This window comes from Leucopleurus acutus (genome assembly GCF_964270905.1).
Source record: "Leucopleurus acutus genome assembly, chromosome: 9".
Lineage (NCBI taxonomy): Eukaryota > Metazoa > Chordata > Mammalia > Artiodactyla > Delphinidae > Leucopleurus > Leucopleurus acutus.
In genome coordinates this window covers 102,359,744-102,476,367 of record NC_139144.1, presented here as the reverse complement: position 1 = coordinate 102,476,367, position 116,624 = coordinate 102,359,744, and the positions used below count along the sequence as shown (strand labels likewise).

The window sequence follows — 116,624 nt, the reverse complement described above, 5'->3', positions numbered from 1 at the left end:
ACCCTATTGTGAGCCGTAAGCGTTCAAAGCTTCCTTCTAGAGAAGGAAGTGAAACACAGAAAAAGACCTTATTTTATTTTATTGTGCTAAAAAATAAAACAACCACACATGTAACATTGACCATCTTAGCCATCTTTAAAGGTACAGCTCAGCAGCTTCAGGTGCCTTCTCGACATCGTGCCGAGAGAGTTCCAGAACTATTCCATCCCACAGCCTGGAGCTCTGGCCCCATTAGATGCCAATACCGCTCCCCCCTCCCCAGCCCCTGGTAACCACCGTCTACTTTCTGTGTCTATGTTTAGATACTTCCTGTGACTGGAATCAGACAGTATTTGTCCTACGTGACTGGCTTTTTTCACTTAGCTTAATGTCCTCCGTGTGAGAGGACTTTCAATCACGGTGCAGAGGCCCTTGAGCTCACACTGTCACTCCACGCTGGGTCTATGAATTGTCTGACGTGGGGCTGAGCCTTCCAGAGACCCCATGGAAGGAGGAGCAGTGGGGGCTGGACTGGGTTTTGAGGGGCTGCCGTGTCTCCTGGGGTCCCCCTCCCCTCTGGTCTTCAAGTTCAGTCTGCTGCCACCGCTACCAAGGGCTGGGGTGACACGGCTACACCTTGGAGGGGAAACCAAAAGAGGTCTCCCATGCCCCCACCCTCTTAGTAAGGAGGACCAGGTCCAGGAAGAATCCCCACCCTCCCTGGGGCACTAGATCAATTCACATAAGATCAACACATCAAAACCATCAGACAGGGGCTTCCCGGGTGGCACAGTGGTTGAGAATCTGCCTGCCGATTCAGGGAACACGGGTTCAAGCCCTGGTCCAGGAAGATCCCACGTGCCGCGGAGCAATTAGGCCCGTGAGCCACAACTACTGAGCCTGCACGTCTGGAGCCTGTGCTCCGCAACAAGAGAGGCCGCGAAAGTGAGAGGCCCGCGCACCGCCATGAAGAGTGGCCCCCGCTCGCCACAACTAGAGAAAGCCCTTGCACAGAAACGAAGACCCAACACAGCCAAAAAAATTAATTAATATTAATTAATTAAAAAAAACAGCCATCAGACAGAAGCCACATGGCCAGTCAGTTATCCCAGCTGTGTCACTCCTAGAAGTGGAGGTCAGGTGAAGCCAGGGTCACAGGCCTGGTGGGATACCATATCCCCAAAACAGAGAACACAGTAAACTGAGATCAAGAAAAGCTCCCTCTTTCTTAGATGAAATATGAAGCTTTGGGGAGCACTCTGAATAAAACCAAAGCCTCAGGTAACTCCTCGATGAGTCAGCAGGTGATTATTCGCTGAGTCAACGATTTTGCAAAATGACCCTCAGCACATCAGCTTTTGGAGAACGGACTTCCGTGGGGCCCGGATCTGGGGAAGGATGGGGCTTTCCTGCCCCCTAGTGGCTGTGTGGGTAAAGACAAGGGCAGCAAAAGCACTCCCCAGGTGGCTCTTGCAAGGACTCTGCAGGTAAGACACCCCTCTTTCCCCTTCCCCTCCCCTCTTTCCCCTTCCCCTCCGAGACTCTCAAAGGGCGCAGGAGGGAGAGGGACTGGATTTCCAGAAAGTACATATGTAACATGTGTACTTCCTCCTGGAAGGCACAAGTTATGCGAACAAGGAGGAAGCTACCAGGACCCAGCACTGTATCAGACACAGAGGTTCAAAGACTCTCCAGACACATCCCTGGCTCAAGGAGCTCAATCAAATGACGGGAAGAGAGACTAAAGCTGTGGATATGAAAAGTGTACATGCGCTGCCATAGAAGCGTGTTCAGGAGGCCATGGGAGCAAAGAGGAAGGCTGTCAACTCCGCAAGATGGAGAAACAACCAAGTGGGAAGCAAACTTCTCAACAAACCCATAAACCAGCCCTTTACTGTGCCAGGGACTTTAATGGAGGAGATTAGCAGGCACAGTAGAGGCAGAAGCTACACAGGGGAGCTTAAGCCTTCCCCGCAGTCTTGAAGGGCAGGTAGAAATTTCCCTGGGAAGGACACTCAGGCAGAGGGAGAGTGGCAAATGCCACAGGCAGTCAGAGTGATGAGAGCAGCTTGGGCACGTGGAGGAAATGGGGTCAGGCTGCAGGACCACCGACAGGCTACTGCAATCGTCCAAGCTAGAAACAAGGACATGAACGAAAATAGTGACAGTGAAAATGGACGTGGAAAAAGGAACAGATTTATGATAGATTTAGGAGCTAGAAACAGCACAAGAATAAAAAAGAGTCATTCAGGGTGGCTTTTACAAGTGTTCCAAGTTGTCACATCAAAGGGAGTGCTACTCACAACATAGACATTCCTTATTTCAAAAAAAAAATTTTTATAGGTTGTTTTATTTCCAAGATAGGACATGTGTGCTTACTACAATTTTGACAGATGGCAGTAAAAGTGTCTTGTAACTAAATTTGTACATGTTGACAGTTTTCAGATGTAATTAAAACGTCTTATTCAAACAGACTCCTTGTTTGTTACAATATTTATTATTAAGAAATAATGTGCAGCCCTGAACCAAGATGGCGGAGTAGAAGGACGTGCTCTCACTCCCTCTTGCGAGAACACCAGAATCACAAATAGCTGCTGGACAATCATCCACAGGAGGACACTGGAACTCACCAAAAAAGATACCCCACATCCAAAGACAAAGGAGAAGCCACAGTGAGACGGTAGGAGGGGTGCAATCACAGTAAAGTCAAATCCCATAACTGCCGGGTGGTGACTCACAGACTGGAGAACACTTACACCACAGAAGTCCACCCACTGGACTGAAGGTTCTGAGCTCCATGTCAGGCTTCCCAACCTGGGGGTCCAGCAACGGGAGGAGGAATTCCTAGAGAATCAGACTTTGAAGGCTAGCGGGATTTGATTGCAGGACTTCAACAGGACTGGGGGAAACAGACTCCACTCTTGGAGGGCACACACAAAGTAGTGTGCACATCGGGACCCAGGGGAAGGAGCAGTGACCCCAGGGGAGACTGAACCAGACCTACCTGCTAGTGTTGGAGGGTCTCCTGCAGAGGCGAGGGGTGGCTGTGGCTCACCATGAGGACAAGGCCACTGGCAGCAGAAGTCCCGGGAAGTAGTCCTTGGCGTGAGCCCTCCCAGAGTCCGCCATTAGCCCCACCAAAGAGCCCAGATAGGCTCCAGTGTTGGGTTGCCTTGGGCCAAACAACCAACAAGGAGGAAACCCAGCCCCACCCATCAGCAGTCAAGCAGATTAAAGTTTTACTGAGCTCTGCCCACCAGAGCAACAGCCAGCCCAACCCACCACCAGTCCCTCCCATCAGGAAACTTGCACAAGCCTTTTAGATAGCCTCATCCACCAGAGGGCAGACAGCATAAGCAAGAAGAACTACAATCCTGCAGCCTGTGGAACGAAAAACACATTCACAGAAAGACAGACAAGATGAAAAGGCAGAGGGCTATGTACCAGATGAAGGAACAAGATAGAACCCCAGAAAAACAACTAAATGAAGTGGAGATAGGCAACCTTCCAGAAAAAGAATTCAGAATAATGATAGTGAAGATGATCCAGGACCTCGGGAAAAGAATGGAGGCAAAGATCGAGAAGATGCAAGGAATGTTTAACAAAGACCTAGAAGAATTAAAGAACAAACAAACAGAGATGAACAATACAATAACTGAAATGAAAACTACACTAGAAGGAATCAATAGCAGAATAACTGAGGCAGAAGAACGGATAAGTGACCTGGAAGACAGAATGGTGGAATTCACGGCTGCAGAACAGAATAAAGAAAAAAGAATGAAAAGAAATGAAGACAGCCTAAGGGACCTCTGGGACAACATTAAATGCAACAACATTCGCATTATAGGGGTCCCAGAAGGAGAAGAGAGAGAGAAAGGACCTGAGAAAATATTTCAAGAGATTATAGTTGAAAACTTCCCTAACATGGGAAAGGAAATAGCCACCCAAGTCCAGGAAGCGCAGAGAGTCCCAAACAGGATACACCCAAGGAGTAACACGCCGAGACACATAGTCACCAAACTGACAAGAATTAAAGACAAAGGAAAATTATTGAAAGCCTCAAGGGAAAGACGACAAACAACATACAAGGGAACTCCATAAGGTTAACAGCTGATTTCTCAGCAGAAACTCTACAAGCCAGAACAGAGTGGCATGATATACTTAAAGTGATGAAAGGGAAGAACCTACAACCAAGATTACTCTACCAGGCAACGATCTCATTCAGATTCGATGGAGGAATCAAAAGCTTTACAGACAAGCAAAAGCTAAGAGAATTCAGCACCACCAAACCAGCTCTACAACAAATGCTAAAGGAACTTCTCTAAGTGGGAAACACAAGAGGAGAAAAGGACCTAAAAAAACAAACCCAAAACGATTAAGAAAATGGTCATAGGAACATACATATAGATAATTACCTTAAATGTGAATGGATTAAATGCTCCAACCAAAAGACACAGGCTTGCTGAATGGATACAAAAACAAGACCCATATATATGTTGTCTACAAGAGACCCACTTCAGACCTAGGGACACATACAGACTGAAAGTGAGGGGATGGAAAACAATATTCCATGCAAATGGAAATCAAAAGAAAGCTGGGGGATTCCCTGGTGGCACAGTGGTTGAGAGTCCGCCTGCTGATGCAGGGGACACGGGTTCGTGCCCCGGTCCGGGAAGGTCCCACATGCCACGGAGCAGCTGGGCCCGTGAGCCATGGCCGCTGAGCCTGCGCGTCCGGAGCCTGTGCTCCGCAACGGGAGAGGCCACAACAGTGAGAGGCCCGCATACTGCAAAAAAAAAAAGAAAAAGAAAAAAAAAGAAAGCTGGAGTAGCAATACTCAGATAAAATAGACTTTAAAATAAAGAATGTTACAAGAGACAAGGAAGGACACTACATAATGATCAAGGGATCAATCCAAGAAGAAGATATAACAATTATAAATATATATGCACCCGGGCTTCCCTGGTGGCACAGTGGTTGAGAGTCCGCCTGCCGATGCAGGGGACATGGGTTCACGCCCCGGTCTGGGAAGATCCCACATGCCGCGGAGCGGCTGGGCCCATGAGCCATGGCCGCTGAGCTTGCGTGTCCGGAGCCTGTGCTCCGCAATGGGAGAGGCCACAACAGTGAGAGGCACGCGTACCACAAAAAAAAAAAAAAAAAAAAGACACATGCATCCCAATGTTCATTGCAGGACTATTTACAATAGCCAGGTCATGGAAGCAACCTAAATGCCCATTGACAGACGAATGGATAAAGAAGATGTGGTACATATATACAATGGAATATTACTCAGCCATTAAAAGGAATGAAATTGGGTCATTTGTAGAGAGGTGGATGGATCTAGAGACTGTCATACAGAGGGAAGTAAGTCAGAAAGAGAAAAAGAAATATCGCATATTAATGCATACATGTGGAACCTAGAAAAATGGTACAGATGAACCAGTTTGCAGGGCAGAAATTGAGACACAGATGTAGAGAACAAGCGTATGGACACCAAGGGGGGAAAGCGGCGGGGGGGGGGTGGGTGGGTGTGGTGTGATGAATTGGGCGATTGGAATTGACATGTATACACTGATGTGTATAAAATTGATGACTAATAAGAACCTACTGTATAAAAGAAGAAATAAAGAAAAGAAATAATATGCCTATTTATACATTTATTTATTTATTTTTGGCTGCCTTGGGTCTTCGTTGTTGCTGCGCGTGGGCTTTCTCTAGTTGCAGAGAGCAGGGGCCACTGTTCATTGTGGTGCGCGGGCTTGTTGCAGAGCATGGCCTCTAGGTGGGCGGGCTTCAGTAGTTGTGGCTCGTGAGCTCTAGAGCACAGGCTCAGTAGTTGTGGCGCAGGGGCTTAGTTGCTCTGCGGCATGTGGGATCTTCCCGGACCAGGGCTTAGCTGTGGGATGTCAGGGGTCACAGCACTTTCTAGTGGCCTTTGTGCAGCTGCGGCTGTGAGAGACTGGGGTTTTCCAGGAAGACAAGCGCCTCAGCTTGGGGACACTGAGTCTGAGGCACTAGAGGCAGGGCAGGCAGAGAAAACCAAAAGGTCATGACTGATTCCTGTTTCCCATGTTATTCACGCCAACCCTCCCACTGAAAACAACTAAAACAAAACAGGATAAAGATGAGTATGTGTGTATAACTCAATCACTTTGCTATACAGCAGAAATTAACACAACATTGTAAATCAACTCTACCTGAATAAAATAAACTAAAACAACAACAATAGCAACAGCTGCAGCAGACAAAGGCGACCAGGCCAGGAAGACTGTTCAAGGCTCTGATAACAGGGGAGAGAGGCCAGAACTAAGACGGAACCCACCGCTGAAACACCAGGAAGGATGTTCAAGGCTGGGGTGAGCTGCTGGAAAAGTACTGGAGGACGTCAGAGGAGCTGTCAGTGTAACAAGGCCATGTGTGCTCACTGGAGCCCATCAAAGTCAGGCTTGACCCTCCCGGGGAGAAGGGAGATGGGGCGCTATCTCCCTTGGTGGTTACATTTCAAAGGGATGGACCGCTCCCACATCCTTGAGAAAGATAGATCTGGGTTGTAAAACTGGCAGGAGGCTTTTAAAAAGAGTTACATCTCAAAGGGGCAGAGAAAGAGTTTGCAATTACAAGTTTTCTGAAGTAAATGCTTCAAGGAAAGGGAGGTCAAGAGTCAGGAAGAGGGCCGTCTAAGGCTGTCAGGCGGAGGAGAACATGAACGTGCTGGGTGAAACGTGGCGCCGATCCATCAACACCACGCTTGCGCCTGCACCGCTGAGGGCGCCGAGGGGAGACACACAAACCTACTGGCGGAAGTGACTTTACACTAGGATCACCACCCTCAACGGGCTCTAACGGGGCATCATCCCTCTGTGTTGTAGTCCATTCACCTCCCCCGCCCCCCAGCCCCATAAGTCTCCTACCTTCTCCTCTCCCATCTTTAAAAAAGAATATTCTCTCACCCCGCTTCCCCCTCCAGCTGCCATCTAACTTCTCTCCCCGTTCCGGCACATGATGCTGATGTAGGTGTCTAGACTCAGCGTCGCCTTGGGAAGAGGCGTCTCTCAGGGCTGTAGTCCCCTCGCTGGGTGGGAGGCCGGATGGTGAATGCCAAGGGCTGCTGCTCCATCCTCAGGTGCTATCATCACATCTGGTAGGACTTTTCTACCACCTTGGTATTATTAGAAGGACATCTGTCCCTGCCACCCAGGCTGCTGGCTGGTGGGGAGGCAAGAGCAGGATTTTTAATGAGCAGAAGAAGGCGACATGGGTGCACCAGGAACAAGTGGGGCCAAAACACAAGTGAGAAGCCAGGGACTTACCTGGTGGGGCAGTGGTTAAGAATCCGCCTGCCCATGCAGGGGACACGGGTTCGAGCCCTGGTCCGGGAAGATCCCACATGCCGCGGAGCAACTGAGCCCGTGCACCACAACTACTGCGCCTGCGCTCTAGAGCCCGCAAGCCACAACTACTGAGCCCGCGTGCCACAACTACTGAGCCTGCACTCTAGAGCCCGTGCTCCACAAGAGAAGCCACTGCAATGAGAAGCCCGCGCACCTCAATGACTGCTCACCGCCCGTGCGCAGCAACAAAGACCCAACACAGCCAAAAATAAATTAATTAATTAAAAACAAAAAAAGAAACAGGTAAAAAGCCAGGAGCCAGAAGGGACCTCAGAGGCCGATTACTTCTTGCATCTTAAACCCAGGTGCTCCTGCTTCATTGGCTGAGGGCCAGCGCCTGGGCTCAGACAGACCACAGCCCAGCCATGGCCCACCTTCCAGAGCATTTTATTTATTTTTTTAATATTTATTTATTTGGCTGCGTCGGGTCTTAGTTGTGGCACACGGGATCTTCTTTGAGGCACGTGGGATCTTTCATTGCAGCGCATGAGCTTCTCTCTAGTTGCAGCATGCAGGCTGGAGAGCGAGTGGGGTTCAGTAGTTGCAGCACACGGGATCTTCTTTGTGCCACACGAGATGTTTCATCGCAACACATGGTCTTCTCTCTAGTTGCGGCATGCAGGCTCTAGAGCATGTGCACTCAATAGTTGCGGAGGGCGGGCTCTCTAGTTGTGACACGGGCTCTAGAGCATGCAGCCTTAGTTGCTCCGTGGCATGTGGGATCTTAGTTCCCTGAACAGGGATCAAACCCCGCGTCCCCTGCATTGGAAGGTGGATTCTTAACAACTGGACTGCCAGGGAAGTCCTCCAGCGCATTTTAGATAAGTATGTATAGATAATGAAGAACAATTCAACACTCCTAAGAACTTTTTTTTAAAATTTATTTTATTTATTTATTTTTGGCTGCATTGGGTCTTCGTTGTTGCGAGCAGGCTTCCTCTAGTTGTGGAGATCAGGGGTAACTCTTCGTTGTGGTGCACGGGCTTCTCATTGCAGTGGCTTGTCCTATTGCGGAGCACGGGCTCTAGGCGCGCGGGCTTCAGTAGTTGTGGCGCATGGGTTTAGTTGCTCCACGGTATGTGGGATCTTCCCGGACCAGGGCTTGAACCCGTGTCCCCTGCATTGGCAGGCGGATTCTTAACCACTGCGCCACCAGGGAAGCCCTCCAAAAGCCTAGCTTGCAGTCGGTGGCCTTGGGGTCCCCACAAGCCTCTCTCTTTGGTGCCCAGGACTGAGTCAGCACCTTCTGAGAAGCAGAGAATGAGGTTAGCCTCATAATATACTTGAGAGTCGTTAAGAGATTAGATGATAAACGTTATCACTACACACACAAAAAGGTGAGGGGCAGAGGTGTTAACTAACCTCTTGTAGTAAACATTTTGCAGTATATACGGTTATGAAATCATCTCATCATACACCTTAAACTTACATATATAATGTGTCAAGAATATCTCAATAAAGCTAGAAAAAATTTAAAAGTCACCCTTCTATTTAATAAAAAATAAAGTTCACCACAAGGTGTGACACCCAGGTCCCCTGACTTCTCGTCACAATGTTTTCTGTCTTTCACTACATGCGTTCCAGAAGCCTAATGAATTATAAGAGAAGCCGGGCATCAGGCATCCAATCTTCCTGCAGCTTCTCCAGGGCCCCACAGAGCACCTGGAATCAGTTGTTCATCGGAAGATGTTGGCAACTCTCCTAAAAATAACCCACCAAGTAATCACAATCTACATCAGTGAAAACAGGAAGCAGGTTTTATTATCTTGCTTTTAGAAAGGGAGTGCTTGCCTGGCGAGGTACAGAAAATCCTGCGGGGTCCCAGTTGGCAACAGTGGAGCAGGTGTCTGGCCACTTCCTGCAGCTCTGGGCTTTCTCCAGAAGTGACCCCTTGGTCGCCAACTTGAGGGCATCACCCCTCCTTGCAGTTGGAGGACCTGTGGATCCAAAGCACTCCTCAGGCTCAGCGCCTCTCTGCCGTCTCCCACCAAGGGGATCCTGGCTTTGGGCCCTAGCATCTTCCCCGCAACCTCCAATCCCACCCTGTCTGGAGCAGCCTTCCAGGCACACTTGGTCTGACTTTGCCCTTCTCTCCTCCAACTGCCCAGGGCCCAGAAACCCACTGGGCTGGGCCTGTTGCAAGAGTCTAGCTTGGGTGGACCCTCCTTTGGGTTGGTTCAGGCGTTTCCCCTGGGAGCCCAGCACTAGGCTCTCTCCACACCCACCTCCTGCCTCCTCTCTCCACCTCCAGGACTACATTCTTTGCATCCTCTCTCGGTCTCCTCCACACCAGCCCTGTACGTGTTTTTACTTTTGTGCAATGAACTTACAGCACTTCCCTCAAACATCTTGTACATTGCCTTCAACCAAGATATACCTGTTACAGGTGAGGCCTCAGACCCAAACAGACTGGGGTCTTTCCAGCCCAATTGGACCCCCTCAGCTCCCCTGTTTCTGGATGGCACGGTGCCCACCACAGCTCACGGCCTTCCTCGGATTTCATCTGGCCCCAGGACGATTCCAGCCAGAAAGGAGGGATCCGGGCCTCACCAGGTGGGACTGCAGTATCTGGAAGGGGAAGATAAGGTGCGGGGGGCATTTCAGACTCAGCATCCCACCCAGTGGGGGGGGGGCTAACAGCTGGAAGGTGGCACCAGTAGAAGGGTTTCGGGCACTAAGTCCAACCCAAGGAAAAGCTGCCTCCATTCTATTCACTGTGGAAGCGAAGAAACGTCTGGAGCCCCAACTTCCATTTCTAAAATCCCTCAAATTCGAGAAACAGAAATTCCTCATTTTATTCTTCCAGCCTCGAGTGAAAGTTCTGGAGGGTTTATTGGGGCCCTTTTAGAAGTCCTGGAAATCTCAACCCACTGACAATTCCATTTCCATATCCCTACCCAGGTTCAGAACCCTGGGGCCAGCCATGCCCCTCCAGGCCCGAGGGTCCCCCTGACTTTCCCCATCATGCAACTCCTCCACCTGCTGGGTGGGAAGCAGGTGGCCAGGAGGGGGTGGTGCCTGTGCTCAGCTGGGACGGAGGATTGAGGGGTGCAGCCTGGAAACGGACATCGAAGGAAGTGCTTTGGAAAGAGGGGGACGCATCATACTGAGTGAAGTGAGCCAGGCAGAGAAAGACAACTATCATATGATAGCAGTTACATGTGGAATCTAAAAGGATGCAAATGAACTTTTTTACAAAATAGAAATAGACCCACAGACATAGTAAACCAACTTATGGTTACCAAAGGGGAAAGGTGGGGAGGGATATTTTAGGAGGATGGGATTAACATATACACACTACTATATATTAAATAGATACCCAATGAGGACCTACTGTCTAGCACAGGGAACTATACTTAATATTTTGTAATAACCTATAAGGGAAAAGAATCTGAAAAAGAATAGATATATGTGTATATATATGTGTGTGTGTGTGTATGTGTGTGTGTGTGTATGTGTGTGTGTGTGTGTGTGTGAGAATCACTGTGCTGTACACCTGAAACTAACATGCCATTGTAAATCAACTGTATTTCAATTTTTTTTAAGTTAGCAATAAACAACAAAAAAAGAAAGAAAGAGGGGGACGCTCGCCAACAGGCACTTGTGCCTTACTTCAGGCAACCTTTGGAGTGCAGAGAACCAGACAATTCCTGTTAGGAGCCAGTTTCCCCAAGATCACAGCTAGAAGTGGCAGAGCTGGGATTCTAACCCAGTTTTAACACCAAGACCCATGCTCTTCCTACCACAGCCATTTCTGTCTAGTGGCCACTGAAAAGTCAGCTGAAGCCTCTTCAATCCAAATACCTGCTTCTACCAGTCCCATGGCATCACCCCCCGCCCCACCTTGTCCAGAAAGAAGACCCAGAGCGTGGAGCCCAGAACCTGTCTCTACTGGAAGTTGACATTAATGCTGCATTTCTTGATGTGATCCCTAGTCATTTCTAGTGTTCCTCAGAATTTTTCTAAATTAGGGCAAATACGGAAATTACTTCCAAAAATTCACTCACAGTATTGTTACAGCTGGGCATCAATCTCTGAGGTACTGGCAGGGGCTCAGTGTCCCCCACCTGCTCTCTTACTGTTCCAGAGGCACCGCGCTGCCCTCCCCTGCGGGATCAGAGCAGGAACATAGTCACTCTAAAGAACTGGGATTCTCTCAAGAATTATTTATGTCATTTTTTCCTTTTAAAAACATTTAGTTCAAAAACAACAAAAAAGGGCCTCCCTGGTGGCGCAGTGGTTGAGAGTCCGCCTGCCGATGCGGGGGACACGGGTTCGTGCCCTGGTCCGGGAAGATCCCACATGCCGTGGAGTGCCTGGGCCCGTGAGCTATGGCCGCTGAGCCTGCGCGTCCGGAGCCTGTGCTCCGCAATGGAAGAGGCCACAACAGTGAGAGGCCCGCGTACCACACACACACAAAAAGAAAAACAACAACAAAGACCCTCAAAGCATTCCAACGTAGAATTAACATTCTAGAGGTCAAAAGTCGGTTCATACTCAACTATCTGATGCACACACAGCAAAGAGGTCTTTGCTGCAATTTTATTTCCTCAGTAGCATTTGGAAAACTTTTCAGATTTTCCAGTTAATCTATCCGTAAGTCAATCCGACCACAAAATGATTTGGCTCAGTTATCTAATGAGATCATCTTTCCCCATCTTGAAAGGACTAGTAGAATGACATTACCCCTTATGTAAATTAAGCAGGGCATCTTCTGAGCCCCTCCCCCTTCTCAGCCATCCTGATCTCTTGGACAAAAGGAAAGGGCTCAAAACCAACATTGCCAGTCAGCCTCAAACACCTCCTCTGCCCCAAAACATCCACAACACTCCCGTTTTTTCGGGAGTATTAAGAAGGGATCTTTCAAAAAGCCAGAAGGATTAGGCAAAAACATACCTCAACTGGTTATTAAGGAAGTTTTCCAACACACGACAATGGTAGACAGAGGCTCTAATGAGCCCGGTCCCCTCTCGCCCAGCTTCAAATCATCAACACACAGTCAACACTGTTTCATCTCTAACTGCACCTTCTCACGCCCATGCCCCAGACGATTCTGAAACAAATCCCAGAGAGCATTTCATTCCCTATGTATCTCTGAAAGCTAAAGATCCTTTTATTATGTAAGCATAATAACCTAATTGTAACTGAGAAAAAGTTAACAATTCTGTGTTATCAAGTATCCAATAAGTGTTCAAATTTCCTCAATAACATCCACATTTTATCAATATTTTTTATTGAAGTATAGTTGATTTACAATGTTGTGTTAATTTCTACTGTACAGCAACGTGATTCGGTTATACATATACACATTCTTTTTTTATATACTCTTTTCCATTATGATTTATCACAGGATATTAAATTTAGTTCCCTGTGCTCTACAGTAGGACCTTGTTGTTTATCCATTCTATATATAAAAGCTGACATCTGCTAACCCCGACCTCCCACTCCATCCCTCCCCCAAGCCCCTGCCCCTTGGCAGCCACCAGTCTGTTCTCTATGTCTGTGATTCTGTTTCTGTTTCATAGATAGATTCATTTGTATCATATTTTAGATTCCGCATGTAAGGGTAATACCTACATTTTAAAGATTTGCTTACAGATGAAAACAGCCCACAACTTTTCAGCTAGTGGTTGTTTTTCCCGCTCTTATTACGTGCTTCCTTCTCTCACATCCTGTGGTCCACTCAGCCAGCCGATGGAGTTGGCGTATCAACCCCTTTGGGGTCTACTCCCTTTCTAAAAGTCCCTCTAACACTTTCATGAGCAAACTTTCATTGCCGGCTTTTTGGCTCAGTTTGTTTGGAAAGTTACTCTATGTTTTCTCCTTCTCCCTTCTGGAAACTCAGAAAAGAAACACGTGTTGAATTTCACTACCTCCAATTTTCTCCCCTGTATTAGCCATCAACCTTCACTTCATCTCTAAGGGGACAGTTAACTTTACAACTCTGCTTTTATTTTTTTTTTTTTACTCACTTCCATAGGGCACTCTGCAAAGCCTCATGGTTCCATTTATTCATTCAGAAAGTATTTACTGACCGCCTACATGGTCCCTGACTTGTGCATTATAATAAAAACGTGGCCAGGCTGGCCTTAGAGAACAAAAGTCCAATTCACTCAGCATCAGTTCTCCAAATGTGCGCTAGAGGGCGCCACTCTCCCATTGACATCTGTTAGAAAAGTCTGGCGTGACTAACTCACTACGCAGCTTATGTAAGCTCTCTATACCTCACCACGTAGTCAACCAAATAAAGAATCTCACACAACTTTCCCCTTAAAAACGAAATAAATTCCATTTATTGGATGCACAGACAAAAAGAGAGAGAAATTACATAATTCCCCCAAATAGGTCCATTTTTCCATTAGACATCATAGACAGAAAGCCTAGGGCTTATAGGTTTTGCAAAACTATAAAAATGTTGCACACTATTTTTTCATTGCCAAATACCAAAAGAAAACTGAAAAGTTAAAATCAATAAATATCTATAGAGAGCAACATATCAACTTAGCTGTTACATGTAGTCTCAAAAGTATTTCATTACATTTGAAACTATTAATAAGTTTAATTTGCTATATTATAAAATTTCCTGAATATGTCCCAGTAATAGCCAAAAATCCCGTGTCAGTTAACACAACAAATATTTATATAGCACCTGACGTGTGCCAGGCATTGTACTGTCCTTGGTGCTTATATATGAAGGGGGAGATAATGAACAAGCAAACAAATAAATAAACAAGGTCATGTTTGTGATAAATGCAAGAGAGAAAATAGAGCTGGTTGATGTGAAAAAGAATAGATGGGGAGTTATTGACCTAGAGTGTTTAGAAAAGGCCTCCATGAGATGACAGCTCCACTCATCCCTCAGTGGCAAGAGAGCCCTGGGAATATCTGGGAGCAGAATATTCCAGAATATTCCAGGAAGAGGGAACAAAGGCAAAGGCCTAGTGGGAGGGAGACGCAAAAGGGAGGAGATATGTGGATATATGTATATGTATAGCTGATTCACTTTGTTATAAAGCAGAAACTAACACACCATCGTAAAGCAATTATACTCCAATAAAGATGTTAAAAAGGCCTACCCATGAAAGTGTGATAAAGAAGAGTAGGAAGAGACCACAACAAACAAGTGCTGCAGAGGGTGTGGAGAGAAGGGAACCCTCCTGCACTGCTGGTGGGGAGGTAAACTGGTGCAGCCACTATGGAAAACAGTATGGAGGACCCTCAAAAAATAAAAATAGGGTTACCATATGACCCAGTCATCCCAGTCCTGAGTATATATCTGAAGAAAATGAAAACATTAATTCAAAAAGATACATGCACCCCAATGTTCATAGCAGCATGATTTACAATGGCCAAGATATGGAAGCAACCTAAGTGTCCATCAACAGATGAATGGATAAAGAAGAAGTGATGTATATATACAATGGAATACTACTCAGCCATATAAAAGACTCAAGTTTTGCCATTTGCAGCAACATGGATGGACCTGGAGAGTATTAGGCTCAGTGAAATAAGTCAGACAGAGAAAGACATATACTGTATGTTATCACTTATACATGGAATCTAAAAAATAAAACACGTGAATGATATAACAAAACAGACTCACAGATATAGAGAAATAGTAGCTACAAGTGGGAAGAGGGAAGTGGGGAGAGGCAAGATGGGGTAGGGGGACAAGAGGTACAAACTACAAGAGGTATAAAAAAAAATAAGCTACAAGGATACATTGTACATCACGGGGAATATAGCCGATATTTTATTATAATAACTTAAAGTATAATTTATAAAAATTTGAATCCTTACGTTGTACATCTGAAACCAATATGATGTTGTAAATCAACTATACTTAAAAAAATGTTTTTTAATTAAAAAAAAAAAGCAGCAGAGGAGGAAGGTATAGTGTAATGGGAAGGGGGAAGGATTGCACAGAACAGACAACAGAGGTAACCCTAAAAAGAAGCTCTGTTTGGGCTTCCTTGGTGGCGCAGTGCTTAAGAATCCACCTGCCAATGCAGGGGACACAGATTCGAGCCCTGGTCCGGGAAGATCCCACACGCCGCAGAGCAACGAAGCCCGTGCACCACAACTACTGAGCCTGTGCTCTACAGTCTGCGAGCCACAACTACTGAAGCCCACGCGCCTAAAGCCTGCGCTCCCCAACAAGAGAAGCCACCGCAATGAGAAGCCCACATGCCGCAATGAGAAGCCCGCGCACTGCACTGAAGAGTAGCCCCCGCTGGCTGCAACTAGAGAAAGCCCACGCGCAGCAACGAAGATACGATGCGTCCAAAAATAAAAAAATAATTTTTTTTAAAAAAAGAAGCTTTGTTTGGTTTTTCTTTTGTTTCGTTTGCTTGTTTGGGGTTTGGATTTTTTTATTGCAAATAAATTGAATTTTAGTAAATGCTTTTCCTGCATCTGTTGAGATGTTCATGTTTTTTCTCCATTACCTGCTGCAGTGGTATATTTCTTTAATAGAATTTTCTGATGTTGAACCATCTTTATATATGTCTGATAAAGCCTTCTTGGTCATGATGCATTTTAAAATATATTTCTGGATTTTATTTGCCAATATCTCATTTTGGATTTTTGCGATTCTACTTATGGGTGAGATTGGCTGAAAATTTTCCTTCGTTGTCCTGTCCTTGTCTGGTTTCATTGTCAAGGTTTTACCAGCCTCATTAAAAGAGTTTGGGAGTATTTTTCACCCTATTCTCTGGAACAGTTTGTATATGAAGAATTACCTCATCATTAGAGGTGGACAAGCCTTTCCAGTTAAACCTATCTGGACTCCTATCTTAATTTACTTTAATCTTTCTTATTATTTTTCTCCTTCTTTGGGCATATTCTGTTGTTCGTTTCTTAACTTCTTAAGTTAAACTCTTGACTTTTTGATTTTCAAAATGTCCTCTGTTCTGATGAATACATTTAAGAGTAAAATTTTCCTCTTGCATGACACAAGGCTTGAAACATAGTGTTTTCATAGTCATTCATTCATAAATATTTTATCATTTCCATTACAATTTCTTCTGTAATCTGTAACTTATTAATAAGCGTGTTTTTACATAAACACATAAATTCCTGAATGTACAGAAGCTTTTGTGGGTTTTTTTGTTAATTATAGGTACATATCGTTTTATGGTGCTTCACAGATAATGCATTTTTTACAAATTGAAGATTTATGGCAACCCTGCGTCAAGCAAGTCTATCTGTGTCATTTTTCCAACAGCCTTTGCTCACATCACGTCTCTGTGCCACATTTTAGTAATTCTCGCAATATTTCAAACATCTTCATTATTATAATATGAAATAAGATGTTAATACTTATGTTACAGTGATCTGTGATCAGTGATCTTTGATGTTACTACTGCGACTTACTGAAGGCTCAAGTGGGAGTTAGAAGTTTTTAGCAATAAAGTATTTTTAGATTAAGGTGTGTACACTGTTTTTTTAAAGACATAATGCTACTGCACACTTAACAGACTACCGTATAGTGTAAACAGAACTTTTATATACACTGGGAAACAAAAAAAATTCATGTGACTCGCTTCGTTGCGATATTTGCTTTATTGCGGGGGTCTGAAACCGAACCAGAAATATCTCAGAGGTGTACCTGTATTTCTAATTTTATTGCATTCACAGAATATTCACAGATTGTATTCACAGAATACGATCTATCAGTGATATCTGGGTTTTTTTTTAACGTTGTCCAATAAGTGGGACTGCTGTATTCACTGGCTCTGTTTCTTGATTTTCTCATATTGCAAGATTTCCTTAATACGTCCCAGTGATGGCCAAGAGAGCAGTCCCATTTTATATAACCCTCTCCAGGCATTAGGGAGAAGTGACTGTAAACATATACCAACCAGGGAGAGGCAATAGGAACAGAAAGAAAATCCAAAGGGGATATTTTTGTTCCAACTCCAGCATCCTACGCAGAGCATGAATCCAATCAAAACCAACATTCACGCAACAAGGCCATCTCCCTGGTCACTGGGGGCTGCAGAGAGATCTGCACAGTAAAAGTGAGAGAGAAACCAGAGCACCGGCTGGACCAGCCAGACAGCCCCGGACCCTGTCAGCCCCCTCCTGGGAACAGGTGCTCAGGCATCCCTCAGAGTTCCCGGGGTTCATATTTTGCCATCACCCTGGCCGGAGCTACTGGGTCTGGAGTGTACCTGCCCCCGGCATGCCAGCTCAAGGCTCACAGCCACATCGAAGTGTGGGGAGAATGAACTCTGTCCAGGGGATGGTGACTAGTCACACCAAACCTGTCTCTGGGATTCTGTGGGGGAGACAGAGAGGGACACACAGAGCAGAGGGCGGAGATGTCAAGGGCAGTAGCAGAGAGAACAAGCATTATCCTCGAAGCAGCAGGCACCGTGAGCTAGCGCGGAGACGAGGTGGGAAAGCGACGGCCATGGTGTCCCGCTCCACCAGCCTGAAACATGCTGCTTCTTATGTGCAAATAAAGATTGAGCGCTCCCCAGCCCCCGGAACTCTATGGCATCCATTCCTCCTGCAGGAGACCACAACGCACACACCCCCTGTAATTTCTGGGAGTGCTTACATGCAGTGGAGGCTGCCTGTCCCCTCAGTCCCTCAGCCACTGTCTCTGCCACCTCTCAGGACCCACATGCACCATCATGCCACCTGGCTCCGGAACGCCTCTTGTCCCACACACGGACACAGTTCACGCTGCTCCTATCAACTAAGGCTCTCTTGAACCCACGTGCTTGAAACCTGATCTCAGGAGTTGCTGCTTGTCTCCTAGCAGATTTCCACAAGCTGGGGAAGGACCAGCTCAGCCCCTCGGGTCTTTCCCACATCTCAGAGGCCCCTGTCCCCAGGCGTTCTGACCAACAACAGCCTTTTTAAAATGATGATTATTAAACACAACAGCTAACATGCTTGGTCTGAAGCATCTGCGTTTGAAATGCTACCCAAGTCTAAAGCTAGGTCGAGAAAAGCAGTGGGTATTTGTTCTACGTGGGTTTCACCATCTCACAAAGCACATGGCCACCTCCAATCTGTCCATCTACCAGCAGCTCTTCGATGAAAGCCTACAGCACCACGCAGAACTAAACAAAGATGCTACTCACGATCTCTTGTCTGTGCAAGAGCCTTGGAGCGTGTATCCCGCTGAGACACTGCCTTAGGTTGGGGTCCTTGGAAGCAAAGCCTGAGTCAAGGATTCTGTTCAAGGGGAACGAGAACTGTTGGGAGGTGCTCTCTGCAGAAGGGAAGTGGCAAGTGGGCTCTGGTGGAGGAAGGAGCCAGGGATATGGTCTCAGCAGGACCCCAGGGTCGCCTGTTCCCTCAGGAGCCCCGAGCAGAGGCTGCACTTGGAGCTGGCCCCTCTGGGGTCAGCAGTCACTCGCAGTGGTAGGGGTGGGCTGGGGGCAGCCCCCTGAGCTGGGCAGCTGGGAACCATTAACAGCCGATGCCCACGATAGCTTGGAAAGGGGATCCAGCGGGGCACAGCCACGGCACACACCCTCTCACTTGGGCGTTATTAGGGTGAGGAAAGTGAGGCTTCGTGATGTTTTGAAGGGGGGTCATAAGGTGGGTGCAGAGACCAGGTGGAGGAACTGCTCTGCTTTCTCGGGGCTGGCCTTTTCCTGGGCTTTTCTCTCCTGTGCTGTGTTCTGTGTTAATGGAAAATTCTCATAAAGCCAGGCTGGGCCGGCCAGGTCAGGATGGGCACGGCTGATGAATGCTCTGCTCCCCAGGGCGGGGGTGGGGGGCGACCGTGGATGGGATCCTGGACCCTGGTGGAGGCAGCGTCTCGTCTCTACACCCCACAAGCTGCCTAAGAAAAAACACACTTCAGTTTGCTCCCTTTGGACAGTAGGGTCAATGGCATGTCGGAGTCAAAAGGTCCCCCCCAAAGAAGGGGGAAGTGAGGTAGGGCAGACCACCTGCACACACGATGACGGCCTGGGCATCTTGTTAAAAGGCAGTTTCTGGGACTTCCCTGGTGGTCCAGTGCGTAAGACTCTGCACTCCCAGCACAGGGGGCCCGGGTTTGATGCCTGGCCGGGGAACTAGATCACGCATGCATGCCACAAACTAAAGAGTCTGTGTCCCCAACTAAGACCCGGCACAGCCAAAATAAATAAATATTTTTAAATAATAATAATAATAAAAAACCCGGTGGTGTTTCTGTATATATATTTTTAAATGCCGTTTCTGATTAGAGTTGGGAGGGGGGTTGTGATCTTGCGGTTATAACAAGCCACCGGGTTTCTGGGCAGCCACCAGGAGTCCACTCGCCCGCCTTCTCGCCTCTGGGCTCCCCTGGTGGACCATCCCTTCCCCACGCGCAGACCACGGGCTCCAGGCGGAGCTGACCCTCTCCAGGCAGTGTGTGCCCAGGCCTGGCCATCCAGCGCGTGGCGTTCCCCAGGCCTGGTGCAGCCTCTGTCCTGGCAGCAGGCATCGACCGATTCCAGCCGACGACAGTCAGCCCTGCAAGGGGTTCAGACCATCAGGGAAGGAGCTGAGCCTGAGCTGGCGGAGGGCCCAGCTATCGCCCGCGCCTTCCTGCCCCGCGAGGCGAGGCGGGAGGCAGCTGAGACGAAGGAGGGCGGAGCCGGCGTCACGGTCAAGTCCCCGCCCTTCTCAGTTACGGAGCCTGCGGTTCCCCTTTATGGTTTTCGTGGATTTGAGTTGAACAAGGATCCTGCTTGATTCACCTACAACAGCCCCGGGTCTCAAAAGACCCTGTCGTTGCGTTACTACCGCTCAGGACCCTCTTTGGCTGATAGAGACAATTGATGCAACACCAAATCTGAATCAAAGAGTAAGGCACAGAAGGAAGGTTCTGGAGTGAGCCTGGGCCACGAGCAGGCCCAGCCCCTCACCAGGAACAGGAGGAAGATCGCTCATCCGCGTCTCGGCAGCGCGGTGGCAGGCCGGGCGTAACTCCAGTCTCCAGAGCCTTCTGCTGCGGAAGACTCCCGGGCTGTGAAGCCAGTGGCCGGGCCCACCCGCGCCAGGAGACAGCGGCAGGACAATGACGGCACGCCTGCCCCTACGTGGGCCTTCGCAGTGCGCACAGGGTATATACACATTCATCCGATTCTCACAACCCACGAGGCAGGAGGAACAGATAAGGAGACCAGGGCCAGGAGAGAGACGCGACCAGCCAGGGCCTCTGGGTGGGGATGGGCCAGCCCTGGAGCGGCCCAGCACTCAGGTGCTGAGGGAAGCACCTCGAAGGTTCTCAGCAGGTCTGCCTCGCTGTGCACCGAGCAAGCTGCCGGGGGACTGCCCCAAGGGCCCCCGGTATCCATTACCCACATCCAAGTAGTGGCCATTATCCATGTGGGGGAACCCGAGCTGACTCACTGCTGTGGCTCTGGAGCTATGCGACCTTGAACGTAACTCCTCAAAAAATGATGGAGGCGGAGCTGGAGGCCACCTCCCTGCTCCCAGCTGAGCCCCAAATGACCACTCCTCACATGAGCTGATGTTGAGACAACATTGATTCCCCTTGGTCAGCTCCAGCAAGCGTCAGCAACCTAGGGAGACGTCCAGCCTGGACATCCATTGACACACGCTCCTGCGGAGTCGGTGGGGGTGGGGTCTCTCCTGTCCCACTGCCCCGAGGAGGGGAGAACCCAAGGCCTCCTGCAGCTGTTATTGCCCAGGAAAGCCAGCCCACAGCCAATAAGATACACTCACCAGAGGACTCATGTCCCCCTCCCCGTCACACCTCCCATCACCTCCCACCCGACAGCCTCCAGCACTGGACCCACCAGCCAGTCGGCAACTACTTTCTGAGTGTTATGAGCCCAGCCCTGTGCTACACCCTGCTGGGGTTCAAGAAGGAATGACACAGCCCTTGCCTTCAGGGAGCTCCCAGTCTCAGTGGAGGTTTCACATGCACACGCGCGTGCGCACACACACACGCACACACGGGAAACGGGAGTACCGTAAGTCCCCTACATACGAACGGGTTCTGTTCCAAGAGCATGTTCGTCAGTCCAATTTGTTCATAAGTCCAGCAAAGTTAGCTTAGGTACCCAGCTAACACAATTGGAGGGCAAGCTGCAATTTCACTCACGCCTGCCGCTGATGGAATGCACGCTCACATCTTTGAAAGTTCGCAATTTGAAGGATCATGTGTAGGGGACTTACTGCATAAGACTCCACACGAATTTCAGGCGTGTGATAGTGTGTTAACACGGGGACTGTTCAGAGGAGGGCGGAACGTGGGCTTGGTGGTCGGGAAGGCAGCCTGGTGGAGAAGAGGGCTTAGCCGGGGGTGGGGGTGGGGGGCACAGGCCAGAGTAACAGCAGGGGAAACAGAGGCAGGACCGAGGAGGGAGATGAGAGGAGAAGGGGCATCTGTGAGGGTCCCCTGGGTTGGGCCAAGGATCAGAGAGAAGGAAGTTCTAGAAGCACAGGGCCTCATTTTTCTGACCTTCCCCAGAGCAGCCTGTTATCCCAGAGCCTGGCATATGGCAGACGGTAAGAACCTACAAGCAAACTGCACTGGAGACAGGAACCCATGGGGGCCTCCTGGCAACCCTGACCAAACCTCAGCTCAGCCCTGGGACCTCTCACCTCAACACAACTCCCCCACGCCCCGCAGCACTCACGTCCCTGGGATTTGACCTACATTTCAGGACTAAAGGCCTCTCTCCACCTCCAAGGGTTTCACCAACTATAAGCTACCTCATGAAGTCTGGTTGTCATCAAAACCCAGGCCCGCCCTAGTTGGTCCCTCCTTTTCTGATGGGTGGTCCAGTCTGGGGAGGCTGGGGAGCTCCAGGCCAACCTGCACGGGTGTGAAGCCCGGAGGAGCCCTCGCCCAGCTGCTGGCCCAGCACCCCTCCTCCTGTTCCGCTGTGAAGTCCGGACACACAGAAGCTTATCTGCCAGCCTCTCTCCCTGCCCGGAGCCAGGGGGCCCCAGCAGGGAGGCTCTACTTCCTCCCCAGCCCTCCCCCTATCCTGCCCAGCGCCAGCCAGGTACAGCCCCAGCAAGCAACCGCAACCCAGAGAAGACCAGCCCAGCCCAGCGAGCTTCCAGCATCTGGGGGAGGGAAGAGAGGCTCCAGAAACCTGATGTGCTGTTTGTTAGGTTTGGGAGAAAAGAGTGACTAAAAGAGGCCCCTCCTCAGAATTCTTTATTCCTGAACAAGGGAAGGAAGGGCAGGGGTTGGGGAGGGCAGGGGATGAAATGCTACTCGAATGGAGGCCCTGACCCGGGGCTCTGTGTCAGGTAAGGAAGGAGTGGCGGGTTAGTCCCGGGGCCGAGGATCTCGGTCTGGAGTCCAGGAGCTCCTGGGATTGCTCGTAGATTCTTGCATCTACGTGACTATCTGTGTCTTCCTGGGGAGAAGGTTCATAACATTTGCCATCTTGTCAGAGGGCTTCACGACCCCAAAAGTGTTAAGAACGTTGCTCTGAAAGGAGAGTGAAGCCTGCAGGTATGTGCACACCCGGGGGAAGGTCTTGTCTCTGGAGCCGAGTCTGCTACCAACTTGCTGTGTTCTCCTAGGCAGTTCACCTCCCATCTCTGGTGGGCCAGGCGGGAGCAGAGAAGCAGGCGTCCCACACAGGCACCGTCCCTGCTGCCACGGGAGAGCGGAGGCTCACAGCCAGGCAGTCAGCACGAGCTCTTCTGCGGCTGTGACTCCCAGCAGGTCCGGGGAGTTTCTCCACCAGGGCGCAGAACCTGCCTCCAGTTCCAGGTTCCATGTGTCCCTCTGCTGTCAGCTCCCGAGGTAGGTCTTCTTAGGGGACGTGTCCTCATGCCGGGGCACAGGCCCAGGGCCCCATTCCTAGTCACTGTGTCAGATGTGCCTTGCACACAGCCCAGAGGTCCTGTAAAGTCCTCATCTGTTCACAAAGACAAAGAGACCAGGGTCAGGTCTGGGGTGGGACGTGGCCCTGCCCAGCCCCCGTCAGCCATCTCTCCAGGGCTACGAGGGAGCAGTCATGGGCCCCCTGCACCCTTCCAGGACTTTGAGTCCTCTTAGCCCCTACCAAGCACCCAAGCATTACTAATCCCATTTACCAATGAGACAACGTGGGTTCAGGGCACTTGGTGACTGGCTCCAGATGTCCTGGGTCCCGATTTAATCTCTTAATCTCCACCACTAAGTACTAGTCCACAGTACAACAGCCACCTAGGGGCGGCAGGCAGAGGACAACTGATCGCTGAGAAGCCCCGTGGCTCTAAGGAAGGGCAGAGCGCAGGGATGGGTCTCCAGCGCTGAGCACGGGACTGGGTGTGGAACAAGGGCTCTATGAGAGCAGGTCCTCTGCCAGCCCCCAGCTTCCTTCCTCCCAACCCACTACCCAGGATGCCATGTCCCCTTCAGACACCCACAGCCCCTAGCAATGCCCCTGCCCAGGCTCACATTCCCACATCCCCAAAGTCCCATTTTCCCACCTGTAAGAGCCTCTCTTAACAATGATACAGTAGAAATGAAGGGTCTTGGGGTCCAGAACCCAAAATGAGGTCCAGGCTTCTACCGCTGCACCGCTAGCTCCTACGTGTGATTTAGGGCCAGCTTGGGTGAGTCTCAGTGTCCTTGTCTGCCAAATGGCTGAGAAGCCCAGGCCTCCAAGCATCAACTTGGAATCTGAGGCCCGGGGGACGGGTCCTGGCTCTCCCCTTTCTCACTGCATGACCTCGGCCAAGCCTCCTGGGGAGCCTCCTTTCTTTGGCCCGGATGACCCCAGGACCTCGAGGCTCCTGCCCGTCCCACTTCCATCTCTCCTCAGTGCTTCCAGCTGTCCCTGAACTGCACTTGAGATCACTGGGCTCTTCCCATTAAACATCTCAGTGTCCCCTCTCTCTGCCACAAAGTCCTTTGTAGAGCAAATGTGAACCTCCAAGGTAGGACCCCTGCCTTGGAAACCTTCCACACCCTTGTTCTCCCTATTCGTCCCCAGGACACAGTTCAAGCCATCAAATTGCCTTGGGCGACACCATTCACCTCGCCTCCCAGAGCACTTTGCAGTCTGTCCCCACAAGAGCCGACAGTCGGCATCACCCTGTATGAGCGAGCACCCCAGGGGACAGGGCCTGTGGCTGTGCTCTTCCCAAGAGCCCTGCGCAGCACACTGCTTGGCACACTGGGGCGCTCAATTAATGACGTCACCCTCTCTTGTCTGCTAACAGCAATTACAATCCTCACAACATACCAGGGAGGAGGACCCCTCATCGTTAGCCCCAACTCACAGATAAGCAAACTGGGCCATGAAGTGCAATGACTTCTCAAGGGTACCAAACAGTAAGTGCTGGCGCCAGGAGACCCTAGGGGCTGCGGGTGGGCTTGCGGATTGTGGAGAGCACGCCCTCCGGGTCGCTTTCAACTCTGACATTCAGGAAATGAAGATCTAGTAAGAAGCTAGTCGTAGACCTAGGAGCTCACTACGCCCCACCTCCCTCACCTGTCCCCACCTGACCCCGAACAAGTCTGAGACGGGCTCTGGCCAGCGCCAGGTCTCACCTGCTCTAAGCCGGGTGGGCCTGCGGAGGAAAACCAACGCAGGGGCCCAAAGCAGCCGTGTGCAGCCAGCCACAGGGTCCTGGGGAAGGAGCGGAAGGAGGCGGCCCACTCCTTTGAGACCCCAAGCCAGCCCTCCCAGTCTCCCGGGATCCCAGCCAGAGAGGGGGCCGAAGCCCAGCGCCATCTCCAGAGGTCACGGATGCGGCTCTGGGGCAGAAAACAGCCGGAGGCAGCAGGTCCAGCGCGCATCAGAGCACGCGGCCTAAATGGGCCGCCTGGCCCTCGGGCCCGTGGCCGTGGCTGCGCTGGTGCGTCTTGAGCGAGCCTTCGCGTGCGAAGCTCTTGCCGCAGCGGGCGCAGAAGTAGGGCCTCCGCTCCCCGAAGACGCCGGGGCGGCGCGGGTGCGGCGCGGGCATGCGCGCGTGGGTGCGCTGGTGGTTGAGCAGGAAGCGCGGCTCGCGGAAGCAGCGGCCGCACTGCGTGCACTGGTGCGGCTTCTCGCCGCTGTGGATACGCTGGTGCGTGAGCAGGTTCTGCTTGAGGCTGAAGCAGCGCCCGCACTCGGGGCAGGGGAAGGGCCGCTCGCCCGTGTGGGTGCGCTGATGCACCTCGAGGTTGTGCTTGACGCTGAAGGCCTTGCCGCACTCGGGGCACACGAAGGCGGCCGCGCGGCCCACTCCGGCATGCGCCTTCTGGTGCCGCACCAGGCTCGGCTGCTGCGAGAAGGTCTGGCCGCACAGTGGGCAGCGGTGCGGCTGCTCCTCCGCAGGGTGGTGGATGACCAGGCCTCGATCGTCCCCCAGGCCCTCCTCCCCGTCCCCCACAGGGGACCTGTCCCCGGAGGACGCCAGTTCGGTCATGGGCGCTTCCGGCTGCAATCACCAGCCCCTGGGGAGGCAGAAGCAGAGAGTAGTCAGGGGGCACCCGAGGATCACCCAGGCCCCAGCCTCAGGGAGGACACTCCCCTGGGCTCCCACGGCTTCCAGAACCTGCCACTCTCCAGTCCTGTTCGAGCCTGTGTCCCCCTGCTGGAATGCCCTTCTTTCTCCTCTACCCCTAATCACATCCTACCCCTCCTTCAGGCCTTTCTAAAATGACACTTCCTGCTAGAATCCTTCCTTGACCTCTCCAGCCCCTCCGGAGTCACGTGACCCAACCCTGTGACCGTCACTCATCACACAGCATGCTGGTCTGTCAGGCCACCTCTGTCTCCCTGCCCTGTGAGCACCTTAAGGACAGAGCTGCTTGCTTTTTTTTTTTTTTTTTTTTTTTGGCGGTACGCGGATCTCTCACTGTCATGGCACAGGCTCTGGACGCGCAGGCTCCGGACGCGCAGGCTCAGCGGCCATGGCTCAGGGGCCCAGCCGCTCCACGGCATGTGGGATCTTCCCAGACCGGGGCACGGACCCGTGTGCCCTGCATCGGCAGGCGGTCTCTCAACCACTGCGCCACCAGGGAAGCCCAAGAGCTGCTTCCTTTTGTGCCCCGCATCAAACACTGTGCCTGCCACACAAGGCATTGAATAAATGCTGATGAGTAATATTCAGGGACTCCTAGTATTGTAAGTTATACTGAACCTGGATGCGTCTTATCTCTCCAACCAGATTCTCAAGAAGGGGGGTAGGGAGGTGCATCCCCAATCTGGAGGGAAGGGTGGGTCAACGGTGGTTTAAAGATATTTTTGCAAAGCTTCAAAAAGAAACAAAAGCCCTGTAAACTTGAAAGTAACCTCAGTTAAACATTAAGGCAGCAGCTCTTTGTTTATCAAAATGAGGCATGCCTGTAAAAGGTTTGCAAGTCACTGAACCACACTGTGAGCTCCCAAAGGGCGGGTCTCAGCTTGATTCCTCTTGGCATCTGGCATCGCCCCAGCAAAGCCTGGCCCAAGGCTGAGGAACACTCAAAGCTCAACAAACACCCCCAAGTTCAGTTCCATCCCGTTCACACTGGTTCTCCTAAGGATCCTCTTTCCCAGGGCACTGTGTTCCTCTTAAATTGTTTCCCACTGTCCTCACAACAGCCCTGAGGAAGGGGCAGGCTTATTGAACCCCATTCTATAGATGGGGAAACTGAGGCTCAGTGAGGCCCACTTACTTGCCCAGGGTCACACAGCAAGGTGAACCAAGACTAGGCCTTAAGTTTCCTCACTGTCAAAATCTCTTTTCAACATAGTAGTTGCTCACCAGCTAAGTTCCCCTCAAAACACACAAACACACACACACACACACACACACACACACAAGACCACCACCCTCCTGGCCACCATCACAGAGCCATCAATACCCAAAGGACCACTGCTTCTGGGGCACTGTCTGCGGCCACCACCCTCACGCCTCCCCAAAACCCTAGGCTCCTGCTCTGTAGAGCGCTGGGGCCTGCTGGGAGGGAAGGAGCTGGCCACTCCCCTGCATTCCCCCACCCCCAACTGGGAAGCTTGCTGGCCCTTCCCCTGGTCCTCCATGCAGACCTTCTCCACACTTCCAGATCTCTCTGCTAACCACAAGCTCAGTGGACCTATCGGCAGAGTGGGGTCCCAGAGGCACCCCCTCTGTCTCCCCCTACCCTCAGGCTGGGGTGGAACGCCACTCACCCAGGAGAAGGGGACAAGTACTACTTGCAATAGACCCCACCCACAAGTCTTTCCCCAGGCAGCTGCATGGACGTTTGCAAAGACAGATCATCGCTGTCCCCTTGGCCAGTCTCAGCCCGGCCTTGTCTCTGGGCAGCCTCCCTACTCCCCAGCTATACCCCTGACCAAGGGCCCCGCCCGCCGAGAGGGTCCAAGGCCTTGCCCCCCCTGTCTCCCCAAGGTTCCTCCATCCCATCCCACACTCACAGACCAGGCTGCGCCCCAGTTCCTCCGGCCTCCAACAGTGGCTCTTTCCTCGAGTCTGCGCTGCCCAAGGCAAATACGGTAACTCTCCGCAGCACCTCCCGCGCCCCTTCCACCCTCAGAAAGACGGCCAGCCTTCCGCACCGCTGTCCTTTTCAAATACCGGCATTAATCAAAAGAGCTGACCCCACCCACCCGACCCCCCCGCGCACAGCCTTGCCAATTCCTGAGGCCGGAGCGATCCTGGAGAAATATGGTAAACTCTGCGTCGCAACCCCACCCCCACTAAAATATGTAGGCCTCCCACTCTGCTGCAGCAACCCACCCCATTCCGCTACAAGCACCGGCTCCCTTAGGGAATTCATGCAACCCACGCCCTCCCGCTCCCGCAGCGCCCGGGGGGAACCACGCAACCATGGATAAATACATAATTAAGTCGCTGCGCTCGCCACTCCCGGAAAGGGTCTGCGCGGCTCCCGGCAAATACGGTAGCGCGCCTGCAGTGACCCGCCCCCAGGGGCCGGCACTGGCCTCGGTAAATACGGTAATCTCCCGCCGAGGCCCCAGCCCTGGCCTGGCCCGAGACTCACGTGGCGCCGCCTCCCCAGCCCTCCGTCTCCTCCGCAACGCCGCAGTCGCCGACGTCGCCGCAGCCGCACAGCAGCCCCGTGAGGCTGGGAGGTCTAACTCGCCAGCAACCTGGCTGGCGGAACAAGGAGGGCTGCGAGCCCAGCGCCCGCCGGGACAGGAGAGGGAACCAGGCGGGGGCCGGTCCGGGGGCAGAACGCCCCAAGGGCCGGGTCGCCCCAACTCCCTCCGGGCCCCCTGCCCCAGCCATTCCCGGTTCAGGATTCCCCGAGGCCCCAGTTCAGCAGTTAGAGCCTCATCCTCACCTCCCTCATCCTACGGCAGGGCTAACAGCCTGGTCAGGCCCGCAAACTGACCCCAGCGCCTAGGAAACTGGGTCTGGGGGCGCTGGAGGGACAGAGCCTTTCCCTGCAAGAGAGAGAAGGGAGTGAACGCAGGAACGCCCCCGGCAGAGCCTTTCTGAGCAGGGGTTTCATGGGTGGGAGACAGAGCCCACCCTACCATATGGCTCGGGTTATGCTATTAGGATGAATGGGGGAATAGAGGAGACACACCCCTACGGTCCAGTCCTCTTCAGAACTGAGCCCATTATAGTCAAGACAAAGATATTCTGTGAAAGAGCCATTTATAACACCCAGGGGAACCAGCTGGCGTGGACAGGGCGGGGCTGAATTCGTTTCCAAATGTCATTTAATAATACCCCTTACTTATATATTACTTCTCTTATTACAATGTCCTTTGTCACATATTATCTCGCGGGAGCCTTCCAATAATCATGTGCCGTCTAAGTTATACAGGTATTATTATCCCATTTCATAGATGGGAAAGTAAAATAAAACTGAAACACAGAGCGGCTCCCCCACCCTCCCTACTCCCCTGCAACCCACAGCTCTGAGTGGCAGAGCTCAGTGGAAAGGTAGGCCCAGCTCACTCTCCCTGGCATCACCCTGGTATCTTGACCTGCAAACAGAAACAGTGTGCCGACCAGGATGAGAAGTAATCATCTCATCCAGAGTGAGAAAATGCCTCCAAATTTACATTTTGTAGACAAAGAAACTGAAGCTGGAGAAGGAAAATGATTTTTTAAATTAAAAGTGCTAGAGGAACATCAGCTAGCCTTTTCTTCCCCGGCCCTCTGTAGCTGCCAGGTGGATGAAGCAGCTGAGATTCCGGAAGGTCCAGGCAGGGCTCCTTACAGCAGACAGTGGATATGGCTGTTAGGGTGGCATTATCCCTGATGAGGGGCTCTAGAAGACACAGGCCTCCCAGCCTCAGGAGGTCCCTCCTGCAACTCTGCAGGCGCCCAGTGTGCCTTTCAGAGCCTGGGAAATGAATTCCAGGTGGGGTCCAACCCTCGGAGTAAAACCAATCCCTTTCTCCCGACACCAGACCTGAAAGTCAGGCCTGCCAGCTTTCACAGCTCGCCCCGTGGACCAGTCCATCCCAGCAGATCTGCCCTGGGTCACTCTCAGCCTCTCAAGGACCCACCCCCACCCCTACCCCCATCCATGCTGCTCCTGTGGCCCCTCACCGAGGTCTGTGGAGCTTCATGAGTGAGACATCCCAAGGAGACTGGTATTTCAAATAGAGGCAACAGGGAGGGAATTCTGGGAAGCCCAAAGAAATGAATCCACCAGGATAGATGTTTACCCCAGGGTGCTCCCCTGGCGTTAACAAAAGGACCCCCTAACCACTGATGATAACCCGTACCCACACTCTGCCCCGGGGCCTGTGGAGCTTGGCCCATGGAACAGCCATGCCTCCCAGCTCTCCAGCTCTTGTTGCAAAAGTCGTCACCTGCCAGAGGGACCAGCTTTCATCCCTCCCGCAGGCCGCAGGAGAAATGGGGACACTTAATAAATGACCAGAATTTTTCAAAGGCAAAATCAATAATATACCTGAGGATGTCACCTATATTTTTAGCAGCATTTTCTAGGTAACCTGTGCCAACGTAGAAAGGAACACAGCTGGGGATGGGGGAGGGGGAAGCCGACAACACCACCTATAACTCATCTCTCAGTGGGAATGCCGAGGGCTCTGGGAGGCCTCCATCCCCTGCCCTGCGTCTGTGAGTGTGACTTCTGCTGAGTCACTTTGTTTCTCTGCTTTCATACACATACACTCCCACACGCATCTCCCCTTCCGTTTTCACGTGCTGTGGTGAGCACAATAGAATGGAAGCGCAGAGATATTCTGCAAATGCAGCCATGCTTCTTCGCACAGGCAGGGCCAGAGGCTGGCATGGCGATCCCCACCACTCCACAAGGCTCATGTGACAGCTGCACTCTGGCCCTAACAAAGGCCTGGGCTTCTCACAGCCGAGAACAGCTGGCCCGTGACCTCATTCTGGGAAGAGGCATGTGCAGCTCAGCCGAGTCCTGCCCAGGGCACGGTATTCCCTCCCCCACCTCCAGGGTACACCGGCTGGACAAACGATCCCCAGGTACTCTTCCGGACCCGCGTGGTCCCTCGCAGAGATCAGCCTGGTCATCCTCTGGCTCCCCCGGCTCTGGGCTGCATCCCCAGGGCTTCTGCACTCAGCTAGGTGACCATGCTGCCCCCTACCAGCTCCTCCCGTCTCCCCAGATTGGACGGTGATCCCTAACATCCCTCCCTGAGGCACCTGTGCTGACTTCAGATAGGGATTTAGCTCACTTTTGTTTTCCCACCAGGTCCTGAGCTCCAAAGGGCAGGGACTGTGTTTTCAGCATCTCTGTATCCCAAGTACCCAGCATATCATAGGCCCTTGGTCAATGTCTGCTGAATGAATGAATGCACGTCTGCAGATTCCACCTAAGAGTGGTGGAGGGAAAAGGTGGCCCCTCGGCCAGCAGGTGTGCCGATGTAATGTAAGGGATGAGGGGCCCCAGACATGGCTCTGAGGGCTGGGAGGCACTGCGAGACCGGAATGGTGATGTGGGGCTCTGGGCACGAGTTCACATCTGCTTCAAAGTTCTTTTTCCTTGAAGTTAAAACCCAAGATGTGACCTAGGACATCAGTTCAACCTCTAAGCTTGCAGTGTGCTTGATACCAGTTAATTTCTATGGCGACTGAGCTCTGTTTGGGGAAAGTCCTTTCCTTCTTCTTCCGTGGTACAACTTCCATTGCCACAAATGCCGTGCAAGTAGCCACACGGGGAGGTTATTTTAAAATGACCATAGCTCTCATTTATTGCCTGCTGTGTGCCAGGTACTACACTGCATGCCCTACATAGGTCCCTTGCCCAAGGTCCCGCAGCTTACACGGTAAAGCCAGAAGTTAGCCCCAGAACTGACTCTACCCACTATTCCCAACGTCGAAAGAAAGCTCTTTCTAGATTGGGGTGAGGGGCAGGGCTGAGAGAAAACATTTCTACTTCTTCTCAATAGGAGCATTATTCCCAGGGCTGTACTGTCCAATAGCCATGCATGGCTTTTTAAATTTAAATGAATTAAAATCAAATAAAATTGAAATTTCAGGTCCTCAGCCTCACCCGCCACAGGGAAGGGCTCGACAGCCACACGTGGCTGGTGGCCATGGTTTTGGGCAGCACAGATCCAGAACATTTCACCATCACAGAAAGTTCTCCTGGAGGGTGCTGCTCTAGGGTATTGCCCCCTCCAGATCTGAGTGACCCGGGAGACACCATTCCCTTTTTTTTTTTTTTTTTTTTGCGGTACGCGGGCCTCTCACTGCTGTGGCCTCTCCCGTTGCGGAGCACAGGCTCCGGACACGCAGGCTCAGCGGCCATGGCTCACGGGCCCAGCCGCTCCGCGGCATGTGGGATCTTCCCGGACCGGGGCACGAACCCGTGTCCCCTGCATCGGCAGGTGGACGCTCAACCACTGCGCCACCAGGGAAGCCCACCATTCTCTTTTTAATCCAGAGTTCAGCCCACGGGGACCCATTCGTTTCCCGCCCTCCGCTAGGATCTAGTAAGAGCAGTGATATGAGAAAACATACCATCTTCAGCCACAACACTCCTCCTCTTGCCAAAGGTCAAGGAGAGTTCTTTACCAAACCCAAATTACTTTAAAAAGAAAAACCAAAGGCCTCAGCAGCAGCCCCTACTCCTGCCGGGCGCTCTCTACGAAGTCCCTGCCGGTCCCGCTCTCTCCCCTGGTCAGGGCACCTCTCCCTGCAGCTCCCTCGGGCTGGGCAGCCTGGAACCACACCCTCCCAAGTAGGCTGCCGCCTGGCCAGCTGACTCAAAGCTCACGTTCCTTGCCAAGGAGGAGCATTTTCCCCGTACCTAAGTCATCCATCTTAGCTGCCAGGCTGCTCCTAACAAAGGACACAAGGGTGACAAGGGCAGTTCCTGGAACTCCAACCCCACCAAGCTCATCTGGTGCGCTGCAAGCTTGGCCCTGGGTCCCCATCGCAGACAGGCACTTACCTGGCTGTGGACAGGCTATAAATAAGTCTTTTAAGATCTTGGTTTATTTACTCATGGTTGTTTTCTGTTCCTCCATGCAAGCCTTTAATCTCAGCATGCTCCGGAACATTTTGAACTGCAAACCACGAGGGTAGGTCTGACCTTCTTGTCTTTGATTTTTATGGCGTGTCTTTTCCTAAATTTTCTCTGACCTAGTTTATTTTTAAATGAAATGGAATTAAAATTGAAGTTGACAATGCCAGGCCTCCCTCGGAGAAGACTGCCATCGTGACAGCGGAAGAGGTTTGGGCTAACAGGAGACCTGGGACCTGCCATCCGCTTGCAATATGACCCACTGGACTAGTCCCACCGTCCCCCTCCCCCTCCCCTGTATCACTGCCCTGCCCAGGTCATAACTCGCCGTGAGATGGTGAATAAGAACGCCTTGCTGACAGAGCTGGGGCTGGGAACGATTTGTTGAAGAGTTGACCGTAGAGATTGTTCCAAGCTGTGTATCAAAATGAGTTTCCACAAAGGCCCAGGAGCTCCTCAAGGGCGGGGTCTGTGACTGCTATGGCCTGCATTGTGTCTCCGCAAATTTATATGTTGACGCCCTACCCTCAATGTGGTGGCATCTGGAGATGGAGCCTTTGGGAGGCAACTAAGAATTAGCTTTAAATGAAGTCGTGAGAGTGAGGTCCGCCTGGTGAGATTAGTGTCTAAGAAGAGGGAGAGAGAGACCAGGTCCTTTCTCTCTCTTCTACTTCTCCCCCACTCCTTCCCGCCCTCCCACCATGTGAAAACACCGAGAACAGGTGGTCATCTGCAAGCCAGGAACCGAGCCCTCACCAGGAGAAGACTCTGCCAGCACCCTGATCTTGGACTGCCAGCCTCCCGGACCGTGAGAAATGCACGTCTGTCATTAAAGCTCCCAGCCTGTGGTGGTGCTATGCTGGCCCGAGCCGACTAAGACAATGGCTTATTCATCACGGCATCCCTGAGGTCTGACACAGTGCCTGGCACACTGGAGGCTTGTTTAGTAAATCATTGCTGTGCCCCCGTGCCATCCCAGCCTGGTCGATGGGACGCGCACCTCGGTAATTCTTCACCCTGATGGACTTGGCCTTGTCCCCATTGTGACCCAAAGCACCCACTTTTGAAGAGGTAGGCCCCCTGGGGTCAGTGAACAGGCATCATTCTCATGACTTTGGTGGGAGAGGGGAGCTGCGATCAGACCTCATCGACCCCGAGTCTTACCAGTGCAGCTGTTTGATTGGTGGGAGAGGGGAGCTGCGATCAGACCTCATCGACCCCGAGTCTTACCAGTGCAGCTGTCTGATTGATCTGATCACTAAACACAGGTCATTTGTGAACGATAACACATCCTATTGTATGGAAACTCCTGCTCAACTGATCTCTTCAGTATCTGCCTGCCCTGCCGCTCAGGAACGTGGTTTAACAGGCCTCTAATGCAGACATGGTACCTCTGGGATGCTTCCTGGAGGAGCAGGGCTTGCTTGAGTTGGCCTCAGAATTTCAGGAAGCAAATACCCCATCATTACAGTGGGTTTTGATGAGATCCCAAGCGTTCTGCTTCCCTGAGCAGGGCCGGCAGGAGAGGGGCAGGGCTTTGCAGGGAGACAGGGCAGCACCTAGGGCTGGGTCAGAGCGTGCTTAGGAAGACCCTTCTGATTTGGCCCCCGGCTGGTCCTCAGACCTGAACTCCCAGGTGGGCACACCTCACCCATTCGTGAGGTTTCACACAGCAGGGTTTGTGATCAAAGGCCTGGACCACGAGTCAGCGGCCCTGGCTGAACATTAACCATCACCAGAATTGTGTTACCCAGGTAAGCTGGATCACCTCCATGTCTTTTTTTTTTTTTGCGGTACTCGGGCCCCTCACTGTTGTGGCCTCTCCCGCTGCGGAGCACAGGCTCCGGACGCGCAGGCTCAGCCGCCATGGCTCACGGGCCCAGCAGCTCCACGGCACGTGGGATCTTCCCGGACCGGAGCACGAACCTGTGTCCCCTGCATCGGCAGGCGGACTCCCAACCACTGCGCCACCAGGGCAGCCCCTCCATATGTCTTTTTGTGATGCTACAACACTTCAAGCTCCTGCCAGATGAAAGGGATTAAACAAAACCTGAGAAGAGGGGTGAACGGAAGCCAGGGTGACCGCACAGCTCCTGGAGAAGATAACACTTCTCTGAGTTCAAGGGAGAACCAGGCGGGCCCCTGCTGGTCCTCCCTGGAGGCAGGAAGGCACAGTTTCTCCTCCTACAGAATCACCCTAGGGTTCCCCTTTTTCCTCCCACTTCCCAGCTATCCAACCCTGGTACCCCGATACCCACGCCCTCTGCAATCCCCTCCCCTCCTGTGGGAAGACATAGTCCAAGGCTACAGCCAGGCCGGAGCCCCAGGCTCTTCTGCTAGCACTAGGGCCCCAGCTGACCCTGCTTTTGGAAGGGTACGAGGGGTGACTTTTGAGGGGCTAGAGGTCAAGGGGGGTATGTGGGAAGTGATCAAAATGTCTTGGAGAGGGAACAGGGGAGAGAATACTGCCCTCCACCCCCAGCAAGAACTGGCCATGGGGACTGGCTGTGCTCATGGCCAAAGCTCCCTGCCCTCGTCCTGGGGCAAATGGATCCCTCCAAGCACACAAGGACCCAGAGAACAGGAAGGGCGGCTTAGAAAGGAGACCACATGAGACAATCAGTCCTTCATTTCTCTCTTCTGCAACACCAGCGTTGATAGGGATCCCGGGCAGTGCCCGCCGAGTCAGGGCAGCACATTCGCTGCTCTCCTGCTGCAGGTCCCTCCCCAAGGTACCAAACCCCAGCTGAGACCACCCCCGCCCCCCAGTCCCAGCCCCTGACCATCACACACACACACACACACACACCAGTCCTAGGGTCAAGCCGGCCACCACAGCACCCTGGGCAGCGGGGCACTTGGTGTTGAGGACCATCAAACCATTCCCTCCTTCCAAAAACATGTCTTGAGTAGCCATTAAGTGCTCAGCACTGGCCTCGCACGGGCATAGGCGCGCCCCTCCCCAGCCCCCATCTGGGTATCGCTCAGTCTGTTGAGACTCCCCCACAGGGACGCCCCTGGGCTATCTGGCAGCTGAGGGCAGCTGGCTGGTGCCACAGCTGACCAGTCCAGACCAGCGCCATCTCACCCAGGGAGCCTCGCCCAGGGCCGTCGACAGCCCCCGCACTCAATGCCCGAGGGCTGCCGTCCCACCTCCAAGGAAGGACACAGACGGGCCTCAACCATCACAGACACATCCAGGCTCCAGGGTGAGGATGTCTGATCTTACCTCCTCCCTCAGCCCTTCCCGGGACTTTTCCCGGCCCCATTTTGGGATGCTTGTGGAATTCTGTTCTCAGGTCTGAGAGCCTTGAAGAAAGCACCTTTTGATAGGGTCTTACCCCCTGGGGTTCTAAAAGCCACCATTCCTGGTCATTCCCCACACGCACCACGCAAGCATCCCATCCCGCCCATGGGTCTGCTTGGGTCCAGGCCCCCTAGAGCGCCGCGCCCTTGGCGCTGGGGGTGGGCGCCAGGGCGCCCCGGTGAACGCGCTGGTGCTTGAGCAGGTGCTGCTTCTGGCTGAAGCCGCGGCCGCAGGAGGCACACAGGTAGGGCCGCTCGCCCGTGTGGTTGCGCCGGTGGCGCGTCAGGTTGGGCTTCTGGCTGAAGCGGCGCCCGCACTCGGGGCACGGGTAGGGCCGCTCGCCCGTGTGGATGCGCTGGTGGATGGTGAGCGCCGACCACCACGAGAAGCTCTTGCCGCACTCGTTGCAGATGAACTGGCGCGGCTCGCCCGGCCCATCCGCCCGCGCCCGGCCCCACGGCACGTCCCCGGGCCCCCGGGCCGGCAAGGGGCCGTGCGACGGCGGCGGCGGCAACAGGCCGGGGGCGCCCTGGGCGGGCGGCTCGGCGGCGGCGGCGTGGGCCTGCTGGTGAGCCCGCAGCGCGGCGCGGCTGGGGCGGGGCGCGGCCGGGGCGCCGGGCAGGTGCGTGCGCTGGTGCTTGAGCAGGTGCTGCTTCTGGCGGAAGCTGCGGCCGCAGTGCGCGCAGGGGTGCGGCCGCTCGCCCGTGTGGTTGCGCAGGTGGCGCGTCAGGTTGGGCTTCTGGCTGAAGCGGCGCCCGCACTCGGGGCACGGGTAGGGCCGCTCGCCCGTGTGGATGCGCTGGTGGATGTTCAGCGACGACCACCACGAGAAGCTCTTGCCGCACTCGTTGCAGATGAACTGGCGCGGCTCGGCGGGGGCGGCGGTCCGGGCCCCGGGCTGGCGGCACCAGCTCTGGCAGAGCCCCAGCCAGGCCCACTCGGGGCGCCCCCGCCGGGGCCCCGGCCGCGGGCGACAGCCCCGGTGGGCCGTGGCGTCCCGGAGCAGCGTCTGCAGCCCAGCGCGGGTGCCCTGGCGGTCCCGGGCGTGCGCGCGCTGGTGGATGCGGAGGCCCACCTGGTGGCGGAAGCAGCGCTCGCACTCGGGGCACGGGTGGGTGGCGGGCCGGGAGTGGGTCTTCTGGTGCTTGAGCAGGTGCTGCTTCTGGCTAAAGCGCCGAGCGCACTCGGGGCAGCAGAAGGGCCGCTCGCCCGTGTGGTGCCGCTGGTGGCGCGCCAGGTTGGGCTTCTGGCTGAAGCTCTTGCCGCACTTGCCGCACGGGTACGGCTTCTCGCCGGTGTGGGTGCGCTGGTGGATCTTCAAGGTCGACCACCAGCTGAACCTCTTCCCGCAGTCCGGGCACACGAAGTGACCCTCGCCGGCAGAAAGAGCGGGGCGCAGGGGGCTGGGGGTCACCCCCGGAGCCCGGCCTGCCGGCCCGCCGTCCTGCTCGAGGGGAGGGGCCCACCTTGGACCCCCAGTCTCCTCCTGTCCCCCCCAGGCTCGAGGCTTCCCCACGGTCTGGCATGGCGGGAGGCTCCGACGCTGCTGGAAAATGTTCTCCTTATCCTTCTGGGAAAGCGCGGCCTGTGGCCCCAGCGCCTGCAGCAGCCACTCTGGCTTCTCTTGCTTGATCTTCATGACCAGCACATCTCCTGCCGGAGGCAGAGGGAGAGAGACGGCGAGAGTCATTCGGTGCTCGGTGGGGTGGAGGGAAAGGGCGGGAGGGAGGGAAGACGCGTTGGGAGGGCAGAGCTTGGCAGAAAATGGGGCGGGAGAAAAGGATGCAGAGGAAGAAGAGAGGAGGGAGGGTGGAAAGGACAATAAAGGGGAGACTGGGGTGTGCGGGAGGGCAAAGAAAAAAGACAAGGAAGAAACGATAGGTGAACGTTGCTGTGCCAACGACCCCGCTGCCCGCCTCCTCCACCCTGAGGCCCAGGGGAGTCTTCCGACCCAGGAAGCAAGCAGAAAGTGGCCAAGTTTCAAAACATCTCCTTCTCTTCCTAAGGGGACGGATGTGCTGGACACTCGCTGGACGAGTGCACGTCCAGTCCCCCCAGGGGTGGGGAAGCCAAGCCCCACATCACTGCCAGGCCTCTCCGGGGCAGCAGCCGTAGTGCGTGCGCACCTTACCTTCTTGGCAACCTCACCTTTCTTCAACAAAACCATGAACAAGAAAGTAGGCCAGAAAGGTCTCAGCACCCAGAATACGTGTTGCGTCGTCCTTGCACTAAACGAATCCTACGCAGCAGCAGCGCACTCTGCTGCGAACCCACCCCTTACACCGTGCTCAGGTCAGAGGGTGCTTTGCTTCTGGGGTCATGGACATAAGCCATGATGGAAAAGGTTTGCCGCAGACACTGCATCCAGACTGCCTGATTCCATTTATACGTAGGTCGAAAGCTGGCAACTAATGGACGAGTTAGAAGGGTAACGGCCCCCTGACAGAGGGCACTGTGGTTGGAAGGGGGCCTGGGGCACTTCTGGGGCTCTGGCAATGTTCTCCTTCTGGATCTGGGTGCTGGTTACATGGGCGTGTTCACTTGGGGAATTTATACAGCCCGCGACCTGTGCACTTTTCTGTGTTACACTTCAAGAAAAAGTTTATGTTCGATAAAAAATAAATGAAACAGTTGGGAACAAAGAAGAGAAACTCTAAACAACAGTTGCCAATCCACCTGCCAGCGCAGGGGACACGGGTTCGATCCCTGGTCCGGGACGAGTCCACGCCCCCGCGGAGCAGCTAAGCCCACGCACCACAACTGCTGAGCCTGCGCTCTAGAGCCTGCGAGCCACAACTACTGAAGCCCGCGCGCCTAGAGCCCGTGCTCCTCAACAAGAGAAGCCACTGCAAAGAGAAGCCAGCGCACTGCAACAAAGAGTAGCCCCCGCTCGCCGCAACTAGAGAAAGCCCATGCGCAGCAACAAGACCCAGCGCAGCCGGAAAAAAAAAAAAAAACGAAAAACGCTGCCAATATTAAAAATACAACAAGGCAAACCCTAAGGAAGTAAGAGGAAGGAATTAATAAAGACAAAAGCAGAGATGATAGGATAAAGGGAACATAAAGATAGAAAAAGAATTCTGATAAATCCCCAAATACCATGTATAGACATTACATCAATTTGAAAAATCGATATAAAACGGATGACTTTGCGAGGAAAAATAAATTAACAAAACTGACTCAAGAAAAGGTAGAAACCATGTCTATAGAAACAATTAGAAGAGACTGAAAAGAAAGCTAAAGTTCAACCTCGAAAATGGGTAACTGGCCACTGAACCGTACAAAGAGGTTCTACTAAAACTTCACGGCAAGGACTATTCCCAGCTTACATAAACTGTGACCATGACTGGGGCAGGGGGAGGGGGGAAGCTCACATGTTAACAGGACCCAGAATAAGACAAGGGTGGGGTAGCAGGAAATCATAGGTTTATCGTTCTTTGAAAGTAGATGCAAAAAACAAACAAGCAAAAACACTGGCAGAGCAAGTGTGGCGGTGTTAAGAGAACGATCTATCGTGGCTTTGCTGGAGCTTCTCCAGGAAAGTGAAGATGACTCAACACAGTTCATGCCATTAACCTTTTAAACATTAAAAACCTTATACTATCTCAATAGATGTGAAAAAGTCCCAGGATAAAATTCAACATCACTTCTGGAGGGAGAGAAGGAAAAGGGAAAGGCGGGAGGAGAAGAGAGGGAGGGGTAAAGAAAAAAGGAAGGAAGGAAGCTCTTAGCAAACCAGGAACATAAGCACATTTTCTTACGTTGACAAAGGAGCTGTATTAGAAACGGCAGCAAATGTTATAACCGAAGGCAAAAGATTAGACGCCTATTCAAGTTAGGAGCAAGGTGAAAAAAGAAAGATATATATAAATCTTGGAAAGGAGGAGAGAACTGTCATTTGCTGATAATTATTAACCTAGAATGTGTATGAGAATCCACTGATGAAGTTTTAGAAATAAAAGTTTCAACAAAACTGCCAGATAAAAAACATTAAAATTCATAACTTTTTAAAATGGCAATAAAGTAACTGTAAGTATACCTAATATATCAGCAAAACATAAAGAAAACTACTAAACTTTACTGAAGGGATAAAATGTAAATAAAACAACAGGTACATCATATTCCTAGATAAAAGCTCTCCATACCAAAATGTTTAAATCCAGTGTAATCCTAATTAAGTAAATTATAACATTTACTATGTGTGTAAATCACCCAGAAATTCTACAAATGAGCAAGGAAGAATTTGGCTTATGCAACATTAAAAGCTAAAATACTATCACCACACATCCATTAGAATGGCTAAAATCCAAAACACCGACAACACCAAACGCTGACAGGGATGTGCAGCAACAGGGACTCTCATTCATTGCTGGTGGGAATGCAAAATGTTACGGCCACTTCGGAAGACAGTTTGTCTGTTTCTTACAAAACTAAAGATACTCTTACCATACGATCCAACAAATCACTCTCCTATGTATTCACCCAAAGGAGCTGAAAACTTATGTCCACACAAAAACCTGCACACGGATGTTCATAGCAGCTTTATCGATAACAGTCAAAACGTGGAAGCATCCAAGAGATGTCCTTCATTGGGTGGATGGATAAACAGTGGTGCACCATACAATGGAGTATTATTCAGTGATAAAGAGAAATGAGATCTCAAGTCATGAAACGACATGGAGGAAACTTAAATGCATATGACTAAGTGAAAGAAGCCAATATGAAAAGGCTACACACTGTATGATCCCAACTATATGACATTCTAGAAAAGGCAAAACTGTGGAGGCAGTAAAAAGATCAGTGGTTGCCAGGGGTTGAAGGGTCAGGGGCAAAGGGATGAACAGGCAGAGCACAGAGGATTTTTAGGGCAGTGAAACTCCTCTGTATGATACTGTAATGGTAGGTACAGGACATTAAGCATCTGTCCACAGAAGGTACAACACAAAGAGTGAACCCTAATGCAAACTATGGACTTTATTTAATACAAATGTGTTAATAAAGGTTCATCTGTTGTAAAAACTGCACCATTCTCATGCAAAATGTTAATAACAGGAGGAACTGTAGAGAAGGGTATAGGGCACTCTTTGTCCTTTCTGCACATTTTCTCTGTAAACCTAATACTGCTCTAAAAAATAAAGTCCATTTAATAAAAGTCTCGACTGATGCAGTTGTATTGACATGGCTGTTCCACAGTGAGCCAGGTGAGGTGAGGCTGTAAGTGAGAGTCCCTCCCACCACTAAAAAAAAAAAAGCTAAAAACAATCATTAAAAGTGTAGAATAGGGGCTTCCCTGGTGGCGCAGTGGTTGAGAGTCCGCCTGCCGATGCAGGGGACACGGGTTCGTGACCCGGTCCGGGAAGATCCCACATGCCGCGGAGCGGCTGGGCCCGTGAGCCATGGCCGCTGAGCCTGCGCGTCCGGAGCCTGTGCTCCGCAACGGGAGAGGCCACAACAGTGAGAAGCCTGCGTACCACAAAAAAAAAAAAAAAAAAAAAAAAAAAAAAAAAAAATCATTTCCAGATGGATTTAAGTGCTGGTTTAAAAGAAGCAAATACAGTATTAGAAGAATTAGGAGAATTTGTTTCGAATCTAGAGGTAATTGGTAATCTTCTTCAACAGGATGCAAAACATAAAAACTAAATTTAAAACCCCTGTACGACAAAGGATACTGCATATGAGCAAACTAGAAATGATCGTGTGGGGCAGCCTTTTCCAACAGAGCTTTCCACAGAGTGAAAACATTTTACATGCAAGTTGTCTGATACACGTGGCCTCCAGCCACAGGAGGTTACAGAGCACTTGGAATGTGGCTAGTACTACCGAGGAACTGAACTTACTTTTTTTAATTTAAATCTAAATTTAAATTTAAATAACCGTATGTGCCTATTGGCCACCTACAGGACAGCACACGTCTATCCCGAGTATATAAAGGACTAATAATATCCCGAGTATATAGAGGACTCCTATAGATACGATGGAAAGAGGTGCACCCTCCCTAGTAACCAGCAAAGTGCAAAATAACAGTATAGCATCTTTTCACCCATCACAGCGGCAAATGTTGAAGAGGTTGATAATATCCCGACTTCACAATACACATGGAAATTACATAGGAGGATAAGTACAACATGGATATGCTGGGGGCCTAAACGAATTCAGACTCTTTGAGGACGACTTGACAGTGCTTATTAAAGTTATAAATGTGTACAATCTTGCACCTCTTCCACCCAGCAATTTCACTCTAGGTGTTTATCCTAAGAAATACATATGAGTCCAAAGAGGAACGCCTAAGTATAGTCACTGAAGTGCTATCTGTAATTAGGAAAAAGGGGGGAACAACCTAATTACCCATCAATAATAGTCTAATAAAATTTTCACTCCCGTCATAATGTGGAATACTACGCAGCAATTGAAAAGAGCTATATATGCTCATGTGAAAAGATTTCGAAAACATTTTAAGAGAAAAAAACAAAACTGAAAATCAGTATCAGTCGTCTGATCCAACTTATGGAAAATAAAACCATACCTCTCTGTACATACACATGCCCGATCCAGGACGGTTCACACCAAACCCAAGATGGTGGCCACCCTGCAGGTGACATGGACCATAGCAGGATGAGATGGAGAAGTCAAAGGGGACTTACACTTTATATGTGTTATTTGAATATTCTCATAAAAATTCAAACATTATAATTTTTAAGTCTTTAAAATATCTTAGGAAATAAAGAGAAAACCTCCCCTCTAATCTGGTGGCCTTTAGTTTTGAGGCCAAAGAGCTCTGCTCCACTCCACAGCCTCACTGGCCACGTGGGGGCAAAGAAACCGATGTGGTGCCCGTGGGGGCAGAGGTGGCAGGGTGGGAGGGTCACAGAAAGCACCTGCAAGGGGCCAGCTTTCCACCTGGCGAGATGACACTGTGAGGCCTCCCCAGATGCTCGGTTGTGAGAGGTCATTTTATCAGGAGGAATAATTTGAAAATGAAAGTAGTGATTTAAATTGTGTACGGCAGGAATCGAAAACCCATGTATAATGAGCTTCACTGATTCAAAGAATGTTTCCTTAGATGCACTGAACTGTTGGCCAGCGGCAGTATTTAACAGGGCTAGCTGTCCAAATTGGTGGTCATGTACTGAATCCAAAACATACTCCAGTCAGAGGGGCACCACTGTCCCCAAGCGACAGGGCACCCACTAGTGCCCCAGAGCCCCACAAAAGCCACTGCCTTCCCCTGATCAAACCTGGCCTTGATATCCATCACAGTGGCTGGGTTGCATGAGGAGGCCCTGAAGCCCAGGGGTGGCGCGTGTAGACCTGTGACGTGTGTTGCTGGGACTTCAGTCGTCACGGGCACCTTCCCGTAGGGATCAGGCGCTGACACAGAGGAAAACAGGCTTGTGCCTGCCTGTCCCAAAGGTACTGGTCCTCAGTCAGCATAAAAAGCTCTAAATGGTTCAGATAAAATAAAAAGGTGCTAAAAGGAGAGCTATTGCTTAATGGGTGGTTTCTGACATTATGGGAAAAGTTGAGCAATGGATGGTGGTGATGGCGGTGCCACAACGTGAGTGTGCCTCATGCCACTGAACCGTACCCTTAAAAACGGTTACAATGGTAAATTTCATGTTATGTATAATATATTTCACCACAATTTAAAAAAACATATAAAATAAATACAGAGTAAAAGGTACCTGAAAGAGGTAAGCTCCCAATTATCTGAAAACTCTGGCTTTCCAGAAGAGTCATTCCTTCAGCCTGGCCAGCAGGCGTGGCAGCCTGTGGAGGCTGAGCTCACAGGGGCCCCCAGGCCCCAGTGGCTCCAGGGTCCAGGCCGGTGTTTTTCTACCTCTTCCCGAAGCTGCAGCTGCGGTACGGGGCAGAGAAGGCCCTGGTGGAGCCCATCTCTCACGTCTGCATTAGGATCTCCCTTATGAGTTTACGTGGGCAAAAGGGTCCTTCAGCTGAAATGTTTGGAACCGTCTGCCCTAGGTTTTCCTGTAATTACTGTAATGTCAGCCACACACACACACACACACACACACACACACACACACACACACACACACACACCCCTCGAGTGCTCTCAGCGTTCAAAGCGACAGCCTGGGGCAGGGGTTGGGGGGGACTGGGAAGTGGGGTGGCTGAACTCACTGCCCAGAACAGTGTGGTGTCCATATATCATACTGCCTCCTTTGAGCTGGTGTTTTGTTTCTTTTTTATCCAATTGCCTGATTTTTGTCTCATCTTAGGCCCACTGCAGGGATTGTCCTGGGAGGGCGGGGCCTCTGGGGTCCATAGGGCAACTCCCCTGGAAGGGGTGGGAGGTAAAGAAGCCTGGTCACTGTGCTGAGCGAGGGGCAGAGTTCCCAGGCCTGGGCCGGTCCCCTCTCCCGGGGCCAGAGCCACCGTGCAGCCCAGCTACACCCAGAACAGGGCCTGCCACAGAGGCTGAGAGCGGGTCTCAGACCAGGGGCTGCTCCATCCCAGAAGCGGGAAGCAGGTGGCTGGGGAGGGGTCTCCACAGGGTACTTCCCACTCTCAGCGGCACCTGCCCCCTGCCCGGCAGACACCAGGACTAACTGCTGTGTTTCCTCACCACCGGCTCCAAGGGCATCAGCTGACACAGACCATGAACTGTGTGACCCCGGGAAGCTTAATGGACTGAACTGGAGACACCCTCCTGACCAACCACCAGCAGGGCTTGTTGCGACCACGTGTCCTCCCCAGAGCGCTGGCTTTCGGCGTGTGATCAGCGCCAACACCACGCACTCCCTGATCTAGCGCTTGACAAACACCTGATCTTCCCCCAGCAGATTTCTGCATGGGGTGTGTGTGTGTCCGTGTGTATGTGTGTCCGTGTGTGTGTGTCCGTGTGTGTGTGTGTCCCTGCCTGGCAAGCACAGGCTGGGCTTTGTCAGTTCTTAGCCCCCTAGTCTGTGTTTGCTCCATCCTTGGACGTGACCTCAGTGTCCTGGTCCCACCGTGTGGCTCTACAGGCCACCAGCAACTCCTGCTCAGCTACAGAGAGACGGGGAAGACAGGGCTGGGGAGGGGGCCGTGGTGGGCTCCCACCTGCCCCCTTCTCTTACCTGTGCTGCTGTCGCCAGCCAGGCCACTCTCCATCCCCGGAGGCCCCTCGGCATCAGCACGGCGGCTCCCTGCCCGGCCGTCTGTGGGTGAGATGGGAGCAAAGGAAAGAGAGTTGGCCTGTGGGACAAGGACGAATGCCACTCACAGGAAGCAGTCCCTCTTTTTCAAAAGCTTTTCTATGACCTCTGTCGAAAAGAGCAGGATTTTTTTTTAAAGCACATATACCTGCTAGGCAGGTAAAATGTGTATAATTCCCATTTTATGAAGAATAAACTGAGGCCAGAGAGGGCTGCTGACATGCCCCAAGTCACAGAGGTGGCCGAACGGCAGAGCTGGGCAAGGTCCCTGGGCTTCTAACTCCCAGACCAGAGCCTCATGCCCACACTCTCATCACCTGCGGGGTGGGGTGTGAAGGATGCCACAAGAGAGAACCAGGAAACTCAAATAAGTTTAGAGACACCCCCTACCCTGCAACGTGGTCATGAGGACACCCTGGAGGGAAGAACCGTCCCTCCAAAATCGCCAGCCACCCCATCTCTCAAAGCCCCCGTCCAGGTTCCCGCGCAAACCCTTCTGGGGCCTCACAGCCACCCCCCACCCCCGGGCAAGAACACACGTGGCCAACCTGGGTCCTAGGGACCTGATTCCTCATCCACCAATCTGGGGCTCATCTTTTTTTACTCTTCAGTCTTTTTTTTTTTTTTTTGCAGTACGCGGGCCTCTCACTGTTGTGGCCTCTCCCGTTGCGGAGCACAGGCTCCGGACGCGCAGGCTCAGCGGCCATGGCTCACGGGCCCAGCCGCTCCGCGGCATGTGGGATCTTCCCGGACCGGGGCACGAACCCGCGTCCCCTGCATCGGCAGGCAGACTCTCAACCACTGCGCCACCAGGGGAGCCCCCTCTTCAGTCTTTTGAACATCTCCCGACTGGCTCATTTGGTGCCTGGAACGTGATTGGGACGGGTCCTGCTGCTCTGACCCCTTGGCGCGGCCGCTGCCCCTTCCAGGCCCCAGCCTAAACGTCACCTCCTCTGAGTGGCCTTCCCTGGCAGCCCCGTGTAAAGTCACAACCCTAGCCCCACCTCCCATTCCTCCCTGACACTTTTCGCCACCGGACAGGATATTTACTTCTCTGCTCATTCCCCGACAGGAATCGAGGACAGGACTTCCCAGGCTCACTGCCGAGTGCCAGGGTCCGGGCCAGAGCCCACACGTGGAGGGCACCAAACAGCCGTGTGTGGCACGAACATGCTGCTGGTTACGTGCGCTCAGGGATGTGGCCGCTGCACGTGGTGCTGCGGCGGCCCCCCCCCCCGAGGTCGGGGATCTCGTTTCCTACGCCTGCACCCCCGGACCCCCTGCACTCCCAAACAGGCCCCAGCCTCTGCCCCACGAGACGGGAGGCTGGGCTCACGCTGCAGGACCAGGAACCTCTCCTCGGCCACCGCTAGGGCTCGGGGAAGCCAGCCTCCCCTTGCTCCACACCTCGGGCCCCGGAGAGCCTCCCAGAAACCCCATTCTAAGGGTCTCCCCGCTTCCTTCTCCCAGGTCCCCTTCCAGCGGCTACTCCGGGGACAGGGACCCAGGCTGGAGATGTGGACCCTGCCCGGAGAGGTGGGGGGCAGGGGTGTCAGGGAGATACAAATCTGAGAAATAGAAAACTCACCCTCCCTGGTGCAGAAAGGGAAAGAGAACCCTCCCCTTTCATTCAGAGTATTTTCTTTAGAAAACTTCTAATTGGAAGTTCTTTCTCTGCCCCTTTGAGGTGCATGTAAATCTTTTTAAAGCTCACTAAGCCTCTTGCCGGCTTTACAACCCAGGACTGCCTTTCTCGAGGACCTGGGAGCCATCTCTCCGAAATGCAAACATCAAGGGAACAGCGGCCAGTGTCCCCTGCCCGTGGGAGGTGGGAGCCTAACTCTCCAGCAGCACCGGGCTCGGGGCTGCAAACCTCCTCCCGTCACCAGGATACAAGAAGTGGATGTTTCCTTTGCATAAAGGCAATTAGCTATCACGGGTGGCCTCCCAATTCCAGGCGAATTTAGGGTGAACTCTGTGTGACAAACGGTCAAGTCCTCTTACCCGAGGACTTTCCCTGGAGAACACGTGTGCAGTGGGGTCGCCCCTGCTGGACTGTGTAACAGGTGAGATTTCTGTCTACAGTCTCTTAGCAAATTGCCTGTGATGTGCACCACATTCCAGTCTAATGCTTATTCAGTTAAAAACTTGTTTTCTTTCTCTCCTACTTTTGCGGGGAGTTTTTCTGAGTTGGCAGGAGATTTGGTTTTTAATTCTATTTCCCCAAAAGGGGTCTGTTACGCGCTCCTGCTGTGGGTTACTATAGACACTGAAACCTGCCTGTGGTGCAGAGAAAAGGGGGCCACAAATGAGGGCAGGAGAAGGCCCCCCTTGGGGCCCCTGATGGCTGCCAATGCTCCTGCCTTAGCACCACATTTTCCTTCCGGGTCACTCTGCATCCCAGGCCGTGGGGTAGCCTCTCACCAACTGGAGATTTAATGTCTGCCTAAGGAGACTCAGAGGACGGGCGGACAAAGAGGCCGCTTTGATATGGGGAACCTCAGACGGGGGGTGGAGGCTCGGGCCACAACTCAGGGCAAGGGCAGCGGGTGGGACTTGGGCTCATTCACAAAACCCCTACACAACACAACTGAGGCCCCTTGAGCCAAATCAAATCGGTCCTACTCGATCCGTTCTGTCTTAAGAGGTACTACGGACTCAAAGTCGCCTCGGGTGGCAGAGGGGCTTCAATTCTTGGTGACCAGTTCACAGGGAGTCTCTGAGCTGCGCCAGAGCTCATGGTCCGAGAAAGAACAGAAGTGGAAATGGAAGGAAAGGACCCTCGTGGGCCCGAGGGGAAGAAGGAAGAAAGGAGAGGGCAGGGGACAGGAACAGGGGGCAGGGGCTATGTCTTGGGGGCCCATCTCCACCTGTGTGCTCAGGTGGGATGTGTCTGGAAAACAGGCCAACGGGTGTCCTCAGACAAACCCCTGAGACAAGCCGAACGGCAGAAGGTCCCTGTGTGTGGCAGCATCTTTCCAGGCCGACCAGGCCCCCGCACACCCCACCCTGATGCACCGCACTGCACACCTCTTCTCGCCCCACCAGACACATCACTCAGCTGACTGGAGAGAGAGAGGCCCAGGGACACGGCGAGCAGGCCGCCCAGCAGAAGACCCTGGCCAGAAAACAGGAGGCAACGGGGGCCGATCCCCATCCACCAGTGCCCACACCGAGTCCCTAAGGGCCACCTGGTCTATCACCCAGCTCCCCGACCCCAATCTCTGATGACCTTTGCCCTCCCTGCCCAGCAGGTCCCCTGGAGGGTGGGACACACGCAGGGGGTGGGTCTCAGGACAGGGCCCCAGTCACCTCCTCCTTCCCAGCCGCTGGCTCTGGGTCAGGCCGCAGTTGGGATGAGAGCCCCTTGACGGGGAGGCTTTGCGGGACAGCTGCCGTGACAACTGCCGCGCCACACAAGGCGGGACTGTGGCCTGGGGCAGGTGCTGAGGTCTGGGGGCAGGGAAGGTAACAAAGGGGCTTCGATCTTAGCAGAGATCTGGGGGGAAGGCAGACAGCAGCTGGGGGTGCACAAAGGCCACGGGCCGGGAGAGGCGGTGCAGGGACACGTCCCCAGATCTCAGGGCCCTGGACCTTTTCCACCAGCCAAGTACACCTCTCTTCACAGACTCAGGCCCCACATGGGGAGGAAGGAGATGGCGCCTCGTGTGTCCTCTGTCACCAGTGGAGTGGGGACCGGCCACGTGCCCTCCACCAGTAGCTCAGGCTTTGAGGGATGCATCTCCCCAACTCCAGCCGAAGGCCCAGCTCACAGGCCCTGCTCAGCTAGGAGCCCCACCCAGGGCGACACCATGTGCCACCGTTCCCCCATGCGCACAGTCCCTCCCCACAGGAAACCGCGCACAGGAGGCAGTCTTCCCAAGGTACGCTGCCCACCGAGCTGACCGCCCTCACACCAGTAGCTCAAGTCCCCCGGGGAGCAGCCCAGGCCAGTGTTTGGAAGAGGATGGGCGAGGGCCCGCAGGCTCCCTTTAGCCCTCACCCTGAGGTTGTGCTCTCGGAGTCCTCCGGGGGGATGGAGACTCTGTCTGTCCTTCCCTCATTCACTGAGAGGACGGGGTCTTCCCTGGTCACCTCGGTATTGACCTGGCTCTGGAAAGAAAAGGGGGTGACGAGCCAAGCCTCGGTAGGGACAGGGAGACCGACTGTGTACCAGGCACTCAGCAAGCTCCGCCCACTTCGTCCTAAGGAGCCCCGGCTCTGAGACGTTAAGCGGTTTGCTCAAGGTCACACAGCCAGTAAGTGCTGGAGCCAGGACCGGCGAACTGGGGTGGGCCTGCCCCACCCAGAGGCCCTGCTCCTGGACCACGCTGCCTCCAAGAGAAGGTGCAGAGTGTCCCAAACCTTAAGCCACCAGGGCCTCATTTTCAGGAGGCTGGCCTCTAGACCCACATGTTGGTTATTTAAGTGTGTATAAATTAAGTTTAAAATTCAGTTTCTCATCCACACTGGCCACGCTTCAAGTGTTCAACAGTCACACGTGGCTAGAGCCACCGTAACATCCAGCAGAAAAGAAGACTTCCAGGTTCACGAAGTTCTGCTGGGCAACACTGCACTAGATATAAAGCTCCAGGATGGCGGTGGCCCTGCCTGCCGGGGCCTGGGACGCAGAAGGCGCTCAGTTTATACTGGGTGAATGAATAAATGAATGAACGAATGAAAGAAATGGGAAGACGGGGCCCCTCTGGCCCCAGTGCTTCATCACCAACAACAAATACCTCAGGACAGGTTAATGATGTCCCCGGCCTGGGAAATGGATCTCAGTTAATATCAGTGGACGTTTCATTTAAAATATACAATCATAGGTGGTTGCCAAGGGGGAGGGGGTTGGGGGAGGGATGGAGTGGGAGATCAGGGTTAGCAGATGTCAGCTTTTATATATAAACGGATAAACAACAAGGTCCTACTGTAGAGCACAAGGAACTATAGTCAATATCCTGTGATAAACCATAATGGAAAAGAATATATAAAAAAAGACGGCTGCCCTGGTGGCGCAGTGGTTGAGAGTCCGCCTGCCGATGCAGGGGACACGGGTTCGTGCCCTGGTCCGGGAAGATCCCACATGCCGCGGAGCGGCTGGGCCCATGAGCCATGGCCGCTGAGCCTGTGCTCCGCAACGGAAGAGGCCACAACAGTGAGAGGCCCGCGTACCACAAAAAAAAAAAAAAAGAATGTATACATGTATAACTGAATCACTTTTTGTTGTACAGCAGAAATTAACACAACATTGTGAATCAACTATACGTCAATAAAGAATATTGATAAAATACAGTCATAGGCATACGCGAAGAAACTAATCTAAACACTAAATGCACACAAACATATCCAGAGACGATCATGTCTAACATCCAAGGCGGCTAAGTACACAAACGTTCAAAGATACAAAAATACAGAGATACTCATACACATGAGAATACCTGCAAAATTGCATATGCAAAGTACAGAGAGATTGAAATATTAAAACATCCACCCATACACCTACAGATCCAGAGACACAAGTGTGCCAACGTGAACCGCACGAGCACAAATCACTCCCCTTTCACACTGGACAAAACAGCAATGGACTCCCTGCTGACACAAGTAACCTCACAATCCATGACCATCCCTCCAGGTCCACTGCTCCGAGGAACGGAACTCAGGGGATGATGCAACCACCGGGAGAGGGAGCGACAGCGGGTGATGGGGAACAGTCACCTGCTGGGGTACCGGTGGGGTAGGCTGAGGGGAGGGGGGCGGCGTGAGGCAGCAGTGCTGCAGCTGGAGGGGAGAAGCTGGAGGGGCACAGAAAGCCCTAGAAAGAGGACAGGGCTCTGCCCGGCCGGCCAGTGCAGCCCCAGCCCCAAGGCCACGCTGCAGGGGTCTGGCCAGGAGGCGGCGGCAGGCCGTTCCCCTCTCCCCTGGGAACCTGAGCCCAGACTCCTCGGCCGAGTCTGCCCCTCGCAGTGCACTCGCATTGGCTGCCCCTCTCCTCAGACCCACGCACGCCTGGACCCAGGATCAGGAGCCCTGAGTTCTAGCCCACCTGTCCTCTAGGCCTAGGTTCCCAGGGGCGAAGGTGACTGAAAACGCCTGCTTCGGGGGCTTGCTGTGAGCATCAGGTTGGGGTACACACTAGACTTTCGAAATGGTCTTCTCTCTCTTTCTCGCGGCCTGAGAGCAACCCACACCCGAAGGTTCTGAGCCCTCTCTCCGAGCGCCCCATGGCCAGCTCACCCTTCCTAAACCGCTACCCTTCAAGCTGCTTCAGAATCTCTGGAGGCCCCCCGCGCCCACACAGGAACCCCAAACTCTGCTCAGCAATGGGAGCCCGCCTCGCAGAGGAGCCGGGCGTGGACAGCTTTCACGGTCAAGGCTACCTGCGGAGCTGTGCTGACAGAGCAGCTCCAGGTACCGCCTCTCCCGGGAGATGGAGACTGGGTGGGGAGACGGCCTCCTCCGGGCCAGGCTGTGGGCCAGGGGTAAGGAGAGCAGGGCCGGGTCTGGGCCCTGAGCGCCAGGCAGGGGCTGGACTAACGAGAGCCGCGGACGCTTCTGCCGGCTGAGCTCAGGCGATCCCCGCGGCCTCACACCCCGACTCTGTTGCGGGGAGGAGCTGGTGTAGCCTTTGTCTCCCAGGACTGCACAGCCCCCAGGCCCTCTCCCAAAGCCAGTCCTACGCAGGCCACTCCCGCGCGAGGCTGGTCCCTGGGCTTGCGCTCTGGCCCATCTCTGGATAATCAGTGCTCTCTCCAGGTGTCGGTCCCCCACCCCTGCACCCACTTCACCCTCCTCTCCTCCAGCGTTTCTGACTGAGGAGGAAATGCAAACCATCCCCAACAAGTGGCTTTAAAATGGTATTGGAAAGGCAGGGCAACTGCTGTTTCCACCTTTCATGGCCCGAGGACAGACAGGCAGGCCGAGGTCCTAGCCCAGACCAGGTGAGCGTCACCTCCACCCACCACCTAGAAGCCTGCCTCCCCCCCACATCCCAGCATAAGGCATGCCCGGCATCCTTCTACAACTCCCAGAACAATCCCCGAGCCCCTCCAGGGCCCCCACCCCATCCTTCTCTCCCATCAGCCTCCCTGCTCCTCCCTCATTCCTCTCCGACTTCCCAGATCTACTCACCACCGGATCAGGTGTCCCCATGCACCCTCACTGTTACCTCTTCTAAGCCCTCGACCGTCCTCCCCCTTCTCCATCCCCTCTTCCTACTCCAGCATCTGCAGACCTCAGCCTTCCAAGCACTGTGGGGTCCTCAGTCCCAGGAAAGGGGACAGCGGTGGGGAGGAAGAGGGCGGGGCAGGCCATCGTCCCACAGAAAGACCACACATAGCGGAAGGAGCCCAGGACAGGGAGGCCAGAGACCTTGGGACCGGGTTTGCTTCTGGTTAGTCACGTGACCCCGGGCCAGCCACTTTCCTTCCCTAGGCCTCAGTTTCCCCATCTGCAAATGGAAATAATGCTTGGTCCTCTGTACAGAACTGTTATATCAAGCAGTGGGAGGGAAACATTGCGAAAGGACTCGAGAATGTTCACAAAGGTGCAAGATGAATTCTTTTTAGGTCACTGCATTGCCATCACCCCCTCCCCACTACCCAGTTGTCAGAACTGATAGGAAGAGCCCAATTCAGTGACTTCAGTTTGCTTCCGCCAGCATTCCCTGGGAACCAGGTCCAGGGCCGGCCAGGGCAGCCAGGGCAGCTGCCTTATCCCATCATGCCCGCCCACCTCCCAGAGGTCCCGGATTCAACCCCTTGCCAGTCCCCAAGGCACCTCCTCCCAGGACCCCTGCCCCACCTGCCCTGCCCAACATGCACACCTTTGCTGAGACTGTCACTCCCCCACCTCCCCGCTCCCAGGCCTGTCCCCCACCCATGGCATCCCCATCCCCAGTCTTTGCTCACCTGTCTCCCTTTAGAGGACAGAACGTCACCCACATTCTTCTGCCCCAAATCTAAGACTCAGGAGCCCGCCAGGGCCTGGGGACCCCCATTACCTGATCGAAGGCAAGGGATGAAACCAACTGCTAACAACACTTTGGACAATTGTCACATTTTGATTTATAAACACTTTTTCACCCTTGCTGCATTCAAAGGAGCCTGGCAAGGATAAGGAGTGTTTCCCCCTTTTTGGATGAGGAAAGCAAGGCCCAGAGGGGACATTCCCTGCCTCAGAGAAAGTTAGAACTCAGGTCTCCTGCCCACCTGGCCCACCCTCCCTTGCAGGCCACCCCCATCCTAGGAAACCTTAGACTCCTCAGCTTAACCCTCACCAGGGGAGCAGGTGCCTGGACCAGCTCTGCACTTGGCCCTGGGCATCCTTTGCCCCTCCCGGCGGGACTCATGAGGCCTCTCAAAACTGCCACCACCTTTCACTACCGCAGAGCACAGCCCCCACAATCCACAGGTCACTAAATCATACCAGTGCTGTTTTAATACCTCCAGCGTCTGCCACCGCTGCTGCCTTGGTTCAGGCCTCAGCACTGCTCACCTGGAGACTGCACTGCTATCATACCTCATCTTGCCCCTCCAATCCATCCACCACCCAGACTCAAAGCAATTTTCCTAAAATTACAATTTAGACATGTTACTACTTTGCTTAAAACACTTCAGTGGGTCCCCAGCACTTTCAGGTACTGCTAAAAATTTCTTGGCAAGACCATTTAAAATCTGGCCTCTGCTCACCTCTCACTGTACCACCAACCTACACCCATTGTCCCCAGATGCAACCCCCTGACCTTGCCGTGTCTAGGGACACCTGTGATCAGTCTTGGAATACCCCTGCCCAACTCTTCTCTGCCCAGCCCAGATCCAGGATCACTTTCACCAGGAAGCCTTTGTGGATACACCAGGCTCAGTTAGGGGCCCTTCTCTGTTTAACCTGTGCACTCACCCAACCCAGTACCATCTACACAGTATCATAATAATTTGTCTCCACAAGAAGACTGTAAACATCTTAACACAGGGAGTGTTTCTCTCTCCCCAACACCCAGCACAAGGTCCAGCATACTGTAAACCATTCATAAAAATTTTAACAAAGGAACATTTAGATGAAAGAAACTTAAGTCCAAAACAGATTAGAAGCATAGAGTCATGGAACCTTAGTATTGAAAGGAGACTAATACCCTCTAATATTCTCATTTTACAGATGAACACCTGGACCCAAAATGCACACCTAATAGTGGAGCCTGGACATAGCCGGCCTCGAGTTGGGGCTCTGACCACACCCCACCCCAGGTCTGGTGGACCAAGACACACGCCAGGCTCCATCCTCCCAAAGGGCTGGAGGGGGCGGCATCTCTATACCCTCCACCTTCACGAGGGAAGAAACCCCCAGCGCCTACCCCCAGCCCCATTGAGATCTTGGCTCCTATGCCTGTCTTCCTAGGATGGAGGTTTCGGGGAGACCCCTACACACACTCCTCCAATTTCTGTGGTGCTTCCCTCTCATTGTTCTCGCCCCCATCCTCAGGCCCACTCATTTAATCATTTATTAAGCACCTACTATGTGTCACTCTGCGGCGAGCACTGGGGTTCCCGCCCTGCAGGAACTCGATCTTTGCGGGAGGCTGACACCGCTCCCGAATATCGGGACAGGCTCTGGCAGAGCGCGCCCGGAGGAGCCGGGGGGCAGTCCCCGCGCTCACCTCCGCGCCTCTCCCGCTCTCACGCCCCGCTCCAGCTCTGACCCGGCCTGAAGCCCCTTCCCACGCACGACCCGGGCCCCTCTCCCCGTGAGCTGTGCGGGGGTAAAGTTCGGGGCTGAGAACGCGGGGGGCTCGGGGGACCCCGAGGCCGCCTCCAGCCCGAGTCTGGGTGGAGACAGCGCGGGAGGAGCGGGGCCGGACGCTGGCCCCGCGGCACGGTCCGTCCCTCCGCACGCCCCTCCCCGCCCGGATTCAGAGGGACTCGGAGGGAGGGGACGGGAATAAATACCTTTGACTTTGTGGCTAAGGTTAACGGGAACTGCCACCCCGGGGCGACTTGGGCACTGAGCTCCCCGGCCCCGCCAGTCCCGGGGCAGGCGGGGCGGGCACGCGCCCCTGATTGGCTGGCGGGCCTGGCCGTCCCCGGGGCCGCCTCGCCACCTAATTGGCTGCACCTCTCAGATGACCAGCTCAGCCCTATCGGAGAAGTCTGCGGGGCGGCTCCTTTGTTCTCCGGAGCCAATGGCCTGCGTGGGCGGGCTGACCTCGCCTCCCGAGGGGCCAGTCGCGGCCCCACCAGGCATTAAAGCGGCGGCCGTGGGGCGCTGGGCCCGATCTCCCAGGGGAGGAGGGGCGGGGGCAAGTCCAGAGAGCTGGTGACCCGACGGCGCGGCAGCACCCTCTCCTTCCCTCCGTGGAGCTCTCCCTCCCCATCCAGGCCGCGCAGACGCGCGCTCTGAAACCGATCCAGTCGCTCGGCAACTCTCGGTCCGACGCCTGCGACGCGCCCGCACCGCCCTTGGTGCCGGGATCCGGGGGAACAAGACGCACGAACCCCGATCCGACGATCACAGTCGAGTGTGCATGTGACATGGTTGTGGCACTTGGCACTACGGCACACCAGGTGTTAGAGTGAGATGTGCGAGTCTCGTGCGACGGGAGAGAAATCGCCCTCCGCACTCACGCGGCCCTAGGCACGTCGTAGCCGCGTGATAAATGAACCTGGGGTCTCCAGGAGAGACTTAGACATCATTAAGTCCAAACCCTCCCTTTTTGTTGAGGAAAGAGCGACCAACGTTCCTAGGTCGAGTACTGCTGATTTAGAGGCGGGGTCCAGATGGCCAAGGAGAGTTTTCTGTTCCCAGAGACCGTCAGGAAAGAGAATTTTCACATCTACTCACCCAGATCGGAAGGAAATGCTCCTTTATGTCAATAAAATTCCTCACACAGCTACCTCAAAGGGGGCCGGCCAGCCAGGGCAACTCCCACTGGCAGATTCTCTCCGGAGCTGCCCAGAAACCGCCTTTGGGACAGGAGGTTGATATCAAGAGAAGCTGGCCTCACTCTGAGAGTTGCTACAAACCTTACTGTTAAGCCTATGGACTTTATTCTAATGGGTCAGCAGCTGCCTACTAGGCGTTTGCCATGGGCCCAGCTGCCATTAAGCCTCATAACACAACAGAAACGGGGGACCCAATTCTATCAGTTTTGCCACAATCTTCTTGTGCAGTTTTTACGAAAGATACTTTCTGTCCCTGGACTTTGACTTATTCATCTGTAAGAGTTAATAATTTTCTAGTTACAGTCGGCCTTCCGTATCCACAGGTTCCACATCTGTGATTTCAATCAACAGCAGACTGAAAATATTCAGGGGGGGGAAAAAAACTCCAGAAAGTTCCAAAAAAGCAAAATTTGAATTTTCCCAGGCACAGGGAACTATGTATATAGCATTTACACTGTATTAAGTATTGTAAGTAATCTAGAGGTGATTTAAAGTGTACAAGAGGACATGAGTGTGTAGGTTATATGCAAATACAATGCCATTTTATATATAAGGGACTCCAGAATCCAAAGATTTTGTTATCCACGGGGGGGCGGGGGGGGAGTGGGGGGGGGTTCCTGGAAACAATCCCCAGGGGATACTGAGGGACAACTGGGTTTTTGCAGGACCCTAATTGGTTCTATCCTCTACAGAAGCATTTGTAAAGTATAAAACCCTGCCCAGAGGCCGGAAATCACTAGGCCATCAACTATTCAAATAGAGTCTCATTCATCTTATTTTCTGAGTACCTAGTGAGAGTTCAACCAAGACTTGTGGAATTCCAGCATTGTAGCTCCACATCTGCCCCTGGCTATGAGTGGGAAAGTCATTTCCACTCTCTGGGCCTGTTTCTTCCTTCCACAGAGTGAAAGACTTCCTCCAGATTGACATTTCATGACCAAGGGTACTTCAAGGATGGAAAAAATGAAGCATACCTGGGATCCTATTTCCATGAAGCGAAAAAAGGGGAGGCTGCACGTGTGAGTTTGCAAATGCACAGGAAAAATGTCTGGAAGGCCACCCTCAAACTCTTTATGGGATTCAAAGAGAAAAGCCATGGGGTCAGGGGAGTGGGGGAAATAAAGAACTTTTACATTAAAAAATAAATCTACATTTTGTCTGTATTGTTTAATTTTGACAAGATAATTTAATACTTTTGTGATTATAAAAGAAGGAGAAACAAAAACCAAACCTGGACTCTTTAGAAGAAGGCAGCTCCCGTCAGCAAAGGGCTGACCCCTCCAACGGGGCAGTCCCTCCTTCAAGACTGCTGTCAGCATGTGCTCTGCTGAGCAAGGACTTGGGACCCACTTGGCCCCCTAAGAGACTTGGGGAGGAACCATGGGCAAGTTCACTCTGTTCTTACTTTACCAGCCCCTTCAAGGCCACTTCCATGGCTTTCCCTGAACTTTGGTCCTCTCCTCACCATCTCTGCCCAAAAGCAGCGGGCAGCATAGCATTAGAGGACACAATGCCGGGCATTTCCTTTACAAGTAATGGTTTTGCGAAAAGTCAGGAACCCTGATGAGATCCCCTCTACTTCACCCTTCCCCTCCGCCATCCTAACCCTGGATACCTGAGGACCTGTGCCCTGTTCCTTGCCCATAATCCCCAGACATCTAGCTACTTTCCTCGTCACCCCGCAAAAAGCACTGCTCCCGTCACTTGAAGCCCTGAGCTTCCTTAGAGAGACATATTTAAGTGAGGATTTCTGGAGACAGTGCTCCCAGGCCCTGAGAGAGAATTTGCCACCAACTACACAGGTTTGTTTTTTTTGTTGTTTTTTTTTTAACTACACAGGTTTTGAAGTGGCCTCCTACCCCCATAAAGCAACATAAGGCTCTGTCTGCTTCCATCCTACACACCTGGAACCCCACCAAACCCTCATCCATCTCTCTCCACTCACGATCTGTGTACAGGTATAAGTCCCCCCAGACTTCGGCCTCTTTGGGGTAAGACTCTTATTTTTGTAAACCCCCAGTTTCCATCACATCAAGCACACAGTAGACATTTAATACTTGTCTTCACCAAAAGCAGCAGCACTGCAGTTGCTCAATAAACATGCAACGGTGGTCAAGAGCCTGGGTTTTGGGTTGAACACACCCGGGTTTGTATTGCCTCTGCTGATTACCAGTTATATGACCTTGAGCAAATGTTTTCATCTGTAAAGAAAGAGTACCTGCCGAACTCTAAATTGTTAGATAATTGAACTTCTTTGCAAGGTGCCATGATATTAACAAACTGTGGTTGCACCAGGCTCGGTGCTGGAAATCTATGCAGAAACTACTAAGACAGACAGGAAAAGGGCCTATTGATACCTGCCGAAAACAGGCACTCAAATGCACATGAAGCAACCAGTGCAGGGAAGCGTACACGTCTGCTACAGATACGGGAACGGTAGCAGGCCAGCCAGGGAGGCACAGCAGGACAGAATCAAGTCAGACGTTTTCTCCCTGACAACTGACACCCAGCAAGGCTGACTTGACCCCTAGAGAGGAAACCCCACTTGCTGGGTGTGCCTGACCCCACCTCGGGGAAGTACGGGCGGGGTGCAGAGAAGCTTGACAAGCCGGCCACTCGGCCTGTCACCCCCCCCAACGCCCAACCCCGTCGGAGGAGAGCTGCTGCCCCTCCCTCCAACTCCACAGCTCCCCAGGACAAAGGAACACTTCTCAGCCACCGGTTCTAAAACCAGATCTTTATTCTCTAGTTTGAAAAGGAGGATAAGTGGTTGTGTTTAGTTCCAGAGAACAAGGCCCAACAGTAGAAATTACAGGGAAGCAGACTTCATTCATTATAAGGAAGAATTTCTAACAATCAGAATTATCCTACAGTAGAACCAGGGCCTGGGGGGGTGGGGGTGGGGGAACTCCCTGTCACCTAAGTATTCAAGCAGAAGCTGGGCATCCAGACGCTAGAAATGCTGAAGGGGAAACTCACCCCCATTTCCCATCAGCTGGCCCTCCGTTATCAACGGGGCAGTCCTCCCCACTACATGCCGAGTTCTGAAGGGAGTGAAGGCAGGCTGCGGTGTTCAGACAAAAGCCCTGGGAGGCTGGTGGGTAAAGCAAGTCAGACAGGTGGGGAGATGCCCAGGGCAGGGGACTGGATCCTCTGGGAGGAAGGCGAGCCAAGCACTAACAGTAGATGGGTCTCTCCAAACCTGGGTGCCTGTGCAGGGGCAGGACGGAGGGGATGTGGTGAGGCAGGCTGGAGCAGCTCGGCTTCGCCTCCCAGTACTGGAAAAGGCCCAGGTGCCGCCCGAGGCCGGCAGGTTCTCCCAGGTATATCCATCTGGTCCACTTTTCCTCCTGGGCGCTCATTCACTAAGGACTGAACCACACCTACTTCCAAAAAACGAGCTGAAGGAACTCATAACAGACAGAGACATTAAGGCGTTAACACCAGAGGAGAGGGGTCTTCCTGTCCACTGGTGGCCCCTCCGGCCGGAGGGCTCTAAGGGGTGGGTGGAGCTGCTATTGCTACTTTTCCAGGGCGCAGGGCAGTCAGGACTGAACCTTAGCAAACACCAGCTGGAGGCCAGGGTCCCTGCTCTGCAAGTGGACTCCCTGACTGCAGGGGTAGAGGACCCCCCTCTCTAACGGGGCAGGCTCACTCCTCCTCTCCCCTCCCTGCCTACAAGCAGTGGCACAGGGCACAGTATGAATGATGCCCAGGCCCGACCTCCCTCGGCCCCCCCCCGCCCCTGCCCCCTCAGACATCATGCTTCTTCTGATGGGCCAGGAGCTTCTCCTCGTCGTCAAAGGTCTGGCCACAGATGGCGCAGCAGAAGGCGCCGTCCCGGATGTGGCTCTTGCGGTGGGTGATGAGGTTGGACTTCTGACTGAAGCTGCGGTCGCAGTCGGGGCAGGCGTAGGGGCGCTCGCCCGTGTGGATGCGCCGATGCGACACCAGGTTGGACTTCTGGCTGAAGGCTTTGCCGCAGTCGGGGCAGACGTAGGGCTTCTCGCCGGTGTGGATGCGCCGGTGTGCGGCCAGGTAGGGCTTGTGGCGGAAAGCTTTCCCGCAGTCCGGGCAGACGAAGGGCCGCTCCGGCGCGTGGTCGCGCCGGTGGGCGGCCAGGTGGCTCCCCTGGGAGAAGCGGCGCCCGCACTCCTCACAGGCAAAGGGCCGCTCGCCTGAGTGGACCCGGGAGTGGGCCACCAGGTGGGTCTTCTTGCCGAAGTTCTTCCCGCACTCGGCGCAGGTGAAGGGCCGCTCGCCCGTGTGCTGCCGCTGGTGGGCCCGCAGGAAGCGCTCCAGCCGGAAGCTCCGCCCACAGTCCTCGCAGCTGTAGAGAGAGGGCGGGGCCTCCGCCTGGTGGCCGGGGGGCTCCCCTGGGGCCTCCAAAGGCTCCGGGGCCGGCTTCAGCGGGGGCTCCGGGGCGGGCTCTGACGAGGGCTCCGGGGGGCCGGCGGGAAGCTGGGGGCTCCCCGAGCGGGGGGCACCCTGGGCAGACCCTTCGGAGCGCTTGTGGATCTTGCTGTGCGACAGCAGGTTGGGTTTGTGGCGGAAGCGGCGGCCGCACTCGGTGCACGGGTAGGGCTTCTCGCCCGTGTGGATGCGCCGGTGCGAGGTCAGGTAGGGCTTATTGGTGAAGCGCTTCCCGCACTCAGGGCACTGGTGGGGCCTCTCGCCTGTGTGCACGCGGCGGTGGGCGATCAGGTTGGGCTTGTGGCGGAAGCGCTTCCCGCAGCAGGTACACTGGAAGGGGCGGTCGACGGCGTCTCCACCGGGCCGGGGCGCGGTCACCGCAGGACGGCCCCGAGGCCGAGGCCCGAGGGCCTTGGCCGCCGCTTCCTCCAGGGCTTCGGCCACGTGAACCCGCTTGTGAGCAACCAGCTGGTCCCACTGCGCGAAGCTGCGGCCGCAATTGCCGCATATGAAGGGCCGGGCCTCGGGCGCCGGGGGGTGGCAGCGCCGCAAATGGGCCCTAAGCTGCTTTCTCCGCCAGAAGCGTCTCTCGCAGTCGGGACAGGCGATGGGCCGCTTTGCCGCCGAGTGGGCCAGCAGGTGCAGAACCAGGGCCACCCAGCCTCGGAAGCTCTGCCCGCAGAGGTGGCAGGCAAAGCCCAGGTCTGGGGTGGCGGCGGCATGGACCTGGCAGTGCAGTGCCAAGAAAGGGGCGTGGCGGAAGCGACGGCCACACTCGGGACAGGGCAGGGGCAGCCGGGCCTGGCAGCGCCGGGCATGAAGCCAGAGGGCCACCCAGCCCGGGAAGTGCCTTCGACAGTGGGCACAACGATGGGCCCGACCTAGGGCCCGGCTGCCCGGCTGGGCCACGGCAGTGCCTTGTGACCTCAGCCCTTGGGGCTCCTTCTCCAGGGTCTGGGGCGACTCCTGGGAGGGCCCAGAAAGGAGTCGCGGCTGGGTGGGGCCCATGGCCACGGGGCCCCTGCAGCGACGTTCCAGCATCGGTTCTTCCTCTGCTGGGGGTGGAAAGGCACAGTCACTCTACAGAGCCACACAGCCTGCCCCCAGCTCCTCCCCTGCAGACCCCAGGCCCAAGAGGAGCTCGCCCCCTCCACTCCTGGGGCCCTGGAATCTAGACTACTAGACTACTCTTCTATTTCCTTGTATTATATGATTTAAATCTTGGGCTTCCAGATACCATTTCAAATATATCTGTCTTTAATTCTTTTTTTTTTTTAAGTTGAAGATATTTAAATTTATTTTTACTTTCCCACATCACTAATCATGGGTATGAGTGGCTTGTATCTCCATCCGGAAAACATAGCACTATCAAGTTACTATTACATCCAGTGGAGAACTCAGTCTTTGGGTTAATTAAGTCTTTACTGACCCTGGAAACTACCAGAAGGAAGAACCCTGACACTCCTTGGAATCCCCCTCAGCCCGTGTCTGGCATGGAGTAGACACTCCGGTGCTGGCTGTATGAACATTCCTGCCTTAGGACGGAGCAGAAAACGCAGTCACCTCTCCCTACAGCGCTTTACGCTTTTCCAAGTATTTCCCTTCTGCCCTCTCCTTATTTCTACTATTTCCTGTTGCCGTATCGGAGCTTCACAGCAACTCAGTGAGGCTGGACCAGAGGTATTAAGTTCCCTGTTTCATAGATGGAGCAACGGTGAGGCATAACAGGGTGATGGGACTTGCCCGAGGGCACAGAGTGAACCAACAGCAGAAGCAAGACTAGGGGACAAGTCTTCTAAACTCCCAGGCCAGTGTTCTTTCCTCTAAAATACCTGAGTTTGTAAAGATCTCACAGAAAGAAATTCCAGTGGCCTCTCATTCCTATGATCCTCTCCTGGGCTCTAATCTAATCCAATCTTGGGGAAGGCACTTTGGCCTCCCTAACCTCGGTCTCTCACGGGAGCAGCCTGGAGCGCCAGTGAAAGCGGCTCTTCTCAGGACCAGGAGGGGAACACCGGATGCTACTGCCGGCCCAGCATGATGCCAGGCCACTGCTTGCCCAGACTGTGCCCACATTCTCCCCGCCTGCCCTCCTCCACCCCCACACACAATTTGGCCGTTTAAGGAAGGAGAGCGCTCTTGAATCCCAGGAACGCCCGCAGCCTGCTGCCCTCGGGGGCGCTCCTGTCTCTGCCTCCCTCGGGTGATAGGGATTATTGGGGCAAGAAAAGGGGTGAAAGGAAGAGACTGTAATCTCTGGCCCCTACCGGTCCTGCCCCAACCCCGCCAGGGGCTGCCCCACATTCGGCTCTTCCAGAGCCTGGGAGCGCAGATTCCTGCAGGGTGGAATGACGGATAGACTCCTCGGGACCTTCACTGCCTGCTCACAAGTTCCAGACACATCCTCCTCATTTCCGCAGAGCCTGTACTCCTCTCCAGAAGCACAGACATGACTCATTCCCAGCGGTCAGAATGAGCACAGGGAAGACTCCCAGGATGTGAGAACGTGACCCCTTCCCCACAGGCACCCTCCTTCCACCAGGATGGGGAGGCCTGAGCACAGGGGCCATGGAATGGTTCGAGAACCCAACAAAGAAGGCCACACTCTACCCTGCAGGCTGCGGAGCTGGAGACGAGGCTTTTCCCAGCTCCTCCCGGGGATGTTCCTGCGGCTGGAGCGCCTGCTGCCGCCCACACTCTGGTAGTCCCCAGACGTCAGAGAAAACTGCAGCAGTAAAGACACCCCTACCCCCATGGCAGAGCTCAGACCTCTGAGGGCAGAGAGGCCAGCCTTACCTGTGGGGAGGGGAGAAAAAACGTGCGTGAGGCTGTGAGCTCCCCCAGGGCAGTCATCTTTGTGTCCTCGCCAGCCTCCCCTCCCCCACCCTGCCCCACACCCCGCCTGGCAGTGACCTTAATGGATACTGGATTAATAAATGAACGTGCCCCCTTCACCAAGGAAGCACAGGGCCGCGTTTGAGGGTCACTTCCTCCACTGCTAAGGTCACAGCATGAATTATCCAGGCCGATGGCGAAAAGGCCGGCCTATGGCAGGAACTCTGGAATCCCTGCTGGCTCCCCTCCCCCCACCCTCCTCCCAGCAGGAATTCCAGGTCTGTTTCCCAGGGGGCTGCGCAGGCGAGCTCTGGTGACAAGGACTCGGTCAGAATCCGCTGGCGCGTGCTGGGTGGCAAAGGGCCGTGGAGACCCCACACCCGCCTTCTGTATTCGCGCGTGTTCCCCCCGTCCACGTTCGCGGACACACTGCTCCGCGCTCCCCGAGGGGGCCCTTTCCGGTCCCCACGCAGAGCGCAGCTCGCGGAGCCTGTGCGCAGGTGCGCGGACTCGCCCCCCCAATTCGGTCCAGCAGTGTGCCCCCCCCAAACAGCGCGCACTCGGTCACGCGCCCGGCAGGTAGGGCCGCCCCACCACGGGCCTGCGTGGAACCCCGCGTCCTGCCCGGGTCGAACCTCTCTGGCGGGGAGCGCGGAGGCGCGTCGCGCGTCCATGAGGCCGGAAAGCCGGCGCCGGCGGCCGCGCTCCCCACCCCGCCGCGGCGACAGCAGCAGGTTCGAGTTCACCACTGCCAGGCCCGTGCCCAGCCCCCCCGCCGGTTCCCAGCGCCACGTGACTACAGGAGCTGCCGAGGGTCAGTCGCGGGCTCGGGCCGGCGGTCGCGGCCGGAGGGCGGGGCGGGCAGCGGGGCCGGCCGCGCGGGATCCCTCCCCCGCCCCCAGCGCCCCCTCGCGGCCCGGGCCCGGGCCGGGGGCGGCCGCCGCGGGCCCGACTCCGTTGCCATGGCGACCACAGCCCGGATTTTCCGGGATGAGCCCGGCTCCAGTTTCCCGACCCTTTGTCCCAACGGAGGACGCACGTCCCTGGGCGACCGCGTGGTCAGCCTGCGGTCACTTGGCTAGATCCGGCTTCGCTGGCCTAAGCGCTCCTAGCTGGCCCGAGCCTTCGAGAGGGCGCCTCCCACCCCCGGGCCGCCCCCTCCTCTTCTCCTGCCACCTCGACCTTTGGCCGCGCCGCGGAACCTGATACCGCAGGGGCTGAGCCTGGCGGGGGGCGCGGCTGACCCGAAAGTCTGCCTTGTGGGTTGTTCAGAGCTGGAGGAAGGAAAGGCCCGATCGGGTGAACTTTGAAACGGGAATGCCCTCGCTTCCAGAAATTAGCGGAGCGCAGGCGTCCCGGCTTCCGCGGCCGCGGGGCGCGGGTCCGGGTCCGGGGCGCAGGGCGGTCCTCGTCCTCGGGGCGTTTCGCTTGGAAACGCACCGCAGCCAGTTGGCGAGTGCGGAGTCAGGTGCGAGTCTTGCGTTCGTGACTCATCGGCTAGCAGGTGGCCTTGGCTTTCCGCACGAAACACTTCCTTGATTTTCCAGGCTTGTACACTTTCACGTACTTTTATGTTTTGCAACACAGGCAACTTTCTAATTATACAATTATTTTTAAAGCACAAAATCTGTTGCATTAATAGGAAATGAAATACAAAAATCTCTCATACTTTACCTCCTAGAGTCAATTACACTTAATATCTTAGTATGTATTATCGGGCATTTTTTTTAATGCTTATCTATGCGTTTGACGTTATTGGGATAATGCCTTACAAAGATGTATTCTGCCTTTTTCACTGAACACTACTGTGAATTTTCTGACATTTTATTAGATATTCTTTTTTTGATATTCTTTTATAACATGATTCTTAATCGCAGCATAAATGCACACAACTTTTCTACTTTTCTATATCATTGTGGATTCATGATACAGGAGCTGCCGAGGGTCAGTCGGCATATGCTTTTATTGCACATACTTGATTTAAAAATTCTGGAAGTGGGGAACTGATAGGTCAAAGGCAAAGTATATTTTTCAAATGTTTTCTAAACTATCTTCGAGGAAAATGTATTGGTTTTCTTTTGAGAAATGCCCCTTTTTCCATATCCTGGAAAACACAGGCTATTTTTTTAAATTTAATTTAAAGTTGTTATTTCTCATTGTTTTGAATGTTGTTTCTTTAATTACTAGTTAACTGGCTTGTTCTTCCACGTAGTTATTTATTAACTGTTTGTATTTTCTCTTGTGTGAATTTGCTTTTGTCCCTTTGCCCACTTTTCTATTTGTCCATTTTAAAAAGTTGGGAAATTGACTCCTGCGTATATATCTGAAGAAAACGAAAACATTAATTCAAAAAGATACATGCACCCCAATGTTCATAACAGCATTATTTACAATAGCCAAGATACAGAAGCATCCTAAGTGTCCATCAGAAGACAAATGGATAAAGAAGTTGTGGTGTACATATACAGTGGAATACTACTCAGCCATAAAAGAATGAAATGTTGCCATTTGCAACATGGAGGATATTATGCTTAGTGAAATACACAGAGAAAGACAAATGCTGTATGTTATCACTTATATGTCAAATCTAAAAAAAAACACAAACTAGTGAATATAACAAAAAAGAAGCAGACTCACAGATATAGAGAACAAACTAGTGGTTACCAGCAGGGAGAGGGAAGGAGGGAGGGCAAGATAGGAGTAGGGGGTTAAGAGGTATAAACTACAAGAGGTATAAAATAAATAAGCTACAAGGATACATTGTACAGAACAGGGAATATAGCCGATATTTTATAATAACTATAAATGGAGCATAATCTATAAAAATTTTGAATCACTGTGTTGTACACTTGAAACTAATATCTTGTAAATCAACAACACCTCAAAAAAAGTTGGGAAATTGGTTTTACAATATTTCACATTGTTTGGGGGACACTCCTTATACAGTAAAAAGCCTTTCATGGTTTCTGCCTTCGGTGTTATGTTTAGAGCACCCACACCATCCCTCCCCAAATGAAATTTTATGCTTGTATTTTTGTCACAGAAAGTAAGTTTTAATATCTAGTAGTGTAAGTACTCCCCCTATGACACAGATTCCTTTTTTTCCCCACAACTTTCTTGGCTAAAATCACTCTCTTATTGCCTCTCGCCTTCTGAGATGGCCCACACTCTGTGGAGTATGTTTCTCTCTAAATAAATCCACTTCTTACCTAAAAAATTAAAATAAAAAATTAAATCACTCATTAACCTTCCAAATGAACTTTAGAATTTCTTGTCAATATTTTAAAATGTTTCTTGACATAATTTTAAAAATCCACTTGAAGAGATTTAAGATTCATGTCCCTCCGTTGGTTCGGGTCTTATTTTACCTCTCACAGTCAAGTTTTCTTATTTGTAGGTTAAATAGTATAACTTTTGTACTTTTCCTATAATAAAAGTTACAAATACGAGAAAAACTTTGTCAGATACTTTGTCAGAGTTTTAAGGTTCAGAAAATATGGTAGACTGTATATTGTAGCATGTAGGTCAAGTTTGGTGGTTACAGAAGAATGGATTTTTCTATGAGTGCAATCAGAAGATATTTGAGTTTTTACCTAAATACTTAGTAATAATAGTTAATATTTAGGGAGTCCTTATTTTCTGTCAGACATGGTGATAAACTTTTCACATACGTATCTCATTTAATCCACTTAACAACCCTAGGAAACATACTCTTCTAGTGCTCATTTTACAAATCAAACAACTGAGACTCAGAGATGTTGAGAAATTTGCCCAACGCCACACAGCTGGATCATGGCTGATAGGAACCTGGCCTCACTTTTCACCACTAAAGTTGTGTGTCTGGGAAAAGCACCAAGTGCTGAGCCCAGCACAGAGTAATTGTGAAATGCCTCTTAGTTCATGGGTAAATGTGGCACATCAGTGCTCCTGGATATAATACACTCCGGCAAGAACCCTCCAGGGGAATTCCTTCACAGACACACAAAGTGCCTTCATCTGTCTGTCATCGGTCTCTCTGAGCAGAAAGGCTCTTCCCTTAAACAACGCCTTAACTACTCCCCAGTCCCCAGCCCCCACTAGAAGTGTCCTCATGCCCCGTTAGGAATTATCCACCTGCTGTACTTTGGTCTTTTGGCAAAGACAAAGGACACTAAGTATAGAACAACGGGGCCTTCACTCTGCAGAGAGAAAATGCAAAGGAGTGGTGAGGGATTCCTGAGCCTTTATGCCAGTCAGAAATTCTAGGCCTTGGTATTCAGGACTTCACCCCTCAGTATGCCTTAGAGAGGGATGTGGCGAGGGATGGCGCTGTGACCGGCCAAACGGTCAAATGGCCGAGCCCGATGCAGATTGCCTCAGCCTTGACGCGCCTGCAAGAAAAAGATAGGGCTGTACAGGGTCAGGGGCCCACTGGACAGAGACACTTGAGAGGGGCCCTGGGAGGGTCCCTCTTCCCCTCCAGCAGTGCCTGACACACACACACCCCCACTACCGGATTAGATGGCAAAGTAGGTGGGTTTGCCAGGGGATGAGGGGAACGATGTCTCCAGAAATCCTCTGTGAAGATGTTACTGAACCAAACTTGGGTCCACTCGCCTGCTCAAAAAACCCAAACTCCCCGCACCTCGGGGGCATGTGAAACTTTCCTGGCCGGGGATCAAACCCGCGCCCCCTGCAGTGGAAGCCCAGATTCTTAACCACCCGACTGCCAGCGAAGCATTTTTAGAGGCCAGGTGAGGGAGGGGACTCGCAGGGTGTGTGATCAGCTGTGGACGAGTCTCTGGTTGATGGTGGTTAACAGGACGGTGTCACAGGGGTTAACACGATCAATCCTCAGGCTCCAGGAGGTCTGGGAGCTACGTGCTCACGGTCATCAAGTAGTTAAATGCTTGCATTTGGTGGGGATTTTAGCATCTGTAAAGCAACTCAGGAAATGTGCATCAGATACTGTACTCTAGGTACTTCGGGGAGGAGCTAAAGCAGAGGATATGGGGGAGGGGTCTGTCCCGGGAAGGCCCCATAGGGTCCTGCTCGGTTCCGAAACACCCAGGTATTGGTTAGCAGCAGTCCTGTATCTACAAGAGGGAAAACTGCATCTATGTCACAGATAGCCTGTGCCTGTTCTCCCCACAGGACTCACTCATAGCACCAGCAAATATTTAATCAGTGCCCACCATCTGCTGTGCCAGCTGCTGGGCCTACCGCGAGCCCGACAGAAATGGTGCTGCTGTGTCTCCACAGTGTGGGAGGGTATTGAGAGGAGCTGGTTTAGCGACGGAGGTATCTCTTGGGTTAGCACTTCGTATGAAACAAAACCAAATGCTTGTTGCTAATTTCTGAATGGATGACTAGGGGAGTAAGAGAGAAGAGAGGAAATCTTCCCTCCAGTGGGAACCGCTGTATTACTCACTCCGGCTTCAGATGGCCTCCCCAAGGCGGGTTTGGAACCTCGCACAGAGTCATTCCCAGCGGTGGCGGACCGTGTGGGGAGGGGGCAGGAAGCACACGCACGCTGACCTCGGCGGGGCCACGTCTGCAGGGAGAGCCTCGCGCGGGTGCTGTCACCCGTAGGTGCTCACGCAGCCTCGACCCCGGGAGCCCTCCCAGCTGCCCGCCTGGAGAGAAAACCCGACTGTCCAAGGCCGGCACCATGGGTGAAAGGAGCCTCTTCAGGAAGAGATCAAAGTGCTCCTCCTTCTGCAGTCCCCAAAATGTCCTTAAATGCAGGAACGTGGCCTGCAGGACCCAGGCAAGAACAGGCACTGTAAAGAAGCCCTAGATGGAGATCAAATGTCATCCCCCCAACTCTGCTGCACAAGACACTTCTGTTGCATATCTAGTTCCAGGAGTCCGGGGTTGTTTTGTTCTTTTTGTGGTTTTTTTGCGGTACGCGGGCCTCTCACTGTTGCGGCCTCTCCTGTTGCGGAGCACAGGCTCCGGACGCGCAGGCTCAGCGGCCACGGCTCACGGGCCCAGCCGCTCCGCGGCACGTGGGATCTTCCCGAACCGGGGCACGAACCCGTGTCCCCTGCATCGGCAGGCGGACTCTCAACCACTGCGCCACCAGGGGAGTCCAGGAGTCCTTTTTTTTGTTTAGTTTTGCTTTTTTATAAATTTATTTATTTTATTTTTATTCATTTCTGGCTGCATTGGGTCTCCGTTGAGGTGCGCGGGCTTCTCATTGTGGTGGCTTCTCTTGTTGCGGAGCACGGACTCTAGGTGAGCGGGCTTCAGTAGTTGTGTCTCACGGGCTCAGTAGTTGTGGCTCACGGGCTTAGTTGCTCCGCAGCATGTGGGATCTTCCTGGACCAGGGCACGAACCGTGTCCCCTGCATTGGCAGGCAGATGGATTCTTAACCACTGCGCCACCAGGGAAGCCCCCAGGAGTCCGTTTTTTTGGAAAGGAAAAGAACATAGTGGGTCAAAAGGAAACCAGGTTTCCTGCAGCGAGAGCCTCTCCTGCCACCTGCTGCTCCTGGCCCCTTCTGGCCGCCCGGAGCCTGGCCTCCCGGACCATTTGATCCTTTTAAACAGAGATCAGGTTGCTCACTCCACATTTTGACGACATAGCAAAGGGCTGCCGCGGCCTCTAAGGTTCCGCCTGGTCTGACCGCCTGCCAGCCCCTCCGCGCAGCCACAGAAGCTCCATCCCACCGTAGGGCCTTTGGAGTTGCTGTTTCATCCGCCTGGGACGTCCTCCCTCCTGCTCTTTATAGGCGGCACTCCTTCACTTTGTTCAGATTTGGGCTGAAGTATCCTCTCCTCAAAACATGCGCCCCGATGACCTTCTCTCTCCTCCGTACTCCCACCCGGATGAGGAGGTCCCTGATGCCACTGGGACAAATTGCCCCAAACTCAGTGGCTTAAGATAACGCACATTTATTCTCTTACGGTTCTGGATGTCAGAAGCCCCAGATCAGTTTCACTGGGTGGACGTCAAAGTGTCAGCAAGGCCACGTTCCCTGCAGAGGCTCTAAAGGAGAAACTGTTGGCCTGTCTTTTCCAGCTTCTAGAGCTGACTGTGTGTACTCTGTGTCTCAGGGCTCCCTCCTCCGTCCTCAAAGCCAGGAGGGTAGCATCTTGCTTCAGTTATCACATCTGTCTCTGCTGTAGTCAGATCTCCCTCTGCCTTCCTCTTACGAGGACACCTCTGATTACACTTAGGGGCCACCCAGATAATCCAGGATAATTGTAAGGGAAGATGCAAGTTAAAACTAAGAAAAGTAAGTTTTAATTCTCCCTGGTACAAAAAGGGAAAAACTCTCCCCGCCCTTCCCTAAGAGCATTTTCTTTAGAAAACTTCTAATTGGAAGTTCTTTCTCTGCCCCTTTGAGGTGCATGTAAATCTTTTTAAAGCTCACTAAGCCTCTTGCCGGCTTTACAACCCAGGACTGCCTTTCTCGAGGACCTGGGAGCCATCTCTCCGAAATGCAAACATCAAGGGAACAGCGGCCAGTGTCCCCTGCCCGTGGGAGTGGGAGCCTAACTCTCCAGCAGCTCCGGGCTCGGGGCTGCAAACCTCCTCCCATCACCAGGATACAAGAAGTGGATGTTTCCTTTGCATAAAGGCAATTAGCTATCACGGGTGGCCTCCCCATTCCAGGCGAATTTAGGGTGAACTCTGTGTGACAAACGGTCAAGTCCTCTTACCCGAGGACTGGCTGTGCTTTCCCTGGAGAACACGTGCAGTGGGGTCGCATCTGCTGGGCTATAAAATAGGGTGAGGACTTCCCTGGTGGCGAAGTGGTTAAGAATCCGCCTGCCAATGCAGGGGACACGGGTTCGATCCCTGGTCCGGGAAGATCCCACATGCCACGGAGCAACTAAGCCCGTGCACCACAACTACTGAGCCTACACTCTAGGGCCCAGGAGCCACAACTACTGAAGCCCGCGCACCTAGAGCCCATGCTCCGCAACAAGAGAAGCCACCACAATGAGAAGCCCGTGCACCGCAACAAAGAGTAGCCCCTGCTCACTGCAACTAGAGAAAGCCCACACGCAACAACGAAGACCCAACGCAGCCAAAAAAAAAATTAGGGTGAAATTTCTTTCTGTCTTTGCCGTCTCTTAGTGCATTGCCTGTGACGTGCATCTCCTTCTGGCACAATGCTTATCCAATAATACAGCTGTTTTCTTTCTCTCCTACCGTTGTGCAGGGCTTTTCTGGGTAGGCAGGAGATTTTCTTTTCAATTTTATTTCCCCGACATAATCTCCCCATCTCAACATTCTTAGGTTAATCACATCTGCAGTCCTTTTTGCCATATAAAGGAACATTCACAGGTTCTAGGGATTAGGGCCTGAGCAGGGACTAAAGCCGGACAGGGATTAGAGCCATTATTCAGCCCACCATCCACTCCTACCCCATCACCTTCTAGTCTCCCTACTCAACTTCATTGCTCTTCATAAGTCTTATCCCCTACCTGAAATTATTTGGGTAGTTTTTGTCTAGTTACCCAGCACAATGTAAGCCACGTGAAGGCAGGGATTGAACTGTCTTTTGTAACCACCGCGTAGCCACAGCCCCTAGAAATGTGCCAGCCCCTGGCAGGAGCTCCGTGAGTGTTTGTGGACCAAATGGAAGAGGAAATACGAGTTCTTCATCCCATGGTGAAGCGAGCTGGATTAGACCACTCGGAGTTGCCGAAAGAGCAGTTCCAGCCAATTATCAGCCAGTGAACTTCAAACCTGCTCCCTCGGCTACTGCTTGTTAAGCGGGCGATGGAGTCGGACAGAACTTTTAGGGAGACAGAAAAAAACACTTTTTCTTACAGAAAAACTCCAGTCAGTATGTGAGTGAGGCAAAGAACAAGGAACCTGGGAGAAAACTTCAGTCCATAGCTCTCCCACTGGAAGGGCTCTGATTGTGGGCAGCAGTGCCTTGAACATATTCCTTTATCTCGAACATTATTGCAGAATAACTGGAGGGCAGGAATCCTTAGGGAACCTCTGGCTCTGAGGGGGACTGACACAGCCAGTCGCATGTTCAGCAGCGGGGAGGGTGCTCCGTGCTCGGGAGATCACGACTCCCACCCGCTAGGGGTTTGGTCTTAGGACCACACATCGCCAGGAGAAGCTGCCACAGATCACCTTGGTGTGTCAGCCGAGAGAGAAAGTACTCGCTGTCCCCTAGAAATCGACATTTTTACCCTTTCAAGGTCAAATCTCATCTATGTCTTTTGTACTCCAGACTGGCATCAGGCTGTCTCTCCTTCAACTAAATTCAAAAGATGGATTTAGAGGCCGGTGTGTATCCGTTCTTGGTTTAAAATCTACTAAAAGCCAAGCTTGATTTGGAAACACAAGACAATTCTAAACAAAATCTCTGTGAAGCCTGTGATTTAGCAGAAGCAGGTGTGTTTTCAAGGGTTTTGTTTCCTGTGAGTGCCATGTGCTGCTGTTTGTGAACTCCATCTGTACCTGTTCACCAAATAGCAAAAATGCTGCCTCTAACCTTAGCTCATTCCTACCCAGACTCCTCTTGGAAAAAACCACGCGAGGTAGTTGGAGGGATCAGAGTGTAAACCTGGCTTCAACCTGATGCCTTCTGATCGGCTCCAGGATCAAATCCGGGTCACAGTTAGATTTGGTGCCTCCGGAGTTGGCCAGGGAAGTCTCTGATGTTCTCAGAACTGGTTTGCCTTCGCTGTCTCAAAACATGAGAAGAGAGTTTCCCCTTACCAGGATTTCAGGTTTATTTTGGGGGTGTTATTAGAAATTAAAACAATATAGCATGTTTAACTACTGCACAGTAACATTCTATTAAGTTACTACATGCAACAAATAATATACCAAGTAAAATTCATTTTAAAAAAGAACACTTGAGGGCTTGCCTGGTGGCGCAGTGGTTGAGAGTCCGCCTGCCGATGTAGGGGACACGGGTTCGTGCCCTGGTCCGGGAAGATCCCACATGCTGCAGAGCGGCTGAGCCTGCGCGTCCGGAGCCTGTGCTCCGCAGCGGGAGAAGCCACAACAGTGAGAGGCCCGCGTACCGCAAAAAAAAAACAAACAAAAAAAACACTTGAAAAGTATTTAATTTCAGGGATTCCCTGGCGGTTCAGTGGTTAGGGCTCCGCGCTTCCACTGCCGGGGGCCCAGGTTCAATCCCTGGTCGGGGGAACTAAGATCCCACAAGCCACGCAGCGCGGCCAAAACACAAACAAAAAAACTGTTTAATTTCATAGTATCTAAACTACCCTGTGTGCCTTCCACTGGCTGAGATGCGGCTTATTATCCCTGCTGTGCTGTGGTTTAGGGTCATAACAAACATGCATATGATATATGAATACAAAACCACTGCAACAAATTGGCATGATTTATGGGTCAGATGGAGTTAAGAGAAGTTCTTAGGATTAAATCAGGGACCAAAAAGTGATGATAGGCTACCGCAAGTATGTAAGAAAAATAGTTCCACAGCCTTGTTATTTAAAAAAATAGGGAATTGTTAAGGGCAAAGACCTAGCTGGTGCTCACCATCGCCATCTAGTGGTAGATCATGGAGTGACGTCTAATGGGCTTCTTGGTATCTGTTGGACATTCAGCTTGATATTTGCCTTCAGACCACTCCGATTTAGGAAAATATTTTGCACTCATGAAGCGTCTTTTTAAATGTATTTGATAAAGGTGCAAGTTCCTTTTATTAGTTTTCTGAATTTCCTTTAAAGCCTCATCCTAATGGTATGTTGTTACATTAATGGTAAGGTGCATCCACTGATTAAAATCCAAGTTTCATTTCCGGCCACATTAAAACGTTAGCATCCTGATTTCTTATCCTTTCCTTGGAGCTAAATAAGATTCATATGTTTATTCTCAAGAAGGCAATTGTTAGTTTTTCAGCTTAGCACTAGCCATTGTTCTTTTGATCACAAAGCACCTGATTATCGTGTCACAAAAACTTGCCTCTTCTAATAATCAGGTTGAGTGCATGGCACCAAGTCTTAGGACGTGGACTCTGCTGGAGACCACAGGCTTTGCTCTGTAAAAGTGGAATCAGGTGAGCGCAATGGCCCAAATGAGAGCAGAAGGGCAAAGTCAAAGTCCCCAGGCTAATGATGGCTCTCAGCCCCCTGACCCCACTTGGCACCCAGAACACAACCAGCCTAGCACTACTCACAAGCAAAAGCTCACAGGACTCTTGGAAAAATTGGACGGCTACAAAGAAAAGACCTATGGATAATACCAACACTGGGGATCATTCAAACAATAACAAAAAATCAGGCTTACTACCCGATCACCCTACAGTGCAGCCCACCAGTGGACAGGGCCCCAGACTTTCCACGAAACTTTCAAGTGGGCATTTGAGGAATGCTTCCGACATGAAAGACCAAAACCATGAACTGAAATAAGGAGCAGATAGAACTTTTTAAAAGAAATCCCATAATTACAGCATGGTATTTTTAAATAGGAAAGAGCTTTTGACACTAAAAAACACTGAAATTTTAATTTAAAAGTTCAATAAAAGGTATGAAAGATAAGGTCAAGAATATCACATTACTAAAATCAGAAATGAAAGTGGAGACATTACTACTGATCCGACAGAAATAAAAAGTATTACGAGAGTACTACGAACAATTGTATGCCAACAAATTGGATAACAGATGAAATGGACAAATTTCTAGAAACATAAAACCTATCAAGAGTAAATCACAAAGAAATAGAAAATCTGAATAAACCTATAACTGGCAAGGAGATTGAGTCAGTAATCAAAAATATCCCAACGAAGAAAAGCCCAGGACCAGATGGCTTCACTGGTGAATTTTATCAAACATTTTAAAGAAGTAATATGAATTATTCTCAAACTTTTCCAAAATATTGAAGAGGAGGGAACACTTCTTAAATAATTCTATGAAGCCAGCATTGCCCTGATACCAAAGCCAGAAAAAAAAAAAAACCCTGCAAGAAAACTATAGACCAATATCCCTTATGAACATTGATGCAAAAGAAAAAACCTCAACAAAATATTAGCAAACAAAATTCAGCAGCTCTTAAAAGGATTATATACTATGACCAAGTGAGATTTATTCTTGGTACTTTCAAGATATTTCAACATATTAAAATCCACCAATTTAATAAACCACAATAACAGAATGAAGAAAAAAAATACATGGGGAATTACCAGGCGGTCCAATGGTTAGGACTCTGCGCTTTCACTGTGGAGGGCTCGGGTTCAATCCCTGGTCAGGGAACTAAGATCCCACAAGCCTTGCGTGCAGTGTGGCCAAAAAACAAACAAAAACAAACAAACAAAACAAAACCCACATGATCATCTCAACTGAAGCAGAAAAAGCACTTGACACAATTCAATACCCTTTCATGATAAAACCACTCAACAAACCAGTAATAGAGGGAAACTACCTCAACTTAATAAAAGCCATATTTGAGAAACCCATAGTGAACATCATACTCAAATGGCAAAAAACTGAAAGTTTTTCCTCTAAGATCAGGAACAAGGCACGGCTGTCTGTTTTTACCATTTCTATTCAACAAAGTACTGGAAGTTCTAGCCAGAGCAACTGGACAACAGAAGCAATAAACAGATAAGCTGAATGTCAAGAAAATTGAAAACCTTTGTGCATCAAAGTACACTATGAACAGAGTGAAAAAGCAACCCATAGAATGGGAGAGAGTATTTGCAAATCCTATATCTGATAGGAACTAACATCCAGAATATATAAAGAGCTCCTACAACTCAACAACAAACAAACAAACAAGTTAAAATATGGTCAAAGGAGTTTCATAGTGATTTCTCCAAAGAAGGTATACGAATGGCCAAAGAGCACAAAAGAGTAACCAAAAGGAACAGGAAGATTTGAAAAAGAAGCAAATAGAATGTCTAGAAAATTTTTAATGGAACCTAAAATTTAATAGAATGATTAAAAGCAGATTACACATAACTGAAGCAGAAATTAGTACACCTGGTAAATAATGAATGAAAGATTTAACCAGAATGCAGCACATAGAATAAAGAGATGAAAAATAAAAAAATACAGAAGGGATTAGGAGATAAGGAAGCTAGAGTGAGAGGGTCTAACAAGCATCTGATCAAAATTTCAGAAGGAAATATTAGGGAGAATGTGGGAAAGGAACTATAAGGCATAATTCAGAGAGTTCCCTGGTTTTTTGTTTTGTTTTGTTTTGTTTTGCGGTACGCAGGCCTCTCACTGTTGTGGCCTCTCCCGTTACTACGCGGGCCTCTCACTGTTGTGGCCTCTCCCGTTACGGAGCACAGGCTCCGGACACGCAGGCTCAGCGGCCATGGCTCACGGGCCCAGCCGCTCCGCGGCATGCGGTATCTTCCCGGACCGGGGCACGAACCCGTGTCCCCTACATCGGCAGGCGGACTCTCAACCACTGCGCCACCACAGAAGCCCTCCCAGGTTTTAAAAACAAGAGTGTGTGGAACTTCCCTGTGGTCCAGTGGTCAAGACTTCACCTTCCAATGCATGGGGCTGCTGGTTCGATCCTTGGTTGGGGAGCTAAGACTCCATATGCCTCACGGCCAAAAAAACCAAAACATAAAACAGAAGCAATATTGTAACAAATTCAATAAAGACTTTAAAAAATGGTCCACATCAAAAAATAAATAAAATAAATAAATAAAAAGAAGAATGTGAACTCAGAATTCTTTAGAGTAATTCTTCAGGCGGAAACCTGGAATTCCCTCCTGATACCCCTCTCCGTGGAGCCCACGTTTGGTCTATCATCAAACCCTTTTACTTCCCAGGCGCTCCACTTATCCGCCTGCTTTGCTCCATCTTCACCGCCCCCATTTCTGCCACGTTCATTGACAACTGCCTTTGTCTCCTACCGAGGGCGTCCTGCACCTGGACATGTCCCCTCTCGTCCACTCTCTACATACTTGCCAGGGTGAGTTTTCAAAAATGCTGTTTGTCTTGTGATTTTTAAACTTCTAAAAACGAATTTTACACTTTACGCAACAAATTACCCAGACGGTATGAAATTGTAAAAATACGAAGGGCATGCAGTTTCCTCACTTCCCTTTACTTCAGCCAGACAGTTCCTCTCCTCAGAGGCAACCGTTGCTACAAGTTTTTTGTTTTTCCTTCTAGAAATAGCCCACGCATTTATGAACATATATAGACACCATGGTTCATAATGAGCACTTGACATGTGGCCAGTGTGACTGAGGTGTTGGAATTTTCAAACAAGAGACCGATGTTTCCCACATTGCTTCATTCCACTGAATACTGAAAATATTTGGGCTCGCTTTTCTGAACGGACTCTGTGCAAGCGTCATGGACACAGTTGTTAAAATTGTTCGGTACTTAAGTGCAAATACTATGAAACATCAGCAGTTTAGGGGACTATTTAAAGGAGTAGGAGATCATGAATTTAAGAAGCTTTTCGTTGCCAACACTCATTGGTTGAGTCATGGAAGGGTTTTACTAAGGTTTACTGCACTGTTAACGCCAAGATTTTCTTTTTTTTTTTTTTTAACGCCAAGATTTTCTTGAAACAAAAAAGAATGTTAACCAAATATTCAGCAATCAAAGATTTTAAATGTCAGTGTAAATTTTCTCACCAATATCACACTACGTATGATCAAGGGACATCTGAAGCTCCAAAGAAAGGAAAAGTTCATTTGTGACCTGTCCAGACAAATATAAGAATTTCAGATTAAATCTTTTACGAATAGAGATCAATAATTATGACTTTGCATACTTTTCTCACATGAATCAATACGTAAAGGGTTTTAATTACAGTAGACAGCATGATGTAAAGTGGCTGCAAAATTTACAAGCAAAAATTGAAGAATAGTTTGTCGATTTGATACATTTATAGTTGCTTTTGAATTCACGCAATATTCTTTTGAATGTATGTCAATTATACTGAGTTGATACAAAAAGTAGTGAATGTACCTAACTCAGACAGGTGTAGTTTTGAAAGTGATATGCTTTTGCTTCAAGGTCGAATTGATTCTCTGAAAAAACATACACTGGTTTGTCTCTGTGGCAGCAAACATTAAAGGAAAATGTTTTGGGTACTCAGTTCGGTTATTGGAAAACTTTGCCAGAACGACTCGGATATGTGAATCTCCACTTTCAACTGTGATGCCGGGAATATCATTAACCACTACTAAGTAGCTAAGTGCTGTCACCGCTCCCCTGGGTTGGGACGTGTCACCTGGTGCTGAGCTCATGGATGTGCGTTAAGTAGCCCCTTCACATGTCCCCACCCGCGACTGCCCTGCAGTGCGGTTGCCCGCCCCTCACGTTCCTTTCACCCAAAGGGAACTTTGTCTCGCTGTGTGACCTACACTGTATTTGCACCCAGCCCCCAGCCTCCTTACTTGCCGGCTGCCACCAAGCTGCGCCAAGCCTCCCTTGCCCCCCCAGGCCTCATACGGCCCCTACCAAAGGCAGGAGACTTCTGTCCCAGCTTGTCCTCAGCTCAAAGTTTTCTCTGGTCACCCACCCCCAGGACGTCCCCCAGCACGAGGCCCTGGGCTGGGAAATGTGTTCTGCATGCCTATTGTCTCTCTAGCCCCCACCTCGGAAGCTCCTGGAGAACAAAGACCCCAGCTCTCATCTCTGCTTAATGATTGTCCACAGCTCACAGATGGGACTGAAATGTTGATGGTGGGATTTCAGCCACCAGAACTGGCTAACTGAAGCCAAGGATCTTTCTGGCGCCCCCAGAGCACACTGCAAAGGAAGGTTTCAGCTCCACGTGGAGAATCCTGGCAGGCGTACATAGGGAAGGGAAGAAAAAGTTGTGCCAAACACTGGGTCATCTGTCACTTTCCACTTTGCTCATTTAATCCTCAAAACAACCCCTAAAGGTAGGGTCTCTGACCCCCTCCTCACAGAGAAGGGAGCAGAAGTTCCAGGGATTTGGGCAGTTAAATGAGGTCCTCTCTGTGGGAGATCAGCCCTGGTGGCGGACACACCAAGTCCCAGAGCTTGTTCTTATTTGCTCAGGACCAGCAGGAGTTGGGACCCCTGTCTTCCCTGACTCCCCAACAGCCTTGTGAATCCCACCTCACCCTTCACCCACATGAGACGCTGCAGTCTGTCGCCACCATGGGTGGGACGTGATCCTTCACGACTGGACATGTTTGCTGGTGTTGGAGGTGGTCAGACACCAGAGTCACCTCTAAAGGAGACGCCTTCCCTCTCAGAGCGGCTTTAGGGCGTGGGAAGCAGGGGGAGGGATCAAATGACTCAAGGTCTCATGTGGTTTTGAGGATGTCTGTGTTTCTGGCAAGAATTTCCTGAAATCAGTGTCTCGGGGACGCGAGGGACTGGTCGCCCGGGAAGGGCCTAAGGAAAGGGCAGCCCTACCTGGGGGGCAGGGCAGTCCCACATCCCGCTGCGAAGCCTGGCCAGCCAAGCCCAGCCGAGAAGGCCAACAGCTGGGGCTCCTCTGCGGGGGCAGCGGGAGGAGAGGGGAGGGGAGGGTGGGTGGGATGGGGAGGGAAGTCCCGGGAGGGCGGGCGGTCCTAGCGGGGGGGAGGAGCCTCAGCTGCTGGGAGCTGGAGGGGCCCAGGAGGTGGGAGGGGAGGAGATGGGGGCCGACCCGAGAGACAGCGGAGAGGGTGCCGGGAATAGGCTGACAGCCTGGCCAGGAGTAGGCCTCGGCCGTGGCCTCGGGAGGGGAAGCGTAGGAGAGACCCCAAGGCGCAAGAAAGGAGGTGAGGGGGTGAGAATGGCAGGACAGCTGGACGGGAGGATGGGGCGGGCAAAGGGTACAGCTCCAAAGGGCAAGATTGGGCAACTTGTCTGTGGGCCGTCTCTTCAAGGCGAGACCCTGGTAGCTTTTCACTGCCGGGGTCTCAGTTTCCACATCTGTGGCTTTCTGGTCCCAAGAAGACTGTACAGGCAGAGTTCCCAGGGAGGGTCCAGCCCTCAGGAGACCCCAGTCATGGATTGCGGGAGGCGGGATCAGAGGGCTGGGAGAGAGCTGGTGGCGAAAGCTCCAGAAAAAACAGCTAGGGAGGGAGGGTCTGCTCTGGAAAGAAAGCCCTGGTGGGGCCGAGGCCCCCATTTCTGGGGTGGGGGGCTCGGAGGGCCAAGGGCACCGGGCCATTTCAGCACAGGGAGGGTTAAGCATCCTCCCACTTCCCACCCGCTCTGGGCCCCTCCCTCGTGTTTACGTCCTCCCCAAAATATTCAGCCTCCAGCTGGCCTCCATTCTGGGCCTGTCCCTCCCCACCTCCAGTAGGGGGGCGGGGGCCGCAGGCTGAGGGTCAGGGCCCGGGACCCCACAGAGCCAGCAGTCTGGGGACTGGGGTCAGAGAAGATGGGCCAGAAAAGCAGGGGAGGGCTGGAGGGGGCAACAGTGCTGCCCCCAAGGCTGGCCTGAGGACCACAGCCAACTCAGCACCTACCCAGGACAGGGCCAAAGCCGCCCTGAGCTGGACCTGGGAACAGTGGGGGCAGGGGAGGGGAGGGGAAGGGCCAGGGGAATACCAGGGGAATCTCTGCAAAGCGCCACTCCCTGTCCCTGCACCTCTGCCCAGAGCTCTACCAGATGTGGTCCCCAAGCCACAGGGCCCGGGAGTTGGTGGCTCCGCGGGCTGGCACATGAGCTGAGGATCCACACATACCCTTCGCAGGGTCAGGGTGACTAAGGTGAAGCCATGTGGCAGCTGTTGCTCCCGCTGGCCCTGTGGCCGGGCGTGATGGGCTTGGGCAGGGATGAGCTCACGGCGGCCCAGCACCTGGGCCTGCAGGTGGCCCTGGAGGAGTTCCACAAGCATCCGCCCGTGCAGTGGGCCTTCCGGGAGACCGGTGTGGACAGTGCCATGGACACGGTGAGCGGCACCCCAGGGAGGGGAGGGGGATGGTCGGCACGTTCCCAGGGAGGAGGTACAAAGGCGCTTGGGCCCCGCAGGCGCCCAGCTCTCCAGAGAAGGGCCGGCCAGCCCAGCCATCTCCTGGGACGTGCTGTCTCACGGTGGGGGGGAGGGAGGAGGGACAGGTCACATCCAGGAAGGGCGCTGCCTGCTCAGCTGACTGCTGGCCTTCCTCTGTCTGTGGGTAGCCCTTCCCGGCCGGGACCTTTGTGAGGCTGGAGTTTAAGCTCCAGCAGACGACCTGCCGGAAGAAGGACTGGAAGAAAGCGGAGTGCAAGGTCAAGCCCAGCGGGGTGAGTGAAGGCACGTGCATGTGATGGGGCACGCGCTCAGCGCAGGGGTGCGCGACTGGGGTTCAGGAGGAGATCCAGCGAGAAGCCTCAGGTTGGAGACCCCAGGGCGGGGCAGCCTCCCTGGCAGCTGACTTGCCTGTCTCGGCTGGTGGTTGTGATGGTTGCAGGTGGGCTGGGGGCCTGGACAGGCAGGAGGAGGGACGGCTGGGCTACCCCCGAGGACACATGCTCTTCAGAGTGGGTCCACCTTCCATGCCATCCAAGTTCCTCTCTCGGGCTTCGCGTCACCGGTGGAAGAAGGCCACGGTATGGGCTTTGGGCGGTCCCCACCCTAGGCCTGGTGAATGCCCCATTTCCTGTGTGTTTTCAAGTGGAGATGGCCCAGCCCAGGCTGATTCCTAACAGGGCTCGATTGTCATCAGCCACCTTGGGGGCAAAGTCACTGCCATGGGGGCGATCCTGGGGCCGGAACGCAACCATCTGGTGTCCAGTCTCAGCTCCGCCAACCACCAGCCCTGTTACTTCCCAGGTTCTCTGAAGGCCTCAGTTTCCTCCATCTGTTAAGGGAGGGACTGGATTATCCTAGTGGTTTTCTAGACTTTTATACCAGGACCATTGTGTTCAAATCTTACAAGAAAATACAAATAAATATAACAGATGACAGCAGAGCAGCTCAGGTGGAAGTCCAGGGGGGGAGAACCCACCTGGACGAGGAGTCCTACCTACACACACACACGCGCGTGCGCACACACACTCACTCAGGGTTCATAGAAAACTGCAGGATGGTTTGACTTCCGAAATTTCCCGGTCTGAGGGTGGGCTGAGCCTGGAACCCCCTGGCCTGCCAGGGGAACCCCCATTGTATGCTGCCCCCCAGCTCCCACTCTCACTCTCGGGGCCGCAGGCCTCCCCTCACTCACCAGTTTCCTCTCTGGGCTCTATGCGCCCCTCCCCAGAGAAAGCGGAAATGCCTGGCCTGCATCAAGCTGGACCCTGAAGATAAAGTCCTGGGCCGGATGGTCCACTGCCCCATAGAGACACAGGTTCAACGGGTAAGAGTGCGCGGAGGAGGGAGCAGAGGTTGGGGAGGGAGCTGGTGGACAGAAACTGGGCCTGTGGGAGAGGTCGGAGGCGGAAGCCTGCATGGAGGGGCGAGGAGGGCTCTGGGCCTGGGGGATGGGGGCGTGGAGGGGGCACGGCCTGAGCGGTGCCGCTGCCGAAGGAGCTGCAGGAGCTGCAGGAGCGCCAGGAGGCCCAGTGCAGCAGGGTGGAGCGTGCCGGCGAGGACCCTCACGGCCACTACTTCCCCGGGCAGTTCGCGTTCTTCAAAGCCTTGCCCCCCAGCTGAGGCCTGACTGGTAGGTGGCCCGCCAGGAAGGAGGGAGGAAGGACGAGGCGGAGGCCAGCCAGGTGGGGCAGGGATGGAGAGGAGGCTGAAGCTGCGGCTGGGCTGCGCTGCGGGAGGCAGGAGGAGAGGGGCCGGGAGCCTGAAGACAGCTGGGGCGGGGCCCAAACAGCCCCCGTCATACCCAGTCTTAGTTTCTCTTCCCTTCCCTCTAGAATTTCACCCGGCTTCCTGGAAGCAGCGTGAGGGAGGTTAACAAGTGAAAGCCTGCCCTCCCTTCTCTGCGCCCAGGGAGGACTGTCCCATTGTCCCTAATAAAAGTGCTCTAGAGCTGCGTTCTCTCCTCCCCTCGCATTCCTTCCCTCCCTCCTGAGAGCAGCGGGAGAAAAGGGCCCCAGTGCTCCAGCCTCACGGGGAGGAAGCAAAGCCCCGAGAAGGTGAGGGCGAGGGCGAGCACGATGCCTCCCATCAGAAGGACACCCAGTAAGCTGTGTGCTCCTCCTTCCCCAGGAAAGGCCAGAGGCGGCAGGGACCCAGGCTCGTTTTCAGGGGCCCACACGCAATGACAGGCAGAGATGCAAATTAAAACACGAGTATTTAATGGGGACTGGCACGGGTGGGCATGGCAGTGGAAGCTTCAGGGAGACCCGGGACTGGGGGGCACAGCGCAGGGTCACTTGGACAGGCCAACCTGGAAGATGCGGCTTCCACGCTCCGAGCTCCGCCGCGTCCTCTCCCAGGACGGGCTGGGCAGGAGGCTCGCCATCCTTGCCTCTCACCTTTAGCCTTGGGACCAAGCAACTTTATTCCCCTAAGCCTCAGGCTCAGGCAGCCAGGAGTGGCAGCAGCTATGGACACGGAGGCCGGGCCTCCTCCCAGGAGCCTCAGGCTCAGGCAGCCAGGAGTGGCAGCAGCTACGGACACGAGGAGGCCGGGCCTCCTCCCAGGAGCACAGCGTAGGTGCAGAACAGCCTCACACAGCGCCAGCTGCCTGAGGAGGGTCCAAGGGAGCTGTGTCCCTGATGGATGGAGGTGTGAGAGGGAGGGGGGCTGCTCTTAGGCAAGGGGGCCCGTAAGACGCCCATGTGCAGGGCCAGTGGCCAGCAGGATGAAACCATGAAGAAAAGCAGGGAGGCCGCAGCGTGCCAACCCCAAGGGCCACGGCCACAGGGTGCATTCAAAAGACAAAGGAGGTGGCGCGGGCGGGGCTGAGCGCCTGCTCGGCCTGGGCCAGGCTGTCCCTGGCCTGGCGGTCCAGGTCGTGGCACTCCTGCAGCGTGTCCTGGAACTGGCGGCAGGCCTCCTCCAGGATGGAGCTGCTGCGCGTGGGCCAGGACTCCCAGTAGCCGGGCTCCACCCAGGGCTGGGCCTCCACGGCTCGCGGGCCGGAGCTGGAGCCGGGGCGCAAGGAACTGTCCAGGTCCCGGCACAGCTGGTAGAAGTCACTGCCGCGCCCGCTCACGCGCTCGCCGTCAATGACCTTCAGGCCGGGCAGCAGCTCTCGGACCGAGGCCCAGTAGGAGGGGCTGGCGCACAGCGGGTTGCTGAGCCGGGCCGAGGGGTCGCGGAGCCGCAGGCGCTCGAGGCCCGGCAGCGCCGCCAGACACTGCAGCTGCCCAGGGCTGGCCAGTAGGTTGCCTGCAGCGTTGAGACTCTGCAGGTTCTCGCAGGCGGCCAGGGGCTCCAGCCCCGTCAGCCGGTTGTTGGCCACGTTGAGCACGGCCAGCTGGCGCAGGGAGGCCAGCGGGCCCAGCTGGGTGAGCGCGTTGCCCGAAAGGTCCAGCCACTCGAGGCCCAAGCACTCCCCCAGGCAGCCCAGGTCCACCAGCCCCAGGCCCTGCAGCTTCAGCAGCAGGATGGACTCCAGGGCGAACTCACCTGAGCGCGCCTTGAGCAGCTGAGGGGTGACGCGCACCCCGTCGGCCTCTCCCGACTTCTCACCCCGAGGCTCCATGAGACGAAGTGGGTCCCGGTGGCCGGGGCCCCGGCAGCTCCGTCACGGTGACGCAGGTGCCACTGGCGGTCAGCGGGCTGCTCACCCCAAAGGACGCCCCGTCCACTCGGCCTGGGCTGGACGCCTGTCTCCGACACCCCCGCTCAAGGGCCAGCAGGTCCCTGAGGAGAAACAGTCAAAGAGTAAGCGGGCCTCTGAGAACCTCAGTGACCGCCCAGCCTCCACCACCAGGGCCAGAGACCTAGACGGCCCGGCGGCACCTGAGGACGGGAGTCCAGGGTGCAGGAGGGTCAAGAGCCCCTTCGAGGGAGGTGGGCCAGGCACAGGCCCTTGCCTAAGGGGGTCCTGACTCGGCCCTGGCAGTTATGGCCATGCTGGATGGGATTCAGGCCCGCCTTTACCAATTCTTCCCATCTCCCAAATCTGCTCCAGCGACACAATCTCATTACTTTCCTTTCTCGTAACTGCTCACGATTACCTGTATTAACTCTGAGATGTTTCCTTTTAACCATTTACACTTATTTTTGAAGAGATAACAGGTCACTATCATCGCCAATCTCGTTTCCTTCCTGGGAGAGCCATGCATTGGCGAACACAAATGAGAGCACCTGGGCCTTCTTGACAATTTTTTTTAAAAATCAGCAATGAATTCAAAGTGGTTTCCACGTTCCATGGGCCAACTTGTGACCTCTGGAGGCAGCTGTGGGGCCTGAGGGCTCAGCCTTCAGTCCTTGATGAGGAAACTGAGGTCGAGGGAGGGAAGGGACAGCGGAGGCACAGGGAGTAAATGGCAGCACTGCCAGGCCCCTCACCTTTGCTCCCCGAACCTGCCTGTCAAGACCAGCTCTTCACTGTGGCACCAACAGAACAGTGCCCATCGCTGCCAGCCAGACAGCATGGTTCCAGCTGCAAACATGGGCAAAGGGGGGTTGGGGAGGGGAGGCCGGGCAGTCAAGGAAGCCATCCTGGAGGGAGGGGCAGGGTGGCACCTATGCTGGATCCAGAAAAGGGGAGGGAGGGTACTTTCTAGTCGCCAGTGGCCGTGGGGTGGCAGCAACCCAGGTGTCAGTGCAAGACAAGAGCGCGAGGCAGGAGGCCGGGGGAGGGACGCGGGCGATGCGAGCGAGCGCGGAAGGCTCAGGGTCTAGGAGAGGAAAACAAGCAGAGCTCGGCTCCAAGTGGCAGCTCCCCGACCCCACAAACTCCGGCCGGGCGCAGGCCGGGCTGGCTGAGGCCTGCAGAGAAACAAGGAGCCATTCACTTCTGCTGTTTACAAAGCCTGGGGCTCCAGAGCCCCCGCCAGGCCCCGAGGCTGCGTTTCCATAGCAACGCCGCTCCTCAGGCCCCCTCCAAGGAAATCAGACCCAGAGCTCCTCCCGCACGCCCCAGGACGCTGGCGAGGCTGCTAGCACATCTGACCCCCACCGTCTCTGAGAAGGGGGCCCTACGTCTTTCCCCAGCCCCCTCCAGTCTTCAGCAGCCCAGCTCCTCCTTCACTTCTACCAACGTTTCTGTCCAAAAGGCATGGAGATACCCGCTAAGAAACCTGGTCACTCCGGGGGAGCACCTGCTGCGTTTGTAAGCAGCAAGCAATACAGTCACCTCCACGCTGGTTAAACCTGCTCTGGCCCACAGGGCACTGGTCACCAGAGATGGGCCATAAAAGCACTAGCCAGATAGCCAGAGACGAGGACCCCGCCTGAGGGCGAGGAGGGAGGAGAACGTGTGCCCGGAACCTGGCCATGTGACTGGAGGCCGGGCTCCCGTCTTGCACTTGGGGTGTCCTGTGGCATCGGCCTCAGGAGGCAGCGGCGAGTCCAGGATGACGGGGTCCAGGCACCGTCTGTGAGAGCGAGGCGCAACGGGCCAGCCTCGGGGGACACCACCTCTTCAAGTATCTGCGGGCCTCTCTCCAGGGGTGCGCACATCCTCCCAGCGACTACGTTGGGGGTGAAAGCGGTCAGGGAGCCCTGGTGTACAGCCAGGGGCTGAAGTCGGGCCAACACCCACATGCTCGAGGCTGAACGGAGGGGACCGCTGAGCAGCCGGGGGTGGGGAGGACAACACGCCAGGCCTCCAGGGAAGAGCCACCAGCCCCGTGTCCAAATGCCCCGCCGCCGCCGGGGCAACGGGCTGTGGGGGAAGCGGTTCCCTGAGGAACCCCGCCAGCGATGGGGATGGAGGTGGTGCGCAAAGGGAGAGAAAGAACAAGGGGGCAGGCAGAGAACGGTGTGCGCATGCCCACGTTCTGCGGAAGAGGACAGGGGTGCGGGAAGATGGCACTGGGACTGGACATCAGGCCTCCTGTGCCCCCAAGGTCCCATCTGGCAGGAGACACGTGCCCCGCCAGCACTTGGCTCTGTGCCCTCGGCCCTGGGTCCCACGCCCTTGTCTGCAGTTAGATGAACAGCACTGCAGTCAAACCCTGATTCTCCAGCGTGTCCATGACCTCTGCTCCGCTCCTGTGCCCCACTTTACCTCAAATCTGCACACTTCAACCAGGCCGGGGCCCACACGCCTGTGCAAACCCAGCCAACGCAGAGGCCAGCAGCGGACAGCAGTCTCCGCGCAATGCGAGAACGGCTCGTCCACATGCAACAGCGTCAACGTTCCTCTAAAAAACCAGAATCACCCTGGTCCTCTTATGGAAATGAGCGAACAGAGGCACTGGCCCAACGTGTGTCTGTGAAAAGGACTCGGTCACACAGACAAGGCTATGACTGAAACAGGTAACTCCGGATCTCCGGGGGGAGGCCCATCTTCCCTTGTTCAGAGCCAGCAGTTGTGAGTCTCAGTTTACCTATGTAGGGAATAGGCCAGAAGAGGATGCCGTGAGTCGCCAGGGCAGGGCAGAGCCAAGTCTAGGGAAGAAATGGTTCAGCTCGGAGCAGCCTCAGGTGGACAGTCACCTGGCCGCTTCGGTGAACTGGGGCCCCTTCCTCCGCCCCATTCCCTCCCAATCACAACCGGGCGCAGGGTCCTCGGACCCGGCCCTGCTGCCACCTGGGGCCGGGCTAAGTCTCTGCTGCGGAGGCTCCTCTGTGCGTCCCTGTCTTCCACCCACGAGAGGACAGTGGCAATCCCCCCACAAGCTGTGACAACCAAAACATCTCTAGGCGTTGCCCAATGGCCCCTGGGGGACAAAACTGCCCCCGGTTGAGAACCACCTCTCCAGAGCCCAAGCCCCCAAGCTCGGGACCGTCAAGCTTCTCATCTCCTCCCTTTCACTGCCCTCATCTTCCTCACACACCCCCACCCTGGTGCCTCGCCGGTTCAGGCCTCCCCTCTCCAAGAACAAGGAGAGCCGCTGAGGGGAGGCCACACAGCAAGGGGACAGTGCCTCTCCCAGGAGGAGCTCGAGGGGTGGCAGCACTGACCAATACATGGCCCCCTGGACTGCTTTAGTTAGGGCGCATGACATCCCTGCCCCCACCGGACCTACTACACCCGAACCTGCGAGGGAGGGACAGGACGCCTCAGCTTTAAGATGCTCTCAGGTGATTCTCGTTGAAGTCTGAGACCCACATGCAATTTAAGGAAGGGAGGCAGGGAGACAGGGAGAGGTCCAGGGCCAGGCCCTGATCTCACCACCCAAATGCACTGGATGCAGAGTCCAGACGTTAAGGGAGCGCAGCCCTAGTCCCAGCCTCTCTCCCAGGCGCGCTGGCCTCTCCTCACAGGGAGCCTGTGAAGACATGCCCTGCAGCAGCTGGGGAAGAAGACACCTGAGCAGTGTGGAGGTGAGACTTCACTTCCTATCGTGGTGCTCCGACCACTAAACACAATCTGTATAAAGCCTTATTCAAGAAAATGCCATGTTACGCTGTTAAACTGAAAATACAGCATACTAACTAGCACAGAGGATATGACCTCAAGGAAAAAAGGAAATACGTCAAAGTTTTCATAGAGGCTGAGTGAAAGGATTACGGTGAATTTTTCCTGCTTCCTCACATTCTCAGTAACTTCCAAACGTCCTACAGTGAATTAGTCACAGTGACACAGGGGAAGCGAAGGGACAGGCTCCCGGGCTCAACCGCACAGCCAGGGCCAAAGTGCCTCTACACCCCCCCTTCCCTCTCAAAGTCCCTCTCCCAGCGGCCCAGCACCTCAGCGGAGCTGGACTTGTGTCTTCTGGGTGTGACGAGCCCCACCCCAAACACTCCGGCCTCACCCTTCCTTCTTTTCCCATTGATCCCACCAGAGCCTGGGCCCCATGCCCTCAGGTCCTGCACTCGACCCTAAAGGAACTCAGGCCGGTCAGCCACTGGGATACATGCCCTTTCTTGCTTCCTCAGACTGCTTTCACTGTAGAAAGAAAAAACCCCAAGGCTTCCAGTAGTCTGGAAACAAACTACAGGCGACAACGGCCACGTGATGACTGGGCGTCCCAGCTCTCCTCGATCACACGCCCGCGGGAGCTGGGCGGTGCCCTCCACCAGGGCTCTTGGGAACCCCGGGATCCACGGGCAAGTACAGACCCTAAGAAGACCGGTGTGCGTGTGGGCACCGCCCTCTATCGTATCAGGGTTTCTTTCCTTTCCAGGAAGTGTGTCCACGGCTTCCCCAGGCCCTAGGTGGCTGAGGGTATCCCGTACAGCGCCTGGCTGCTGAGAACACAGACCTTGAGGGCCTGCCGCCCCGACACACACGGACAAGCCGCGTGTAGGGCCCTTCGCCCAGCGACACTTTCAAGGAGGACCGCGGTCCATACACTGCGTGGTACAACTCAGAGTCACCGATGACCAGAGCCCGCCCTCCCGCCCCCGTACTGCCGGCAGTGACTCCAGCAGTGGGCAGATGGAAGATGACATCTCCGTGAAAACGAAAATGACGATCTGTCAAGAACTGAGAAACTGTCCTCATTCCTTTCAAACAAGGTTTGGAGCCTGGTTGTCCCCGTCTAATGTCCTAGGACGCGACACTGTGCCCCCTCCCGTCATCTACGCAGACTTCCCACAGGCAGCTTCTCAGGGCATCAGACCCTGCGGTCAGACTCACCGGCCTGCGCGCCTCGGCCAGGTCCCTGCTGGGGAAGATAAGGGGCGCGGGTGTAGCTTGGGAGATGCTCCAGGTTGGTCTTCAAGAAGAGAAGACGCTCAGCCGTCTCCCCTGGGAGAGGGGAGTCATGCTCCACGATGGCGGGGCCGCCCAGGGTCGCAAACACACTTGCAGAGAAGGCGCCCGTCAGGGCGCAGGATAGATAGATGGTGGCCAGTCTCGCCAGGTCTGGCCGGACGTCCCGCCGCTTCTGCCAGTAAGCAGGGGGTCCTACTGGGCACCCACTATCTCGTTCTCACGCAGGTACTTCTTGCGGATGATGCTGACCAGGTGGCTCTCCGTGGAGAGGGAAGCGCCGCTCCTCTCCAAGACCAGCAGCCCCCCGCTCTCCACCTGCTCCAGGAGGCTCCTCTCCCCCTGGCCCAGCAGCAAGGACCCAGAGGTCCCGCTTCTCTGCTCGGGCGCTTCCCGGCCCTTCCCTTCGGCCCCAGGGCTCCTGGCTCCTGCGCGGCTCAGGGGCGTCCACACGCACAGCAGTGGGGCCCTGCAGGGAAGGGGAGGGCGGCAGGAGTACTCAGACGCCACGAGCTCCTTCACCTCGTACGTGAGAACTTGCTTCCAATGGTTGATGTCGGCCCCCTCGGGGAGGGCAGCCTCTATCCTGCCCTTGAAGCGGGGTCCAGCAGGGTTGCCAGCACGAACTCCTCACGGTGGAAGAGCTCAGGGAGCTGGTGGTCTGTGGAGAGCTGCAGGGCCAGGCCCTCGGCCAGCCGCACGGCCGCGCCCATCTCCCCGGTGCTCCGCTCCTCAAAGCGCCCGCGAACCTGCGCCAGGAAGATGTGCAGGTAGCATAGCTGGGGCAGCACCAGGCTTAAGGCGGCCTGCGCGGCGCTCGCCTCCCGGACCTCCATCCAGAAGGGCTGCGGGAGCTTGACCAGACTGTCCGTCAGGCTCCGCAACACGGCCGACAGGGCCGCCCCTGCCTTCCCCAGCTGCCGCTTCTCCAGCCACTCCAGCAAGTGGTAGGCGGACACCCAGGGATGCGAGAGCCCCAAGAAGGGCTGGTGGGCTGGGAGGCCGCACTGCCGCTGCAGCTGGGAGGAGCTGCCGGGCTTCCGCAGAGCCTTGGAAGTGGCTGCAGATGGCCCTAGCCGTGCAGCATGATCTGGACACTATGTTGGTGACACAGAAGTTTCCCACCAGGGAGTTGAGGCAGTGGGTGAAGCGAGGGGCATGGGTGTAGCCCCCCGTCCTCACAGCCTGCTCCAGACTCGGGCAGCCGCCCGACACCAGGAAGCCCAGGCACAGAGCTGTGGCCAAGCCACAGAGGCTGAGCGGCCCCTGCAGCTCCCGCGGCCCGTCTCCGCAGCCCTGTCCAGGGGCAGGTGTCGGACCCAGGCGTGGCCTGCCTCCTCGGGCTGCCTGACGCCACCTGCCGGCCACCCGGCTGCGTCACCCCACAGTGGGCGGTGACAGCCGCGTCGTCCACATCCGCGACACGGGCTGCCACGGAAACAGCGAGGTGGACGCGGCTGCCCTCGGCCCACTGCATCCCGACGCACCTGCTCGCCCATCGCCCCGTGCAGCAGGGGCAGGGCTTCACGGGAGAAGGCGGTTGGAGACGGCAGGCGGTAGCGATGGTCCACCTGGGCCCTAAACCTCCTGAAGAGCGGGGCCAAGACAAAGGAGAGGGGCAGCGCCGGGCTGCAGGGCAACTCGGCAGCGCTCTGGCTCCAGGCCCGCGCTCGGAGCTGGCTGGGGGCACAGACGCCACCTCAGTCCTCCCCAGCTGCCGTGGGTGGGAGTAGGCGGGGGAGGCCGAGCCTGTACCAGCTGCTCGGGCCCGCCTGTCCGTCACCATCTTCCAGAGGTGAGGCACCCGGCGGCAGCATGGTGAATGCACCTCCTCGGGGCATGGCTGGTGGCCCCCGTGGGCAGGTCCTTCTGCTTCTTTTCGGGCACCCCTCCCCGCTCCCCCCCGGGGCCAGCTGCAGCTGGCTTCCTCCCCACCTCCCGCCCGCGCTTAGTTGCCAGGTGGCAGACCAGAGCTGAAGGCTGGGACCGCCCCTTAACCCTGCCCTGTCTGATGCTCGGCGGCACAGAGTGCACGTGACACGGCAGACATTCCTGCAGTTGATGGTGAAGAAGCGTCTCACGTCAGGCATGGTCTCTGACCCAGGGTGTCCAGGGGGCCCAGGGAGTGCTCGGCAGCCCAGCCCTTGGCCTCGGCCTGCGCGGTCCTCCCCGGGAAGCAAGCGCCTCTTCCATGTCTTGAGATGACGCGCCTCTCCGGCCAGATCGGCTATGAGGATGTCGGCTGGCCTCGCCGCTTCATCCTCGCCAGGCTGGCCTGCCTCCAGCCTGTCCAGGCTGGCCGCCTGGAGCAGCAGCAAGTCAGAGGCGACCGGACTGCAGCTGAGCTCTGGGTCCCTCGACTTCTTTCCTGCCAGCTCCCCCTCCTCTCACCTTCCACTTGGACACGTTCTTCTCAGGCTGCACCGGGGGCTCCTGCCCCAGCACGGACTGGAGGCCACAGTGTCCGGAGTCTCCCTCTGGCTTATCCTGCCCGGCACTGGGGTGGCAATTTGCACACGGGGCAGCCAGGCCAAGACCACGCCTCTCCAGGGCAGGCTGCTCTCTTCTCACTGCAGACACGCAGCCCCAGGAGGCCTTCCTCCTGCTCCTCCAGGAAAGCCTGGTCAGGTGCTGGGACCCGCCGGCTGCTGCCGAGGCGCGGGCTGGTCTCTTCCCCTGCAGGGATAGGTCCCTCCCACTCCTCCTTTGGGAGCCAGGGCTTCTGATTCTCCCGGGTCCACTGCAGCCTCCTCCCCTTCACGTACAAACTCAAGTCTGACCTCAGCCTCTGGCAGGTGCTCCCTGGCGCCCCGGCCAAGTTCAGAAGGGGTGTTGAGAGCTCCGGTGTTGAACTTGGAGCCAGGAGAAGCCAGCGTGGCAGGTGGGGTCTTGGCTCTGATCATGGAGGAGTCAGCACACACAGGGGGCTCTTGCCCCGTGGATCCTCAGAGTGTGTGTTTCTTGTGGGGCTTTTTGACTTTTCCGACTTCTGACGTGCCTGGGAGCTTGGGGCAATGAGAAGACAGGCCCAGGCTGTCCTCTGGCAAGGTGACAGAAGACAAGGCAAGATCTAAGGCAGGCCCAGGCTGTCCTCTGGCAAGGTGACAGAAGACAAGGCAAGATCTAAGGCAAGATGAAGAGAATGGCTCTCAGCCAGCTGCCTACTCACTTCGGGGCCCACTGACGGGACAGTGAGGCCGGAGGGGAGAGAAGAGAGCAGAGGATGTAAGGCGTAGTAACAATATGAAATCAATCCCAGGACAAAACTCTCCAGACGCCACCTCCTGGGTGAAGCCTGACATTCACTCCTCCAGACCCAACGGAGCAGCCCTCGACCGGAGCCCCCAGCCCTCTGCACAGGAGTGGTTTCTGTGTCCATCCTCTTTGCCACGTTAACTCACATCTCTGTTTTCCTTCAATGTTTATCCAGAGCCTAGTAGGCACTGGCAGTCTTCCTGTGTGATGGATACCGTATAAGGTAGGCCAGGCCCCTGTGTGCACGTGGCCCTCAGGCTGGCGGGGGGCAGATGAGAATAAAATGCCCCCCCACACACGGCAGGGAAGACAAGAGCCGAGGTGCAGGGCGTGCAGGGGCGCTGCAGTGGCGCTGCAGGGCCGGGGGACCGCGGCGGGAGGGACCTCACCAAGACGTCAAGCAGGCTTCCCGGGAAGAACTGCGGACGCTGGCGCTGTCAGCACAGGCCACGGGGGTGTGGAGGCCAGTCTCTGCGTCCTGGGCACCCGGGCCGTGCCTGGCACCCGCAGGGCCTCATAAGCAGGCAACGTCGCTCGGTAGCGGGGAGCGACGCGGCCCGAGGCTTCCCAAGCCTCTGTCAGAGCACGTGGTACGGGGCAGCTCCTGATGCCAGCGACGCAGGCCCCCAGCGCCCCCTCCCCTCGAAGCCCACTCCTCTCTGGCTGCGGCCCCTGCTGCTCCCTGAAGTGCTCCCGCTGAGGCCCCAGGGACCCCCGGGGCCCCGCCTCAGCGCGCTTCTCCGCACTACAGCACCTGCCCACGCCCCCCACCTGGAATGCTGCTACCCGCAGCTACGGGACAGCACATCTCCTCAGCTTTCCTGTCACCTGCGACTCCTTTTCAGTCTCTGTTCTAGTCCCTCTTCCTCTGCCCGCCCCTTAATGGTGTTTCCTGGGCTTCCTCGTCTCCAGGCCTCGTCTCTCCTCCCACACCCTCTCCCTGACCAGGGCCACCTTCACCGGCTGAGCACCGCCAGCCCCTCTCGGCTCACGACTCCCTCGCAGGCTTCCCCTCACCTGCTCGGCCTACAGTCAACTCGAGCTCAGTACACAGGACTCCTGTTCACCCAGATGCTCAGACCGCAAACCTCAGCACAATCCTCGACTCCCTTCCCCATCCCGTTCATGCTCCTGCAGATGAGGTCAAATCCAGGGCTCTCAAAGAAAAGACCCATGAAGAAGTCAGAGAAGAAACATGCGGAAAGAAGAAAAGAAAATGAGAGGGAAGGAAAAGCCCAGTGAGCTAGGCTGTGTCTCCTTGGGAAAGAGAAGATTCAGAGTAAGATGGCACAGATCCTTCCCCAAACAGCTGAGAGTGAGCAGCGTGCGTCTCTTCAGACCAGAGCGAGATGCAGCTTAAATGAGGAGGTTTAAACCAGAACATTCTGACACTGAGTGACGTTAAACATACAGAAGGATCACCAGGGATGGCAGCACGGCCTTTACTGGGGACGAGCCCGCTGGGCAGCTCAAGCGAGACTCGGCTGTGAACCAGGGTGGACAACGCGACACCGAGGAGCCCCTTCCAGCCACAGGGGCCTCGGAAGAACCGAGAGGCAACCACCCAAGCCCATCACTCGACGACCCAGTCAGCCAGCACCATCCCCTCCATCACCCACCAGTCAGCCAGCACCAAACCAGGGGGCTGAAGCTCACGGGAGGCGACGCGGTGGAGGGGCTGGAGCAAGGGGTAAATGAAGCACAAGACACCGTCGTGGTCCAGGGGAAGGGCTCTAGATGTCAGAGCCAGAGGGGACTAACCTTCGCTCTTATCTTGATTGAAGAAACAGAAACCCAGAGCAGCAACGTGATGCTCGGTGGCAGAGCGGAGGACCAGAGCAGTCCACAGGCTTCACTGCTCCCGAGAACACAGAACACGGTACTGAAACAGGCCTATGTCCCACCTGCTCTCACTGATGAGGGCAGAGAAAAAGAAAATACCTGTGAGTTAGGCTGCAGCCTGGGCTACACCCCAAAGCCTTCACCTGAGGACGCACTAATTGAACCCAGGGCACCAACCCTGTTCTGTTCCCTGACCAGCCTTGTCCCACCAGCCCACCTGTACTCTGCAGATACCCTTGAGCCACTCGACCATTTAACAATACTTCGTCAAATATCTACCATGAGCCAGCACCGTGCCCTAAACATACAAACAGGATAGTCACTGCCCAGCTGGTACGTGGGGCTCAGGACGAGAAGACAACTTGGAAACGGCTACTGGTACCAGGGCAACGCAAGCAGGGTAAGTGCTGTGGAGCCAGGCCACGGGCTGACCGAGAGGCAAATCGAGTCTGTGACACGGGAGTTAGATTCTGTCTTGGCAGGGTCGCTTACCCCAGGCTACTGCTTGAGGAACCTCATCCCGACAGTCCCTGGGGCAGGTCTGGGATCTTGGGCAATGACCGGCACCCCTTGCTCTTCACTGAAGCACATCAGGATGACAGCGGGGTGGATGCTGTGGAGAGCCAGCCTGGAGTCGACACGAATCTAAAATGCAAAATTTAAAAAGAAAATCACCCACAGACTCCAGGACTTTGATTATTAGTAAGAAATTGTTTGTGACATTTCTCATAAGAGCTGATACACGCACCTGATACAGCAACAAGGTGGAGACTCCGGGGCCGCATCGGGTGGGACCACATGAGGCAGGCGGCAGATGCAGCCCTGGGAAGCAGGTGGGGAGGAGGGCAGGAGCAGGTAACAGAGGTGGGACTGGAGGGGAAGGGACAGTCTGGAGAGCCATGCAGATGATACTTGGGCTGCGGTGTGGAGGAGGAGGGGATACAGAGGGACACCCCAGTCCCTGTTAAATACAGTTCAGTTACAGATATAATGATTTTGAGGTTCTTCTGGAACAAATCTTCAGGAGTAGATGTGACAGATACAGGGTCAGGGGATAGAGGTCTGCGCTAAAGATACAGATCTGTGTAAAAGTCTCCGTAGAAACTGAGGGGAAACACCGGTGGGAGAAGAGAGTGGAGGGTGGTTGCCCAGGCAACACTGACACTATGGGCAGGGCAGAGGATGAGCAGACTCCAAAGATGCCTGACAGGTAGAGGACAGAGACACAGAAAAACCTAAGTAATGTTAGGGAAGCCAAGGGAAGACTTTCCAGAAAGGACAGACAGGGTCCCTTCAGCAGATGAAGCAAGTGGAGCCCCGGGCTATGCAACGAGAAGCAGAGGACGCAGGCACTTGCAATGTCAAAGGGTCACGCTTTGGGGTGGGAGGGAAAAGGCTTGGCTCTGTCTCAAAAGAGAGAAAAGGTACAGTGGGAAGAAAGGGAGGACTGATGGCAGGAGTTCCTGAGGGAGAGGGACTCAAGGCACAGGTGGGTGGGTTTATCCTTGCAGATGAGAAAGAAGTTTCTTTACTTTTCCTGACACAGCAAAGGACGACGGCTATGGTGGCAGGCAGGTCCTTGAGTGTGGGCACGGGGAGGGCCCAAGGCAGTTATGCCCAAGAGCCTGTAGATTCCCGAGGGGTTAGCAACCTGCTGGCTGAGCCTGAGACAGGAAGTGCCTCAGCACTTACACGTGTGCTGGCTCCGTGGGTTAGAGATTTCCTCCTCACTGCGCTCACCAGGCCTTTCCCCACACGCATGCCCAGAAGCACAGTGGTCACTTTTCTGTTTCTCCTGGGCCTGCCTCACCCTAGGGCCTCATGCAGAGCTCAGTCCACCCTCGGCATTCGATACCTATGCCAGACCTTTCTCGGAGTTTTCACTCTGCCCAGTCCTACCAGCCCTCTCTTCTCTCAGCCCCTGCACTGGGGGGGGAGGAGGAGGAGGTGGTGTCTGTCTATCCACCAGACCCCAGGAGACTTCAAAGCACTTGGTAAGCCTACAAGTCCTCGGCTTCTCATTCCCCCACCCGCTCACCTATGAGGAGATGGAAGATGAAGAAAAGCATGGGACCAGAGGAATGTGTGGAAGAAAAAGAGTAGTGCAAACCACTACACATTTTGGGGTTTTGTCCCACATGCAAATTTGGCTACTTTTAAACCCTAAGGGAGAGATTTTAAATAACCAAGCTTCATTAGATTTCACAATATGCAAAAGTGACATAAAATGAGATGTTTTAAACCAGCAGAACCCTTTGCTCTTTTCTGCGAGGCTGCTCTCCACAATGGATTGAGAGCACGAAGTCCAGAGCCGGTCTATGGGGGTTTAAATTCTGGCTGCTACCCACCAGCTGTGTTCGTCTGCTAGGTGCCTCGGTTTCCGAGCCTATACGACAGGGATAAAAGCATCCACCTCGCTGGCTTGTGAAAGATTAATGGAGTTAATGTACGCACACAGCAGCAGTGTTTAAAGACACTTCTTGACACAGAGTGAGTGATGGATACGAGCCGCTGTCCAGTTCTGGCCTCACCGGGTGTTTCAGGTGCGGGGCACTGGGAAAGGGAGGGAAGCTGGAAGGGGGACACCTGGGCCGCCCGATGGGCAGGGCAGGTCAGGGAAAGCCGCCTCGCCCCCAAGTCTACGTCTGTGACCACAACGCCCCCTCCCCGGTTTACCTAGGGCCAAAGGTCTGGCTGGCTAGTGGGGCTGGCGAAGCTGTGAAGCCGGCGCAGCTCCCACGGCGGCCGACCGCGCCCCCACGGCGGCCGACCGCGCCCCCGCGGCGGGTAGTAAGCACAAGCCATCCGCCGCCCCGCTTGCTCCCACCCCCGCACCGCAGCGGGACCTACCTTGAGGCGCCAAGGGCCCTGCAGAGCTTGGTGGGCGGTCCAGGTTCCTGGGCGACCTCCGGTAGCGACACTCAGCAGGTCCTCCGCGCCCACTCGTCTCCAGCCGGTGGTACGTTCCTCCAGCAGGAAGCCAGCACCGAGTGCGCAGGCGCAGTGCGCAGGCGCAGTTTCCCAGTGCGCAGGCGCAGGCGCAGCGGCCGGAAGCAGTGGTGTTACACCGCCTCCTCCGCCGGAAGTCGCGCGCTTTTCTCACCTGACCGGGACTCGTTCGTAGAAGTTTAACAGCGCTGGGGTTTTTTTTGTTTTTTGTGGGGGGTGGGGGGGCTTTGTTTCTTTGTTTGTGTTTAATAGTGCTTGTTTAGCTGTGTGGCCTGGGAGGAAGCACTCGCAGGCGCTCCGGGCCGACGGTGGCCTAGTCTTCCTCCTCCACTGGCGGATTCGTAAGGCCCCTTCCATCCCCGGCTCTGCGCCGCAGCAGTCTGACCGCCCGAGTGCAGCCCGACCGCCCGAGCGCAGCCCGGGGTTTGTGCGCACGTGCGGACGGAAGGGACCACGGTAATGCTAATGATCCGTGTGTCGGAGTCTCTTCCCGCCTTGAGAGCTCACCCAGCATTTCGTGATACCCACCCAGGGTATCTCCTGGGGCAAATTCCCGGTGACACCGCGGAGGCCTCGCCGACAACCAGGGGTCGTCCGTGCGCGCCTCCACTGAGGTGCTCTGCCAACTCCCCAAACTGAATTATCCCGGGGCCAAAAAGGCCGCGTTTCCTGGGCTGAGCGGAGAATGCCTCTCCTCACCTGGTCCCACCTGGACACCAAGGTACCCAACACTTGTTTCATAGGCTACCTTGAGCTTCTTTCCACCGCCAGAGTCAGACAAATCCAAGGGCCTAGGCTTGGGCACCACCAGGCCTTGGGCAGTCCTCCCTGCTCGCTTTCCCAGGGCTGATCTCAGTTCTTTCCATCTCCTTCCAGCGCCCCCGCTCTGGGCCCATCAACTCCAGGCTGGTGCAGTCCTCCAGCTTGAGCTAAAACTAGGACCCCTGCAATAAGAGTATATATCTTTGCCCTTTATCAAAGTGATTTTTAATCTTATTTGATTCTCTCCATGCCTCAGAGATGGAGGTATTGGTTTCTCCATTATACAGATGAGGAAACGAGACTCAGTCACACGGAGAGTTAAAGTAAGAGATGGAGGGAGCCACAGATGATTTCACAGTTGTACTGTGGCATGAGGGTCCGTATAAAATGGGCTCAGCTGGTCCCTTTGCAGTGTTAACCCAGAGGCACTCTAGAACCAAGGATGACTTGATTGCAAAACTGGGAGATACAAATAATAAAATGAGAAAACTGTTGTGAAGTGTGGGTTCAAATTATTTGCCCACTTTTAAAAACTGGGTTTGTCTTATTGTTGAATTCTTTATATTCTTCATATACTTATATTTTGTTCAGTCCTTTATACATTCAGGATACAAGTCCTTTGACAAATATGTGCGTTGCAAATATTTTTTCTTAATTTGTGATTAGCTTTTCATTTGTTTAACGATGGTTTCAAAGAGCAGTAGAAAAGATGGGGCTGTTTTTTATCTCACCACCATCCCCTCCAAACACACCGTCTTCTTCCCTCTCTCTTCCTGGCACTAGATTCTCTAGGATTAGGGGGACTTGTAGCTAAAATACATAAAGAAATTATATAAATCAATAGGAAAAATACCCCCCAAAAAAAGATAATAGAAAAGCAATCAATATGAACAGGCACATTAGAGAATTGGAAACCCAAATGGTCAACAAACATGAAAAGAGAGTCAGGCTCACCAGTGATTATTAGGGAAATGCAAGTTAAAACAAGATACCATTTCACACACATTATCTGATTGAAAAAATAAAAAAGGCTGAATAACAGATGAAGTCCAGGAGTTCATATAATGTGAGTAGGAGTGTAAACAATCTCTTTGGAGGGCCATTGGGCAATATCTTGTGATGTTGAAAGTAAACATCACCCAGAACTCCGCTCTTTACATGGAGACATACATCCTAAGGAAGTTCCAGCACATTTGCACAGACACATCTAGGGATGCTGATTGTTTATAACAGGAAGACCTGGAGTAATGCAAGTGTCATCAACAAGGGAGTAGAAACATAACATGTATATCACCCTGGGCTAGATCTATCTGTCATAACACTGCATCAGTCAGCTATGTCACCATAATCCTGCATAATAAACACCTGAAAACCCTGACTTGGAACAAAAAGCATTTATTTTTTTGCTCATTTGACTCTGCTTCTGCTGAGGTTTGGCCAGACTTGGCTCCAGGTCATTTTGGGATTAGTCTGTTCCCCATGTTTCTTCGCTGGGTAGGCTGCCCAGGGCATGCATTTCTCATGGTGAAGGCAGAAGCGCAAGCCATCTGCTCTATGGGCGCCTGGAGCTGGAGACACCCTGGGAGCGTGTACATACAAGTCCCATCAGTCATTGGTTGAGGACTGTGCTGATGGCAATAATTTCCTGACAGCACTTCCAGCCTTTGGCACAGGACATGAAGACTGCTGGCAGTGGGAAGTTGGCTGGTATGCGTGGAAGTACTCAGAACATGGGGAGATGCAGGGGACGTTGACTATGGCTACTAATATACGTGTCTAGTCTATTATAAGTTTTGATCTTTGCTAATATAATAGGTACTGATGGGGCTACATTGTTGTTTCAATTTGCTTTCCTTGATTATAAATGATGAGAAGCATCTTTTCATGCTCAAAAGTCATTTCTACCGCTTCTTTTGTGATCCATCTGCTTGACTCCTTTTCTATTTACCTACTCTGTCCTTTTTATCTTGTTGATGACCTCTGTGTCTGTCATGAGTTGTAAATCGTTTCCCGTTTGTCATTTATCTTTTTTATTTAATTTTTTTCTTTTTGCCTTGCAGAAAATCTAAATTTTAATTTAAATTTATCAAACTTTATCTTCATCACTGCTGGATTTCTTGTTTCCCCCTCTTAGTTAGATCTTCCCCATTACAAGATAATTTCTTTTCTTTTTCTTTCTTTTTTTAAGCAAAGGAGGAACAGGTTCAGAGCAGTTATTTAACTGTGACCCAAAGTCACAGTTATGCAGCAAGTTGGAGGGTCTGGATTGAAGATTTTACCCAACTCCAAAGTGCATGTATCCTATTCAGTTTATATGATTAAAAATTCAGGGGTCCAATCTGTCACAGTATCTTCGACTCAAACAACAAGCAAACAAAATGCAAACTTTAACATACTTGTTAATCACATTAGTGTACATGGTCGCCTTGCTCTCACCATAATTTTCACCCTTTCCTCCACTCTCATCACCGTAAATCATTCAGCGTCTAAGGGTTAGCAATTATGCTAACAGTTGATCAGGAGAACAGGCTGGCTTCTAAATAAAAATGAACAGTGAAAATCTGTGGTGTGGGACTAACTCCGAACACCTCAAGAAAAAAAAAATGAGCTCTTTGGGATGGTAATCCTTCATTCACGGCTGGGCGAGAGGGAACCTCCCCACACGCTGGTCCCGAGGATTCCCAGCGGGCGCGTCCCTCCGTCCCTCCGAGCAGCCCGCGGGTTGGCGCAGACCGCGCAGGCGCGAGCCCCAAGATAATTTCTTTTTAACTCCCCTGTGTTTTCTTCTGGTACATTTATAGTTTCATTTACATTTGTTAAATCTCTGATCCAGCTGGCATTTATTTTGTTGCCGGGAGGGAGAGAGTCCCGACACTGTTCATTGCCTTTATTCATCTTTTCCTCACAGATTAGCTTTGCCATGTTTATCAATTTATTTCTGGACTCGTTTTCTTCCATTGATGTGTCTATTCATGTCCCAGCACCACTGTCTTCATTTCTGTAGCCTTTCATATTGTGACTGTATAATACTTTTAAACATCTGGGAGGGCTAATGTCCCTGTAAATACTCTGCTTTTTTCAGAAATTTCCTCTTTCTTTCTTTCTTTTTCTTCCTTTCTTCTTTTTTTTTCGGCCGTGCAGCGAGTCTTGCGGGATCTTTGTTCCCCAACCAGAGATCGAACGTAGGCCCTCGGCAGTGAAAGCTTGGAGTCCTAACCACTGGACCGCCAGGGAAGTCCCCATGGTTATTTCTTACATGTTTATTTTCCCTGAGAACTTTAGAATTCAGCAGATCTAGTCTAGTATCCATTCTCTCTTCTCCCCTCACTCCCCCAAAGCATTGTTTTCAACAAGAGGACACTACGTTTATAGATTACATGAAGGACATTTGACGTGAAGCACAGAAACACAGATGCATACACAGGCCCCAGGTATTTTTCATGGTGCTTACTTCCCAGGTCCTATCGCACACGTCGAAGTACCCAGGGGGCTTGCCACTTCCTTTTCCACAGGGTGGATCAGTGTGGTGTCCATGGTGGGAACAAGAAAAGGTGAAGGAAGCTGAGATCCTGGCAGAACGAAGGGGGCCATCGAAGTAAAGAGTTACTACGTAAAAGTCGTGTGATTTACTGATGGCATTTTTGTGACGAGGCAGGCACTTTAATCCGTTCCCTCAGCTCACAGTCAAAACCTCTACGAAGCAGGCACTGGTGCTATTATAAAACTGAGGCTCAGAAAGACGAACTTTCACTCAACTAATGATCGGGAGGAGCTGGACTTTGAACCCAGGGAGCCCAGGTCTCGATTCTCTATCTCGACCTTGAAGCTGACCTGAGGCTGTTCGGTCAACAGCTCCTGGAAGGCTGGGCAGAAAGAAAAAAGAGAAAAATATGTTTGCCAAATCAATTGCTGCAGACCAAAGGCACGGCCGTTGCACCCAGGATCACGACGGATCAAGGCTGCAGCCTCTGCAGTAACCCTTCCCGCCTCCCGTATTCCTGCTTAGGAGACGGAGAGTGGGTGGGCGCAGAGAATCATCTCCCTAATGTCTGCCGGGCTTTGTCAGGGGAAGAAAGACTGACCTTTGCAGCAGGGGGGAAGCCATGCTACAATCCCGGCCCTTAATCCTGTGGTTAGGAAGCTGAGGTGGGGCTTCTGCGGGTTTCTGAGAATATCTGTCCCAGCCCCTTTCCGGGCAGATGCCTGCAGGGTTAGCCAAAGTTCTACTGGGCTTGCGCAATGCTCCCCCCCACCCCGGCCGAGCCCCCCCCCCCCCGCCCCCGCCATCTGGCCTCTGCTGGACCACATGGTGCTGGGATTAGAGTCCGCTCAGGCACCCAATAATCCTCTAAAGCTTCGGTGCTTCCTTCTCCCCAGGGCATGGTCTCCAGGTCAGAAGCTCCAGGTCCTGCAGGGAATGGCTCACGGGGAACCCTGGTATTCAGGATACCAGCTTCCCTCAAGGTTCCCCAACCTCCTGTCTGGGTTGATAAACTGATTAAATTTTTATCAATCACTTGAGGGGTTGAGATTCTAGAGTAGTGATTCCCAACGTAGGGGTGGGGGAAGGGACTTGGACCCCCAGAGAACATTTCAAGATGGCTGCAGACGTGTGATTGTCAGAGCCAAGGGCAGGGACAGCGGTTCTGCTGGCATCCACTGGGCAGAGGTCAGGGGTTCTGCTCAACACCCTACAATGCACAGGACAGCCCCGCCCCCAATGGCCCCCAACAGAGAATTATCCAGCCCGAACTGTCAGCAGTGCCGAGGCAGGGAACGCCTGTCCTCACAGACGTGCGTGGCTTTGGTCCCAGCGTTCTATGGGTTTGTTTGTTCCGAGTGATTCTTACGCAGGTTCGTTACACGGAGTGTGGGCTGAATTAGCATAGACTTTGGTCACCTGCCCTCACTCTTCTGGGTCCAAGTCAAGTAAAACTGTGGTGGCTGCCAAGTGACTTCATTCCTGGAAACCCCAAGGTTTTTAAACAGACGTCACGTCCAGCACATGGCCAGCCCCTTTATTTCTCTGCTCCTCGTATTTCCAATGTTATCAACGAACCGACTTCTGTACAAAGCAACCCAAAGGCCCTCATCAAGGGCCCTGCTTTAGGTGCTTTATCAGGGAGGCGTGACCCTGCGGTCTGCAGTAACAGCCATCTTCTGTATGGAACTTTTCCTCTCCACTGAGAATCTGGGCTGACGGGTGTCCCTATTATAGGCTGGAATGTACCAGATCTCAGGTTGCTGAGGTGGGAAAAAGTCGCGGAAGATTGCTGGGAAGCTTGGCCTCAGAGCAGCATCCAGTTGGCAAGAGGCCCCTTAGTTCTTGCCCTCTGGGCTCCCCGAGCAATGCCTGGCACCTTGCTGCTGCCATTACACATCCTTCAAGGAGGTTTCATCCAGGCTCTGGCACCACCTGGAAAATCATCCCTGTTCCCAATAAGGGCCACGCTCTAAGGCCACAACCTCTCACATCAGTGCAGGGCGTTGCACTCCCAGTGGCAGCACAACCTGGTCTGGAGGTCTCCGTCCCTTGGGCGGCACTGCCCTCTGTCGGCCACCTTCTGTACGTGCAGCTGAGCTAACCTCACCTGCCTTGTCTTCTCCACAAGCTTGTCCGGTCAGTCCCAGGAGGGTCTCCCAGGCTGCTTCCCGCTCTGCCACTAGGGTTGGTGCAGGGGTATCCCACCCCCAGCCACTACCCATCTTCAGGGATCTTGTGCTACTTGTAGTTGCTCTGAGCATCTACGTCAGAGGCTGACATTTACTGATGTGCCTCCCACTTGGCAGGGGAAGGGGGGTGGAAGATACTTCTTGCCTGAAACAAACAACGAGTCCGTCCACACCAGGCACTAAGAGACTTGTCCAGCCAGGCCTGGCTTCGGACCGCCTAAGGCCGTAACCCAGGGACGACCTGGCCCCATCCAGTTCCTGTCTGACCAAGCTCTGGGCTGTCAGAAGAACTTACTGTTTGTTCTAGCCAATACCTGACCACAGGCCTCTGGCGCCTAGCCCCTCCACCCTTTCTGAGAGTGTTCACGACCGTGGATCTTTCCTCTGTCCCCCTGGGATTAGATGTACCTCCCGCAACCCAGGAGTGGCTCCCAAGGACCCTTCCTCTGAGGTGGACTCAGGAAGGCTCGGGCCTCTGTCCCCCGGTCTCTGTGGCCTACTCACACTTACGCCAACCCATCCTTTGTGACTTTTCACTCTCCTGGCTCTACTTGGCCCCGCCCACCCCTCCCCTCCGCTCTCGTTCTCCTGTTAAAGTGCCCAGTCACCCTGCAGGGGCACGGACCCCACGGAGCTCACATTTCCCTACTGTCAGTCGTTTCGGAATAAAACCTGATCTTCCCTCTGTAACTAATGTCTGGTTGTGTTCATTTCTGACAAGACCTGCTCACCCTGCAGTCCCCCTCGGAGTGGGGTGAGAGCTTTGAGGTCAGCGCCATCCACGCAAAGCGGGTGGGCACGGATCCTGGGAGGGCGTCCCAAGCTCCCCCTCCCTGAACGGCTGCACAGGCAGAAAGGGAGGACGGCAAGATAGTGTGCTGGGAGGGGGTGTGCCAGCCCTGAGTTGCAGAAGCTGCCCAGAGAGCAGGGGGCGCGCCCCAGGACCCGGGGAACAGAGGTCGCCACGAGTGGTTCCATGAGAACTCAGGGACAGACATACACTGCACGTCTTCAGGCCACATCTTCCTCCTGAAGACCAAACCCACGTATCCTACCACTAGCTGGGCATCTCCATGGAGATACCCGGACACAACCAGCTCACCAGGACACACAGGAAACCCCAGGTCATCACGTGCCCTCTGTGGCCTGTCACTGAGAGGTTCCAGCCGCCAGGTACTGGGCACCGCATTTGCCCACTCCTCACCACAGGGTCCACCCCGCCTCCCCCCTCCCCCCATGGCCAAGGCGCTGGCCCCCTTCAGCTCCTAACTAGACCTTCCATTCGCCCACTCGTCCCCATTCTCACCACCAATCTCATCTGAGGCCCATTATGCACCCTGTAGAGATCATCCTGGAAACCAAGTTGGGTCACGTCACTCCCCTGCTTCATCCTTCTGTGGCTCTGCATTCTCTCTGGATGCACTCCTCAGGGCTCAGGGTCTCTCCTCCAAGCACCTTCCAGCCCCAGGAGCTCTCCCCTCGGCTCACTCCATCCCCCTGCCCCAGGCAGGAAGCTGATCCCCGCCCAGGCCAAGCACAGGCCAAGCACGGAGCCTGCTGGCTCCCCGGTATGTAGGGGTATTAGGAACATGCAGGCCACACTCTGTGGAATGTTGGGGACCAGCTTTATTGCAGAGCCCCGGGGGCCATGCACTCTGTAATCTGGGGCACAGATGGGTGGTGGGGCAAAGTTCCACTTGAACGAGTCCTCCGTCTTCCTCCTCCTGCCCGGCCTGGTTCTGGGCAAAATCCAGGACAGCAGGATTCTCGCTCAGGTCTCAGGAAAATGTAGTCTCAGTGTCCACATCCCAGAGCTGCAGCTCCAAGCAGCTGCCAGTCCCTTTCCTGGGCCCCAAATCCACCCACCGAGGGAATGGGAATCAGGTGGGCAGGGGAGCGGCAGCCAGCAAACTTGGCCAGGACTTTGCCACCAAACAGGAATTTCCTCACCACTCATTAGTCACTAGACACGGGTCAATCTAGCCGCCAATTGAGACTCAACAGCCCCACTCCAGGGGGGCCACAGAGGTCAGCACAGGAAGGGAGTTGGAAAGGGGGTGGGTGGGATGTTCAAGGGAGGCCCCGATCTGAGCAACAGGCCAAGCCCAGAACCAAGAAATCCAGGTGAGACATACCACGTTCTACCACCGCTCCAAAAACGATGCCTACTAAACAGAATGCCAATCAACTCAACCGCCAATAAATACAAGAGACTGGCTTCTTCCCCAGGGAGGCAACGTGGCGCAGCAGATGGGGGACTCCAATTAGCTCCGGGGCTGCGGGCAAGTGTCTGAGGTCTCCACCCCAACTCTCCGGGCGTCACCAGGCCCGGGGCTCCCCCACCCGGCAGCATCTCAGCAGAGCCCAGCCCACATCTCGCCCACACCTGTCCCTCTGCGCCCTCCCTCGCTCCAGGTGACCTACGTGCTGCCGTGAGGGGCTCCGAAATCCACCCTCACCGCTGCCAGAGTCTGGGCCCGGCCTCAGCAGGAGCTGCCTCCAGTTTCTTCAGCTCCTGCCGTGCTCAGGCTGAGCCTCTGGGAAGGGAGGGAGGCGATCCAGGTGGGGAGGAAGGCGGAAGAGGATATTCTGAGGAGATCCCACTTCCCGAGCAAGCCAACATAAGTGACTTCGTGACTGTAAAGGACGCTAAACATACCTGTTCCAACCTCGATCCAAATTACTGTGACGCTTTGGATCCTGATGTTTTGTGGGACTGTTTTTCCACTTCGTCAACAATTCCAGAAATTTCACATCGAAACGTGTCAAAAATTAAAGGAGAACTCCAAGAAAGGCCTTTGCCACACCTGACCGAGCCCCTCCATCTCACAGGTGAGGAGGCCCACACAGGCAGACGCTTCCTGGGGTCACACAGGAGGACGGTGGCAGGGCTCTGCCTCTTCCCCCAGGGCTTCCTCCCCGGCCCGGCCCACCTGAGGCTCAGAGCACCCTGGGCTGAACGGCCTCCTCCCCAGGACAAGCGGCCTTCTCTGGCTGCCCCACTGGGTAAAAGGCGCAGCCCCACCCTTGTCAGCTCCTGGCCTGGACCCACTCGGGAGCGGGCAGTGGGAACTTGAGGGCTGGACATCTGCTCCGGCCTGGCTCTGAGCTCGGGGCTTCCTGAGGCCCAGACTGGCTGGGGAGGGTGGTACTTTCCAGAAACAGGCAGGCCTTGGGGGAGGGAGCACGGAGGGACTGGGACACAGCTGTAGGGGTGACAAAAGGGTCATCAGGGACAGCGGAGCCGAGGTCATCCAGAGAGCTGGGGCACCTGAAAAGCACATCACAGAACAAGTCACGGCCTCGCTGTGGAGACCCTTCTCCCCCAGCCCCGCCCTGGAGAGCCTGTGCCCGTCACCCAGCTCACCTCAGACCGCTCCCTGCCCCCACCCTCCCCTCACTCAGAACAGATTCTGCAGCCGGCCGCCTCCTCTGGCGCCTGCAAACCCGCAAACAAGGCTGGGCCCACATGCTCCCCCACAGGACCCCGAGTCTTCCGCCCGTCCCAGCCGCCCAGCGCACCACTGGGCAGGAAGGGAGCAGGCGCTCAGCATTTTTTTTTTTTTCCTTAATAAATGAATGCCTGAATCCACACGCGAAGTCTTACAACCCTGCCTGACCTTGTCCTCCCCCCGCCCCGGGCCCTTCCCCACCCCTGCCCGTCCGCCCAGCAGTACCTGGGGCCGAAGAGGCGGCAGTGGTCACTCCCACAGGAAGTGCACATACCAGATGGTCTCATTCTTCAGCTGGGGCCCGAACAGGGGGTTCAGCTGAGCCAGGATGGCGATGAGCCAGCTGCCAGGGACAGCACAGTGAGGGTGAGCCCAGACACAAGGAACTCTGCCGTGCACACCTCCCACCACGCCTTTGGTCACATGACCGACCCAGCAGCAGGGTCTGGGTTCTGGAGGGAAGGGTCTCATGGAGCCACCCACACTGCGGCCGGCACGGGGGCTCAGTCTAGGGCGTGTGGGTTTGGGTTTAGGTTTGGTTTGATCTGATGTTTTGTAGATTTATAAGATCCCTGCACTGGGGCTGGACCCTGGGATTAGCGAAGAGGTAAGACAGTCTCTAGGGGCACAAAGGGAAGCCATACCGGCTTAACTGAGCATGAGAGAGGCCTCCCTCAAAACCAGGGCTTGGATTTATTCCTCAGTTTGGCAGCCAGGGTGATTTAACACGGAGCAACCTAACATAGGAGGATTGGGGAGGGATAGCGGAGTGCCTTTTTTGTAAAAGGGGAGGGGCTACCATGAACGGCAGTTTTAGAAAGAGAACCTCTAGACATGAAGGACCTGGAAATTGATTCCCTCACACTGTCCAGGCACGCGCATCTCTTGGAACGTTTTCTATATCCCAGGGACCTTTTCCAAGTTTGAAGACTACCGCTCATCCAGTGGTTCCAGACTGGCTGCATCACAGTCATCCAGGGGCGTGCATTCAAAATATGGATTCCCAAGTGCAGATCATGAGAACTGTGATTTAGTGGGTCCAGGGTGGAGCCCTAAAAGCTGTGTTTTTACAATCTCTCCAGGTGATTCTGATGTCCCATCAGGTACAAAAGGCACTGAGCTGGCCCAACTCACTCATTTTGTGGATGAGAAAACTGTAGCCTATGAACAGGACAGAGCTTGTCCAGGTGCTACATTCAGAACCGGAACCCAGAGTTCATGACTTCCAGCCCATCGCTCTCTTTGCCTCTCCAACTGCCTCCCCTTCTGTGCTTTACAGCCTCAGCCTTTCAAGAGCTGAATGTGCCAGTACCAGGACAGAGGGGAGAGCAGGGCTGGGAAAGGAGGAAAGAAGGGGGCACAAAGGCCCCAGCTGACTTCGAGCTGGGAGAGCAGTACTTACAAGAGGTAACAGCAGACAGCGGTGGCCACCAGCATGGTGATGGTCACTCTGCAATGGAAGAGGACGTCAGGTCAGGACGGATGGAAGCGTTGCCCCCAGGAGGCCTGGCCGAGGCCAGAGAAAGAGCTCCTGGTGCCAGCCCCTTTCCCGTCTGATACCACCTGAACACAGGGAGGCTGAGTTCTACTCAGGGTAAGAATTGCTAGATGGAAAATAAAAACGCCAAGTGTCACCTCTTGGGGAGGCCAACCTTGATCACATCCAAGTTACATTATGCATCTTTCCCTTCACCTATCTGCCTTCTCAATCCCACTGTTTCTCCATCTTAATGCAAACATGTTGGGAAAAGACACTGCACAGAGCTGCACTTGCAGCCACCCACCATGGAGTGGCCTCTGGAATCCAAAGTTCATCGGGCAAAGGGAAGGAAGACAGGAGACCAGAAGACAGGGCAGGAGGCAACGAGACCGTGAGCCATCTCTGAGGCACAATGGGCAGTTATAATGACAATAGCAACTGGCTACCTTGAATCTACTCAAATGCTGGAGACAGAGGCTTTAAATGCAGGAGGAAAACTTCAGAAGGAAGAACTCACCAAGGTCTGCAAGGGAGGCGAGGCACTAAAATGGTTTACAAAGTGAAGGCCATGGGACCTCAGCCCTGCAGGTCCTTTTTTTTTTTGCCACTCCGCGCGGCATGCAGGATCTTAGTCCCCCAGCCAGGGATCGAACCCGTGCCCCCTGCAATGGAAGCCTGGAGTACTAACCACTGGACCACCAGGGAAGTCCCTAGCCCTGCAGATTTTTAAGAACAGAGGCAACACCCAAATGCAGCCTCCAGCCAAAGCTAAATCTAACCCAAACCAGGCCCCAGGACCTCTGATCTAAAGTACTTTAAGTTGGTGCCAGAGCAATTAGCATTTGATCCATTCTTTCAACATTACCAAGCGCCGTGGGCCAGTCCTGTGCTGGGCAATGGCGTCTACAGTGGTGAACAGGACAATCTTCCACCTCGAGGAACTTGTAATCAAGGGGAGAGAGTGCTTTACAGCTGAAGATGGTATGAAGCAGAAACTGGTAAATGGTGCAAGAGGTAGAGAAACCTGCTAGGGGACCTTCAAAAAATAATGATACTAGGCTTCCCTGGTGGCACAGTGGTTGAGAGTCCGCCCGCCGATGCAGGGGACACGGGTTCGTGCCCCGGTCCGGGAAGATCCCACAAGCCGCGGAGCAGCTGGGCCCGTGAGCCATGGCCGCTGAGCCTGCGCGTCCGGAGCCTGTGCTCCGCAACGGGAGAGGCCACAGCGGTGAGAGGCCCGCATACCACAAAAAAAAAAAAAAAAAAAAAAAAAGATACTGTCTAAAGATTATTCAATACAATATGTGCCATGCACTAAGAGTCTTATATACATTATTTTGTGTAATCCTCACAGCAACCTTAAAAGGCAGGTATCATCATCACCCCCAATTACCTAAGAAGAAATGAGGCTTGAAGGTGTGATAGACGCTCAAGGTCACAGCTGGGCGGGAGTGGACAAACTGCATCAGTGTCTAGCCACAGCCTTTACCTTTACGGGCTGGAGAGGGTGACCCGTAACTGTCTCCACCTTTCTAAAGCACGAGCATCTCTGCCCTTTGGCCCCGACCGCCTGCCTGTTCCCTGCTGAACGCGGCCCAGCACAGACCCGAGAGGAGGAGTGGGGCGCCGTGCGCGCGCCTGGACAGTGCTCGCTGCACCGCGGGCCGCCGCAGCCGCCGCCGCCGCCGCCGCCCGCGCAGCCGCCGGGGGAGGGGGAGCGCGCGGCCGCGAAGGTGTCCACAGGGAGGCTGGGCCGCGCGATCCTTACCCGCGGTTGGGTCCTTTCGGCACGAACCAGGGCCCGGCGATGCCGATGAGGCCCCAGAACGTGGTGAAGATGATGACCGGGAGGGCGAAGGAGTGCGCCGTCATGGCCCGGCGCGGGATGCCCAGGCCAGGATGCGAGTCAGAATTGCAGATGCTCCGGTGCGCGGAGGTCCGGCCCTGGCAGTGGGCGCCGAGTATGCGCAGCAGGACCCGGCCGCCTAAGAAAGCCCTTTCAGCGAGCCCGACCCGCGCAGGCGCTTCAGCGCGTCACCCCGGGTGGGGCGTGGGCGGGCTTTGCTCTGAGCCAGAGATAATTAGCTTTGAGCAGCTCCCCCAGTTTGCTAGTTTTGGTTACGGGATTAACAGGACTGAGGCATGTGTCGAAATAAACTCTGCTTTATTCAAATAGAAAAAGGTTGAGAATCAGACATGGTTTTTTTTTTTTTTTTTTTTTTGCGGTAAGCGGGCCTCTCATTGTTGTGGCCTGTCCCGGTGCGGAGCACAGGCTCCGGACGCGCAGGCTCAGTGGCCATGGCTCACGGGCCCAGCCGCTCCGCCGCATGTGGGATCTTCCCGGACCGGGGCACGAACCCGCGTCCCCTGCATCGGCAGGCGGACTCTCAACCACTGCGCCACCAGGGAAGACCCAGACATGGTTTTTTAAACCATGTTTTGCACATCTTTGAAACCAGAGGAGGAGAGAACATCCCCGGGCCAATTACCTGGGGTGACCTCGTCAGCCACTTGGATGAGGGAAACGGCCCGTCTTCACACTGTCCTGCTAAATACTTAGCACCCTAGGAACTGAAACTGCGCTTCGAGGGAAGAAAAGTGTCTGGAGTAGATTACACTCCAACGTGTCTGGCTAGAACAGGGTGTCGGGACCCCTCCTTCCCACCTGGTCTCTATGGCTATTGAACTCAAACTGTCAGTTAAAATGCTGGTCACTCAGAATGTCAGCCCTGTGGGCGTGTCTATGGAGATCACAGGTGGGGAATGAGGGTGGAGGCATGGCTAGGACTCTGGCCAAAGGCAAAGAGCTTGCTCCTTCCATCCCCAATGCCCTTCAGCTTGTTTTTTTGTGACGCAAAAATAGGAAGGCTCTCCAACAACAGGGTCTCCAGGCCCTGGGGTCTGAAATGCTGCAAGTCTCTTGAAACAAAACGAGATGTCAGCTTGGGCAAGGGGTCTCACCAAGCTTCAGCCTGAGGTCCTGCACAAAATGGTCAGCGTCCTCTCTGCCATTAGCGAACAGAGGGGACCCAGGGCATGCCTGTGCCCCTCGAGAAAGTGGGTAGTGCAAATCCCTGTGACAAATAGCATTTTCAGTCGCCCCCCCCCCCCCCGCCAAGGGGCCCAAGTTTCTCACGAGCTGGCATCGGAGGCTTCCTCAGAGCACAGATGTGGATAGGCAGGGGTGCACCTAGCTGGCCTCCACCTCCACGACTAGACTCGCACAGGGAATCGTGCGTGTGGCACTCAGGCACGGCACTGCTCGCAGGACTAGCCTCTTGCTCTGAGGATTCTTAAAGGATAGAAGGTGCCATGGGGAGGATGCCTACGAGAAAGTCACCTCAATCTGAATCGCTATGGATAGGGTGGGGGGGCCCACTTTAACGGGCCCTCCTCCCTTCCATCCCACCAACTCATACCCGCGGTGCCTGGCCTAGTGCAGATTCCTGAACTCCCCACGGTGACCTATGCGAATGGCGGAGGGAGGCCTGGGCTCCATCTTGGCCATGTGGACAGTAACACCGCCAGGGTTCAAGCTCTAAGGGCCCGTGGTACACCTCAGCCCCCAGAACACGGGGCTGTCAGGGAGACAGTGCCACAGGTGAAACGGCAGAAAGCGAAAACGGAATTCCTGGCTCAAAGCTGAAGAAAACAGGAAAGCGATGGCGCTAAGGCTAAGTGCTAAGGGTGGGGTGCTGGGAAGGGAAAGTCAGAGACACTGGGAACCAGGGGTTCTGCCAGACAGTGAGACACTCGCTACCAGCATCTCAGGGGCTCTCGGCACCTTCTAGGAGTGGGAAGTGGACAGATGGCTGCTTGAGGGCCAGGCCACTTGGACCTGCATCACAGAGCAGGGACCCCACCTAGGGCCAGGCAGCATGGCCAGGACAGAGCACTACTTCCTGCCCGTCTAAAACAAGAGAAAGGCAGCGGCAAAGAAGCCCTTCCCTCTAACCTGCCCTCGTTTCCCACCTGTGGTTAGGAAGGCGGGACCCAGACACTACATCATCCTCAGCCGGAGGAGCAGCCTAGGAACCTGCCCAAAGCAGCTGCCCTGGAAGGAAAAGTGCTTCACTTCCGGGAGGAAGAGGAGATGGGCTGATGCGGGGAGGGCAACGGGAACCAAATTGCGTGGGACACCCTTCTGTGCCGCCAGGGTGGTGGTTCTCATGCTTGAGTGAGCCCACAAAGTTTCTGGAGGGCCTTGCTGGAAACAGTCCCGGGGATCTGATCAGGTGGGTCTGGGGTGAAACAGATTTAAACAGACACCCCTAGTGATTCCCAAGCTGGTCCCCAGAGCAACCTTGGGAAGAGTGGACAAGACCATTATGTTGAGGGCATGTTGAGAGAGCACCTCTTCCCGTAATAAGGACTTGGGTGGCAAGGGACAAGGACAAGGGCTGAAGGCAGCCAAGTCCACTCTGCAGCCTGAGGGCCGCCTTTCAGAGCTGGAGGCGCTGTCATCCATCAGTCCTGTGGCAGCTGGGGCACCAGCAGGCACTTGGCTTCTCTACTGCCACTTCATGGAGAGGGACACCAAGGCACAGAAAAGAGGAAGGGATTAATCATGGTTGAACCACTGCCTGCAGCAGAGTTGGGACAGGATCCCAAGCCCCCCCAGTGCAAACCTGTCCTGTCCGCTCTGCTCCGTAGAAGACCCGGGCTCAGCACAACACAAGGGCTGCGACTGGTGGAAAACGCCAGGCCCCCTCCAGGGAAACACTCCTCCCCGGCCTGGGAGTTGCAGGGGGATAACCTTTCTTGGTTGCTCTGTGCCAAGGGGTTCTGCTTGCCTCATCCTAAAGGAAGCCCCTGGGAGGAGATAGAGAAAGTCTCTGATGCGAGTCTCCCATTTGAAGTTGAGGCTTCCCTGCTTCTGCCATGGAGCCAGGGGGATAGATCCCAGAGCCAGGCCGCTGTCCCTAGACCTGCTCATCCCAGGCCCCTCACCACGTGTCTACCCCACGCCACTCAGGCTGTGGGCAGCCCGCTGGGATGCTCCCCAGCTACCCAGGGGCTGGAGGGCTCCTTTAAGCCCCCTACCCCCAACCGTCTCTCCCACTTCAGAAAAGTCCTCCTGCCACCAAAACATGGGGTGAAATCTTTCATGATGGAATTGTCTCCTGAAGCACCTTTAAAATGAGCTTGAGCCGCGAACCCTCCTGCATACTCAGGTGCTGGGAGGTCTCGCCCAGCCTAGGCGGGGCCTCGGTAAGCAGGCTGTGCGCCTCCTGACCCCCGCCTCCCTGGGATGTGGGCTGAATTATCTTGTCACTGCCGCTTCCCAGTGCTTAGGGAGTCCCCACCAAGCGAAGACTCTAGGGCAGCCTAGAATCCCAGGGCCTGTCACCATGATCACGAGGGCCAGGGCAGCAGGGGGCTCCAAGGCAACCCCTCAGGGTCCTGCTCTTACAGGAGCGCTTTATCAGGACAGCCCAGGGCCTCTTGGCTGGGGTGGGGACACAGGAGTCCGTGGCGCGGCTCTAGGACGCAGTCCGTCAGGACCTCCATGGGTTCCCTGTAGGACGGGATGGGCGGCTTCTGGGTCACGGCCTCCTCCACACGGAGCGCTCCCATCTTCTCCTTCCTGAGCCCCGCCCCTCGTGCGGGAGGAAAGGGAGGGTACAGTCAGACAGAGAAAACAGATCAGATGATAATCCCCTCCCCACAACCAACTGCGCCCCAAGGTATGTTTGGTGAAGAACCCCTGGCAGAACAGACTGGAGACGGACAAGGGCTGCTCTCTGCAGGCCTGATGGAGTCCCACTCTGCTGACTTTCACCCTGGGGCAGCGGAGCTCATGCGGGGGAGGGGGGGCAATTTTGCTCCCAGGGGACATCTGGCAGAGTCCGGAGACCTTTTTGATTGCTGCAACGGGGAGGGTGCTACTGGTACCCAGTGTGTGTGTAGTGGGAAAGGCCAGGGGAGGCCAGGCGCAGGACAGGCACCCACAGCGAAGAATAACCTGGCCCTAAATGTCAGCAGTGCTGAGGCTGAGAAACTGCCTGGGAAAGAAGGCTTTATCATATACAACCTGGCCGTGTTCTCTGTTTGCTTCAGACCTACTAGTCCCATCGCCCTATGATTACAACTTGCAGAAGCGCACAGCTGATGGCGTCTTCTCCTTCACCTTCACAGATCGGGCACTGAGAGCAACTCACTCACCAAATGCGTGGGTGAAGGACTCCCATGTTGGAATCACCCTCCTTCCTTCTCTCCACTTCTACTGCCCCCTCCCTGCACCCGCCCCCCAGCTGCAGGTCCAGGGCCACCATGCTTCCTACAGAGCGTCTGTCAACCCTGAGGCCAGTCCACTGCTGCTGATCACAGACCCTGAGGTAAGATGACGGCAGAAGCAAGAGGACGGAGACCTGCTATAGGAAGACGCCAAGGGAGAAAAGCCATGGCTCTGTCACTGTTCAGTGACACAGGAGCAGCCTGGAGAAGCTCTGGTTTTCTTTGGTGTTCAGTGACTACTTGAAAAGAGGAAAATTTCTTACTTAAGACTTCCAGTAACTTGGCCTCCAGGATAATGTCACCTCCCCCTCAAGCCCAGTCCCCACCTGGCCTTCCAGGCTAGGTGGGAGGCTTTCCTCACGGACCCCTCCCCTGCCTGAAACCCCCAAACTTCTCCTCCACACAGCACCGTCCTCACAGCCCCTGTGACCTGCACCGACCTCTTCCCTCTGCAAACAGGGTCCGCACAGCCCCACGGGGATGTGGTGTCTCTGCCCTCGCTGGCCCAGTCCCCGCGTGATTTCTGGTGCTAGTCTGCACCTTTAAAGACTGCCGTGGGCACTACTGGCCAGATGCTGTTCCAAGCCCTTCACGTCTATTAATCCGCTTTACAGATGAAAAACCATAGCACAGAGAGATTAAGCTGCCCCAGGTCACGTGCTAGTCAGCGGCAGGACGAGCATTTGAACCTGGGCAGCCTTGCTCTGGAAAGTCCTGCTCTTAGCTCTATGCCCTGTGCCCTGCAGGGTGGGCGTCCTGCCTGCTAGCTGGATCATAATCTCCTGGAGGGCAGGTGTCCCGTCTTGAGCACCCACTGGTCTAGCAAATGGTAGGGCACGTGACACCTTAGGGCAAGCCCACTGTGACAGCTGCCTTGAGCAGACTCTACCAGGCTGTGGGCTCAGCATGGGGTTGGGAAGCTAAGATTCTCTTCCTTTGCTTCCCCATGTCCGGGAACTCTGCCACGCATACTTACTTGTGTGGGAGCGGGGTGGCACTTGGGCACAGGTGTAGACGTGGCTGAAACGCCGACCTGAGGAGGTCAGGTACCAGTGCTGGATGGCGGGCTGGGGGTTGTACTCTGCGACCGCCACACCATTCACCGCTGTCATCATGAGCATGTTGATCACCTCG

At 54.1% G+C, this 116,624-nt stretch overlaps 6 protein-coding genes across 12 annotated transcripts; 1 reads left to right on the top strand and 5 right to left on the bottom strand.

Moving 5' to 3' along the window:
* Positions 1–25,094: 25,094 nt before the first annotated feature.
* Positions 25,095–25,706, bottom strand: LOC309966342 (uncharacterized protein; the record flags this gene model as incomplete). Its single annotated transcript, XM_082846304.1, has 1 exon — positions 25,095–25,706. The coding sequence occupies one exon, from the start codon at positions 25,704–25,706 to the stop codon at positions 25,095–25,097; it is 612 nt and encodes a 203-aa protein (XP_082702430.1).
* A 10,416-nt stretch (positions 25,707–36,122) lies between these two features.
* ZNF775 (zinc finger protein 775) lies at positions 36,123–55,125 on the bottom strand. Its single transcript, XM_082846051.1, has 3 exons — positions 55,119–55,125; positions 45,103–45,183; positions 36,123–37,675 (listed from the first exon to the last, which is right to left on the bottom strand). The coding sequence occupies exons 2-3, from the start codon at positions 45,134–45,136 to the stop codon at positions 36,153–36,155; spliced, it is 1,557 nt and encodes a 518-aa protein (XP_082702177.1). The 5' UTR covers positions 45,137–45,183; positions 55,119–55,125; the 3' UTR covers positions 36,123–36,152.
* A 4,073-nt stretch (positions 55,126–59,198) lies between these two features.
* Positions 59,199–64,466, bottom strand: REPIN1 (replication initiator 1). Of its 4 annotated transcripts, none has more exons than XM_082847078.1 (3): positions 63,995–64,466; positions 63,135–63,320; positions 59,199–61,579 (listed from the first exon to the last, which is right to left on the bottom strand). In XM_082847078.1, the coding sequence occupies exons 2-3, from the start codon at positions 63,277–63,279 to the stop codon at positions 59,865–59,867; spliced, it is 1,860 nt and encodes a 619-aa protein (XP_082703204.1). In that variant the 5' UTR covers positions 63,280–63,320; positions 63,995–64,466; the 3' UTR covers positions 59,199–59,864. The 4 variants fall into 4 exon arrangements, with proteins under 4 accessions (XP_082703204.1, XP_082703202.1, XP_082703203.1 ...); XM_082847076.1 differs by having other exon boundaries at positions 63,135–63,249; XM_082847077.1 differs by having other exon boundaries at positions 59,199–61,576; positions 63,135–63,249.
* Positions 64,467–79,890: 15,424 nt separating this feature from the next.
* Positions 79,891–83,148, top strand: RARRES2 (retinoic acid receptor responder 2). 2 transcript variants are annotated; one of them, XM_082845974.1, is made up of 6 exons: positions 79,891–80,011; positions 80,936–81,133; positions 81,364–81,468; positions 82,425–82,520; positions 82,700–82,826; positions 83,029–83,148. In XM_082845974.1, the coding sequence occupies exons 2-5, from the start codon at positions 80,960–80,962 to the stop codon at positions 82,814–82,816; spliced, it is 492 nt and encodes a 163-aa protein (XP_082702100.1). In that variant the 5' UTR covers positions 79,891–80,011; positions 80,936–80,959; the 3' UTR covers positions 82,817–82,826; positions 83,029–83,148. The 2 variants fall into 2 exon arrangements, with proteins under 2 accessions (XP_082702100.1, XP_082702099.1); XM_082845973.1 differs by having other exon boundaries at positions 82,691–82,826.
* Positions 83,149–83,739: 591 nt separating this feature from the next.
* LRRC61 (leucine rich repeat containing 61) lies at positions 83,740–98,371 on the bottom strand. 3 transcript variants are annotated; one of them, XM_082845931.1, is made up of 4 exons: positions 97,788–98,371; positions 95,430–95,582; positions 94,857–95,008; positions 83,740–84,928 (listed from the first exon to the last, which is right to left on the bottom strand). In XM_082845931.1, exon 4 carries the CDS (start codon positions 84,765–84,767, stop codon positions 83,991–83,993), a length of 777 nt encoding a protein of 258 aa, XP_082702057.1. In that variant the 5' UTR covers positions 84,768–84,928; positions 94,857–95,008; positions 95,430–95,582; positions 97,788–98,371; the 3' UTR covers positions 83,740–83,990. The 3 variants fall into 3 exon arrangements, with proteins under 3 accessions (XP_082702057.1, XP_082702056.1, XP_082702058.1); XM_082845930.1 differs by lacking the exon at positions 94,857–95,008; XM_082845932.1 differs by lacking the exons at positions 95,430–95,582; positions 97,788–98,371 and having other exon boundaries at positions 94,857–95,104.
* Positions 98,372–107,551: 9,180 nt separating this feature from the next.
* Positions 107,552–111,125, bottom strand: ATP6V0E2 (ATPase H+ transporting V0 subunit e2; the record flags this gene model as incomplete). Its single annotated transcript, XM_082846050.1, has 4 exons — positions 107,552–107,592; positions 107,999–108,116; positions 109,176–109,223; positions 111,022–111,125. 3 exons carry the CDS (start codon positions 111,123–111,125, stop codon positions 108,023–108,025), a joined length of 246 nt encoding a protein of 81 aa, XP_082702176.1. The 3' UTR covers positions 107,552–107,592; positions 107,999–108,022.
* Between the last annotated feature and the right edge of the window lie 5,499 nt (positions 111,126–116,624).

Coding starts and splice junctions, on each gene's coding strand:
- ZNF775 (XM_082846051.1), bottom strand. CDS start 45,136: ATGGAGAGTGGCCTGGCTGGCGACAGCAGCACAG. Junction 37,676..45,102: donor GGCTGGCGACAGCAGCACAG/GTAAGAGAAGGG, acceptor TGCCTCCGGCAG/GAGATGTGCTGGTCATGAAG.
- REPIN1 (XM_082847076.1), bottom strand. CDS start 64,033: ATGGACGCGCGACGCGCCTCCGCGCTCCCCGCCAGAGAG. Junction 63,250..63,994: donor CCGCGCTCCCCGCCAGAGAG/GTTCGACCCGGG, acceptor TTACTGCTGCAG/TTTTCTCTGACGTCTGGGGA. Junction 61,580..63,134: donor CCAGCTCCGCAGCCTGCAGG/GTAGAGTGTGGC, acceptor TTCCACCCCCAG/CAGAGGAAGAACCGATGCTG.
- RARRES2 (XM_082845973.1), top strand. CDS start 80,960: ATGTGGCAGCTGTTGCTCCCGCTGGCCCTGTGGCCGGGCGTGATGGGC. Junction 81,469..82,424: donor GCAAGGTCAAGCCCAGCGGG/GTGAGTGAAGGC, acceptor GCCCCTCCCCAG/AGAAAGCGGAAATGCCTGGC. Junction 82,521..82,690: donor TAGAGACACAGGTTCAACGG/GTAAGAGTGCGC, acceptor CCGCTGCCGAAG/GAGCTGCAGGAGCTGCAGGA.
- LRRC61 (XM_082845931.1), bottom strand. CDS start 84,767: ATGGAGCCTCGGGGTGAGAAGTCGGGAGAGGCCGACGGGGTGCGCGTC.